Source organism: Pyxicephalus adspersus, chromosome 5 (genome assembly GCF_032062135.1).
Source record: "Pyxicephalus adspersus chromosome 5, UCB_Pads_2.0, whole genome shotgun sequence".
In the NCBI taxonomy this organism is placed as follows: domain Eukaryota; kingdom Metazoa; phylum Chordata; class Amphibia; order Anura; family Pyxicephalidae; genus Pyxicephalus; species Pyxicephalus adspersus.
Genome location: NC_092862.1, coordinates 25,615,170 through 25,749,152, shown reverse-complemented (window position 1 = coordinate 25,749,152; position 133,983 = coordinate 25,615,170). Strand labels below are relative to the sequence as shown.

The window sequence follows — 133,983 nt, the reverse complement described above, 5'->3', positions numbered from 1 at the left end:
GGAGAGCACCCCATCACCTGTACCCCCATTACCCGGCAATAACACCTGTATACAAAGCACCTGTCCTCATGTTTCCCCATCTCTCCATATCCCCTGCCATAATACCAGTTCACCCAATCACCTGTCTGACACTTCCTTCACCCCCATTCCATCAGGCAATAATACCAATGCATTGCAATCACCTATCATTCTCTTTCTGAAACCCCCATCACATGTCTCCCTTCTATCCCCCTACATAACTACCAGTGCACCCTCTAATAAGGGTATGACACCGCAGAATAACCCTGACCGCTTATAATTCATTAAACACACAGACACATAACTTTCTTCCTGTGTGACAATCTATTTTCCCTGTCTCTCATATGCAGTTTCCCGGGCTTCAAGTTTGATTAGTGAAGCCCCGCCCACTTCTGGTTCTCTGGTTGCCAGCACTTACAGGTGCTTCTACTAGACTGAAACTAGTCCCTACTATGAATTAAAATTGCCCTCAAGAAACATGGCCGCCAAAGATGTCGCTGTATGATGACCCTTTAGCGTAGCCAATCAAGGCAGGAAGTCATAAAACGATTATAAAGCAATCCAAGCACTGGTGTGATCGTCAGCCAATAGAAGACTGATATTTCTTCATAATGCAGGGGCGGTGTCGGTGACGTCACTCAGTATGGCCCGTCAGTGTGGGTCTGTGTAGATCAGTGTAGGATGGAGGAAGAGGAGAGAGGATCGGAGGAGGCCATGCTGCTCAGGCAGCACCGTAAGGAGAAAAAGGATCTGCAGGGTGAGAGCATGGGGGAGGGGGGAACAGAGGAGAACCTGTCATGAGTCAGCTGTACTCTCCATTGCAGTTTTCAAGGTGTATGTAAACCATGAAGTTATCGAATAAGCACATTTGTTATTTATATGTACAGAAATATCTATAATGTTCATATAATCTAATCTATATGTTCATATATAAGTTCATATATAACATTTCTGGTAGCTGCAGATTCATTGATCATTGTCTGCTGCCCCCATTACCTGCTATGGTCCCTTTTATTTTTATTGCTGCTGGTGTTATAGGATGAACACTTTAGGTGAGTGATCCAGTAAACCTGGAAAGGATTCCTTAAAAGTCATTTGCTATTTGTTTGCAAATGTTTTCACTCCTGGACCGGATCCATTCCAGGTTTGCTGGATCACCCAGGTTCACCGATAAAAAAAAATGAAGTTTCTCCAGCCTTGCAGAGCTTTAATAAATCAGGCCATATGACAGCAGGTAAAGCTTAAAGAAGAACTAAACTAAAAAAAAAAAAAATACACTTACCTTCAATCCCCCAGGGCAGTCCGATCACTTCAGGGGTGTTCTGCGTCCTGCCATCTTTGTCTTCTCCTTTGGGTTCTTCTTCCTAAGTCACCCGACCCAGACATAAGATCGTGTGACGTAGGATGTAAAGTGAAAATGCTGAGTTTAGGTACGCTTTAATGTCTGTAATGGTTCCCCAGAATGCTGTATTATGTTATTACTTTTTGTGTAACATGTCCAATTTATTAATGAACCCTGTAATGTAATGCCTGCTGTTATTTATTTATGAAGCCAAAATCCAGAGCATGAAAAATTCTGTCCCTAAGAATGACAAGAAGAGAAGAAAACAGATGACGGAAGACATTGCCAAGCTGGAGGTTGAACTGGATGAGAAGCACAAACAAGAACTTGCAGCCCTGACGGAGACGCAGTCTGCCCACACAGAGACACAGTCTGCCCAGACAGAGGTGGGTTCATATTATGGGCACCAGGGAGGTTTTAGGGGAAGTCGTTACACTTGTATGATTGCAGGTTTTTGTGGATGTTCCTAAAATTAGGCAGCGTAATCATTCATGATTGATCACACCCATTGGCCTCAATATACTTCGGAGGAATGTGAAGGTGGCTGTACTTGCAATAGGAAGGCGTGTTGTGAGAGGACCAGTGGCAAATGTACTGGGATAATGCTATTCGGGCTCTACTGGGAATATTGTTACACAGTATTTATATAGTGCCGACATATTACGCAGTGCTTTAAAAAGTCCATAGTCATGTCACTAACTGTCCCTCAAAGGCGCTCACAATATAATGCCTCTATCATAGTCATATGTCATTATTGTAGTCTAAGAATAATTTTTTGTTGAGGGAAAGCCAAGAAAATTGCAGTGTCCAGAGAAAAACCATGCAGACGCAGGGATAACATGCAATCTCCTGGCCGAGATTCAAACTTGTGACTTGGTGCTGCAAAGGCCAGAGTGGCCATGGTGCCCATAAGGTTTTGTCTTAATTTCAGCCAGTTGGAAAGTCTAAACACCCTTTTGGACTGGAAGGAGTGACATTGTAAGCTCTGATACCATCTAACATGGAGCTTGAACACAGAGTTTGACGCCTTGTTCCAAATAAGAAACATACCATAGGGAAGTGGAGGATAAGTGGATCAGGTCACGGACTAGTGGAAGGCTTTGTTAGTTTTCCCCTGTGAAACCTTTTTACAGTAACACATTTATTTTGCTGCTGTCCCCCACTGCTGCTGCTCCCCCACATTACCTTTGTTCCCCTGTTACTTAATTATTATTACACAGTATTTATGTAGCACCATCATTGTACAAAGTCCATAGTCATATCACTAGCTGTCCCTCCAAGGGGCTCACAATCTAATGTCCTTAATATATATGTCATTATCACAGTCTATGGTGAATTGTGGGGGAAAGCCAAATAATCTAACTGCATGCTTTTGGAATGTGGGAGGAGAACCTGCAAACTCCATGCAGATAGTGTCCTGGCTGAGATTTGAACCTAGCGCTGCAAAGGCCAGAGCACTTACCTCTAAGCCACTATTCTTCCCGCACGGTGCTGCCTGTGTTTAATGTGCAGTTCCAAGTTGTGGCATTGCATAGTTACATCATAGGCACATTAAACATAAATGTTTTTAGACTTTTATTACACCTTCATGGCTATCCCCTCTATGACTTCTAAGCAAATATGTATGGGAATTTACTGTATGCATTTATGTCTTCCTAATAACTGTTTTATTTATTTTTAGATAAACAGTGTCACTAATGGAGTGACCGGTTTAGATCTTGGAGCTGAAGTACCTCCCCAGCAACCTCGTGTGTCTAAAGCACAAAAGAGGCGGGTAAGTGCTCTCCGTGCTTTAATATGAATGTTTGATATGATACCTGGTGAAATGTGTTGTCAGCATGGTGCAATGTTTGTGCAGGGATAACTGGGGAGTTTTAGTAAAGTAAAAAAAGATCAAAAGTATTCCAATGAACTTTGCTGGAAGGTTTTAATATAATTCAGAAGATGTTTTGTAATGGCTGTAGCAGCTAGAGGGATTCCTGAACTCGAATGCAGAGAAACTGATGAAAAATATAAGATTGTATCAGGTAATTTAGTCTACCAGCATCTAGGCAAAGTCAATGTATACATTATAGTGCACGACACCTGCTTTAACAATGCGATCGCTCAAAAATAATCCACTAATAATGTACACACACTAGATACGATCGTTTGAACGATGCAGGAAGTGACGTGTACCGGAGAATGATCCACGATCACTGAACGAGCCTACACACAATGGATAGCAAACACTCATCTCCCAAACAGATCGGCCAGGGCGGTCGTTAGTTTCCAGCGACATTCCTCGTTCATCAGCATCATTGTGCACTTTTCTTGTTAACAATTATCAAATGATCGATCGTTATAAGTTTGTACCTAACCTATAGATAATGGAAACAAATAAACATCGGTCTGCTTGATTATCCTTTAAAAGAAAAAAAAAAGACTTATGATGTAGCCTGATCACTTTTGCTTTTTTAGTTTTGCACAATAATGAATGCAAATGTGGTGTTCACAGCTGGCCTAAAGCCGAACTAAACCATCAAAACAAAAACATTGCTACCAGACAGGCCATTTATTGCAGAAGGGACAGGTGATGTCCAGTCTGGAACAAAATAAACATAGCTGCCTGATCACAATTTTTTAATTTAAACTCCTCTGTTTTTGCTCCGTCATCTGCAATTGGTCATATTCTGGTTGTCAGGATTTATCTTGATTGGCCAGGATAATGTAGTTCCTGTAAAAGTTCACTTAGTTCCAGCAGTCTCGGGGGGATGCAGTTATGCTTGATACATAACGGCATCCCACACTGAGCTGCTCATGTGCGCAGCTCAATGTACTACAAAAAGAAAATGTGAACAGGCAGATAAGTATGTTTTATTTCAGAATAGGCATCGCCTGTTCCCTTTACAATAAGAATCCTGCCTGTGTTCAATTTTTGTATGCCAAACTGTAGTTCTGCTTTAATATTGTGGAAACTTTTGCTGTTCCATGAAGTTGTTTTTACCGAGTTTAATCTTTTTCCAGGAGAAGAAGGCAGCTTTGGAGAAGGAGAGAGATGAGCGCATAGCAGAAGCTGAAATTGGGAATCTGTCTGGAGCTCGGCACCTGGAAAGTCAGAAACTTGCTGGTATATTGTCCGAGAGACAGCTGCAGATCAAACACATCCCATCAGATGGTCACTGCATGTACAGAGCTATCGAACATCAGCTGAAGGAGCGTGGTGCGGCTCTGACCATCTCCAATCTCCGGCACCAAACTGCAGACTATATGCAGAGCCATGCAGATGACTTCCTGCCGTTCCTAACCAATTCTTCCACGGGAGATATGTACACCCAGGGTGAGATATAATTAAGTTAAAATGTATTGATGATAAAAGTGTGAATCATCAACACATTGACATCTCTTTAGGCTTCTTTTTTAGTCCCAGAAAGAGAGTAACGTTTCAAAGCTAATAAAGTACTTTCATCATCTTTACTGCCCTATGAAGGGGCTGCTTTAAATGCTCTGAAAAGTTGCTTTTTTTGTGGTTAAATGATGTGTACCAAGTGCTGAACTGAAAATGCCTTTACGTTGTCCCCAGCAAAGAAGCCAAACATTGAGAGACAGAAATGCTTCAGGGGCAATGTATATCATTGCTGTTTTTTCTCTTTAGGGAATTGTGAGGGTTTTGCTTTTGTGGTTGGTCATATGCTAACTCATAAACCCCATGAGCTTGTCCCAGAGCTCCCAGTTAAAGTATATGTAAACTCCAGGATGTGGTGGCTACATTGCTTTTCTTTTATGTTAATGACTTTTTTCATTAAGCACAGAAAGTGCCTGTCGATCTTCATAGAATCGCAGTGTCCTCATCACATCCGGTGAGTCGAACAAAAATCACAAACGTGGTTATACTCCTTGTGTAAGCTACAAGTCCCCTCAACCCACCATGTAATGAGATGAATAATTGTAGAAATCTTAAAATCATAATTTATGTCACAACCAGAGTTCTTCTATAAATACAGTGGTGAAATCCGTTTTGCAACCCAGGGGCAGGATGTTTGTATTCCCATGATAACCAGGTGAAAATGGCTTACAGCTACCACGTGGAAGATTCATTTCTTAAAGTGACCCTTTCGGCACAGGCTCACTTATATGTAAAAGACGTCTGCATAAAGATTGTATATACTTTCTAGTGGCCCATGGCTCAATAAAATGCAGCTGCTCTACTGCTTGCCTGGATACTGGAGATATTCAACTATTTAGATAGAAAGAATACCAGGTTCCCCCAACAAAAGCTGTGATTGATCTCACTGACTTGTACATTCTGCAGTGAGAAATTCTTGGGCATTTATTTAATAGACAGTACAGAAGGGAAACCAGGGCAGCATTTCCATTTTTGCAAAAATTGGTATTTTAGGTATTTTTACTGTTTTTTTTTTTCTTGTTTTCTTCCCCATGCTCATTTAAGCTTTATTTTATTATTGGATCGCTATACTTAATATCCAGTAGAGGGCACTCCTGTCTAGGTTTTTTTTCTCTTCAACTGGTTTAAATTTGTGATTACCGGTAGGTTTAGGCTATGTATACACACGTGCAATAATTATCATTAGAAAACGAACGATTATCGACCGATCAATGAATATTCACGAATATTTTGATCGATCGTATAGTGCACAATTCTGTATATACTGTAACCATACAATCATTTAAATATAATCCACCAATTATGTACACACACTAGATACGATTGTTTGAACCATGCAGGAAGTGACATGTACAGGAGAAAGTGTATTACAGAACCATCCATCCATCTATGTACAAACAATAGATAATGAATGACTGTCGCCCAATCAGATCCACCGGGACGGTTGTTTGTTTCAAGCGACATTCCTTGTTTATCGACGTTGTGCACTTTTTTGTTAACAATTGTTGGACAATCTGTTGGTATTCGTTCGTTTTCAACGATAATTATTGCTCGTGTGTATGTAGCCTTAGTAAATTTTAAACCCCTGAGAATGTCAGTGCGTATGACAGCCTAATCCACTTAGTAGGATACTTTTGGCTGTTTTGATTTTATGCATTTAGTTTTTGTATTTTTTTTCTAATGTTATTTTGGGAGTCAGGGTGAATTCTGATAATGATGTGGATTTTGGAGAATACATTTCTCCTAAATCAATGCAAATTCTTCAACAATTCCTTTAACACAACTAAAGCTCTGATAACCTTTATCAACCTCTAAGACCTAAATATTAGGCTGAGGGTCTGTTTATCTTTTAGGTAGTTCAGAAAAATTATTTGGAATTGACTAAACATTTACAAATGAGACCCCTTATGAGGAGCTTTGGGTGTCCTACCTGTTTTAGCATAGATTAGTAAAAAAATTCCATCGTTGCTTGATGATAATTATTTAATATATGACAAACCAAGGAAATAAATTTGTGTTTTTTCATGGAGGAGAGGTGCATTCCATTTTTAGATCCTCTTAATTTGAATGACATATGTTATTGTATGATGGCATCACATTTTCTTTTGCAGATGAGTTTGAGAAGTACTGTGGTGAAATTGCAAACACCCCAGCCTGGGGTGGACAGTTAGAGGTAAGAATCCACTTTTTTTTGTTCTCCAGAGCTGTCCATTATTATCATTTTGTAGCACATCCCCCCCCCCCCTCATCTGCCAAAGATATCACCATTTTGGCATCAATTTAGTTATTGGCATGGAGTGGCACACATGCCTAGCCATGCCACCAGCTATTTGATTACCGTATTGGTCACTGTGACACTTATCAGAGGTCTGTCCTGAATGTAGCAAACTTTTGAACGTTCCTCTTGTTGATTTGAAGATATGCCCCTTTGTTCTTGGCTAAACTAAAATGCTGCCCTCTTGGACCTTTTTCACCTTGTCTGGGTTTGATATATCAAAGTCCTTTTTGAGATCCAGGGATCACTTTCTAATGTGGTATTGGCAAACCTATTGATTTCAGACCATTTCCTATACATCACCTACAGAAAGGTAATTGTATGAAATTGTCATTGCTAGGTTCAATGCAAACTATCTTGGAGAGTTGAATGTGGCTGGAAATGCATTAAACAGGAAGTTGCGTGTGTTTTAGGCTGTGATCTGATTATATTGGGTATTTAAGTCGATTTCTGCTCAGTTGCATTGTTTTCAGGATAGTGATAAAAGCTTTCTGAAAAGTTTCACTTGTTGCCTGGGAATTGCCATTTAGAGGGAGCCTGTAAACAGGTGCAAGGTAAAGTAACCAAGTCATGTCGTACTGTCAGGCTGTCATGTGGGGTGGGGTGTTGGCTTTATGTGAATCCCTACCCTAACCCACCAGACACTTATACCATGATAGCTGGTAATGGGAAGGTAAGACTCTAAGACCACTTCTCTGGTCATTCTAGATCAGGGGTGCCCAACAGGTGGATCGTAATCTACCGATAGATCGCAAAAGCAACGCAAGTAGATTGCGGAGCCCTGCCTTTCAAAAAACTACCGCGCACAGGAGTTAGGTCCATGTTTTTAATGTTTGTAGATCATTTTGACTTGGTCATTTTTAAAAGTATCTCGCAAGCCAAAAAACTGTGGGCACCCCTGTTCTAGACCATGTATCTGACCACCTTAGAGTGGTGCTATATGGTCTGCGTATGATGATTGGGCCATGTGAGGCATTCTCCGATGCAGACATTGATTCTCTGGATTTTTGGCAGCTCATAAATTCACATAATTTCACATGATGGAAGAACTAAATATAAATGTACTAGTTTCACTTATTTATTGACTTGGGTGAATATGTCTGCGTTTTGTTTGTTTGTTTTTTTTATTACAATGAATTTTTTTTTTTTTTGTTAATCAAGTGCTTGTTTTCTGTTTAAAGCTCAGAGCTTTGTCTCACATCCTGAAGACCCCAATAGAAGTCATCCAGGCAGACTCCTCTCCTATCATTGTTGGGGAGGAGTACTCAGGCAAGCCCATCACTGTAGTGTAAGTATTCTCTTGGCTAAGTTTTACCAGATGTTTACAGCCTACTAACAATGATATGATCACTGAGGTACTAAGCACAGAACTTTAAAGTGAACCTGACATGAAAATAAGGTTATATGTAGATACGTTTTACTGTTCCTTATTTTTCCTCTGTGCTGCCTGGGATCCCATGGTCTATCTGCACCAAAAAATCGGTTATGTGGCTTTAATGGCATCAAAGATTACAGTGGACACCTCTGCCATCTCGTAATAAATGGTGCTAGAATTAGAGGTGTTAACATTTATGTTCATTCTCTGTAGAGTGTGCACTGCTATTGGCCAGTCCTTGGTGGTCTGCTAGGAGTACACAAGTTTTATTTAAGGCTACAGAAACTTGATTGAACAAACAAGCACTGTACACACACAGCACCTGTTTCTTTTATGTAGAAAGAAGGAAAAAAGTGGCACCCCATTGTGCTCTCCTCCTTTAACCTCCTAGTGGTATTCCCGAGTCTGACTCGGGCTGGATTTTACATGCAAAAAGCGGTAATCGCGAGTCAGACTCGGGGTACCTAAAAGCAGAATAAAAACTCACTTACCTTGTTCCATCGCTGTCCCTCGGCGTCCTGCTGGTCCCCCAGGTCCTGGGGACACGTCTGCCTCCTCTGATGTCCAGCCGCGAAGTGCAGAGACGAGATCCGGCACTTAGCGGTGGGAAGTTAAAATCATTTTGTATTGGATTCAATACAAAATAGCTGTATTAAGTCCAGTTCAAAGAAATAATTATATATATATATTATGAATATTTCATATATATGCTTCTGTACAGTTATGTTACATTATACAATATAAATTTGTTTTAACAGAATTTTGTGGGTTTTTTTTTTTTTTTTTTTAAAGTTTATAGGTCTACAATGTAAAATACATTTCCATGCAAAAAATTGTACCGCTTTTTGCATGTAAATATGGCCAGAATCAGACCGCTAGGGAGGTTAACATGCATAGCGGTTGTTCCCGTTTATTGATATGCCATGGCAGATTAATGACATTTGGCAACCGCTGTACACATGTTGGATGATAAATGCCCAAAACAAATAGACATGGTCGTTATGGGTCACATTTCTGTGTGACGACACTAAATGCAGTAAATCCCAACACTTGTATAAAATTATTATTTGTGAAATGATATTCTATAAATCCTAGTATGGCATTAACACATTAAAATTATTTAAATATAGTTCAATATGATAATATATTATTATAATAATATAATATGTCAAACATAATGAACTGAAGTTTTCAATAATACAGAGAAATGTTACTACAATAAATACTATGTAAATGATTTTCTCATGGATACTGTTCTGCTGCCACCTCGTGTTCATTGTGCGTGCGTGCGTGTCAAAGCTCTACTCAAAAAATAAGTTATATCAGCCTAATTCATGTAATTAAAATTGGACATCAGTCCAATCTTATACACAAACTAATTTTAATAATTGTTGAATTATCTACACACTACAAATGGTATGGTGAAAAAGTCAGTTTTTAGGTATTACTGTTCTGGATCATGCAGATGTGCCATTCCTGCAAATCTGGAGTTTATGTACAGATTGTGTGTGTGTGTGTATATATGTATATATATATATATATATATATATATATATATATATATATATATATATATATATATATATATAATTTATTGTTAATGTGATGAATATTTGTTTTGTTTTTCATTTTTCCAGATATATGCGACATGCTTATGGACTGGGAGAGCATTATAACTCCATAGAACCACTAAGTGATCCACCTGCAGAATAATTTTTGTGCCATTCTCCTGTGTTTCCAGAATCCATCATGATTTACTATTCGATCTTTCACAATTTTAAAAGCTGAACGTACTGGTGGCGAACCAGCCAAATTACTTTACAGAACAACTGCCCATGAGCACTGACACTAAAGACTTCTGTGATCATACTACTAGTGAGTTGTTGGACCAACACTGGTTGTCATCACACTAGTGGTACATATTGATTTTTGCTTTCTTTGGTTTGCATCAAATAACCAGTTAACCATTATCATGGAGCAAAAAAAAAAAAATAGGGGAGCTGGAACCCCTTTTTTTTTTTTAATGTGGTCATCTATTCAGAGATGGGTCTGGTTTAGGTTTTTCACACACAGATCTAATTCACAGGACAATTTTACATAACTGATTCTAAACTATTAAAGCTGCACGGTGCAGTCAAGCAATTCTTCCACTGCATCTCCATTATAATTTATTTTCTGATGGAAAACTGGCATTGAGTACATGAAAGTGAAATCCAGGCAAAACTGAGTAGTAAACAATCCTTATGAACAAATTGATGTCAGCATTTTTAATACACTGTATTGAGTTCAGGAGAAAAGCTACTGATCTACAATCAATTTCAACCTGATATAAATCTATAACTGGCTTGTGATCTGAGCGACATACAAACCCAGCCAACCCGAGTGACGGGAATCGTTATACAGCTATGTCTACAGCTTCTGTTTACAACGGAGAAATACAAGAGGACAAAACCTGATTGTAATGAAATTTACTGGTGCTGATTGTCCTAAGTTTCTAAGTTTTTGTTTTTAAAGTATCAGGTAATCCTTGAAAAAGTTGGTAATAAACATCTTTTCCATCGAAAATAGTGTCCTTTTTTTTCTGGTTGGGAGTGTTGTAGTCTGCACTTAATCACCAGCCGAATAGTTTTTACAAATTGTTATTATCAACCAGGATTTATGTAGCGCCAACAAATTATGCAGTGCTATGTATCATAAATAGTGTGCGGGGCATTTAGTAGTAGAAAAAAACAAAATGATGTAGTAAATCATTTTATTCAATCACAACTTTTCTGGCAATTGATCACTGGTTTTTATGACTCTTTGGTATGATCTGGGGTCATATAACATACCAGGTCTCAAGTATTCATCTTCTGGACTGCAGCGTGGGGTGGTGCTTCTTAGGATACAATGCTGCCTGAACAATTCTAATTGGCTGTCCATTGGTGAGGACCTCCAAACTCCAGGGGAGTGAACAAGCTATGATCAGGTGTGATGGCAAAATTGTCAGGTATCTGGTCCAAAGCAATGACGTAATTTGTAAAATTTCATTTTTTGTATGAGAACCAAAAGTTCCATCAATCTACCATGTAATGCCTCACCAGCCAAGTTTGAGACACAGTCTGCATGACAAATATGGCTCCCTCCATAGATCCATTAGGGAAGTGAGTGTAGTCATGTGGTTTGTAGTCACGTGGCTAGCTGGTACGAGTGCTGGGAAATTTTCCCTACTAGTCTGCAAAAAGGTATTATAAATTGATTACAACATTTGTCATTTTTTTGTTTGTAGTCACAATAGGAAATGTGTTATTTGCAGGATCTCAAGGTAAAAATGAAAGGAAAAGCTTGAAAACAAAAGAACTAAAACAAAAACTGATTACATCTCTAAATGTGATAAGCGCATTGACTGACCAATAGAGAGATGTAGAAGTCAGTCAGGCACCACAACCCCAAAGAAATGCTCTGAAGAAAAAAACAAAGCTGATTGCCATCCTAATGTACCACAATATAAATATATTTGCTTGCGGAGCTTCCTTGATAATGAGATATACCTAATATGACAAGTACAATAAAAATGTAATTAATTTACAATTGAGGGAAAAGATTTTGCAACATAATAGTGTATTTAAAATAAAGCCAACGTATTTGTTAACAACAAAGCAAAACAACAGCTTCACATTTTTCAATATCTATAATTTTTTCATTTTCTATCTTTAAATACTAAACAACAGATTATAAAAATGGAACGGAAATAAATTGCTGAAAAAACGTAAATAACAAATGTAAGACAGCCACTTCAGTATTACAAATAAACCCTCAATTCTAAAAACTTAATGGAAGAGGTTTGATTGGCTGAGCAGGATATTTCATTAATTCTAAGCCACTGCCCCTACTTTTAACCACTGCCCATACTAAAGATGGCCGCTTGGTTTCGAAACGTTAGGTGTACGTGCGGCGTCATTGCTATGGAAACCACTTAGCGTCCTGCTGATTCTCTGTAGGGTGGGCCTGCAGTAAGGGAGTACAGGTTTGCTAATCTACATGGCGGACGTTCTGGTGCTCAGGGCGATCCGGGGTAATGCCAGGACCCTGAACCTTAACAGCAAGAAACTTCAGCAAATGCCCGGCGCTGTGGGCAGACTCACCCAGCTGACAAGCTTGCAGATAAAGAACAACCTGCTGTGCCAGCTGCCGCCAGAGGTGGCAGCACTGAGCAATGTGAGTCCCTCCTGAAACATGCAATGATCATAAATCAGCAATGTAGGGCAGAGAGTTATGTATGGAATGTTTAATTTACTGATCAGCTGCCAACATTATACAATTCCTAGAAACACGTGTCGAATGCTGTGTTTAGTGTATGCAAACCCAAAAATAAAAATATAAAGAACCTTACCAAACCTTTAATGCAATGTCTACATTACTTTCTATTTACCCTTCTATGGTGAAAACAGGTTCTGTATTTATTAAAGATCTGCGTTGTCACTTTCACCTTCCCCTTTCCTCACTGTTACAGAGAGGGGAGATGTTTTGTAGGGCATAGGAGATACAAGTTGCATTTCTAGCACATTTAAAGCAGAACACTATATATATATATATATATATATATATATATATATATATATATATATATATATATATATAGTTTGGGTGATTTTATGTGATATTATATATATAATATATATATCATTTTTGTGCGATCATGGGATCAGGGATCTACAGGGATTAAGGGCTCATCAAAAGTAAAGTTGTGTTACTTTTTTAAATTTATTTAGGTATTTTTTTGGTACTCATATGAAATGTTCTTAGCCTGAAAAAAGAAAACATCAAACATAAGGGCAAGTAAACTGCAATATATTTTGCTCCCTGGGGACCTCTTGTAGCTGAGGAGGGTATGGGACCTCTGCAAACTTTGCATCTCCCTGTGTTTGCCCCTGGATATTGCAGTGTACTGATGATCCTGCATTACATTACCACTTCATAAAATGTACGTTTTACCAATCTTTATCATACAAAATGAATGTGTAAAACGCTGAGATTAAATGTTACATTAGTCCTATATTAGGGAAGTGGGTGTTTCCTTATGGCCTTGGTTCCTACGACTTTTACACATGCAGGCATTCTCTAATGGTAAACATGAGGATGATATAATATCCCCTTATATGATGCCCAGTGATGTGACCTTGTTTGTGACCAGTTTTCAATTTGTATATCTGTTTTGCTCATTGTTAACAGAATAATTTCTTTTTAGCTGACCGTGTTAAACTTGGGCAACAACAACTTTGAACGAGTGCCACAAGAACTGAAATATCTGCATTCCTTACAGACGCTGCACCTGTTTGGAAATAAGATCTCTGAAATATCATCCGATGTATTGGGTAAGCATGAAAGATAACAATCAATTAAATATATCAGAGATATACTGCACGCCTCTAAAGGTAAAGACCCGGGTGCTGTACTGTGATGAGTGTAAATATGAAGAATTACGGAGGGGTCAAGGAACGCACATACTAATTATTATTGTGCATGAAGAAAACATTGGTTGAGGGACGCAGTTCATCTTTAACAAGTCCTTGATGAAGGTGAGCTGCAACTCACCAAAACATTGTTTTGTTTGCACCTCAACTCTGACATAATATATATATATATTTCCTGAGGAGAGATTTTAGGAGGAGCAAAGAGATCCATGATCCAAGGAATGAGATAAACAGGTTGGTTGTTCCTCAGGCCATCTCCTCGGGCTTCACCTTAGGCCTCCCCTCGGGCCTCACCTTAGGCCTCTCCTCGGGCCTCACGTTAGGCCTCTCCTCGGGCCCCACCTTAGGCCTCACCTTAGGCCTCTCCTCGGGCCATCTTCTCGGACCTCATCTGAGGCCTCTCCTCGGGCCTCACCTCAGGCCACTCCTCTTGCCTCACCTCAGGCCTCACCTTAGACCTCTCCTTGGGCCTCACCTTAGGTCTCTCCTCGGGCCCCACCTTAGGCCTCTCCTCGGGCCATCTTCTCAGACCTCATCTGAGGCCTCTCCTCGGGCCTCACCTCAGGCCACGCCTCTTGCCTCACCTCGCGTCTCACCTTAGACCTCTAGGTCTAAGACCTCTAGGTCTAAGGCCATCTCCTCGGGCCTCACCTTAGGTCTCTCCTCGGGCCTCACCTTGGACCACTCTTTGGGCCTCACCTTAGGCCTCTCCTTGGGCCTCACCTCAGGCCTCTCCTTGGGCCATCTTCTCAGGCATCACCTCGGGCCTCACCATGGGCCTCTCCTCGGGCCATCTTCTCGGACCTCATCTTAGGCCTTTCCTTGGACCTCACCTTAGGCCTCTCCTCAGGCCTCTCTTTGGGCCTCACCTTGGGCCTCTCCTCGGACCTCATCTTAGGCCTCTCCTCGGGCCTCACCTCAGGCCTCCCCTTGGGCCTCGCCTTAGGCCTCTCCTCGGGCCATCTTCTCGGACCTTATCTTAGGCTTCACCTCAGGCCTCACCTTAGGCCTCTCCGTGGGCCTTTCTTTAGATCTCACCTTGGGCAACTCCTCGGGCCTCACTTTAGGCCTCTTTTTGGGCCTCACCTTAGGCCCCCCTCGGGCCTCACCTTTAGGCCTTTTCTTGAGCCTCTCCTCAGGCCTCCACTTAGACCACTCCTCGGACCTCACCTTAGGCCTCCCCTCGGGCCTCACCTTGGGCCTCTTCTTGGACCTCACCTAAGTCCTTTCCTCGGGACATCTTCTTGGGCCTCACCTTAGGCCTCTTCTCAGACCTCACCTAAGGGCCTCTCTTTGGGCTTCATCTTAGGCCTTACCTTAGACCTCTCTTTGCACCTCACCTTAGACCACTCCTCAGGCCTCACCTTAGGTCTCCCGTCGGGACATCTTCTTGGGCCTCACCTTAGGCCTCTCCTCGGACCGCACTTTAGACCTCTTCTCGGACCTCACCTAAGGCCTCTCCACAGGGAAATCTTCTTGGGCCTCACGTTAGGCCTCTTCTCGGACCTCACCTAAGGCCTTTCCTTGGGCCTGACCTTAGGCCTCCCCTTGAGCCTCACCTTAGGCCTCCCCTCTGGCCTCACCTTGGACTTCCCTTTGGGCCTCACCTTAGTCCTCTTCTCGGGCCATCTCCTTGAGCCTCACCTTAGGTGTCTCTTCAGGCCATCACCTTGAACCACACAGATCTTGGACTTCAACTTCATCCCCTTCTGAACTTCACACATCCTTTTATTTGTATCTTTCAGGTGCTCCACAGCCTTCTCCAAATTGTGGCCTGGGAATGGGATGGAGTGTTTAGCCCACCCATTCCATCCAATACACTTCAGCCCTGGATCCCAAAAACAAAATCTGTAAAGCTGTAGATCTATCATAAACCAAACCATACCCAGGTTACCTTAATCTTTTTAGAGTAAAATAAAGGAAGATTTTGCCAAGTAATCCCTAATTTTGGCCTTGCTCACCTCAGGATGATATATAAATATATATAATATTAGCCAGCAGCAAAGTCTGCAAGACAGCAAAATTTCAAGGACATTTGACCCATGGAAAAAAAATTTGCCTCTGCTTTTGTAGGATGCTTTCATTTTTATTTCTGCCATCTTCCTCTTCCTAGTTTCCTGATATTCAGCCATCTTGCTTGGCTGGGCCGGGGTGATGTGACTCCTGTGCAAGCGACAGGGATACCCGACATATCCTGGCATCTTATGTTGAGCTGCGCATGTGCAAACAGCCATGTTTTATAGCAGAAAATACATCACCTATCCCATTCTGAAATAAAGTCCTGCCTTCCCACAAATTTTATAGTTCTGCTTTAGGAAAGTGACAGTGCAGTTTGACAGTTTTTGCTAGAAGTCCAGTCCATTGCTAGAAATGCTGTGAAGTATAGTACAGGATTAGTACCAACACATTATTATGTCTCCAAAAATCCAAACAGCAGTGTGTTAGCTTCTAGTTTGGTGTAAATCCACAAATAACTCCTTTATTTTCCTGTGGCCCAATGTGCATTTTCCAACTTGTTTTTCATTAGAATATACAACAAAATAAATGCTTAACTATTCCAACAAAATTTTCATCTTAAATAATTAATAATACAAACATTTTCATACAAAGGGCATAAATATCTTTTTTCGTTGTTTCCAGTTTTGTTTCATTGTTTTCTTGGTTCTCTATTAATTCCATAATAAGCCAGGACATTCTGCACAGAGAGCCCTTGTCTAGAGTGCAGCTCACTGACGTCATACTCAGTTCAGTTATAAACAAGGTTCCTTGTCACTGGTGGCTCTCTACAGCTCACTGATTGTATAAAAATATTGGCAAAGACTTTGACACATGATCACAATTCCAAGAATGGACTGTAAATGACACAAGACCAAACCTAACAGGTTTATTCAGGTAAGTATACAGTATACAGGCTGTGCTTATGTACTCTCTGCAAGTGTGATAAAGTGGCCCTTATGAACTTATATATATATATGAACTTATGGTGGACACCAAACATTTCAAGACCCAAAACATAGATGCAAATCTGTACAATAATCCAATACAGTATTCCATTAATATTCTCTCACCTTAAACTATAATATATATATCATTACTTGTATTCTTTCTTCAAATTAAATTATTGGCAACCTTAGTTGGCATTTTGTTGTTGGGTCATTCTGCTCTTGCTGCTAAAATGAAATGATAATTGAATAAATAGGTGATAATTGAAAAAGGAGAGATGACTGATATAGGTTCAGATTTGCATCACTATATCTGTTTAATATGGGCAGCACGGTGGCTCAGGGGTTAGCACTCTGGCCTTTGCAGCGCTAGGTCCTAGGTTCGAATCCCAGCCAGGACACTATCTGCATGGAGTTTGCAGGTTCTCCCCGGGTACTCCGGTTTCCTCCCACATCCCAAAAACATGCAGTTAGGTTCATTGGTTTCCTCCTAAATTGACCTAGACTACATTAATGACGTATGACTATAGTAGGGACATTAGATTGTGAGCTCCTTTGAGGGACAGTTAGTGACACAACTATGGACTCTGTACAGCGCTGCGTAATATGATGGCGCTATATAAATACTGTATAATAATAATATGTCCGACAGTTTCCGATATTGCACGTTGATCTTTTCTATCGTAACTTGAATTTTAGTTTGGCAATGCTAGGAATGTGTCACTGTTGCCTGTGACCTCTGGGAAGGTTCATATCTGGGGCTTTATATTAATAGGGTCTGCCTGTTTTTTTTATGGTGACTTTCCTTACAACATTCAAAAAAACATTTTCACAAAACTGACCCTGATGCATATAAAAGTTAAAAAATAAAAAGCATCAAAGCATTAGATTCTTCTATATTATTATTTTATTACACAGTATATATATATGAACTTATGGTGGACACCAAACATTTCAAGACCCAAAACATAGATGCAAATCTGTACAATAATCCAATACAGTATTCCATTAATAATCTCTCACCTTAAACTATAATATATATCATTACTTGTATTCATTCTTCATATGAAATTATTGGCAACCTTAGTTGGCATTTTGTTGTTGGGTCATTCTGCTCTTGCTGCGAAAATGAAATGATAATTGAATAAATAAATGATAGTTGAAAAAGAAGAGATGACTGATATAGGTTCAGATTTGCATCACTATATCTGTTTAATATGTCCCACTGTTTCCAATATTGCACATTGATCTATTCTATCGTAACTTGAATTTTAGTTTGGCAATGCTAGGAATGTATCACTGTTGCCTGTGACCTCTGGGAAGGTTCATGTCTGGGGCTTTATATTAATAGGGTCTGCCTGTTTTTTTTATGGTGACTTTCCTTACAACATTCAAAAAAACATACAGTATATAAAGGGTAAGTAGCATTTTCACAAAACTGACCCTGATGCATATAAAAGTTAAAAAATAAAAAGCATCAAAGCATTAGATTCTTCTATATTATTATTTTATTACACAGTATTTATATAGCGCTGACATATTACGCCGTGCTTTACAAAGTCTCTAGTCATGTCACTAGCTGTCCCTTAAAGGAGCTCACAATTTAATTTCCCTAATATATCGTCATATGTCGTTAATACAGTCTAAGATCAATTTTAGGATAAAGCCAAAATAACCTAACTGCATGCTTTTGGAATGTGGGAGAAAACCAGAGTACCTGGGGGAAACCCACATAAACACAGGATGAACCTGCAAACTCAATGCAGTTAGGTTCCTGATTGAAATTTGAACCTGGGACCCAAAGACAAAGACTGATATGTATGGGTTGATATATATAGTAGTAGGTCATTAAAACATCGTACTAAATAAATAGTTAAAATGTCCTGCAAGTTGCATAAAAAAAATTCAAAAGGTGCAAACATTTTGACATCGCTTCATTAAGGAGTCACTTTTCTCATCTTGAACATAGCTTACCTGCACAGGTATATATTCTTACCTAGATACAGCCACTTTTCAATGCCGGAGCCCTTGTTAATGGAGCAGGGCTTCTGGGTATTGGGATAATATGACCCCTCCTATATAGGTGCAATGCTCCATCATTATCAACCAATAGGTTATAATCCTAAACACTGGCATATAGGGTATGCCTTGACTTCATACCCCTTTCTAAGATCCATAACCAGAGCTTACACTGGGCTTAGACAGATGGGGCTGCAACAAAGAAAATGGAAATAAGTGTCTCGGGCTATGTGCATGCAGATGAACTATGTCTCCTTAAAAATATTAACCTTGCAGCCACACAAACTCGCTCCCATAGGCAGCACCTTCACTTTTCCTTTCCTTTTGTTTTTTTTATATCTAAGCCCATTATTGTGTGTGTATTTGTGGCCAAATGATAATACAATTATACCATACATATGGCAAGCTTTGATTAACATATGACTTTCTTTTTTTTCTCAAGATGGGTTAGAAAATGTAATCTTTATTAATCTGAACAACAACCGGCTTGAGCACATCCCTCCAGAAATTAAAAAGTAAGTCCACAAGATTTATATAAACATTTTGACTTGGTCAGGGCTTAAAGCAGCTCTATGCTATCTGCAAGGCTGATTTATAAAATGGATTGCTGTTAAATCTTGTTCTTAGATTGCAACATCTTGAAAAACTCAGCATTAACCATAACCTTCTGAAAGATGTTCCTAAAGAGTTGTGTGTTCTGCAAAACCTACGGGAACTTCACCTAGGAAATAACCAGCTGGAAACATTGCCGGAACAAATTGGCTTTTTAACTAATCTGAAGGAGCTGCACGTCTATCGCAACAATCTGATTGGCTTGCCTGAGGTAAGTAAAGTTGGTCCTACACAAAAATATAGGGGTATTCCTAACAGTCACCCATCAGGAAGGACAGGGAAGGACTAACAAAACTGATCTTTTAATTACTGTAGTTGGCAACACTCTTTCCTTGCAGTGTTAACTGAATTCAGTTTCAATTGGAGATATTACCTGCATTAAGTCTGTATGGTTTTAATGCGCTATTTTACTTTGGTTTCTCCAGTTTGCACCAGCAGTTAAAACAATCCTGGCATGTTAAACCTTGGCTTTTACGATAGATAACTCTCAAGGTTGATTCCTTGCAGTACATAACAGAGGTTGGAACTGGAGTCGCTTGACTTGGACTTGAGTCCGACTTAAGTCACCTAATGAACGACTTGTAACTCGACTTGAAGGTTTCCCCGCGACTTGCAACTCGACTCGATTTGCTTTTTGTGCTGACAGCTGCAGGGGATGGGGAGGAAAGCAGTGAGGCTTCTGTAACACTGCCTTCCTCCCTGCCTTTCTTTCATTCTTCTTGCAAGTCAATGGCTTTTTCCTCTGACAGCTGAAGGTAGCAGGAAGGAAGGCAGTGGTACAGAAGCCTCATTGCCTTCCTCCCTTCTTTAGCTGTCAGAGGAGAAAGCTGTGGACTTAGAATGCGATCCTGTGCTCAAGAACAGGATCAGATCTCTGTTTTTATATGGGGACAAATGGAAATGAAGTGACTTGACTTGGGACTCTTGGGACTTTTAAGAATTCTTGGTGACTTGAGACTTGACTTGGGACTTGGTGTCAATGACTTGGGACTCAACTTGGACTTGAAGGGTGACGACTTAGTCTAACCTCTGGTACATACCCAAAACTACAATTTGAGTTGAATTTACTTTTCATTTATTTGTCACTATATCACTATTTTCAACTACTTTGCTAACATATATTTTTCTGATAGGGTCTGTGTAGGCTGAGGAAGCTGCGAATCCTGGATGTTGCTGGAAACCAAATCCAGTCATTTCCATCCTGTGTAAGTAAACTACTTTGGTTTTTGTAAAGCCAGCAGCGTACACCAATATGTTTGCTAGTGCATGATATTATTATTAATATTATTAATAAACAGGATTTATATAGCGCCTACATAATATGCATCGCTGTAGAATAAATAGGGATACCCATAACACAGAACGTCTGGGATCTTGAAATTTTAATTGGGCGTTTTAGTGTCAAGCACTGTTTGCCTGCACTTCATGTAAATCCAACCTTATTGGTGGCTTGATTACTACTTTTGCTTTCAGTGGTTTTTGGTTCTAATTCTACTAATATATATCTACATTACATTTTATCTTTTACTTGTATTTTAGTTGTGTGCCATTCTATGTTCTCATTACCTTCTACACGCCAAAACATGGTGGCAAGGTAATTAATTGCAATCTGGGCATTTTGACCCCAGAATGTCAGTTTGGTTGTAATAGGGACAACTGATTGGAAGCTGCTTAGGAGGCAATACTTTTATTAACAATAACATTTGTATAAACTGTGATATGGAGGGGGATTTGCCCTTCAGCACTCGACAAAGAACTTTGCAACAGTACAATTCTCTTATTATGATCCAAAACAAAAAACAGCTTCTTTCAGCATATAATGAAAACAAAAAAAAGGCAGCTTACATCAGCTTTTCAAGGTGAGTGCAGAATCATCTGAATCCCCAGTACATGCCTCTGTGGTACAGTCCTTAGTGAGGATTCCATAGTTCTGGGATCAAACTAAATCAAACAGCATCAACAGCTTTTCATACAAAAGTAACACAGATTCTTGGCTTGTTTGCAACCTACCTGCTGCTCTTTCCATTCTACTTCCTAGCAGCACTCTAGTCTGCTGTAACCCAAACCTAGGGGTGTACCTGGGACTCTTTTTCCCAGCACACACCCATGGTATACATGATGGAGACATAAATCTGCCATCGAGGACACTCACACTTATCTCCTGATCCAAAAATCTGGCCTCTTCCACCTTCCATCAATGCAAGCACCCTAGGCAATATCATATTCTGTGTCCTGAAACAGTTCACTGTATAGAGCAGCCATACAAAACTGTTGTTTATTGAGCTTAATGGTTTTGAAACCATGGTGTTGAGGAGGCCCAAAGTGTTCAGTTTCAGTTTAACATGTCTGGTACAGACTAGGCCAGGGGTGGGCAAACTTTTTGACTCAGGGGCCACAATCTGAAAAACAAAAAGACAGAGGGGCCGGGCCGATGGGAGAGTGGGTGGGGTTATGCCATCATGATGCCACTGAACGTGACGTCATGATGACATAACCTTGCTCACTCTCCCATCGCAGATCTGGCAGTCCCCAGCGGAGTCCTTCTCCTGACCCTGCTCGGGGTGGCACCAGCCAGGGCCGGAGAAACATCCCTATTGGGCTGTATACGGTCTGCGGGCCGTAGTTTGCCCGTGGCTGGACTAACCAAGATTCTATACTAAAATGTGGGGTTCTAGTGAGGCAGACTTGGTTTTATGAGGCAGAATTGGTTTATTTACTGATTTTTGGTCACCCTGTTTATTATATATTTGTTATAAACAGATGCATGAAGTTCCACTGCAAGAACTGTATTGTGAAGAGAACCCTCTGCTCAAGAAAGAACCTGTGATTGCCATTCAAGACAGGGAAATTTTGTCGCTGAAGGTGAATGAGAACCAAACACTTAAAATAGATTTCAGCCTATGCCAAATGTGGCGGCCAGTGCAAAGGATCCTAATCAACAGACTACCCTTCCACCAGTGCTAGCTAGGGCTGAATGATGATGAGCGCATAACACAGTATGCTCAGAGATATGGAGAATGTGGATATTTCATTGGGTTGGTAGTATCTTCAATAGATAATAAAGCAGGAGTCCACAGGAGGAAAAGACACCAGATCCTGCCCAATACTTATTTTTCTTCTTGGGTTTTTCCTTTGTTGAATATTTACCATCGGAGCACCACGGAAATTAAAATCAGCTGGAGCTGAAATTATATATTGACCACTCTTCCTCAAAAAAAGGACCAAGAATAGGTGTGGTGAAAAAATTGTACTATAAAAAACAGTTTAAATCAAAAGTATTTTTTTATATATAAAGGTGCACAGCATTTTAATCAGTCTTTCCCATACACGAATAAATGGGATAGGTAACCTGCGAACTATACAGTGATATCCCTACGAAATATTAAAAAGTAAATTGGGGTAGATTGAAACTATTAGTGATGGAAGTCACAAAGGTAGCTGTGGATTAATGGTTTCACAACACAGTATCTGTGGCAGTGAAGGGAAATTAAAATGATTGCAGAGTTCGGCATGCAGGAGGTGCTGCTTGGTTGTGTGTCCGGACACATTGGCACCTCCTACATGCCGAACTCTGCACCTTTTTTTCTATTGACAATTTCTAGGGGGCGGCCTATTATACAGTTGAGGAATGCGATTAGCAGTACCTTTTAGCTTTTGAACTCTTTCTCAATTATTAGGATACCAGTTGCCATTTTACAGTTTGCCAAGAAAAATGTACAGTATGTGTGTTCTATTGTTTATTCAGTATTAGATTAGTGTCACATTTACATTATATAGAGGTTCTCACTATTCTTTTTCTAATACCTGATCTAACATTCATTTTTTGCCTCAAATCCCCTTTATTTTCTCATAGAAAACTAAAGAAAGAACCTGAATAGCACACAGCATGTACCCACATCCATACTTTCTCAGACAGAGTTGTGTAGAATTATGGTCTGTTTTAAAATAAATGACCCATGCAAAGATCGTAAAGATGCATAATAGATATTTTACTGCAGTTTGATTCAGTAAGGAGAGCTGAATAATATTCACTGGTCTTTTTGTGGGTGATTTATCATCTATAACAGAGAATATTGTCTGTCTGTGTTCTCAGTTCTGTGCTTGGCAGATTCTTTTATCATACAGTGTCTGGCCAAAAAAAGTCTACAAGCCTGTCGGGAAAGTGCTATGATCTGTGGTTGCTTAGTTAGTTATGTCTTCCTTCAACAATATTCCAAAAACTGATGACAGCTGACTACCTAAATTTACTGAATGACCGGGTTTTTTTAAACTGAGATGCTTTTCATTTTCTGTACAGGAAATGTCAGCAAGAATAATTTTAAGTGATGTCCAGGACAGAGACTCATTGATACGACAGCAAATCCACCATTATCCTGAAGCAAAAGCAATTCTTTCTACCAGAAACATCTGTGCCCTTTGTGGGAAGTGGTTTCTAGACATGTGGCTTGAATGTGTAAAGTTTGTGGACGTAAAAAAGGTGTGTACTTCATATACTCTATTATACTGTATTCATGCTATGTTACTATGCTGAGAAAAAATATGGTGTGTATTGTTTATTATACTGCTGTTGTTGCCATTTTTATTTATTTCCGAGAAAATGGAAATTCATACAACACTGAAAACTGTAATCTGGTTGGGTGTTGGAAGGGACCAGCAAAAAGTTTAACAAAATAAGATATGTTATCAACATTAGAAATAGTGCAGTTGTTTTGTAGATGCTACTATGGCCTAACTTATTATCTATTCTGTCCAAGAGTGAAGAGGATAGACTATATTTGGATTATCTGGGTGAGAAAACCTGGAATAGATTTCTTCATTCTCATTTGCTATTAGTTGGCTATTTTTTTCAGCCATGGACCAGATTCATTCGAGGTTAGTTGGATCACTCAGGTACTTTCACAATAGTCTATCTTCTTCACTCTTGGACACAAAACAAATAATAAATTAGGCCATAGTAGTATCTACAAAATTAATACAGTTACAGTAATACAGTTACTACTGTATATTTGGAATTTTACTGATTGTTTTTGCTCTTTTTTATCATTTTATACATTACCAGAAAATGAAGACCTCCTCCAATGTACAGCTCCTGCCAGTGAAGATTTTACTGTGTTCATACACATGCTTCAATCAAAGACAAAGTGACATGTTTGGAGTAGCAGTCCAGTGAAACAATAATGTTTGCAGGTTAATCTACAGAATTAAGGTTAATCTATGGACCAATAAGACAAATGGCAACAACAGTATTTGCAAAGGTAGACAGCCACTGTCTTGTTGAAAGCTTTATTATTTGTTAAATGCATAGTAAATATGTAAAAAAAACATTTTTGTAATTAGTTTGTATGATGGGATCAGCCACTTTAATCGATTCAGAGAAAAAAAGTATTAAAACTTTCTGTGAAAAGGTCTCACACTTGATATTTTCTAATCATAGAACATGAATAACTGCTGCATGTTTCGTGCATATATCTGAACAGCAAATGTAATATAATCCAATTAATTCATTTAGTTCAAAAATACATTGCAGTACAACAAAGAGAATGCAAAACAGTCTCAGTAGACATGGGACCAGACGTTCCATAAATAGGAACATTTAACCCCATACTCACATAAAACCCCTGCCTGAGAATGTGAATTAGAGGCTAAGGTGTTTTTATGAAAACATTAGATAATGTTATGTGATAAGAAACAAACTCCTACTCCTACTTGGGTATGTTGTGGGGAGAAAATGGTCTGGTATGCAGTGTTCAGCTAGGGGCAGACTGGGCAATCTGTATGAGCTGGAAGTAAGACTTTTATTGCCAACAGTGATCAGGGGCTAGAGAGTTGGACTCTGGGTGTACTGCATAAACTATTATTATTAAACTTTATTATGCAGAACTGAATAAACATTCATTCTTTTTAACCTTACAGAAGTTTTAGGCTGGGTTCATGTATTGTGAGGGTGCATGTGAAAAGTAAGAAACTTGAAGTTAGTTGAGAAGTTGAAAAAAATATACAGAAAATGTCAAAATTATGAGTTTCAGCATTTTTATAATAATTCACAGCTCCAATTCTCTGAAATTATCTCAGATAATGCTGTGTGATATTATGTCAAATTCTGAGTTAGGTAATATCCGAGAGCTCTCTGAGATGATGTTTTAGAATTTGGAGATATTATGTTACAATTATCAGATATTTTATACCAGTACTTTTATACATTTACAATTCTTACTAGAGTGATTTGAGATAATATTTCATAATTCTAACATATTGGCATGTGGGAGCTTTTGTCACACAGAGCTGATAAAGTGCCCTTGAGAACCTGAAAGCAATAATCCTAAACAGTAAAAAGCACAATGCTGCCACACTCACTACACTTCACACATTACTTCTGCTTGCAGACCTATGAAGACATTGATTCATCTATAGGAGGAGCGGATGTTCCTTCAGGACAAGGTGCATGACAAATTCAGGACTGAATTATAGGACATAAATGTGAATGAAGCAATTGTTGTCATGTATTTACCTTTTGGCACCTATACCTAAATACCTAAAAACTAATTGTGTGCACGGATGGTGGGAATCTTTACACCTTATTTAGTGGTGGACTCAGCCCATAGTCAGCCTCTGTGCAAAAATGAATTACCCCTCCTCCTCACTCCCCCCAACCCACCTGCCATACAAGTGGGATGAGAATGAGACCCACATACCTGGCTAATCGACAGTCATTGCGCCAGCTCCATACTGCTCCCAAGAAAAACAGGCATTAAATATGCATGGTTAACAGGTGAGGCTCTTAAAACACTGGTGAGATCTATTTCTGCTTCCCAGCTTAATGACTGCCATGGCATCCAAGAGCAGATGGTGGCTATCGCAACTTGCATTGAAGGAGGCCCTCTCTCAGGCAGTGAGCAAGATGTCGCTGACAAGTCCCAGGGGAAGCCAGAACACCTGTGAGCGACCTTGTATCTCTGAGCTTTCCCTGGACAGCTCTCTCTCTCAGGAACCATTAGTTTAGGACTCCACTGATCTGTTAGATAACTTTAAAATAGTACTGAATACAGCCCTGGACTCTATTGCTACATGCATCACAATCCTTTATGACCCACAAATTCTGCAACTTTGGCGTTTGCACAGTGCAGATAGAACAATGCATTGATCATGCAACAACTATACTGGAAAGCCACGGATCAGAAATTGATGCATTGAGGCCGGACATCTAAGTTCTCCATCATACCATTGAGGATTTGAATCCACATTATCATAGATGTCCTTCTCATCTCTTTACAATGGGTGATGTTACTCACAGTAACACTAACATACTCACCACCAGACCAGTACTAGACTTCCGAGTTTCTATGTCTTTTCCAGGTTGTTCTCCAACAGAAGGACTTCAGCTACTGTTCTACCTCCTATTATTGTAAACCAAACAGTGTATTGAGTGCTAGAGTGCACTTTATTGCACAATGTCACAAATGCTTCTCTCCTCTCTCCCATAAGTCCAGCAAAACTTTGGCTATAGGTGCCTTGCAGGTCAGTTTGATGGCTGCTGCAATTGTGTGGCACAGTGATTGTGCCATGCATCAGACCCTGCAGCAGGGTGACACTGGAGTACGTTACTTGGTTGCCAACAATTATTTTTTCCACAAGTGAATGAAGAGAAGACCATAGCTGGGGTCCCAGTTGCATGTTTGCACAACAGCATGCTGGCTTTGGCCTTTTGTATTCTAATCTTTTTATTGAGTCTTTAGCAATTTTCATAGACAACATATTTGACTTTTTCTAACAAACAAATAAACAGTAAGACATTCAATTCAATGAGCACCCTTGTCGGGTATTAAACGTTGCGAACTTGAAATCTTAGACAAGACATGGAAAAAATTAAAAACAAACAAAAACAATCTGTCATAAACTTAACATAGATGATATAAAAGTGGCTTTGGCCTTTTGTGACAGCAGTTACAGACATTGTTAATCTCCCGAGCGGTAAGCCCGAGTGTGACTCGGGGTAAAAAAATCAAGCTGAAAACGGTGACCTCGAGTCACACTCAGGGCAGTTAAAAAAGCAAAAAATAAAGGCTTACTTAGTCCCCATTGGTGTCCTCTGGTGACCTCCAGGCTCCTGTGATCCTCGGCTGTGTTCTCTTCCTCGATCCGTCCCTCGGTGAGTGTGCCGACGTTCCCCGAGAGTTCCCGGTGACATTACAGCGTACAGCCGTCACTAGGGGGGTGGCCGGAATTTTAAATTATTTTGTATTGCATTCAATACAAAATAACTGTATTGAATGCAATACACTGGATTTTTATGTCTAAAAGCGCTACATGAAAATTTCATGAAAATTTCTTTTACAGTATAATATAATAGTAGGAGTATAATAAAGTTTGAAACACAAAATCATGTCAAAGTTTATTATTAATTTATTATTTTGACATGATTTTGAGTTTCAAACTTTTTTATACTCATACTATTATATTATACTGTAAAATAAATTTTCATGAAAAACACTGCTTTTAGACATATAAATCCAGACAGAAATGAACTGCCCAGGAGATTAATAAACACAATGTTAAAATCTGTTTGGAGACAGTTAATGAAATTGTTTTATATTGGTCGCACACTAATCAATAATAATAAATATAAATAATATTAATACAAAAATGTTTGATTTACCCTTTGTAGAGTAAGGACATACCCTGGCAAATTTAATCTATATGAATTTTATTCAAACCAGTCTATCTGCTCCTCCCCTCTCCATAGAGCAGAACGGTGCTGTATGTACAGCACCGTTCATGCATCGTGCAGTCCTTTGTCGTTGGAAAGGATCGTGAAAGATCCTTTCCAACGACAAAAATTGCACGTGTGTACGCAGCTTTATACTGCAAGTGGTGGGAACATTTTGTTGATCTGACAAATCAGATTTGAGATTTTGTATGGTTAGCACCAGCAAGGTACTGATGTTCGGCATCCTTTAGCTCTAAGCCATGTATTGGCCTCAATTATCCAGCAATCACTTTAGATTTGCATAAACAGAAGCAGGGAAGAAAGGACATTTCATCTAAAAGGTCTCATAACCTATTTCAGCCAATTTCCTTGTTATTCTGGGCTTGAAACTTTCTGTTGCTTCCAGAGTATGCAATAACTTTTAGTACAAATGCAGCTCAAGGCACAGGGAGAGTGTACAATCTTGGAGATCTCACTATAGTGTAATTCACACGCTCCACCTCCCTTCCACTTCATGTATGTAGGAAGCATATCCAAGGGCACATAAGTAGGTTACATTAGGCTGCAGTGATCTCAGATTGCAAGTATTCAGATTCTGAAACAGCGTTACACTGTAATGTGAAACTTCTCACATACTTCTTTCTTTAAGACTTGTAGTAAGAAAAATGTCATACAGAAAAAGCTATTTTACTAAACGTTGGAAACAAATATCAAGCATACGGTGCTCAGAAATAAAAGCATGGAGTCTCAGACGAATACCTGTTTTGGAATGGGCTCCCAGGTACAACCTCCGAGAGAACCTGATTCCTGACTGTATCGCTGGAACGATGCTGACGGTTCACCAGGTGGCACACGGTATTGTAACTATCCAGCTTTATTTTCTATTGGTGATACCAAGCTTTTGCTGTCTACTTCTGATCTAACCTATCTTATATACCGTTATAAGCAACAACAAATGATTAGCAATGGATAAACTTTTTTTTAATGGTCGTCCTAACACAATAAATTAAAATTTAGTAAGTATTTTTTTTCCAGGTAAATATGAGATATTGCATATGAATATACTAAGTCTGTGTACATACAGTACATCAAATCATTGTTACCCGAGACAAATGGTCATGCCCAATCTGGCGTGTGTGTACTGCAGTCTCGCAATGTCGTTCATTGTCATTCTGGTGGATTATAGACTGACCTATTGGGAGCGACTGCTGTTCACACCTATGGAGAGGAGCATAGCGGGGTGCTGTTCACTCATTTTCTCCCCTTCTCCAATGAACAGAATGGCTGTGTGTACAGCACTCATTTGGTCATCTGTCACTGGAAATGATCACGAAAAATCATTCCTAGAAACAGTACAAGTTTTCCTGTGCATCCTTATCAGCTTTGCTAATAGAAGCCTGTTGTTTGCAGAGGTAATAATATTATTAATATTATTATTAATAATAATAAGATTTATATAGTGTCAACATATTATGCAGCGCTGTATATTAAATAGGAGTTGCAAATGACAGATAGATACAGACAAGAGCAGACCCCTGCACCAAAGAGCTTACAATCTAGGGGGTGGGGAAGTATCACACAATAGGATAGGAGATATGTAGTGGTGGGAAAGAGTGAGGGTTTCAAAAGACAAAAGATGGGTAGGCAAGTTTGAAAAGATGTGTTTGAGTGCTCTTTTAAAATAAATTTAGGAGCAAGCTGAATAGGATGAGGAAGACCATTCCAGAGAGTTGGGGCAGCTCCAGAAAGGTCTTGGAGGCGTGCGTGTGATGAGGTTATGAGTAAGGAAGTCAGTAGTAGGTCATGGAATCAATAGTAGGAGCGACCTTTACCAGGTCAGAAAGGTAAGCGGGATTTGAAGGCAAAGCACAGGAGCTTGAATTTGATTCTAAGGTGAAATGAAAGCCAATGAAGAGAACTACAAAGAGATGCAGCAGAAGCGGAGCGATGGGAGGCATGAATGAGTCTGGCAGTAACTTTAGCAGGTTAATGTGTCAAAGGAGTAGACTCCATGTCCTCTCCCCCTCTAAATATTCAATTTTGGGTATCTAAAGTGAAAAAATTAAAGTTGTGCTTTCTGTTTTGAAATTTCATATTTAAACACTAAAAGTGAAACCAAACACGTAAGACTCACTCCATTGCAGGGTACCACCATGTTCATTCTTTTCATTGCATGTCCCTTTCTGCAATAACCACCTACCTGGTCCTGTTTTTTGTAAATTAGGACCTCAATTGATCCCCCAAACCATTAACCCTAAAGCATTCTCTTGTACTGGATGTGTTTGAAAACAAAATGAAAGATTTCTGACCCAACCACTTTATAGCTTGTTGTTTGTTTATGTTATTTGGTTACTTGCACTTTTCAGTTTATATCTTGTTTCTGCTGCTACGCTGTCGGTCTATTCTTTAACATCAACACTTTATATTTTAGTTCATATGTTTTTGTATGTTGTATGTACCAGGGTCTTATTTAATAACCCAAATTGAACAATAAAGAATGTAAAAACTACCTGTATAAACTGTACTTACGTTTGCGACACTATTGTCAGTATATGTGATATGACTTGGATAATGTTGTAAATTTTTGAAGAACTGAACACGGGATATAGGCTGATTTGAATCCTTTTATCAGTTAATATACACTTTGGACCTGATTTATTAAAGTTCTCCAAGGCTGGAGAGAATACACTTTCATCAGTGAAGCTGGGTGATCCAACAAACCTGAAATAGAGCTGATCCAGGATTGAAAACATTTGCTAACAAATAGCAAATGACTGTTAAGAATTGACTCCAGGTTTGCTGGATCACCCAGCTTCACTAATGAAAGTGTATCCTCTCCAGCCTTGAAGAGCTATAATAAATCAGGCCCAATATGTTGAGATCAGGTTCCTGTGTAGGCCATACCATCACTTCCAGTACTCTTTGTTCTTCTCCTGAAGATATTTCCTAATAACATTGGCTGTATGTTTGGGGATGTTGCCCTTCCGCAGAATAAATTTGGGGCTAATCAGACACTTATATGGTGGTATTACATGCTGGATAAGTATCTGCTTGTATTTCTCAGCATTGAGGACACCATTAATCGTGACCAAATCTCCAATTCCATTTGCAGAAATGTAACCCAAACTTGCAAACTGTCACTTGCAGATAATCATTATTGTGCCTCTCTCCAGCCTTTCAGTGAACAAACTGTCTTCTGCTACAGTAAATATTTCTCATTTTGACTTGTCAACCTAGATCACCTGCTGCCATTTTTCTGCACCCCAGTTCTTATGTCCACAAGCACAGTTGAGTCTCTTGGCCTTGTTTCCACATCAAAGTTTTGACTTTTTGGTTGAAATTCTTCCATGGAGACCTCATCTGGCTAGACTCCGGACAGTAGATGAGTCTACCTGGGTTATGCTAATATCTCTGCAAAACTTCTGACAAAATCTTCTGATTTTAAAGAAAAGGAAGCATCATGTCTTTCATCTGCCCCACTACGTTTCCTTTGCTGACCACTTCATCTATGATCCTCGACGTTGCCCTATTCTATGTGCTTCTTTGAAGGATAAACTCTTCATCTTGAAACTCCAATCTGCTTTAAAATCTTTGCCCGGGAGAGATCTTGCTGATATAGTATAAGTATCTTGTTGCTGTGCTCAGTCTTGCAATGGTGCGACATGAAACTGTCTTCCACAACCTCATCTTGGTAGCAGAGTTTGGCTGTTCCTCACCCAGCTTTAAGACTACCCAGCTGTTTCTGCTTCGGTTATTGACAATAATATGGATCATTAGCACCTGTTTGGTATAATAGGTTAATCCCACACTTTACTATTATCCTAAAAAATCCCTGACTTTGTGCAAATTTACCTATAGGAATTGATGCCAGTTTGAAGGAGGCCAAGGCTAGTCACAAACGATATTGATTTGATTTAGATATTTCAATTTGAATTCTGTAAATAATTAGAAATTAGATTTTTGAAAGTATTTTTACTTTACAGCATTTTTTCACACCTACTTAATCTTTTTTTGCACAGGAAAATATATTTAAAGAAAATACTTTGCTCTATACAACTATTCTAAAATGTTAAGACTGTGAAAAGAAAATAAACTTGTTTATAGTAAAGTATAGTATGGTAGAAACAATATTAGGGTTCTAATATACTGGCAGAAACAGGTAGAAAGACCACATTCTTTGAAGCAGTGTATGAAGCAGTGGAACTCTGAGCTGGAAATAAAGAAAAAAAAAGTTTCAGAGACAATTGGGGTAGTAAGAAACTCAGATGCTAAAATGAAAATTTGTAAATGTGTATGCATTCTTAAACTTTTCTCTTTTTTTTTGAGTATAGTTGGAGAAAATTGAACCCACCGTACACGTTTGCATTGCTTTCTATGTCCTCAATACAGATACAGTATTTACCCTTCTGCTGGTCCTAGTGACCATTTTCACCAAGCCAAAATTCATAGTTGTCACCAGAACAAGGAATGGCCATATAAGAAACTTTTAACTTTTTCCTACTATATCCAAAACAAAATACACTTTAAAAATTATCTTTTTGAAACTGATGACTGGACAATAGGATAACCTTTTTCTTTTTTAGATTAATAAATAATACATTGAAATAGACATTTTGCCACCATACCCATTTTGTGTTTTGGATCCATAGGTCTAGCATTTGCTGTGATGTCTTCGGTTCACCCAATGTTTGGATTGTACGGGTCTGTGTTCCCCCCATTAATCTATGTCATATTTGGAATGGGCCGACATGTGTCCACAGGTGAGACATAAAATCTACAAGTGCAGAATAATCTCAGGTATATAAAAAGGCATGGATGGCTTGGGCGTTGAAGGTTCTAGACTGTCCCCTTCTCTTCTCTCCTCTTTTTCTCTTTGTTTAATAGTAATATAAAAATGAGGAGCTTTTCTTAACATGTGTTAAAGTCCCAGAGGAAATGAAATGCCCACTGGGGTTTTCCATCATACAATGTGGGTCAACATGCATGCTAAAATGCAGAAAAAGGTTAAATTAAACCTTAAAGAACAATTTTACCCTTTGCAAAAAGTGTCCTTTATAAATCCCCCTGCGTGCTGCAGCCCCATTCAAACTGTGACACCAATGCAGGATTGATGGTGGAAGGGAGATATATTTGCCCGAAATTCCTCTCCTATGTGAAGTGGCAGGTGGAAGACTCTCACCTGTGGGGTAATTATTGAAGAAGCACTGAGGGTGGGGATATAACACAGAGCCAGGAGCTCAGTCAGCAGCTCTGCTGAGAGACACAGACAGGTGGTCTGTGTGAGGGAGCTCTGCTTGGAGACACAGACAGGTGGTTTGTGTGAATGAGCTCAAAAATGAGTAGAAGGTTGCTCTCACAATACCTATGTGAGAGCTGTATCCAAGCCATGCCCCAGTGGTGCAGCAAAATACAACTTTCCAGTAGGAATAAATAATAGCGGGGGAACATATGCACATTAAAAAGGGGTATTATTTTTCTTTATTCAACAAACAGATGCTGTTTGTCCTTTGATAAAACTTTACAGTTGACACATAAAAACATGCATTGCAAGGGGCTCTAGTCATAGCTATCTCTTTGTGGGAGCTAAAATATCCATATCTCATATCCTGAAGAGGCAGTGAACAATTAACAAAATGAGCATTCTAAGAACATTAAATATCACATAATACTAAGATCCACGGAAAAAAAATAAAGATTCTTCTTATAAAAGTGTCTGGATTTCTACCAGGGGCTCCTAAAAGTGTAGTGTGGGGACCTGCAGACAATAGGGCATGCATGCTGAAAAATGTGAGACTCATTATTATTATTAAACAGGATTTATATTCCTCAGTATCTGGGGAATTGTTTTTCATTAAACTAGTAAACTACTCTTTAGGTAGTTTACTAGTTTATGTGATTTGATGAATTACCAATGTAATATTCTTATTGTTGATTGTACACCCCTCCCATGTATGTTGGGGTTTGGATACTTTAGGTATCTTTGCTTCACATGCAGACAGCAATGACTGGGGACTTGTGTGGTGCAGTGTGATATGGCCTCAAATGGTGTCCAAAGCACAAGAACATTGCTACAGTACTATCCAAATTTCTGTCCATTTCTGTGTGCTGTCCTAGTCAATGTAATGACAAAGTTGACATCACAGTGGACAGCCATATTGGTGGCTGTTTGATATAGTATAACACACAGCAAGCACATCTGTTATAGAATGTAGCCTAGTGCACCTCTGGTGGAAAACACGATGCTGCTTTGTATACATCACATCACCAATGGATACATTATTACTATTACTATTATTATTATTATTAGTATTAATATTAATAATAATAAACAGGTTTTATATAGCGCCAACATATTCGCAGCGCTGTAAATGAAAAAGGGTGTTGCCTTTCTCTTGGTGTATATTGAACTTTAGTAGAGATGGAGACCATACACTGTGGGGGAAATGTGTATAAAGTCCTGCATAGGATTATTTTGTCAGCAATCCTGCTGTTCCAATGATCAGAATGCAATATAGTTCAATATAGGTCATTGGCTTTTATGGTCTGGCTATGCTTCAGTGATCAGTACAGAGTGTACTTGTATGCTCTCACAAGGGTGACTGCAGAAGAGGCTAAGTGGTCATTTGTGTTTACTCCTTTTTAATTGTTCTTTTAACCTTTTTGTATGAGTCTGTGTTAGTCCTAAGCATGTTTAAATCCATTTACTGTTGACTGACGTACTAGGTCTTCTAAATAAATTCCGAACACCAGTTACTCTTTCTAAGATTAGTTTTGCAATTTACGTTTGCTGACTCTACCCAGCTCAGTTTCATTCCTTTCTGTTTCAGGTACTTTTGCTATCACATCCCTGATTTCTGCTGCAGCTGTTGAGAAGCTTGTTCCTCCAAACATTGGCAATGCCACTAATGGCTCATTAGAAGATATGGCTATGTCTGATTATGAAATGAAAAGAATAGGAGTTGCTGCAGCTGTAACCTTTCTAGGTGGAGTCATACAAGTGAGTGCCTTCCTGCTGTGTGGGATATTATCCATTAATATAGTTATTTCCATACAAAATACATATACCCCAAATTGTGAAATGGTATCAGCCTTGTGTTTCACATTGCCCAGTTTTGTAGTTTCTAGATTACCAAACTCCTATTTGTCACCTGTATTTAGCAAAGTATGGAGGCTGCCATATGTGGCCTAGCTGTCTGGAATTAATGACTTTCCCTGACTTGTCACAGAAGTTCAGATCAGGAAAGGGAGAATAATGACAAAACTCCTGATGTACATAAAAGTCATTTTTTCAGCATTACAGGAATAGAATTGTTTGAGGTTCAGCAGACAGACTTATTTTCTCATTATAGGCATCCTTTATGTATGCCAATTCCATGAATGCTTTTTTCAAAATAGTTACAAATAAATAACATTCTTTGAATGTTAATGTATATTTGGATTTTTAAGATCTAAACTTATCAATTAGTAAAAGTAGTGGTAAAACAAAGAAAGTGTCAGCAGAAAAAAAGATAAAGTGATCCATCAAGTCTACCCGCTAAAGAGAACTGCCTATAAATGTAAAAATCTGTATAATTTTCTGTGCCTTTAAAGATGACCATAAAATGATTGATGTGTGGATAACAATTGATATCTAAGCTTCGAACAAAAACAAAACACACAATAGTGGGACTTTTAAGGCCAATTAGAATCCAGTATAAACCAAAAAAACCTTTATTCATGCACAAAATTGCAACAACAATAATAGCAGCAGCTGCATAAAAATTTTTTTTTGTATACATAGTGCATCCAATCTCCTGTGTAGACACCAACAAGAGTGGTGTTAAATCAGTCACCACGTTTCGTGGCAAATGTGACCGCTTCTTCAGGACATGTCAGGAGATCTACAATGATGAAAATGCTCATGATTGTCCATACAGCTTTCTGCACATGATGTAAAAACAAGCAATGGAAGGCAGCAAAAAACACAGGTGGCTTCATATCAATCCTATCATATTCCCATGTTTTCAACAAACAAAAGGCTAGTTACCCACATATGAAATCTATCATCATTGAATGTAAGAAGCCTTCTGTTATTAGTTACAGTATATCAGAGGTATAGTTCCATGTCTCACATAGGAACACATGTGGCTTCTCTTCCTATGTGAAATTTTTATGGAGCCGCCTGTGTTTCTTGCTGCTAATTTTCTTGCTACAAATTTTTATACTGCTGCTACTGTCATTGTTGTTGCTATTTTGTACTTGAATAAAGGTTTTATTGGTTTATACTGAATTCTAATTGGTCTTAAAAGTCCCACTATTGTGTGTTTTAGTTTGAAATATAGCTTGTATTAGGGATGTGGCCTTGCAAATAGAATGATAGAGGAATTCGTACACTTTTTTAACAATTGATATCTATCTGATATGGATTGTTTTCCTGGCATCTGCTGTGCACCCATCAACCAGCACCACAAACTCCCCCCTGCCATTCTCACAGGCTATATATATGCGGGGTGCCTTCCCTAACAACCAACAGCTGGGCAGAGCTGGTAGAGCTATGTTGGTATAACAAATGATGGGGCTTATAATGTTTGCTGGTTCTTTCGGTGGAACGTATAGCATAAATCGACATAGAAAAATATAATGGCCCTGATTTACTAAAGCTCCCCAAGGCTTGAGAGAATACACTTTTATCAGTGAAGCTGGATGATCCAGCAAACCTGAAATGGATCTGGTCCAGGATTTAAAACATTTGCTAGCAAATAGCAAATGATTTTAAGGAATCCATTCCAGGTTTTCTGAATCACCCAGCTTCACTGATCAGTGTATTTTCTCCAGCCTTGGAGAGCTTTAGTAAATCAGGGCCAATATTTTTTTCTATGTCAATTTATGCTATACGTTCCACCGAAAGAACCAGCAAACATTATAAGCCCCATCATTTGTTATACCAACATAGCTCTACCAGCTCTGACCAGCTGCTTTATTAAATCAGGGCCTATGTGTTAAGGCTAAGCACCTTCAAAATTTTTTTTAAAAATCCACATTATTTATAATAACAATACAGTATTTATATAGCACCAACATATTACACAGCGCTGTACAGTAAATAGGGGTTGGAAATGACAGGCAGACACAGACAGTGACACAAGAAGAGGAGAGGACCCTGCCCCGAAGAGCTTACAATCTAGGAGGTGGGGGAAGTATCACACAATAGGAGGGGAGATATGGAATGGTAGTAAATAGTGAGGGTTTTGAGAGACAAGATGGGTAGGTATGTTGGGTTTTTAGTGATCTTTTAAATGAGCAGAAAGTAGGAGCAAGCCCAACAGGAAGAGGAAGAAAGCTCCAGAGAGTTGGGGCAGCCCTAGAAAAGTCTTGGAGTCGTGCATGTGATGAGGTTATGAGTGAGGAAGTCAGTAGTAAATCATTGTAGGAGTGAAGAAAGTGGTTAGGGGGGTATTTTTCTATCGAGTGAGAAAGGTAAGAGGAGCAAGAACTGTGGAGGGATTTGAAGGCAAAGCCTAGACAAAATTGTCTTATCACTAAACTGGTGACGGAGGGGTGCACAAGGAACAAGGAAAAACTTTGGCTACCATTTTTGTTCTACAACCCTGTTTGATATGTGATCACTATTACTTTGGGGGGTTGCTGTTTACAGGGGCTGATCAGCATCTTTATTTAACAAATTTAAAAGGTTGCAGAAACAAATTACTTATCCATCATAGTGACTAACTTTTCATCTTCATCTTTGTGATTTGATGTAAATACATTTAAAAATGAAATGTAGCGAGATAGCTGTGTGCTGAACAATTCAGAAAATGTGGGATTTAATTCAGGATTATTCAATATGGAAATTTTATAAAAAGCAGAAATGATTTGTAAGCTCTTCGAGGCAGGGTCCTCACCTCTTCCTGTATCACTGTCTACATTCGTCTGTCATTTGCAACCCCTATTTATTTACAGCGCTGCATAATATGTTGGCGCTATATAATAATATTAGTAATAATAATAATGAGTTTTAAAGGGTTGCATATCTTTTTATAAGGATGAAATCAAAAACTCCAGGCAGATATAAAAAAACATAAATGAACAAGAAATTGATACACAGACCAAGCCAGACCTAAGAATAGAGCCTGCATGTCATTTTAAGGTGGCAATTAGTGTTGATACTGATGATCAGTTTTACACATCTGCATGTGTGACAATTGGCTTTTTATTCTGTATGTCTGTTTTTGGTTTTGTGATGGAAACAATGACAATGACAAATGAATAGTTCTTGTTTAGAAGCACTCTTGTAACAGCTTCTGTTATGATAACTTTGGATCATTGAATCATTGCTAAAAAACTAAATCAGAAGCACTGGTCATTTAAACGGAGCATAGTGGAAAACTTTGTTGCTCAGGATCTAATTACAGCTGAATTATTCATGCAAATGGCAACCAGCCATGTCATTTCAATTATTTGTTGTCAGCACTGTTGTTTAAGGGCGGTAATAGTGTATTCTTGGAATATTTAACTTGCTACATACCTCTTTGGAGGTAACTTTCACATTGCATTACATTATATTATTATTTTATGTTATATTTTAATATATGTGCAGTTAATGTACCAATGTGTAAATGCTTCCTGTATCGAAGAATATGGTAAGAATTCCTTCTACTGGCTGATATCATGGTTCGTTCTTTTAGAATGGATAGATCTGGCACATAGACTTGCACTAAGGCTATGTTCAGACTGGCCATGAGGTTGCTGTGTGTTTACTGCTTCCTCATGCCAGTGAACTGATGCCTAAGGAGGAACCTTACAAGTAGTTTCTACCTGCGGTAGCCCCATGGGAAATGAATAGAGACAGCTGTGAGCTGTCGCTTGCAGACGTGTAGACGAAGACTCTTTAAACCAAGAGGTGTACTGCCCAGCGATCTGAAATCCATTGGCCACCAGTGGCAAAATATTGAGTCTGTAAACAGTATTTATATATAAAAATGACCCAAATAGAGAACTTGCGTCTCAATTATTCACTTAGGGGCACTCTTTGCGTCTAGAGGAAAATAAATTTAATCTCCGGATAAGGAAGGGATTCTTCACAGTAAGGTCTGTGAACATGTGGAATCGGCTTCCTCAGGAAGTAGTTTCAGCAAGTTCTTTAAATTACATTAGGAAAAAGATGGATTCTTTTCTAGAAGCACAAAAAATGGGTATTAAAGTTTTAAATTAAAGACAAGAGAGGCTGTAGATCCAGGGAACATCCGATTGCCGCTTGGGATCAGGAAGGACTTTTGATGGACTTATGTCTTTTTTTAACCTTTGTAACTATATAAATAACAGCATCCCCTAGGTGATGGTACCCAATGTAGTAAGTCCCACAACAATAATGCTATGAAACATAGAATGGGTAATGCTATAAAAGCATCATTATTTGGATGTTTTAATGCATATGGGGAGCCTAGGAGCAAACTGTATGCATTAAATGTCAGTGTACAATAAAATAGGTTAATTAATCATCAATATCAATGAATCAATACAAATCGCACATATTAGTTGTTCACATACTGATTTGGGCTGGCAATCCAACTGTGCCCTAATGTTTTATCCCTGATCTTGTTTAGGTGCATAGCCTTAGTGTTTGTGTAGCTGTACTATTTCTGATTGAAATGTATTACACAACAGCTATAGTGATTCTTCTTATCATCACCAGGAGTTAAGAGTGGAAGTTTATGTAACATACACAAGGTATGATTAGATAACAAGGTAGAATGAATATATATTATGAATATAAAGGACAAGCAGTGTTTAAAAACTGGGTGTGCATTCCTTTTTATTGTTGCATATGTGAACTGTAAAGGTATGTCCCACATAATCCCATAAAGTATGTGGTAAACTCCCTTGCAGGATTATGACAGCTGAATACTAACAAGAAACTAAAAATAAAAGTGAAGTATGCCCAAAGGAAATTAATACTTTTAGGTATATTTACCCTTGATGGTATATTTGACCTGTTGACTGCTGGTATTAGGATTTAAAGTGAAACTGAAAAAGAGTAGAAGAAAAATATTTTCAATGGGACACCTGGATTTTAGCAATTTCCCCTTGTCCAAATTGAAAAAGCAGTTTTATCTGTCTATATATTTTAGCAAGATAATACAGTGTGAATTTATTTAAAGTGTATCTAAAGCCAAAAAAAATATATTTTAGTGTTTGTCATTGAGCAGATACAGAAAGCCTTTTTGTTAAAATAACAAAAGTTGCTTTAAATAACACCTTTAATGACTAAGTATAGATTGAGATTTATTGCAATTACTTACAACTAAATTACTTTTTCAGAATTGATAATGAACCATATCAAAACTGTGCTGCAGGATAGTGTGAACCCCTGTCTGTTTTTATTATGATTTATTCACCCTTGCTATTTGACCTAGTAACCATTATCACTCGCACAGAAAGTAACGCAAAGGCAAACATTTTTAAATTTCTGAACACAAAGTCTGACATAGACTTAAGTATATTTGCATTCTTATACTGTACTTGGACTGACTGCAGTTATTGCAATGGAGACCCATGTTTTGGCACCTTGTGCTTACTTCTCCATTGTTTTATCAGAGCTCATCAGAATGCCCTGGTGTTCCCAGATATAGGTACGCATGTGATCCTTTCCCAGAATGCAGAGCCCCTGCCAGTGTCACATGTGAAAATGCAGGACAATCTTGTGTAAACTCCACTATCACTCAACATTGAGTTTACACAACTTTTGGTTTTGATAAATAAAAGGCTTGGTGGAAGAGAATGTTATGGTTGAGCCAGTAGGTAGGAGGTCAGATTTTATTAAACTCATAAAAGTTAAGAGACACTTTGAAGTGAACCTGTGGAGGCCTCATACCTTGTGCACAACTAGGTTTTGTTCTACAAACAGCATACACAAAAGGGTTTATATTCTACCTTTACACTCTCTAATCAAACATCTTTCCAAATTTCTCTTCAATGTAGGCATAAATAGGAAAAAAACTTTGAACAATGAGGTTTGTTACTAACTGTTACTAAAAGTTAGTTACACAATTATTTGTTAAATAGAATGTATTAAATACTTCTGCATACCATGAGCTTCCGGGAAGACCAATATTGAAACAATGTAATAGAGACCAGGGACACATGATGCAACTTCCTTAATAATGCACCAAATGTGGTGGGTTCGACATATAGTAGTCTAGTTGGAATCTGTCCCTCTTACTTACGTTTTGGTTCACACTGAAACTGATTATCTTGATCTCTACACTGTGGAGATATAATGAAAGCTTTATTTGTTGCTAGTAAACTGATTAGCTAAGTGGTTGGCTCAATGATTAGCAACTAACCCTTCTTTGTGTGAAATTACAAAACAGCATAGAGGTAGAATGATGAAATTTACACATATATGGTCCTAGATGGATAATTACGACTCCTTTATGTACTATATTGAGAGTTGGACTGACTTTCAAAGTATACCCATGTCTGCAACAACATCTTGAAGAAGGATGATATGGTTGCTTTTCAGTTTTGTTCTGGTGCATGGCAGTCTGCAATTTATGTCCTATGTACTGTCATTTGTTAGGCCTACCTACAGTCCATGAAAGCAGTTGAAGGACAGAGATGTTACGTTAGTGCATAACTAAGGCCAGACTTGATTTTCTAAAACAGTCAGCTCTCTAATACAGTCAATGTACAGAAGATACATTCTTGCTCAAGTGATTGGCTTTATGCTTTTTCTCCTGAAATAGTGTTGGAAGTAATCATAGGATTGCAGTGGGGAGAACCTCCCACTGAGAAAGAAAATGTGATTGCAGGAAGTAAAAAATGAGTAGAATCAGCAACAGGTAGAACTGTGCATTTGTTTAAATCCTTGAGAACACATCACTATATTTTAAATAGTAAGATTTAGCTTGACGATGTTAGCTTTCAGTTGATGTTTCCTTTTTTGCATTCATTACTGAGACAATGGGCCTGATTTATTAAAGTTATCCAAGGCTGGAGAGAATACATGTTCATCAGTGAAGCTGGGTAATCCAGCAAACCTGGAATGGATTTTCTAAAAGTTATCAGCTGTTTGTTAGCAAATGTTTTCAATCCTAGACCAGATCCATTCCAGGTTTGCTAGATCACCCAGCTTCACTGATGAAATTGTGCTCTCTCCAGCCTTGGAGAATGTAATAAATCAGGGCCGGTGTACTGTGGACCTAACTGTACTTTCAATTTTTCCAACAGGTAGCAATGTCGGTGCTGCAGTTGGGGTGTGCCACTTTCATTCTCTCTGAGCCAGTAGTCAGTGCAATGACAACAGGAGCAGCCACTCATGTGGTGACATCACAGGTCAAGTTCATGCTAGGAATGAAGATGCCCTATATATCTGGACCACTGGGGATGTTTTATGTAGGTTCTTTTATATATTTTTTGTGATCAATGTAAATCTATATCTGACCTCCTTTAGTATATACCGTAAATTGTAAAAAAGCCTTAGAATAAAACAGTGTTTGTTAACCAGGGTTCCCCCAGAGTTTGTTAGGGGTTCCTTGAACAATCTGCGCCCCTCAGATCTTTCTAAATAAAACCAAAAATGTTGTTGGCTACTTGCAAGGGTGGCACACTTCCCAATGGCCAGCAATGTAAGAGGCATTCCTCCCACTGACTGCCATGCTAATATGAAAGCTATTGATATAGTAATTTCAGCAAGGGCTCCCTGAAGACCTGAAAGTTATTTCAAAGGTTTCCCATGTAAAAAGGCCGAGCTGGATTAGAATATTTCACAAAGTCCTATGTATAGTGCTGGCATTCAGGTGACAATTCCAGTCAAAAGGAGCATTTGCCTGGAATTTACCAATCTAAGTAGTGTCCTCCAGTAGGATCCCCCTGCTTTTTAAGTACAACTGTCTGGGTTCCTTTTTCTTTTTATACTATATTTTTGTTGTTGTTGCAGATTTACCTCTACATTTTCCAAAACATCAGCATGATCAAAATATCAGCGCTGCTGTTGTCCCTTATGTCCCTCACAGTGTTGATTCTGACAAAAGAGCTGAATGAGAAGTATAAAAGTAAGATCAAGTTTGTTCTCCCTATCGACTTGATACTGGTAAGTGGAAATCATTTTTTGCCCTTTAAAGATAAAACATTTAGGGTGACCCTCTTGCAATCCTAACAGTGCATAGAGGCTGCTATAATCTCCATTGCTCACTTCCGCCTGACACTATCCCTCTCTCCCAGATAGTTCATAAGGTTGTCAATCACAAAAAGTGTCCATGGCACAAATCCGATGGGAATGCCCTCTGATTTAAAGATTCTAGAAGACTGGTATGTCTTGATGGGTCCACCAATTTTAAACAATCTTTAGATGCTTTTTTCTCTATACTTTGTAGCTCCATGAAATCCATCAAGAAAGACATTATCTGCCATTTCCTAGTTATATATATAAATTGAATAGGTTATGTGTTTGGAACGTTTGACTGCTGCATGAATGGTTTTAATCCACAACATTCAGGCTTTTTAATGCATTCAACATAAATGCTGACTGGTTGTGGTAAGGATAGGAGGGGGGTAATTCCCTTCTCCCCCTATCTCCCTAATCTCCTACTCCTCCCTTTACACTTGTTCCAATAATGCTTGGTGCTTAAATTCAGAATTTAATGAACGCTACAACCGCTTGGCACTGATGATCCTCAATTTATTTACAATGACCCAATGATACTAATTGAGATACTAATGAAAAATAACATTTACTTAGCTAATAACAGATGACCAAATATAGAAAATAGTCTTTGATATCTCTCCCGGGTTCTGTCCATATTAGTAAGGGGCCAGACATGCAAACCAATACCGCAGGTTGCTTAGTTTTAATGATCAATATGGCATATCACACATTAAAGAGGCCCCCAGATAAGACAGGGTATACGGCCCCTCAGTGTTCTGCGACACCCAAATTTGTGGTCCATTAGCAACTCCAATGTAGATCCTTAATGTGACACTGAGCTAGCTTCTAATTTTGGTCTTCATTAATCAAGGCTAAGTTACAATTCAAACCTAAAATATTAAATAATGATTATTTAATAAATCAGCAATAGTTCCACATCTTTCTTCCAATTTTTCCATAACCATTTTACCTGATAGAACTTTATTTTTTACCAAATAATCTTGACAATATTTTGGCAGCAACTAGTTAATTGTGATAATACATTGACATGCACCACATAATCTTGACAATACAATGCAACAGCCAGGTCATTATGACAATATATTGGCATCAACTGGTGATCATGGCAATTTATGGGTCACATACTTTTGGTTTCATTTCATTTCCTTGCTTCAATTTAAAAAAATCAGCTCCAGTCTTCTGACTTGCCCCCCAGGACATATAGTATGTCAGCATTAGAGGATTTAATTACCAATACATTACAATTTCCTTTATAAAATGGAGGCTTATTTTTCTGTTACAGCACACATATTGCACCTTCTATGAACCAATATTCCAGCATATGAATAAATAGACATCAAGGCCAAAAAAGCTTTATCCTGTGACCTATAAAATGTAAATTATGGTCCAACTGGAGTAATCAGTGATTTCTTATAAAAATTAGATTCATTTATCACTTTAATTCACTAACTTCTCACAGTTTGCGAATAGTGCCGCATTCTTTTCCTTTGCACAGATGTCTGTAACCACCCTTGCCTGTTATTTTGCCAACATGGAAGAGGATTATGGCATTGACGTCATCGGATATGTTCCCAAAGGGTATTACCTTCATATATTTTATGATACTAGAAACTATTTTATTATCCAGAATGCCTGAGCCATAGGTGTTTCTAGATATGGCCACTTTTTACATTTTGAGCATGATGCCAGCAAATACAAATTTATCTAAAATTATATTTAAATAATAATGAATGATGAATTGGGACATATTGTACTCAGCTGTATAAGATATTTACCTGTGATCTTAACTCAATAAAATGTTTACTGTTTCTGTGTGTTTCAGGGCTTGGATATGCTGTAAATGGATTGAATTTCTAGCTATATAGTTTTGGAGAATCTTAGTGTGGCAGAGACCTGTACACTTGGCTAAGCCAGTAGGCTTTATTAGCAGCAATCAGGCTAAAGCCCCATTCGGATGTTTGATGAATGTCAGAGAATTGTCGCTGGAAAAGATCTTCATGATCTGTTACAGTGACAGATAAATGAATGAGAGCTGTACACATCATGGAGGTGCTGATATTCAGAAGAATGAAAGCTAATAATTTCAGCTTTTATTCTTCTGAATACCAGGACCTCCATACTGTGGAACTCTGCATAACACTGCAACATTCAGGGAATTCTCACTCTAATGCACAACTACTAACAATCGCTTTACATCCCCTGAGAAAGTCGACAAGGGCGAAACGCGTTGGGACATGGGACGTTGTACTTCCACTCATTGAACCCTCTAATTTTATATAGTCAGGGATTCAAATTCTCTAGTTCATTGGTCTAATTATACCCATGATGTTAATGGGCTAAGACCTAATCAACGTTTGTATATTTTTACAATTGTTTGTGACAATTTATTACAATACAAGCTCACTTTGTCAAAAACCCTAGCTTTTCTTCTCTTCTTATTTATATCCACATATTCAAACCATGGTGGCATTAATTATGCTTGACCAGGTGGTATAGCTTTACTATCTTCACTTGTAACTACTTTGTTAACTTTGACAATATCTTTTCAAGTGTGGTACAGCCAGCAGAACCTCTTAGAACAGGGGTGTCAAACTCTGGCCCAAGGGCCAAATCTGTCCCCCAATGTCCTCTTTTTTGGCCCCCAAAGGAATCCTAAATGTGAACTGCAACTGGCCTGCCACTGCATTGAAATAGCGCTGCTTCTACAATTCCTGGCATTACTCGCGTCTATAGACCAGCGGGCTCTCTGCGTGGCCCCACATTGGACTGTTTTATAGACGCAAATATTGCCTGGAATATTAGTAACGGCGCTCTTTCAATGATGAGGGAGTTTCAGCAGCGGGCCACTCATAGGATTTAGCTCCGTATTGGCCGCGTCTGGCATTTCCATCACTCCCCCCTCAGCTGTACTTTTCCTTGCTACTCCAAGGCATGGACTTGAATGGTTGGATTTTCATGAAAGAATATTGTTATTATTATCGTTAGCCTGTGCAAAAAGGTTACCATTGAAATTTAACTCAGAAGGCTACAAATAGAGAAAGAGGCATAAGATTTTTTCTTAAATAAGAAAAAAAAATGTTTATGCCTTTTTCTCTATTATAAGCTTGTACCAGATTGAATGTTAAGCAAAACCTCTTTGTTTCCATATGAAAAGGGTTTATATCTAATGAGAAGGAAAAATGTCCTCATTTTTTTCAATAAATTTCAAGGTTGGCCTGTGACTTTGTCTAAGTTTTTAATTTTTGCCCTCTATGTATTTGAGTTTGACACCCCTGTGACTTAGAACATAAATCCCCCCTGTTGCTGTTTGTCTCATTTCTTTTTTGTCCTGTCAATTCAGAATTCCTCTTCCTCGAGCACCACAAATGGATGTTCTTCAGCAGGTTGTGGTGGAAGCCTTCAGTGCTGCATTGGTGGGATACACAGTTTCTATATTTCTTGCTTACAATTCAGCCAAAAGATTTAAATACTCTGTTTCTGAAAATCAGGTAAGTTTACAATTAATATATTTTACCTTCATTTATCTTAGAAATGACGTTCAGTTAATAAAGTTGACAAAAAGGATTTTTTATTGCACAGATGCCTCTATCCTGTGATCTAAATATTAGTCAATACAGCTGAACAAATATCATGCAATCTTTATCCAGTATGATTCATAATTCCCACATATGTATATTACAGTACAATTCAAAATGATAAAAATATTCATATAATAAAAATATGCAACATATTTAGTGCAGACATAATGCAAACCATGCTCTATTATATATAAATGGTGATTAAAAAAAAATTGGATCAACTCTGATATTTGGTATAGTGATTTCTTCATATCCATTGTTTAAATTTTTTGATGATTTCTTGAAGTGAAACATCATGTTTGTATGTTACAGGAACTCTTTGCCCATGGACTCAGTAATATCATCCCATCATTTATTTTCTGTATACCAAATGCAGGTGCACCAGCCCGATCATTCGTTTTATTAAGCCGCGGTGCAAAGACACAGGTCAGCATTAATCCAATTTTTAATATATATATAAAATTAATTACTTACATCTTGAAATTTTTTTAATTTGAATTCTAATTAAAATATTTTTCTTCTTTTTCTTTTCTTATTAAATTGCTACAAAATGATTATATCTATGAATGTGTTCTTTATGTGCAATAATGTAAAATGCATCTACCATCACTGCAATATAATGATGTGCACTATTGGTCCAAAGACACAATATTGCCAGTAAAAATCTGTGGGGTTGTAGTCCAGGTATTTAGGTTTCAACTGTGTGTTTTAATGTTTGATTAGGGTGACCCTTTAATAAATTACTGTTTTATGACCTTACATGTATGTTTTGTTTGATCTTTAGGTTGCTTGTTTGGTATCATGCTTCCTTGTCCTCTTGGTCATTTATTTCTTAACACCTTTATTATACTGCCTTCCAATGGTGAGTAACTATGTTTTTTTTAATATACACCCAGTTTTGCTGAGATAAAAAAATAATGCGCTATAGCTAATCAATGCAAATCGTAAATATTTTAGTAAATGTTGTTGCACTTTTCTCTGTTCTGGATTAGCTGCTTACTTGCACATGTCCTTTCTCTGCCTGATTTCTAATAAGAGGTCTGCATTCACCAAACCCCCTGATCACATTTTAGTGCTCTAGTAAGGAAATCTGCAGTTTCAACATCCCTTTAGTAGAGGCCACGCCTATCGCATGGAATGCCTGAAATGTAACTATTAGAAAAAGCAACCGGCAACCACAGGAAATTACTGCGGAGGCATTCTGTAGATTAGTGGTGTATGCCACGCCTTCAGGTTGACACATTAAAAGAGGTAACTTCTAACCATAGCTGCACATTGAACAGGTAATTTTTAACATTTTGTAGTGTTAATAAATTATAATTACAAATACAATTATAAATGTTATATGAATATTTGTAACAACATGGAATTGTTGCTAAAAGAACCACACTGCAACCAAAATCAGTGATTCTGGGTATTAAAGGTAACACTTGTCTGGTTCCTGTGGAACTTTAACTTTCTAATAGTTTTATGATTAAAATCATACTAAATGATGGCAGTGGTATAGATGGCCCTGTGTGATTAACTATGATATTTAAACATATTTTTAAAAAATACTTCAAGACAGAAAGTAAAATTTCCCAAGTGGCACATAGAGAGCAAAAAATGACCGACCTTTTTTTATAGCTGTTCCATATGTAAAAAAACCTGTTTTGCTTTAGATATACTATAACCCAACACGTGTACCTGTGCTCCTGTTGTAGTGCGTTTTGGCAAGCGTCGTTGTTGTTGGATTGAAAGGAATGCTCAGACAGTTCCAAGATTTAAAGAAATACTGGAATGTTGATAAATTTGATTGGGTGAGTACTGAATCCCACACTTAAGTTTGATCCAAACATTATCTATTCAAAGCTGTTGACAATATACAAAGAAGAAGAAGATTTCCGCCTATACATGTTTTATATCACATAGGCCACATCCCTTATTGAGCCCAGAAAAAAAAGAACATACGATGAGGAACACCAATTTTTGTAGAGGGATTTTTTAGGCCAATATTAACAACATATAATATAAAAATAACAACATTTTATTAATATTTACATAAAAGGCTCATTTCCAATACATAAAACATTATTATTACACACAATAATCTCTCCTTTCAGAGTGTCCCTGTGAGGGATACATTCTGGGTTAGCACTCTACGCGTTTCGCGGAAATATCCGCTTCCTCAGGAGAGAGCAAAGCTGTTGACAAGTTAAAAATCACTTGTGAGTCTATTGGGAATTCTTCCAACTGTTCACCTTAACAATGTGCTCACATCAGATGTATGTTATCAAACAAGCAGTTTGAAAGGTAAACATTGGTTAGTGTTGAGTGAAACAAAATATTTAGTATTACATAAAATCTTTCTACAATGTCAGCTTTTATTTAGAACCCATGTGACCACACCAGCTTCCTCGTCTTGTATCTGCATTGCCAGGCTGTGGGTAATAGCATGATATGTAAGTCAACCTTGCCATGCTCAGCTGTAATTCCCAATTCATTGCGCACTGCATTCCATGTGTAGCTGCACTTCTGACAATGGGGCTCCTACTTGGAGTCATTACACCTGAATTACTAAAGTTCTCCAAGGCTGGAGAGGATACACTTTCATCAGTGAACCTGGGTGATCCAGCAAACCTGAAATGTATCTGGTTTGGGATTGAAAACATTTACTAACAAATAGCAAATGATTTTTAAGAAATCTGTTCCAGGTTTGCTGGATCACCCAGGTTCACTGATGAAAGTGGATCTTTTGCAGCCTCGGAGAGCTTTAATAAATTAGTTCCAATGTCAATCAATAAACTGTACCACACCAGTATGATCTGCTTCCCTGAGCAGAAAAAAGATGGAAAAGTATTGAGCTGGCAAGATAACCAAGCATTTGCTGCTTGTAATGAAACCTAAAAAAATAAAAGGGTGATTTGCAAATTATTATGAGCAGCTGAATGCATTTACCCAATTTCTTTTTTAAGCTTTGAGTTAAAATGTAATTTCCTTTGGAATTGTTACTTTACTAACAGGTAATATGGATTTCCACCTATGTGGTAACAATCTGCTTTGCTGCAAATATTGGTTTGCTGTTCGGTGTTGTCTTTAATATCGCAGTTGGAGTATTTCGCCTAACCAGGTAAGGTTATTTTCTCTCTTTGTTCCCTTCTCTTATGAAACTCCCATAATGATCATAGCAGCAGATGAACACCAGTTGTGAAATCTGTGATGTTTTTCATGCTGTATTACTGCAGATGCATACCTTTTGTGTGCTTCCAAAAATCCTTCCAAGCCACCATGATCTAGTTTAATATATATGAAGAAGAGATTTTGGAGATAAAGCCTGCGTTTGTTCATGTGTCAGATGATTCTTGCCCATTCTGAAGGGTCATTCATGATTCTCTTGGGCGCAAATCTGACATGTGTACAGCAGTCCCCCAATGACTGATGGGGAACGACCATTATACAAATTAGGGAGAGCACAGCGGGGTGCTGTTCACTCATTATCCCCCTCCCCACTCCATAGAACAGTGCTATGTATGTACATCACTCATTCGTTTATCTGTCACTGTTTTTCGAATCAATCTTGAAAGATTGTATGTGTGTACGGAGCCTTAGTCCAACTTAAAACAATGATAGATAAAGGTATATATTGATAAAACATTTATCAACAATTTGATTATGTGTTATGTATTTATGTGATATATATTTATTGTTAATCACTTCTGAGTGTATTTATCCCATGACCCAGATTCACTTTTTACCATTTATTCTATTATGAATTGTGATTATTGCTCATCAGTAATTTGCCCTGCAGCAATTCCATACTCCCCAATTGTTTGTGCTTTATTTGTAAAGGTATTTTCATGTTTATTTCACCTATTTACACGTCAGAAAATTTTACCTGCCAAGTTATCTGAGCCTGGGCAGCACAGTGGCTGAGAGGTTAGCGCTCTGGACTTTGCAGGACGAGGTCCCGGCCAGAACACTATCTGCATGGAGTTTGCAGGTTCTCCCTGTGATTGCATGGGTTTCCTCTGGGTACACTGGCTTTCTCCCACATTCTAAAACATGTAGTTAGGGTAATTGGTTTCCCCCAAATTGACCTTAGACTGTATAAAAGACATTTGACTATGGTAGGGACATTAGATTGTGAGCTCCTTTGAGGGGACAGCTAATTACATGGCTATGGACTTTGTACAGCACTGCATAATATGTCGTGCTATATAAATATTGTAATAATTAAAAAATTAACACTTAATGTGGATGTCATTCATTAATTGACAATGATTGGATGTGTTTCATTTCTACAAAATATAAAAGACCTGGTTTATTGTCAGGAATGCCAGATCCTGCACAGGAATTTTTAATTTATGGACAAATTATTTTTAACCCAGGCTTTGATTTTCAGGCTTTTTTTAAGTACACAACATCTATTTAAAAATTTTATTTCAAAATCATTGGAGATGGCACTGCAATATAGATCGAATCCCAGTAAACCTATATAAGAGAATCTAATGTTTTTAAATGCAGTAAATTTTTGGTCATTTAAAAAAAATATACCTTCTGAATTAAAATAGTGATATAAAAAACTATAAGAACATGGGGCTCGAGATCTCATATCATCTAATATTCAGTAATTTAGGAATTCAGATCTAAATAATCTCCTGTTGCTGCTTTCACCATTATCAAGCAAACATTTCTTTTTAGATTTTGCTGTTCTTTAGCATGGCATTCAAGTACTATTATTATTATCATTGATCTAATATGTCCCTATTACAGAGACATAGTAAACCAAACACAATACAATATTTCATCCAGCTAAAATATTACTTTCTTCAAACTGTATCTGCAAATAGTAATCTTAGTTGTATCCTCAAACAGTAAGGCTGCCATTGATTTATAGGTATATATTTCTCCTTCCTTCAATCATTCATTTTAGAAAACTGCTTTTACAGACCATGACCCATATCTTTCTTTGTTGGACAGAGATATTTTCCTGTTGGCTCAGTGGGATATTAAATGTATGGATCTTGTATTTTGTAGTGAGAAGATACCTCTATGGATATTACACAAACAAATAATCATACAAAGCAGATCTTCTGAACTGTACAGAAGCTTCCAGTAAATGTTCTTAGCAATTCTTTACCCTTTATAAAAGAAAAGCAAAAGTAGTTTTACATGAGTGTATTATGTTACATTTCTTGCAAAAATGTTGTTTCATCAATTTGACACAATCATGTCCACAGCGGTCTGCAGAGCAGTATAATAGTTGTATTGTCCAACATCTATGTCATCCCAGTAGTTATACTGCATAAATGTATCTCATAGCAATGTAGGTCACTCAAACCTAGCTCAGCAATGCTTCAAGCAGCTTCAGACTTTAAATGATGCTGATACTATACAGTGCATATGTATAAATGTGTTCTCAGGTATACATGCCATTCAAACCTGTAATGACTTTATCATTGTCCTAATAATGGTATCACCCAACATCTATAAACAGGTCATCCATTATCTTTCAAAAGATACTTATGTTCACCTAAAACCAATAAATGACGGATGGAGTGGTCTCACGGAAGGAAATGTCCTTTGTGGGTAACTACAATCCACTCAGTATAGCGCTTTTGCAGCAAAAACATTATCATAATATAGAAGCAATGGATATCTCATTTTTATTTCATGCTATATAAATCCTTGAAATTTAAATTCAAGGAAGGATAGAGACAGACATGTTTTTCTAGGCAATGTGATGTTTATGTTTTTTTTGTGCATAGTTAATATGTGGTCCTAAAACTAACAAAGACCAACTATTTTAAACCAAAAAGGTACTAAAAATAGAATGTGAATACAAGTGACAGTAAAAACTTTGTCAACATATAATAATTGTTGTACAAAGTCATCTTCATTAGTATTTTGCTGGTCAAAAAGATATCTCAAGGTGCATTTCGCCTTTTAGGCTTCCACAATGTACAATATTATGTAAGGGACAACTGAGTCATTTTATCCCTGGATAAACATCACATCGCCTATAAAAGCTTGTCTATCTCTATCCTTCCCTGAATATATCTTTACTTATCAGGCTAGGCAACACGTTATATTCTATCTATAATAATGTATAAATCCCTCCCACAATATAATTTGTAATAATACTTTGAAATCAAAACTTCTAATGATGAATACTTTTTGAATTTAAGCAAATGTTTCTATATTGATGACCAAAAGCAGGTGTTCATCTAGTGGTCATTAGGGATGAGTGAGCAAAATTTTAAAATTCGATCTTGCGGCGAATTGGGACGTTCTCGCTTACCGAACATGTAAGCGAGAACGGCATGTGAAAATTCGGCTGTCGAGATCTAATTTTTTGGGACCTGCAAGAGCAATCAGGGGAGCAGAGATGACAGCTCTGCTCCCCTGATTGCTCTTGCAGCCCTGTAGTATGTGTTCTTGGATCGAGATTCTCTATCCAAGAACACAGGAGTCCCGCGGCTGTGCTCATCATGAATGAATGCAGAATGACTCACAATGACAGGAGGAGTACCTCGGCTGCGTTCAAAAATGCAGCCGTGGGAATCCTCCTGTGCGCAATCCCCGGGCACTAGGGTTTAAATGAAGGCTTGCCGCGGTACTCCTCCTGAAATGATTTCCCACGGCTGCATTTACCTCTAGTATTGTTATTTGAATTAGTTTACCTTATAAACCTAATGTTGGACTACTTAAAATCATCTGACCAATGGAGTGTGACATTGCTGAAAATCTACTGCAAAAGTCCTTTTATCAGAAGCATAAACTGTCATGCCTCGGTTACAAGTGAGTTAGCATACAAGAGACAGGGATACTAGTTTATGCATATGTCACATCATAAACAGATAAAGCTTATAGGCAACCCCTGTGGTTCCTGGGGTTTGATGAACTTCCACACACCTGCGCAGGAGTTCTGTCATCCGAGTCCGGGCCAATCAAGATAGACAAAGACTGGAGTGAGGAAGGGAAAAATGAAGAAGATGGTGGTGCCCACGATGGAACGGGGACAAGTGAGTATAAACTGGGATTAGCTCTGCTTTGGGCTGCTGCACAATCCTTTCCTTACAACAGTCTTAGCAGACTAAAGCTACCTACACACTTTACATTGTCGTCCGATAATCACATCAGGGCTGATATCGGACAAGAATCTGGTGTGTGTACAGCGCTTGTTGTCTGTCATCTGGACCACCATCCTGGTGGATCGATGGACGAGGATTAAACGTAATGAAAGTGAAGGGGAGAGAGCACAGTGAGGTGCTGCTCCAACGCTCTCCCCCTCCCCTCTTCATAGAGCAGAATGGTGTTGTATGTACAGCACTTGTTCATGCATCGTGCAGTCCTTTGTAATTGGAAAGGATCGTGGAAGATCCTTTCCAATGACAAATATTGAGTGTGTGTATGTGGCCTATGGACCAGAGTTTTTTCATTTAAAACTGCAACTCTTCCAATGCATGTCTCAGGGGAAGTAAAAGCAGGTAAAATGAAGATCAACTGCATGGTAATTTCCCCCAAACAAATTCTATATAATCTCACACGCATCTCAAACTGATGAAATGATGAAGTATAATTTTTAGTGCCTAAGCTGGTAAAATATTGGCCTGGTGGCCCCCCAGTAGTGGTTGACAGTCTGACTTCTGTATTCTGTGAGATAGACAAGATAGTGGTGCCCACAGGGTAATGTTGGCTTCAGACCGGGGCAGAGTTTGTGTTCATCTAATATGTTGCTTTAAGTGGCATGGCTTTCTTACATAATAAGATTTACTTCATAGTAGGATTTACTCAGACCTGCAATCTCAGGCTTTTATATTGGTATTTGTTTGTATGATGATTTTCTCTAATTCACCCAACAGAGCTAAAACACTGCAGCTGATACGCCAAGATGAAGATTTGTGCTCATTGAGTGAAGTGGATTATAGTGTAAGCATTATTATAATATCTTTATATCAACAGGTTTCTAATAGTTTGAAGCTGCAAGGCAGTAATTCAGAAGATTGTAAATCATTCTGTAAATCACTTTTTTTCAGTATTCACATGAATTAAAAACAGCAGGTACTCCATATGTACGGGGTGATTTCTGATCTCGCTCCACTCCTGCTTAGGTGGCAGGATCAGGTAACCCCCCGATCATCAGTGTCCCAGCAGAAGTGGTTTTATGTGTACACAACCCAGTAATCAGTATTTACAGCACAACTGGAGGATTATAAAATTTCAGCAGATGTAACTTTCTAATTTGATTGATAAAACATTGTGCATCATAAACAAGTGCCGATATTTAAATTAAATACTGTTTCATATTTTCTTATACTTCATTGCACGCCACAACTACTAATATCATGCTGTAAAACCTCTGTGTACAGCCATTTCCTGACTATATGTATTTATGCCGGAATTACCTAAAATGATGTAATCAATACAAATGAGTCTTGTTATTTTAATTTTTAAGGTAATTTTATACCTTGTATGAGTTTCTGAACTTGTTCCATAACATGTTTCTCAACCAGAGTTCACTGGAACCCCAGGGTTCCTCCAAAGACTGGTAGGAGCTTTCTATATCGTTAAAGATGTTTTGCTGCTGCTCCTGAACATAGTATTGTCAAAATTGTTAAAGTGGTTGGGGGACACCTGTGTCAATGTGCCCAAGTGAAAAAGGTTTTTTGTTTCAATGAGCTTGATTTATTAAAGGTCTCAAGTCTGGGGAAGGATACACTTTCATCAGTGAAGCTGGATGATCCATCAAACATGGAATGGATTTGTTTAAAGTCATTTGCTATTTGCTTTTGAATCCTGGACCAGATATTTTCCAGGTTTACTTGATTACCCGTAAATTAGGGACAGTGTGTTTTTTCTGTAAATCAAAATTAAATTTATGTTGGGAATAGAGTATTTTAAATGTTCCTTTATTATTTAAAAAGACCACTAGATGGTATTAAAGTGTATAAATTGATAATAAACACATCTGTACTACCTATTATTCCTAAATTGATACTCTGTTACAATAGGCCTGATTTATTCAAATTCTCTAAGGCTAGAGAGCATATGCTTTCATCAATGAAGCTGGGTGATCCAGCAAACATTGAATGAATCTGGTCCAGGATTCAAAATATTTAGTAGCAAATAGCAAATGACTTTGAAGAAACATATTCCACATTTGCTGGATCACCCAGCTTCACTGATAAAAGTGTATCTTCTCCAGCCTTGGAGAACTTTATTAAATCAGGCCCTATGTGAATATGCCTAATTATAATTAAAGTATGTACCACAGCACCACCTAGTGGTCTATTAGCGATTGACAGCCACTCTAAGCAAAACCATAGTCAACATTTCTCACAGCAATATTACTTCTAGGAACTCATTAAACAATGAATAAAGAAATGGGTTCCTGAAAATGTTAAACTCACTTAGTTTTATTTTTGAGGCCGAGCCATTCAGCTGGAAGAGTGCCAAACTAAAATTCTTTGATGTGAGGAGAAGATAAGAATTTAACATACCAGCCAGCCTGTGACAAATAAAATGACAACAAAACAAAAATGCTTTTTTTTATTTGTACAGCTCTGTCTGTAAACAGAATATGATTTAACAATGCAGTATTGCTGAATCTAGCACTCCTGTAAAAAAGTTGGATTTTTTTCACAGATGACATTTCCTTGCAGCAAAGGCTGGTACAATAAATAAAAAAGGAGTTGGAAGACAGTTTTCATTGTTGTAGTTCCACTTTGAAAATATCATATTACTTTATTTACCTTTGATTTAAAGAAATGTGCTTGTTTAAATTTGGGATATGTCACTGGTCACCCAAACAATCCTGATTATGATACTTTGTTCAAGTGCTTTGCAATAAACTCAGAAACTCGGCAGCCCAATGAATTTTGATTTGATTTTGAACCAAATGACTGATATTTGGGTTCGGATAGAACCCAAACATTTTTTTTCTTCTTTTTCCTTTAATTCTTCCATAAATGCTTGCGAGCAATCTGCTCTAATCCCTTTATACAAATGAGGGTTTATTTATATCTACAATATACCGTGTTTCCCCCGAAAATAAGACACTGTCTTATATTTTTTTGGGCTCCCAAAAACACACTAGGTCTTATTTTCAGGGTAGGTCTTATATATATATTTTTTTTTAATGAAAAAAACACTTAACACTGATCCACAGATGCAGCACAGTGCACCAAAAAAGATAACCCACAGGTGCACTGTACAGCATCTGTGGATCTGTGTAAAATCAGCACTCAATTGATGTGGCCGGGGCAATGATTCCTCACATTTTTCTTTTTTTTTTTATATAAGTTTTACACATATCTTTTTATAATTGTGATGGTTTTTAAAAATAAAAAAAAACTTACCTTTCGGAAGACGCGAGCCCGAGTTCTGGCTTCTGACAGGCGGAGTGCATGCAGTATCACTCCGCCTGTGACAGGAGCCGGAACTAGAAAGAAAGCATCGGCTTGTGCGGCTCCGGAGTGTGCACTGCCACATGCTTTCTTTCAGTGTCCCGCTGCCTTCACAGGGAAAGAACTCAGTGAGTACTGTCCTCCGGTTTTTAATTTATGTATGCTTTTATTTTCTTTTTCTCCTCTGACCTGCTGTATGTACGGTAGTTAAGGGGGATCTAGGTCTTATTTTCGGGGTAGGTCTTATATTAGGGCAGGTTTAGAAAATAGTGCTAGGTCTTACTTTCGGGGTAGGTCTTATTTTCGGGGAAACACAGTATACACACTGATGCTCTTATTCTATTTAGCTATTTGTTTTGTATTTTGTATTTTTTTTTTTATTTTTTTATTCAAGGATGTACAATTATACAACAACACATATAACAAAGTGGCAGAAACCCAGTGTACAAATATTCCATTAAGAGTCAAGTGTTTACAGTAAATCCAAAATCATTTGACCTCTATGATCACCGGTTCTTAAAATGTACCATGATGTGTGTTAAAAGTTCTCATTATCTGTCATTTTATAGGTTGAGATTAAATCTCTATTAATGATTCCCATATCCCTTGGACCTCTTTGTCCAAGGAGGCCTCTATCCAAGCCATTCTAAATACCTGGTCCAGCTTTTCTTTAGAGCCATGGTGTAGACGAATCTGGAACTAATCATTTATGCAGTATTGTTTTTTTAGCCACTAAAGAGATAATAGATAGCAAAGTACGGCTCCCATTAGGTATTCGTGCTCCATGTATTTAAATTGTTCCTAAGAGTGCCCATTTGGAGTCTAAAGCTGCGTACACACGGCAAATTTTTCTCGCCCGATAATCGGTATCGGCCAATTATCGGGCGAAATTGTGCAGTCTTTTCTCGTTGGAAAGGATCGTGAAAGATCCTTTCCAACGAGAAAAATTGCAGGTGTGTACGCAGCTTAAGGGTACATAATTAACTATATAGGAGGTAACATAATGAGCCACTGATTGCCAGAACATTTTTATTTTTGGACAGTTCCAAAATAAATAATATAAATCTGCCTGTTCACATGTACATTTTAATCACTTAGAACAGGGTTGTAACCCATAAGGCATGCATGGTGTGGGGAAATATATACCCTGTGGAACACCCTAAGGGTCATCTCCTTATGCATAGCCAATGGGAGGACTGTTCATGCCCTGGAGAAGGCTGTGAGGATATCAGTTTCTGATCTAGTAGTGATTGTTGTTATTTTTGTTTTTATTATGTTTTTTTTGAATATGTAAACTTAAGAGAAGATTTTTGTATTGTCTCCAGCTTTTTTTTCTGAGGAAAAAAGCATAATCCAGCCCTTCTCAACTTTCTATTACTCCAGAGGAAATCATTTTCATGTCTCATCAATGCCAAATACATTAATGGTGAGCTGAAAGAATGTTACCACCACAATATTGGTTCTAATGTTACCCCAAACACAAATAAACTGATCTCTGGTACTGCTGGCTCTGAAAAGTGGTGTTGGCATAATAAATATAAAGACACCAGCAAATAGGTCAGCCTTCCACAGATTGAGAAACCTCTGGAGAAACTTCTGGAGGAACCCTATGGTTTTCTGAAATTGGATTTGAGTATAGCTAGCATATAATATATGGCTGCCCATTCTCCTTAAATTAATCAACTGATTTTTATCTTATCCCCGACTCCTAATCTACATTATTCCCTAAGGGGGCTTTTATAATTCAGTAAAAATATAGAAATACTTTTTAATGTTAAAGCCGCGATAAACTTAAAATATGTATATTTGCTGTACAGGATCACAGGGATTGGTCCTATATGGGAGATATATTTCTCCATTGTTTTTAGGCTGGGGAAAGAGTCCAGAAGTAAGAGTAAAACTGTTTTGTTTTTTATAGTTTTATAGTTGTTATAGTTATTTATGCTAGCTCATATTTCACCTAGAGATACAATAACTAAAAAAATTGTGTATTTTTTTATTATAGAACATTAAAGTGATATCCATTGATTCACCACTTTTATTTCTCACTGCTAAAAAATTCCACAATGATATACTGAAACTGAACCAAAGACTTAGAACAAGAAGAGAATCCCATCAGGTGAGAAATATCCATGATTCAACAGTATGGGTGGATTGTACAGGTGATTTAATTTCACATGTAATGTAGACAGTATTAGGCCACACCATATAAAATAAAAAGTCCTTTCCTTGATGAAAAGACACTTTGCAGTTCAGTGTATGGCGATATGGAAAGAAAAGTTTGGGATTTTAAAGGGTTACGTGGGGTGGCTCTACTGAATAATGAGTAAGTTAGATCATAAGACTGGACATACAGAATTAAAAATCCTTTTAAATTTGGGGGCATCTGCAATGAACCATAAATCCCAATATAACATATGCAAGGCATGGGACACCCTGGGAAAATACTTGTACAATTCAGTGGGTGTCCCGCAAGCTGGCAATAGCACAATAGTCTCTTGTCTTGTCTAAACTGTTTTATTGTAAAATGTATTGATTACATTAATATATTAGCTTTTCATACTGACTAAATTGTTCATGAAATAAACTACGTTATTCTTCTATCTGCAGCATAATTGTATATTATCATGTCATTTAAGATTTGCTGTGTACTGTGTTTTAGCACATGTTACTGATTCCAGTGTCTAATGGAACCTGTGATGGTAAGTTGCAGTTATATTTTAGAAGAATATTTTGGCAGTAGTATAGTATTGTGTTATATTGGCCACTGATAATGGTGAAAAATTGGAGGTTAAGTGATATTTTTATGTTGAGTGATATTGGCTCACCTAAATATGAACTCTATATCCTCAATAACAGGGAAATTGGACTTTAAAAGTATATTACAGAGTCTAAAAAAAAACACATGTTATAATAATATTTTTTTTTTCAAGTATATCTTAAAAAAAAAAAAAAAAAAAAACACTATACAAAACACATGACAATAATTATTTTACTTACTAATACTTATATGTATAATTTTAGAACCCTTTTCTGTATTTTAGCCCTATAACAGCAAGTAAATGTTGTGCCTTCATGTCTATACCTTGGATACACAAATAAATGACTTGTGCTGTCTGCTTCAAATATCTGAGCTTGTTATGTTTCAATAATATCAATATTGAATATTGTCAGATATACTGTAAATACATAGAGAGGAGAAAATCTTGACCAACAGGTTTGAGTTATCTAACATATTTTATCTAGAATGTATTCTGTTTATGTTTCATCATATTTGCAACAAATAAGCTACTTGCACCATTCTTTTATCCTTTTTTTTGTGTGAAAGGCAAACTCTACTTTGATAAATATATACCCTGTTTCCCCGAAAGGAAGACAGTGATCTTTAATAATTGTTGTTCCATAAAAAACTCTAGGGCCTATTTTCATGGCATGTTTTATTTTTTCATGAACAACAATGGACATTTATTCTTGAACTAAAAATCAACATTTATTCAAATACAGTCATGTCATCATATTCTGGAACATCATCATGACTTTCCAAACCCTGAAATCTTTAATGAATTTCTTGTGATATTCAGGAACAAATATCCACATTTATTCAAATATATCATCATCTACTGGAACATCATAACTCTCCAAACCCAGAATTACATCTTCAATTTCCTGTGAATTCATTTCCTTTAGAACCATTTTCCCAATATTCTCATGTCTAGCAATAGAGCTTTCCTTAAATGAGCACCCCTTGACCATGTATTTGTATATATTGTAGTTTATTTTTGGGGTATGGCTTATATTTCGAGCATCCTCAAAAATATGGAAAAATCATGCTAGGGTTATTTTGGGGTCTTATTTTTGTGTTATTTTCGTGTATATATAGTTAGTTTACAAGTATACAAGTCAATTGGACTTGTTCTTCTAATGTTGAAGATATTTCATAGCTTTCCAGGCCACTTCATTGGATCTACCAGTGTAGGAAATTACCCCCAGCATTTATATCCACACAGTACAAACATATTAATTCAGTCCGGAGTCAGGCGTTGATTGTCCAGGAGATGTGAAATTTGTTAAACCACCCTGTTCTAGTTATTTAATTACATGGATGGTGTCAGAAAGTCTATATAGGTATTAAACCTTTCAATTTCCAGATCAGTAAGCACTCTGTATAATTATTATTAGGTCATTTATCTATTTATCCTTTCTGCTTTGAAGTGCTCCTCTATTATTCGTTTTCCTCCAGAATAATGCTTCTGTTCTGTTTTTATTGTTGGATTTGTTTTGTTGCACCCAACTCTGCACAGGCTTGGGGTATTTTGACACAATTGGCCTGATTTCCTAAAGCTACTAGATACACTTTCATAAGTAAAGGTGGGTGATCCAGCAAACCTGGAATTGTTTTCTTAAAATAATTTTACTATTTGTTAACAAATGTTTTGAATCCTGGACCAGGGTCATTGCAGGTTGGCTGGATCACTAAAGAAGGTATATCTTTTACAGTCTTGGAGAGCTTTAATAAATTGGGCCCTATCTGTCTTCCTCCTATAATGCTGTCTTAACAGGCATTTTAACAACAATTCTCACCTTACACATATACAGACTTCCTGACACCACAAATAGGGTAATATAACTGGAACAAGGTTGTTTAACAAATTTCACACCTCCTGGTCTTGGACCTTTAACATTCAACATGTCATCATTGAATAAAGGTGTTTGTGTGGATATAAATTCTGGGGTATTTTTCTACACTAGTAAAACTGATGAAGAAGCTTGGAAATCTGCAAAATGCCTTCAACATCACAAGAACAAGTCTGATAACATAACTTGTTTAAACACATTGGAGTTGCCATAGTGCATAAGGACCCATTCAAAATGACACAAAGTGATACAAATGACATCTGTTAAAGCAATGTTGAGATGTACATTCAGATTTAAACTCCGTCTTTTCCTATAAATAGATTTTTGGTAATGGTGTACCCTGTATCTATGTCTATCTGTCTAGCTGAAGTCAGGGGGAATGGTATTTTTTACTGCACCCAAATAAATTAACCCCAAATAGCTTCTCTCACCAGCATTTCGGTCAGATCGGGCAAGTCAGATGATAAATCTTCCCCATCGGGGTCATTTCCAGGGGCTATATTGGTGGCACTATAAAAAAATCTGTGGGTTATAAAACAACATTGTTATGCAAATGGAAACCTAAAGTTCTTTCTTAAAGCTGAACATCAAATATCACAGTATTCAATACAGTTATGCATTAACCTGAAAATTCTGTACATTTTACATTCAGTTAGTACCTGCATTTGACACCATGCCATTCTCCTCTATACCCTGTACAGCAGGAGTTACCCTGGGAAAAAAAGTTCCAGCTCTAGAAAGCAATCAGTCTATGCTGCATTGCTCAAGTGCTGGCAATAAATAGAAGTAGAGAACAGTGCAGAGACCTAACATTGCGCTGCTTTATCATGCTGGGGTGCTGCACTGGAGGTCTAGGATCTGGCTGTGCTGACTGGGTAGGGAAGTCTATATCAAATGACTGGTAGAATAGAAATAAAAATATATAGATGTATGTATGAAAATGTAGTGATCGTGAACAGTCAGTAATTTACTGTTTTTTTAGACATATACAGTAATATAAAATTTTACAGGAAAGGTATTCAGGAATACTATGTTGCTTCAGTGTGTATAGTATGTATGTGTGCGATTGATTAGAAAGTGGATTTATTTTTGTTTCTCATCAGGGAAGAGCCTACATAGACAGGAAAGAAGGACTTTGATTTTGAACTGCAGAGGCATTTCCTTTTTTGATTTCATGGGAGTCTCTTCTCTCTCTCAGGTACTTTTTAGCTTTGACTAAATTATGATTATATAATATATAAAATATCAGTCACAAACATGGACACACTTTTCACTCATTAGTTTTACTTTATTTTTATTATTTTCCACATTGTAGAATATTATTGAAGACATTGAATGACGAGATGTGTCCAAGCTTTTAACTGATACTGTATATATAAATGTGTGTGTGTGTATATATATATATATATATATATATATTCTTAGCAGAATTCAACTCCAAGTCCTTCAGGTATCCTTCAGTATCGTCATAAAATGAAAATAAATCCTGACCCAGATTTGGACTGATATATAGGATTGGGAGTAACTTAATATTTACCTCTACTTTGCACCATGTAGTTTTACTTTAAAAGCTGTCCCACATACTCACATTACTTTCGCTCTCCAATTGCTTCTGATTCTTCCCAGTGGGAGGAAAGTTTAATATCCAGAAAGCCTGGGTATAGGGGAATATGTGACCCACTCCTTTCCCTTCCACATGACAGCTATGGCTGCTAAAGGCACCCAACACTTTTGCACAGGGTCCTGGAGCAGTTTTGTACATTTTTTTATTTTTTATTATTATGCTCAGGACTAAAAAATCAACAGCCAATACATGAAATGTATGTAGTAGTATGTAGTTTCCTGTCTATCCAGTAAGTGGAACTCTTGTAGATTGTTACTTTGTTAGTAACTACCAACTCCACTCTGCCAAAACAATAATTTTATCCCTTCAAGTCACTTAATAACGGGCAGCATGGTGGCTCAGTGGTTAGCACTCTGGTCTTTGCAGCGCTAGGTCCCAGGTTCAAATCTCGCCCAGGATGCTATCTGCATGGAGTTTGTAGATTCACCTTGTGTCTGTATGGGTTTCCTCCAGTTTCTTCCCACATTCCAAAAACATGCAGTTATGTTACTTGGCTTCCCCACAAAAAATTGAGCTGAAACTGTCAAAAGACATGTGACTATGGTAGGCACATTAGATTTTGGGGCCCTTTGAGGGACAGCTAGTGACACGACTATGGACTTTGTACAGTGCTGCGTAATATGATGGCGCTATATAAATATTGTGTAATAACAATAATATAGATTACTATTACTTAAGTAATTCCCTGGTGGAGAATCTTCCAGATCTATGTGTTTCAATGGCAGTAACTGATTTACCATCAGGTAATGTCAGATTCATTCCTTTATAAATAGCCCCCTTAGTCTTTTTGGTTGAATTTCTACCTGCACTCTGTCTAAATGTTCTTCAAATATTTTGCAGATTTGCCAGGATCTAAAAGCACAGGAAACAGATGTTATATTCACAGGCTGTTGTGGTATGTAAAATTTTATGATTTATTGGAAATGTGTGATATCTTTTCATATGGAAAACTGACTACATTTGTCTTACAGATTCTCTAAGGAAATCCCTTCATTACTGCAACTGTGTAGTGGGGGAGCAACATTTCTTTCCCTCTCTAAAGAGTGCCCTGAATGTCATAAAAAAGGTATGTTTATTTACATGGAATGATGCCATGTTAAGATTTTCTTATTAAACTCAGTAGCCATGTTATTATGTACATTCGCTTGTGAAATATTGAACTTGCTTTTGTCCTCAGAACAGTCTGAACTTGGCTAAAACATGGTGGTAGAAATGTTCCTTGGGGAAGTTTCTGGTGCCTTGTTCACCAGTTCTACCTTATAGTAAAGTTACTCTATTGGACTAAAGTACACTGAAGTCCATATTACGTTCATGGAGCCAGTCTGAGAACTTGCAGGTTTTATTTTATGATACATTATTATACTTAAAAATAAGTAGACTATAAGTACAGGGCCAGCAGCAATATTGAGCCATACAGTGCTGCGTAATATGTTGGCGCTATATAAATCCTGTTTGTTATTATTATTAATATTATTAATAATAATGTGACATTAAAATGGTGAACTAGTTAGAAGTAGATGGCCTTACACGTACCAAAAAAATATTACCAAAACCATTACTAGCCTCAACCATGGACACATAAAAAATAAATATTTAGATATATGCTATATATGTCAGATTGTCTGACTGCCATATGTCAGACACAGCAGAAATCCAGATGCATAAAACCAGACCTAATATTAATAAATAGTATTTATAGCGCCAACATATTATGCAGCGCTGTACATTAAATAGGCAATTATCGAATATCGATGGACACATCACATATTTACAGAGTCATGTTCATGTCACTAACAGTCCCTCAGAGCAGCTCACAATCTAATGTACCTACCGTTTTTAAAGTCATCTGTTTTTAGCATAGTCTAAGGCCAGTGAAGGAAAACCACTCTTCAGTCATTCTGTATTAGTGGTCCCATGCCCATTGTAGACTAATCGTACTGGCCCTAGGTAACTGAAATACTTCACTGCCGTAGCCCATTCTCTTTGGATTGACGTGTTATGTGTTCTGGGAGGTTCTCCAGCACACCAAGGTCGTTTAGACATAGCTGGCCTGTCAGATCCAGAAGGAAGGTTCTTTCTTTTCTGGTGGCACACAGTGTTGGGGACAAAAAGATTGAATATTTGAATTTCATGTTTTCATTAGCAGGTAGACATATGGGTCTGAGTTCACTGGCTTTGGACTTGTGTTGATGCCATTTGTTTGACATTAGTTTGAAATGCTTCTAAGATGTTTCACAATAATTTTTTTATTGGCAATAATATTAGGAAATAAATGGCAATGATATAAGGAATATAAATAATATTTAAATTCTTGCATGAACAAGTTTTGTATAAGGGCCCATTCATGATGGTCATGTCCCATTTTCTGTAAAAGTTTTATATGTCTCGCTGTGTTCATTAACAATCATTGAGCACAATTGTTAATGAATACACTGGGTAGCAGTTCCCATTGGCTGATTCTTAAGGACAGGAATGCTTCCCACTGTGTAACTCCCTAGAAAATGGTGATCTGTAATAAATTGCTATGGGAAATTACACTTTAGAATATAAGAAAACAAGTGTATAAATGAATAAAAAGAGAAGCCACATCAGATTTATTTTTTTAAGATAAATATAATTTTTTAAAATTACTTTTTAGCCTAAAACCAAGAAGGGTGAATAGGCTTATTGAGTATACATCTGGGAATGTTGCCAGCCTTTTCAAAATGAATGGGTTGCCTTAATTCTGGGTGCCATACCATATGGTAACACACCTAGTGCAATGCTTAGCATTGGCCCCTAATGTTTTCTTTTGTTGCAGGACTGGAGATTAAATTCAGAGGCACTCGAATCATCTGAGACGTAGGACCTTGAGATGGCATTCTGGCTGAAGATATTCTTTATTTTTGTTTAGGAAAACATCAGTTGTAGCAATAAACTATGTAGTCTATTTATAGGCTAAATAACTGACGCAGAAATAAAACTGTACATTTCTATAAATATTATGAACTGCTTTTACCTTGCTAACATGACAACTTGTAAGAAAGGCAACGCTGCCAAATACCAGACATAAACATCACAGCTAATTCTATCATGTAGAGGAGACATACATTCCAAAGTATTGTTTATAGCTAAAATACTATTGCAGCCAGCAATATTCAGAATGGCAAAGACCTTGACCTGTCACCTTTAAAAAATGCCCCCAGTACTTCTTCCATGAGTTTCCATCACCTTTCATTATAGTTGCATGTGGAAGAATCCAAGTTTTTAATTCTACATAAATATTACCTTTAGATTTGGATAAACTGGGGAAATGTTACTATTACAGTATATTGTTCTAGTGTTTTGCTGCCATTGTGAAAAATTCCCCTCACTTCCTGGTACAGAAACATGCCAGGAACTTGGGGGACATTACTTGATTATAAAAGAAGTATCCCCAATGACAGATTTCCCTCATCTGATCATGGTCACTGTAGTAAATATTGAGAATGGATCATAAAGAACCAACAGCAATAAAACATAAGGATCTGACTGTTCTTCACTCAGTTAAAACTAAAAAATAAGGGTTGGAGGCCTGCTTTATATTTCAAATGGTATATTAGGTATAAGGTATCCGGTATGAATTATAATGAGTCTGAAATGTTTACATAAAACTTCTTTATGAGCTGCATTGACTCCATTTCCCATATTGTTGGTTTACTGTAAATCAGTGTTGCCAGTTTACTGTAAATATTAGAGGTGGGCAAAATATAAGAAAAATATTGGTATTTCTAGGCTATTATACAAAAAAGGAACAGGAACCCATCTATGCCTGCATTTTACATTGTATTAATAAAATAATAGATTTAATGTGGAGCCTGAGGTGATCATCACCTGTTCCCTGCATAAAACTACGAAGAAGAGTCCCAGATAGGAGGAAGGCTCTGTCATGTGATCCATAAAAATCATGTGACAGATTTCCCTCTCCTTCCAACATTCTCACATTCATTGGAATGAATAGGGGTGAACACCTACCTGCAAAGTAGACATGGAATGCTTACCTCTCCTGCTGCCCAAGCTGCCAATCTCTGAAAAAATGGAGAGAATCATTGACCATACTTCATACTCAGCCCATACTCCACCAAACGGTGGCACAGGAGCCAGTGATATTAGCCACTGAGTATAGTGGGTGACCATGTATTTCACACAAAAGTGTTGGATTTATCATTCTTTAGCCATTAGTTTTCTTTCACTACTTCACATAATGACGACAGGTGCAGCAAATGAGGTAAACATTTCTGACAATCCTGGCATAGAGTTCTTTATTTTTATTTAGTATCGGAGTTGATATAACATAGGAGAGATAAGTATTTCATGTTTTCTTTGCGGGATGACCTTTTGTTTTAAAAAAATTGATTATTGGAACAATCATTGGAGGAATGCATCATCATTTGGCTTTGTAAAGACAACTGCTTATTCATATAAGAAAATTTAAACAAATATTAAGCACTGAAGACCTGAAATTGAAATAACTTTGGGCAGAGATAGTTTTTTATATAATTTTATTTGTTTTATCACACATCTATATTGTGCCTAGCAGCTCACTCTGCACTTTGGTCAGTTATTTTCCATATGTACCGAGGACAGTTTCTGGGGGAGCCAATTAACCTAACTGCATGTTTTTAGAGGTGTGGGGGACTGGAGTGTCCAGAGGAAACCCATATGAATACAGGGGGAATATGAAAACTTCTGGCTCCTGGCTGGGATTTGAACCTATGATCCAGTGCTGCAGAGGTGAGAGAAAGCATCCATGCTGGCCCAGTACTTTTTTTCCCTTAAAACTGATTATACCACACCCTGGTGAAATGGGTCATGTTGTCCTGTCTGATCACCCCAAGATAGATATTTAATCCAATCCAGCCAAACACATTCATATATGTTGGCTGTCCAGCCATGTCTATGGGTACAATTGGTCTCTTCTACAGTGCCAACTCTAAAGTATCATTTACAATTTTAAGACAATCATTGCTAAAGTCTGTTGGAATTTTAGAACTAAATAAATGAAATGATGAAATGAGCTCTGAAAACCTATTATGTGTATCAATGAAATTCATCTGGGATCTCGCTACATCTCCTCTCTGTACTCAGCATGATGTTAATGCTTGTAATTCCGAATCCTGCAGCGCCAAAAGATAAAAGTATTACAGAGCGTTCTACAAACACAGTGATTGTAAATAAATGTTCAAAAAAAAGTGCAGAGGAAGTCCGATCCTAATTGTATTGTATTGCCCAGGGAGCATCACTATTTAGGTGTGTATTTTGTCTTTGTCCTTTGTTTTGTTCATAATCTGCCCCCAGGCAAATATTTGTGATTTGTATATATCCTGACACGACTGTCTCCTGGGAGGCAGCGCAAATGTGCCCAGATTTACAATTAGTTGTCCAGAAGGATACACCTTATGTTGTTTCCATTTTCCTCAGTAGATCCCCATCTTTGCTCGATAAATAATTTGGTTATCATCACAAAATTACCACATTAATGTTTGCCTGTCCATATGGTTACTAGTATGGCAAATGTGTGCTAACAAAACATCTAAAACGAGACATAAATAACAAAAAAATAACCGTTCTACCCTCTGTGGGATACAGTCTACTACAGAGCTTGGTGTATTGCTCAGATTATTCTCAGAGCCATTTGTGTTTCTTTGTATATTTGCCATATGTTTCTTATGTGCTATGCATTAGGAAAATTAAAGGCAGACTGTGCATTAGAGTTTATTTGTTGGAGAAAAAAAATGATCACACCTACATTAAACTCATCACATTATACTTTTATGAAAAAGCAAAGCAGTTGTTGTAGTATGAGCATGCATTTGTAACCAACTTTGTCTTTCTTCCTATTGTGAGTATGTCTGCCTATCCATATGTCTATTTTGTAAGTCTATCTATCAGCCCCTCAGTCTGTCTGTGATTTTTATTTGTTTATTTATGTTTGTCTATTTTGTTTTTTTTTTATACACATCAATGTATCCAACTTCTTTTTTGGGGTCAGAACAGGTGACAATTTAGTGTCCGCAGTCTTAAGCTACCTACACACTTCCAATTATTATTGTTGGTAAACGAACGACGAACGATCGTATAGCACCGATCCTGTACATACAGATAACAACAGGATCGTTCGTAGATATTGTAAACACAATAGATGCGATCGTTTGAACGATACAGGAAGTTACGTGCACCACAGGAACGTTCGTTCATTACGCATGCTCAGACCATGACGATCAATGAACGATCGTACACACGAACGATGGTCAACGATCGTCGTCCAATTCGATCCGCCGGTCCGGTCGTTCATTTCCAACGACTTTCCTCGTTCGTCGGCGTCGTTGGTTACTTTTTTTACGATCGATTTTTGCCCAATCGATCGTTCGTCGTTCGTTCGTCGTTCATTTTGAACGATAAAAATTGGAAGTGTGTACGCAGCTTAAGACAGATGTCCTCTGATCTTCAGTTTGTTTGGAAACATTGATCAAGGAGGTTAGATAATATTTCTTGATAGTTCACCCCCAAAGTAAACAGCACCTTCACCCCTCTGCATAAGAATAATAAACTTGGGGCACACCTGGTACATTTACCCCCGGTAAGATTGGCGATGATCCCTACATGAATACTAACCCCCATTGTTACCCTAACCCTCTCTGCAATCCAAACATCAACCTTCCTTGTGATCCTAATATTAACCTTTCCTGTAATGCTAACACTACCCCACCTTGAAAACCTCACACTAACACTCATCTTCCCTGAAACTCTAACACTAACCCTCACTTTGGCACTAATCCTTCATGTTCATGTTTTAATAATAACCTTTTCTGTAACCTTATTAGAAACCCTCTTGGAAACCACAACTCAAAAGTTACTCTCCTAGTAGAATAGAGAAATCCCTGTCCAAATCAGAAGAACAGTCTGGGAGACAACCGTGGTTCCCTTTGTAGGTATAGTGAAGGGGTGAGTGTTGCCACCCAGGGACAGGAATGTGTTCAACACATCTAAGAACTGGGAAGCTGCAAATTATTACATTTTGATTTTCTAAATTAGATATGTTTTAGGTAAACCCTTTGAATACTCAGCCCTTATATAACAAGATCCCCCTGCATTTAAGATGGACCTTCCTGCATAAATGTTGTAAATAATAAGGTCCAAGTGGTCCAGAAATTCCAATTTTCTGCTGTGAGGCAACCAAGCATGTTTATGGAATTCTCTAAAGCACTGAAAGTACCTGCCCCAATAGAGGTTAGATGGCACCCACATGTATAACCCTCTATTAGATGGACTTTACATAACAACAGTGAAAATTTGCAAAGAAGACATGCATGCCAGTTGTGTGAACCTGGGGCATTGCCAAGACTACGGTACAGTACGACAAGATAATCTCTATCTTTATATATTTATATCTCATATCTGTTAATAGCACTGTTATTCATCCTTCCCATCAGGCACGTTGTGTTGGCAACACCTTTGATTCTGCCCCCTCATTTACCCCCCATATTCAGAACATTTCCAGGTCCTGTCACTTTCACCTACACAACATCTCCAAAATCCTCCCCTACCTATCCCCTGAGACCACCAAACTCCTCGTACATGCTCCTATCATCTCTTATCTGGACTACTGTAACCTCCTCCTCTCTGGTATTCTACTAACCCGACTCTCTCCTCTACAATCTATCATGTATGCTGCAGCCAGACTCATCCATCCTTCCCACCGCTCCTCTTTTGCTGCCTTTCTTTGTAGTTCTTTTCATTGGCTTCCATTTCACCTGTGAATCAAATTCAAGCTCCCGTGCTTTGCCTTCAAATCCCTCCACAGTTCTTCTCCCACTTATCTTTCTGACCTGGGGGTAAAAATACCCCCCTAGCCGCTCTCTTCGCTCCTCCAATGACCTACTACTGACTCCCTCACTCATAACCACATCACACGCATGGTTCCAAGACTTTTCCAGAGCTGCCCCAACTCTCTGGAATGATCTTCCCCATCCCATTTGGCGTACTCATACCTTCTGCTCCTTTAAAAGAGCACTCAAAACCCATCTTTCAAACTTGCCCAACTGTTTTCTTCTGTCTCCTAAAACTCTCACTACTTCCCACCATTCCATATCCCCCTCCTATTGTATTCTACTTCCCCACCTCTTAAAGCCCTTTGGGGTATCTGTCTGTCATCCGCAACCCCTATTCAATGTTCAGCGCTGCGTAATATGTTGGCACTATAAAAATCCTGTTTATTATTATTATTATTATTATTATTAATAATAATAATAATAATAATAATAATAATATTAATCTCATGTATGCAGTCACTACAGAACCTTTTTTGTGTACACAAAAAGCAGCACAATCTTCTCTTCCTGTCTTGCCGGAATGCTTTTTTTAAATTTGGTACAGTATACTTTTATGGGTTTAGAATATGCACTGAAAACATGATAGAATTTAACTAAGATTCATATCTTTTTTTTATTGCATAATTTTTATCTTTGCCAACAGTATTCACATTGTTATCATAGATATATATCACAAGCTCAAGGGGACACATTGTTAAAATTCATCTAAATTGTAGTCTTAATGTGTTCATTTAAATAAACTATAAAGAAGTACATAAATAATTGCATATTTGGAATCTTATTTGTGTAAATTAGAACCAGATTTACACAATCGGAAACTGTAGGCACATGAGACTAAGACTGATTTTGAAACTGAACTCCAGGCAGATATTAAAAGCACAAAAGAATGCAGCTTTGTAATCATTATAACATTATTTATTGTATTTTAATTCAAAGCAGAGGAAGTGAATATGTTTGACCGGGTAACACCCACTTGGAGTCTCTGTATACTAGAACTGAAGTGTGAGATGAAGAGGCAGCAAAATGTGCCAATCAGGTCATGTGCTAACAAAAAGCATGGTTATAAAAAGAGAAAGTAGAGTGATAGAGGGATGAGCTCATCAGTGTGCTGCTTCTCCTTTCAGTCACAGGATGGGTTCTGGATGCTGGTCATCAGGTAGAGGACAAAAAAAAAAAATACTATGGGGGTAAACTTCTAAATAAAGCTTGACATTGCAACAAAAGCAGAGTTTATTACTTAAGTTTTTTTGAGCTACTGTAGATACTCGAATATAAGCCAAGATAGTTTTGCTTGGTCTATATTTAAATTACCAGGTGGAGGTGGTTATCTGACTTCATTTAACCTGTCAGATAGTTTACCATTAGGATTGGACCGCAAAAAATACCTATTAAAAATACCTATTAACCTATTTTACAATATAAATAAATGTTCTTGAAAACAATGTACTGCTTTAACACATTTAAATCCAATGTATTGCATTCAATACAGTTATTTTGTATTGAATGCAATACAAATGGATTTTGAATTTCCCAGCCCCCCCGCCGGCAATATACACACGCACCAATGTCACCGGGAACTCCCCCAATGACTCATCGCATGCAGAAGGCGCCAGAGGAAGAAGGAAGAAGATGGGGATCGTGGCGATGGACGACGCGGGACGCCGGCGGATCAGGTAACCTTCTCAAAGGTTTAACTACCCTGAGTGTGACTCAGGGTTACCGCTTTCAGCAACTTTTTTGTACCCACTCGGGGTTACCACTAGTGAGGTTAAACATGTACAGGTGCCCTTTAGCCAGGGCACCCTATTGATTGGTATTGTTGGTGAACAGCACTGTGTAAGGGCACGGTAGGTCATATGGGGGATTTTATGATCTCTTTTGAGAATATGTCTGTGACAAACCACAAGGGGTTTCTAGTGTCACTAGGTTCCAGAAATAAAATCTTGTTCCAAATTCATTCTTCCTAGAACAGCTGTCTTATGTCCCACCTTCCTATTTAAAAGCTTGGTTTTGGAACCACGCTTACTCAATTATAGCCAACAGATATGCTGAGGCCAGTGGCAAAGAGTTGGAAATAAAAAGTTTGCCCATATGGAACTAAGTACATTTGAATCTAAATAATAGGACAAATTAACTCACTGACCGGCCAGGTTGGTCCAACATGTACAGAGCCAGTCAACAGCATGTATGTGGGTGCCCATGTGCCACCCTAGGCAGTTAGCTATGCAAAAATCCCCATCCCTAACTATTGAAAACATACAAGGGTATTTTATTAAAAGTTCACTTCTTTTGAAGTTCACACCATGTCCCAGGATCCCTTTGGCAGGAAGATGACATTGAACAAAGATAAGTATTTTATCTACCTCCTCTCAAAGGTATTTTTTTCAGCATGGGGAAGGGGATAGCTGACCTAAATCCAGACTGTATTTCAAAAATTGTAATATATATTTTCCATATTTTTATAAAATGGGTATATAATACTTGTATAACCTAATAACTGTTGATACTGACATCATCCCTATTCCGTTTTGTAAAGTCTTTTGTTTTATTCTCCAATCTACCCAGATGTCTCCGCAGAACCTTTCACTTTAATGTTTCTCCTAGCATAATTATTAATTACAACATGTAAAAATCCTCCCGTACCCCATCTCGCAAATATCTACCATCTGCGAAGAGACATAGGCTTGAAGCAGTACGCCGATTAAAACTGCACATCTGAAAAGACGACGGAACCCGGTCCTGCACGCTGAGCTGTTTTATTCTACATTTTTCAAAAGAAAATTATTAGCTTTGTAAAAAGACAGAAAAAAAAGCTTTCTGCAAATCAAAATCAACAGAACAGGATGACTGCTTCGTAAAGTCACTGAGAAACCGTTTGGTTTAATTGCTTTTATTAATGACTGAATTCATTATATGAAAAAAAAAACCTTGCTTAGTGAAAAGCTGACACCAGGCAAAGTCTTTGGGCGCTGTGGAGCTTTAAGACACAACATCTGTTCTATTAAATCTAGCACACGTATTCAAAGCTTTGACGAAGAGTACAGTAGTTGTTTTTTGCCAGTCTTCAAACAGCTGTTTTTTCCCTAGGCCATACAAGCTCCAAAACAGCCCTGCCAAGGCCCAAACTCTCCCGTAAATCTCTTAGGCTGCACATGTTAAATGCCGTCGGGAGACCCCAGTCTTTGACTATAATTAGAAGTCTTTTCTCACCTCTGTTTCTCCTGTTTATTGCTGCTGTGTGAATTATTTAATATATAAAACATCAGCGTTATTATCTACTATTAATATTTCAGACCGTTTGTAAATAGCCCCACTTACAAACTGGCTCTTATTCCCAGTGATGTCATTAAAGCTGGCAGTATTCCTCATAGCCTTGATGAATTTACTCTTTTTAAAGGATTTAAAGGAAATTTACTATTACAGCACAGAGTTCCCATTTTAGATTTTGTTAAATGTATTAGTTTAATATACCTAAACCGCTCTTTTCGCTCCTCCAATGACCTACTAATGACTTCCTCACTTCCTCACTACTAATGATAACCTCATCACACGCACCGCTTCAAGACTTTTCTAGAGCTGCCCCGACTCTCTGGAATGGTCTTCCTCGTCCTGTTCAACTTGTTCCTACTTATTGCTTATTTAAAAGGGCACTCATTTAAAAGAGATTCCCATCTTCTTCTGTCTCCTAAACCATGACTACTTCCCACCATTTCATATCTTCCCTCCTATTGTATAATCATTCCCTCACCTCCTAGATTGTAAGCTCTTCGGGGGAGGGTCCTCTCCTCCAGCTGTGTCACTGTCTGTATCTGTCTGTCATTTCCAACCCCTATTTAATGTACGGCGCTGCGTAATATGTAAGTGCTTTAAAAAATCCTGTTTATTAATATTAATATTATTCAAAACAATCTAAATATATTGGAGTGAAATTAAAGGGTACAAGAAGCTTTAAATGGGGATATGGAAGGACCTTTCTACAGCTATAAACCCATTCTTGTCACAAACATGCTTCTAATTAGCTTTATTATTTTACCTTTTCATGCAAATATTTTCTAGGCGCCTGTTTAAAATTCCTCCACCAACAAAAAACAATCATCTTGCAGCAAAATAAATTTAGAAGAAACTGCTAATTAATAGTCATTAAGGGTTAATTATTCGGTCATTTAGTCCAAAAATGCTGTAAAGGTAAATATTTCTCTTGTTCAGAAAGTGTGGAGCTCAAATGATACTCTTTCTTGGCTAAATAAACGGTTTTTATTTATAAAAAAGTGTGACAGGCAGTTCCTTTATTGCAATATCTCTCAATAAAATAACCTTACCTGATGCAATTTTTTAAAATTCACCCACCTGTCCCCATTCTGTCACAGGTGCCAGCATCTCTTTTTCTTCTCCTCCTCCAGGTTTCAATCTATGGCCATCCTGATTGGCTGGGCCGGGGTGACATACGTGCAGCTCAGTGTTTTTTTTTAAAGATGAGTGATCAGGCAGGTAAGTATAGTTTATTGCAGAGGGTTATTACCTGCCCCTTTTTGAAATAAACTTATCTGACCGCACATTTTCAAAGTGAAACTTAAAGTTCTACTTTAAGTTGTTCAAAATGCAAGTTTTCAGGGTGGCTTCTTTGTTTTTCTTTGCACTTTAAATAAGTGTTCAGTGTCTTACTGTTCTTTTTGAAGCAGCCACAGCCTGGGTAGAAAAGCCTGCCTCTGACTAGCATTTGCAAAACAGAACCTCTGTAGGGAAGCAGCAGTCTTATCGCAGAGGTCCCACAAAACCCTACACAGAGCTATGGGTTTGCAACCAGCAAATCATATATATCAAGGTGATTGGAGGGCTCTGGCTCTGCCTTAGTAGGGGGTATGTTGGATTACTGTAATAAGGTCTACAGCACAGAGAACAAGGGTCCCACTGAGATTATTACCCAACACGCATACTCGTTCCAGGTCAGTGGCTCACGTAGTGAAGGTAGGATAACCACTTCCATAGCAAATCATCAACATATTTATAAATATATATATATATATATATATATATATATATACATACCCCCACCTCCTAGATTGTAAGCCCTTTGGGGCAGGGTTCTCACCTCCTCCTGTGTCACTGTCTGTATCTGTCTGTCATTTGCAACCCGTATTTCATGTACAGTGCTGCGTAATATGTTGGCGCTATATAAATCCTGTTTATTAATAATATTAAAAATAATAATAATAATAATACATATGGCAAATGGTGCAGTATATGTAAAAATTGTAAGTTAATATAAAAAGTTGCGATCTTTTCAATAAATGGGGTGTAATGACATATGACATACTGTCATGTTTCTGGCAAATCGCCATTGTAAATCCCCTTTAACTAAATTGATCACGTAATGCATTTCATGATAAGGAAGAGTTCAGTCTCTCTCTCTCTCTCCATATATAGTTATATATATATAAATATATATATATTTTTGAGATGAAATGCTATAGCAATGCCAAGTACAAATGGAATGCACCCCTGTCTTATTTATTGACTTGACTTCTGATGCATAAAAGTCATTTTCTTGCTTACAGTGTTGCCGTTGTGTTTGTTTAGTGAGCTGTGTTTATGTGAAAATGTTATATTAATGCACAAAGACTCTTTATCTATGGTAATAAACAATAGCTTGCTAAACATGGGGCACCGTGTAAACACACAGAGCTGAATTAAACACCTTCTAATCTTTTGGAAAGAAATGCACTGCAGGACCTGGGTTACCATGTGTTAATTTCCCCTGGGTAATTAGTAGGGCAAGTACAATAGAACAAAAACAATTTTACTTGGTCTCTTACGTGGAATAAATGCTTGTACGAAGTCAGATTGTAATCACTCACCAGGTATGTCTTTTTACTATGATGTGGTTATTTTAGAAAGAATTGTTTGTAACAACCATCATTTTATAATGTAATTAACATGCTAAGCTTCAATCTTTCCTGTTTACCTACAGATATAACTAGAGCTCTTGTACATTTCACTGCTTGTTAAGTGGATTGTGGCCTCCCTGTGCCCGTTCAGTGATGCATTATAATTTATTTTCTATGCATGTGCCAAATCATTAGATAAGAAATAAAAATTATGCTTGAATGTAATGATATTATTATTGTTGATGATGTTATTATTGTTCTATATGTGCAGTACGACCAGTGTTTTTATAGCACAATAGCATAGCAATGTACGGTAGATTTTGTATTGTTCTTACATGTATGTTAAATGTATGTTCGAGTAAAAACATGCAACAAATAATACCAATTTTTTTTTTGCTTTTGATCATGTGGTGAAGGGCACAACTAGTATCACTTTGGAATAAACAACTGCTGTACAGACAGATTCGCAGGCTGTTCAGTTTTATGGAGATGAGAGAAGGAAAATGAGTGGGAGCCATCTTGCTGCGTCCCCACCAATAGAGGGTGATAGTAGTCCGTCATTTAGGGATCTGGCACAGGTAAATTGTGGGACACCATTATAGATGGTGAATTATGGGCCGATACGATCAGTAACAGTCATCTCCAGTACAAAATATCTAAATGTACCTTGTTTTTCTAGTATTTTGACTGCCAAACCAATAAACCAGCTAGATGCACCTTGCTAGTACCAGGTTGCATCCCTGTTAATCTTCCAAACTGGTGTAATTTTTTGTGGCATGGATTCAACATGGCATTGGAAACATTCCTCATGGATTTTGGTCCACATTGATATGATAGCATCATGCAGTTGGTGCAGATTTGTCAGCTGCACATTCATGATATGAATCTCCCATTCCACCACAAGGTGCTCTGTTGGATTGGGATCTGGTGACTGCGCAAGCCACCTAAGTACAGTGAACGCATTGTCATGTACAAGAAACCAGTTTAGGATGATCTGAGCTTTATGACATGGTGCGATATCCTGCCAGGAGTAGCCATCAGAGGGTGGGTTCACTGTGGTCCGAAAGGAACAAGCATGGCCAACTACAATACTACATCATCAACTACATCATCATTTAAACCATGCTTAGCTGATACTAAGGGGCACTTAGTGTGCAAGAAAGATATCACCCAAACCATTACACCACCATAACCAGCTTGAACCATTGGTATACAGCACAATAAATCCATGCTTACATGTTGTTAATATCAAACTCTGACCTTACCATCCAAATATTGCAGAAGGAATTGAGACCAGGCAACATTTTTATAAAATTCCCCTATCTCTTTCTGGAAACTGTGCGAACTGTAGCCTTAGATATGGTCTCCGACTTCTGCAGTCCATTCATAGATGCTTTTCTACACACCTCACTTGTAATGAGTGGAGTTTGAATTGAGAGCTGATTAAAAAGAGGTATTCCCTTTATTAATTACCAGCTTTTCTGTAGGAACTTACAAAATGATAACATATGTCTGTTATTGCAATATTAATATAGGGACCTTTGTTTTCAATGGACTTTGCTGTGCGAATCAGTAATTTGTATTTTTTGTAATTTACCTAATATAACAGAAGCTTCATATTGACCACAGAGAAGTATTACTATGACTGCATAAACATAAAACATTGGATAGATATATTGTAACCCTTCCTGGAAGGCTGCCCTATAGTCAAACTGTCCAGCTGGTGGTCTATTGCTAGATGAAGCCAGTGGATGTTCCCTGGGAGCAATAACATCCATGGGAACATCCTGTCTATGTGACATGTCCTCTAGTGGTCTTGCTTCCAGCATCTTTATAAACACACACATAGAACATGTCCTTCCCATATTGTAATACAGCACTGGCCTGCAGTAAACAGCTCCCAGTAATTGTACATAGTGTTCAGAATCTATGCTCATTCATGGAAATGTGACAACCTATCATGGTCTATATAGATAGACCTTTGATTTCTCTGTAAGTACGATTGTGATCATTCTTGTTGGCTTACATACAAAAAGCTTATTATATAGAAAAAAAATAATAATAAAAAACGAAACAGCTAAATACTTCGCTGAAATGTGTCTGTAAACACTATAATGTTCAAAGGATTTGTAATTGTATTCAGATGGTAATTAATAATTATGAATTAACCCTCTGTACACTGCAATAAACCCTGAGATATCTCTAGTAAACTTTTACATACAACAGGCATTGTTAGTTCACACATTATGAAATAAATAGCTGGACAAGTGAATCAAAGTGATCAAAGTGGCCAGTCCTTACTCTACTTTACCAAATACCAAAATACTTACATATAGATTAGTTTAGGAATTTACAGTTTTAATATGTGGTAGAAGGGCACATTGGAGGACAGTTTCAGGCTCAGATCTGGTCATTGACCTGCATTAGGTTGTGATCCAGGTACCCAGTAAGCCCTGCAGACTACATTCCCGTTAACATGTATGTAATGCAATATGGTGGAAGCATAAAGAAATGTTAGAAGCCCTCCCAGCTTTTTATTGTTGTTATCTGGGTAGATTTATATGGGGGAAAATCTTCCCAAGGGTACACAGAGAGCAAAGAAAAAAACACAACTGGACAAGGTTTAACCCTTCCTCTTTCTTTTCAACCTAACCAGTTTCACCTACATGTATTCTTTAAACAATTTTGCTTGGCCCTGGACCCAGTTCAGCCTAAAACTAAACAATACCAGTGCAGCAACACTCTGATAGAGTCACGCCATTGCTCTCACCTTACATACAATCATGTAATAAGTAAACATATTTGGGGATCAAATATGATAAAACACACATATCCTACATTCAGTGCATATTGGATCTCTAAATACTGATGACCTCTGTAGCTTATTGGAGGCTCCGTATTAATCTGTTAAAATACTTCTTGTTGCAAGTTAGAACCTATTCTTCTTTTTCAGGTTATATGTAAAAGAAATAGTCTAAGAAGCACTCCAAGAGCCAATCATGTTCCAATTTTTTTTTAAAAAGTTGGGAAATGAAAGTCTTGTTGTCTGTTGGGAGGAGACTACAGAAAGTTTTATTAAAGTTGTACTGATCAGTGAAATGGAGTAGATGCTGTGTTGTTGTTGTTTCCCTCATTGTAAGTGATGTTAGGTTTGCTGTGTCACCCATACTGGCACATCTTGCAATCCTGCTAGACCTAAAGTGAAAGTGTTAATGAAAGTGTTCCCAAGTTAATAGCAATACTTGGGGTACTTTGGTCACCACACACTTGACCGCAGATGAAGGTGCCATTCTGTAGGACTGCTTCTACAAGGGCTGTTTGACAAGTAGTGAGTCTAACATAAAATATTTGTAAAAACCCTGTAAATTCATAAAATATAAAGCCATAGATGAAATTTGAGTATATCTATTATATATATTTTTTTTCGGATGTAGAAAATTGAGCACAGAACGGTCATCAAATTCCTACACCTAAAGGACCTAAACACTAAGGAAATCCATAAAGGGATGCAAGTAGTGTTAAAAGATGATTTTCTTTCTTCCACTGTCAAAAGATGGGTTGTCGAGGTCAAACAAGGTCGAAAAAGCCTTTGTGATAAAGAAAAGCCTGGAGCACCTAAAGTTCTCCCAACCCAAAAATGATTGACAGAATTCACAATTTTGTCCTCCAAGACAGAAGACTGACCACCAGAATCATTGCTAAGAGTGTGGGGATGTCAAGTGAGTTTAAGAGTTTACCGCATTCTTACTGAAGAACTGAAGAAATGAGGAAACTTTCTTCAAGAATTATTCCGAAACTTCTGACTCCTGACGAAAAGAGAGAATGGGTGAGATGCTCCAAAGTCTTTCTCGAGCATTTCAACAAAAATGAGCAGCAATTTCTTGAAAAATTCATAACAATGGATGAGACTTGGAACCATCACTTTAATCCAGGGACAAAACAGCAGTCTCAACAATGGAAACACAAAGGTCCCCCTACCCCAAAGAAGGCAAAGTCCTCAATGAAGGTCATGGCCTTCGCTTCTGGGATATTCATGGTGTAGCAATGATTGACTTTCTTGAAAAGGGTCAAACAATCATAGGGAGTTATTATTCCACATTAATAGAAAAGGTATAGGAGGAATTAAAGGTGAAAAGACGGGGAAAGTTGATAAAAGCGTTTTTTTTCATCAGGACAATGCGCCAGCACACAAGTCAGCTGTTGCCATGGCCACAATTCATGAATGCGGATTTGAATTGTTAGAACACTCACCTTATTCGCCAGATATGGCCCCATCGGACTATTATCTATTTGGAATTTTAAAGAAATACCTAAAAAGGAAGAAATGTGACTCTGATGATGATGTCATCAAGGCTGTTGAGGACTTCCTAAAAGAAAGATCTGAAAGGTGCATACAGCTTTACAGAGATTATATTGACAATGTATAGAAAATAAAGTTCCAAGCTTTTGTCTTTATGGTTGAGGCTCATTACTTGTCAAACAGTCCTTGTATGTATTAGTATTAGTTAGTGACCTAGGGCAGGCGGTAAGTCATGGTACTCTAGTATGGGACATATAGTGGCATAGAAAGGCAGGTACATTCTTCTGCTATAATGTAAAATAAAAAAGGTTTACCTTCCTACTCTCTCAATCAGTATATGATCTGTATTAGCTACCCAAACTATGTAAAACTATGTTTGTATCCAACTCTCATTAGAAAATCATGATGTGGAGTCTGTTGAGCTATACATAGAAGCTCTGCTCTAAGTGTAAGTCGTGAATGTATTAAGTGTATAAGCCAAGAGAATGACTTGTTACCCGCCACTTTTCGCCTATATGGCTTCTTCAGGGGTATAAAATAGACGTATATGCTATAATTGGTTAGAAAAAAGGATAATACTGGAATCCTTTTATTCTTTATTGAAAAACAGTAAGACATTTGAATGGCAAGTGTTGGTGCAGTTTTCTATCATATTCTATAGGTCTGCAGCTTGCTGAGGAAGACCATTGATGGTTTATTCAGTTTTAATTTAATATAGCATTGTGATTGGATTCTATTGGGATATTTAAAAAAGGTCTAACTGGGAAACTTTAAACACCATGCACTAATTAATGGGGGCTGTACCAAAAAGGTGGAGCACCTACCAGTATATACAAATTATTTAAATGAGTGCCAGCCTACAAGCATGGAAGTAGGCAACAAAACTTCCAAAAATAGTTTGAGCAACTGTAAGTATTAAATAGTCTTTTTTTAATGTTGATGTTTTGGAATCCAAGTATTAATTCCTGGGCAAACTTTGATTAGTTGACCACAGATATAAATATTGAACTGATTATTTGAAGTTAAGTTTTGTTGCAATTTTTGCATTACCATTGTTGTATATGCTGAATGTTGCTGTTTTAGTTTGGGGTTGATTTATAAAGCTAGGAAACAAAGATGGAGTTTTGTCCCATAAAAACAATCATATATTTCTGGAAGTTGTTTGTCTCTAGGTAATAGCTTGACTTCTGTTCATAGTTTTACCAACCTACAACAAAATATAATACACAAAAAGAACCAATAGCAGTGGTGAGCTTATATACGTATGTTTTTTACCAATACATGGAATTATTCATGGCACCTACTGTATAATATTTAAACTACTTCCACCATAAATTGGCATAACTGACATATGGAATATCATTTCGTCCTGCATGTTTTCCTGGCAAGAAATGGTCACAAGCTATCAATGTCTGCAGGATGATAATGCTTCAAAATCATCCTGGCTGTCTGTCTTAGTTTCTTTTTCTTTACAAGAATTTTCAGTTTTTGTGAGACTGGAGCTCATGCTTTGATACATTACCACTTAGCACTTTCAAATAGCTTTTGATCATAAAAATGACCGAATGTATGACGGCATCCAACCGAGAACAAAAACCTAAAAAGATCAGATCTGTTGGTGGTAGGTGGCTTTGATCTGATCAATCATTTCTGTGATTGAAAGGTGCTTCATAGTGGCTGAAATGGTTTAAAAACTGCCATGTATATAGAAAACAGAGAAGCGCTGGCAGGTGAATGGCAGACTTCCCTTTTTGTGTGACTGGTGCAGTCAGAGCATCTTCCAAGGAACTCAGTATAGACGAGTCATTACTGAATCTCTGGAGCTTTCTTTTCTTGTTTGAGAGTTGAGTCATTCAAAAACACCCTAAACTCAGAGCCAGCAATATTTTATTATTAGGTTTTTAGATAATCCCCTTTAAATTATAATATTTTAGGTTTCCAATCTTTAGATGTGGTGGCTGATGATAATTTGAATATAAGAAAGAGCCGTGCGGTTACTCTAGGACAAGATCACAGAACATCCCCCTTCTCATCTATATAACTAAGGGATAAATAGAAATGTGATGATGTGTTTAAGAGTTTAGTGCAGTCCACAAGAAGGTATAACAACGATGGATTTTAAGCGTGATCAGAAGGCATTTTTCTGTACTTTCAGAAAGTGTACTTGCTTGCATAAAGAAAACTAATGCGGCTAATACATCTAAAAACATATAAACTGCAATTCAATAAATTTTGTTCCTATGTTTATTTATTTTATAGATAACAGAGGGGAAGTCAGCCACTACCTTTACCAAGTGTGCAACGTAAGGAGTGTAAATAGCTGATATAAAGTTAAGTTGTATCTTTAAAGGTAACTTTGGTTAAGACATAGCAGTGGATAAAGCAGTATGCAAACTGTGCCACTGCACGAGGGCCCGGGACACTCCTGAGCCAGCAGCTTGCAAGGTCACACATCTGCCTGCTCACTCTCCCTTATTACTTCCATGTCCAGCTTGTGCTTTACAACACTGCTTGCTCAGCCCTACTATACATCCCTTAGTGTCAGGCTAGGAAAGCAATGTGTGCGCCCCCAGTCTGTGGCTGAATAATAAATTCCCCCAGCAATCCCTCAACTAGCCACTTCTTCTCTGGACAGTTCAAGTTGCAGGCTTTTGCTCGGATGCTGAACAGAGTGGAATGTCAAGGAAGGGGGACTAGTCAGTTCTGCATTGTTGGGTGCATTAGGGATGAGCGAGTGAGTTTTTAAAACTCGATCTAGTGGCGAAATCGGACATTCTCGCTTACCGAAATTGTAAGCTAGAATGGCCGGTGTAAATTTGCCAAATTTACACCAATCCTATACCTTTGCCAAAGATCAAATTTAAAAAAAAAAAAGATTGCGGGCTGTGCTGATCAATAAATGCAGCCACGGCTGCATTAATTAATCAGCTCAGTGTGCAGTCCCTGGCACTAGAGGTTAAATGGAGACAAGTCTCCCCATTCAAAACTTTCAGTGCTCTTTGATCAATCCAATCAGAGAGCACTAAAGGTTTTGAATGGGCAGACTTGTCCCCATTTAACCTCTAGTGCCGGGGATCACACACAGGATTCCCAGGGCTGCATGAATGAATGCAGCACTGAGAACTCACTGCAATCCTAGGGCAGTAAAGGTTAGTTAACCTCTAGTGCCAGGGATTGTAATGATTTCCTTGATCCTCCGATGGTTTCACAAAATCAGTCCACCAAAATTTTGCAGACCCATCGGAAGTTCATAAAAATTTTCAGGAGAATGCCAGAGTGACTGCATCTCTAGGCTGCATCCGCCAGTGGTTATGATCATTGTCTTTGATTTAAATCACAGGCCTAGAACTCTCTGTACTAAATCCGAAAATATGAGCACCTCTAGTTCCAACCTGTTTTATTAATTGTCGGATTTGAGTACTCATATAGTCTGCAATGGCTGCCTAATTTAAAATAACTTCAGAACAGGCTAAAATGAAATCTGGAGCGCTCAATTTTCTGCCAAAAGCAAACTGCAGCCACAGGTATGCCGCCATTCGTCTGGCTTATTTTCTAGAAATCTTTACAGGATTTTTATGGTTCTTTTTTAATCGGATCCTGGAACAATCGGTTATTAAAGTCATCCAAAATTCTGTTTAATATGAGCCTATTGGCTATCCTATCGACTGTCTTTGTATCCTAAGAGAGAGGTAGAAGCAGACCTTACCCACAAGATGTCAGTGTTTCCTTTTCACATAACACATGAACAATAGCTTATCAGGAATGTAATGTGAACTTAAACACTTCCCACTTAAGTGGCAATTAGTGTGCACATTGTGTCGCCTTCTTCACTGTGAAGGTAAGAGCATTATCCTCTCATATGCCAGTTAGCACTGTGAGCTAAGTGTTTTCTATTTTTTAGGGAAAAATAGAATAATTATGTACAATTTTATCAAATTAAGCTTTTTCACTTTTTAGTTTACCCTGAACTATTTAGGGACCTTTTCAATCTTATATATCTTTGCATTAAAGGTAAACTTCAGTAAAACGTGAAAATAAATCCATAAAAGCCTATTCAATTTTTTTTATCCAGACTTTGCAGTAATGTACCCATCAAACCAACACAATTTGGTGAGCCTTGAAAAGCAGTTTCTTATTCCCTCTCTCTTACAGAAAGCCTGATTTTAAAAACATGTCAGTGCTGTGACCTTCTCATACTTATCAATCACATTCATAGTTCCCCTACCTTAGATTGTAAGCTCTTCTGGGCAGGTTCCTCTCCTCCTCCTGTGTCACTGTCTGTATCTGGCTGTTATTTGCAACCTCTATTTATTGTTAAGCACGGTGTAATATGTTACCGCTATATAAATACTGTTTAATTGTAGTAATAATAATAATATCTACTTTGGGTGCCTAAATGTAACTGATGGTGCAAGAACATTGTAGGATGTACAGCCCTACAACTGACTGGTGATCTGGGAAAATCTTTCTGCAGGAAATAGATCAAAACTAAAATTAAGATAAACTGAATTACGGTCTGACAAGTTATATGTGAAGGTTCTTATTTAATTAGATCATTGTATATCTAGTAGAAGTTCATCACATGCAACTAGATTGGTTCTTGTAATGTTGATGATATTTTGTAGCCATACAAGCTGCTTCATAGGTCTACCACTGAACTGATGAAGCAGCTTAGTCCACTTAAATGTGATGAACTAGTCATAGATATGTCTGACTAATTTTAGTGTATAGTATTACTAATTTACTGATTGCTTTTAACTGTAACTTTAAAGTGGACCTATCATTAGCATATTGACTATAAATCAATGGTGCACATGCTAGCATTACCAAATCTCATGAACTTTCCTTGTAACTCCTACTTGACTTGAGTAAAAAACACATACAGCACACACAACAATACATTATTTCCAGTTGTATAAGACCCTTTGCAATAAAATAAGAGACCCAAGAAGGCACAATAGACACATGTACTGCTTATGTAATAAGCAAATATGACAATTAAGGCTTTCATACATTAATCACATTTACACAAACATTAGGTACATGCAATTGAACAGCATTGTTTCAATATTTAGACACATTTTTCAACTCCTTTTTACTTGTCCATTTGAATGAACTCCAGTGATGGCTGCTTGGAGTTTCTTTGGGTGGGTTTCCTGATGGTTATACAATGGAACATTTTCAATAGCAAGCCTGCTGATAGCTTTCGATTATTGTAGGTAAGGTTAGAACTTATTTTCAGTTTTTGAATTCAATGTGTGATATGCAAGTAGTTATAACCTCAGGATCACCCTTTCCCGCCTTGAGTGCAACCCAAATAAATGCTTGCCTTCAGTCCTGATCCAATAAACAAAGAAACTCTCTATTCATTCACAATGTTTGTGCTTTAGGCCATGTTCAGAATGGAAGTTAGGGTGCAGTAATGTTACCAGTGGTTCCCTTATATAATTTACCACTGGCCCCATGGTGACGCTACATGTAGTGTCCACACGTGCCAGCACAATGGAGAATAAATAAGGATGGCAGTGGGTGTTTTAGTTATATTCACTGCTGCCGGCTGTCAAATCTGCAAGCCAGGGTAGCGGGTAGCCAAGAAATTGGCAAGGTGCCAGTCTCTGGGCTCTGTAGTAGAACACGTATTCCCGCTGTGGTTCTGAACTTCCCCATAGATACACATAAATTAAAACTCAAGTGAAATAACATGTAAACTCAAAAAATGCCATAATTCAAACATTTCCACATTCATATTTCTGATATTTTATTACATTTATTTGCTGTATATAATGTATTGTCTATTTTGGGATGGGTTTATAGTTGTTGTGTAGTTTTGTATCATTTCTTCTTGTCTGATGTATCACCAGTCACAGGAACATGCAGAATTAAAACTAATGGTTGGCTGCAAAAAACCTCTTAATATTGGCACATAAATACACCAGATGCTCAATATATAATAAAGCAAGGAGAATAGATTGGGTGTGTTTGGGAAAAGAAAGGAAGGGGTTCTCTGCGTTATGGCATTCTGCACTACATTAACCCTGAGTGAGTAGGCTGTGCTTCCTGCTTGCAGCTCAAGATTAATGCATCATTTTGTCCAGAGTTCCTTAATTGTTCAGCATCGAATGTCAATGCTAGGATGAAGATACATAATATCTACACTAACGTATCTGTTTTCATTAGTCATGTAGTGCACAGCAATATTCTTCAGTGCTGACTCTGCATGATTCTTATTGATCATTGTAAGGTGCTGACCTAAGGATTGTAAGATGAAATAGCCTAATAAGTAACTGAAATCCATAAACTGGTCATATAAACCATGCTTAATCTATCAATAATAACTGATACACTTGCTCTTTTTTTTCTTGCTTATTTATGCTTAATGTTTGATACATTGTACTTAAGGCTATATGCTGCCATTCAAGGTATATTTAACATCATTCCAATATAAAGCATTAGCAAAAACACATTAAGCCTCTTAATATTATTAATATTATTATTATTATTATTATTATTATTATTATAGCCTCTACTTAGTCTTGTTAGGACTTTTGGTATTTTTTATAGAAAATGTCCTATGCATGGTCAAGTCTTTGGAAAACGGAATCAAGAAATATTTATCCTGGGTTTCATTATACTGTCAGCAACTATGATTCAAAAAAGGAGCCATGTCATAAGGAAATACTAAGTACAGGAATACACCATCCACATTACCACACTGAACTGCTCACAAAGACTGGATGGATCATTGGTTAGTACCATTGATAACTGTCACATTTTGAGCTTGCCATTTACTAAGTTACTGACGGAATTGGAAATTTCCAATCCAACCGTTTTTTTAATGACCTGTGCCAGGTAGGGACATTTTTTGTTACTTCTTGTCCTGAAGGCACAACAGGAGGTCAGCTGCACTAAGGCAGTTGATACTTGGACAGATGTCCAGATTGGATGGTTCTCCTCAATGTTTTTCCATGACAAATGTAAAGTTTGGATTTACCATAATTTTCCTCTATCGCTGACAATTGTTGCTACAATAAATGGGTAAATGCATTCTGGATAAATGACTGGATCTCTGTAAATGGGCCATAGACAGCATAAGCAAAAACATTTCTAAGTAAGTAAGCCTTTATACTGAGTCATCATGTTTCCAAAATCACACATTTGTAAGTACCTTGTGAAAGGGTCAGAAGAAAGACTGGCAGTAGGGTACTGTACTTTGGAGCAGTGCACCTCAGAATTAGAGGTCTATAAAAGAAAAAAGATGAGGTGGCAGCTGGGAACCTTTAAAGAATAGGTATCAAACAATACATTAGAGTAATGTTCCCTACAATAAGGATGGAACAACTGACATTAACCCTAAAGTGAAACTATTTTTTAAAAATAGGAAATTGGAAGCAGGACGCAGCATTTACAGCAGGGACAATCAATGGGAGTTACGTCATTCTGGCATGGCCAACCAAGATGGACAACCGAACCCAGAAGAGGACTGGGAGAAGATGCCGGTGCCTAAGACAGATCAATAAGAGGTGAGTGTACTAAAAAAATTTCAAACCTGTCCCTTCGCAGTTTTTTTAATCTTAACATTAGTTTTGCTTTGACTCTTAACAATCATTTATTTTCCTGGTTTCCCATGCATTACTAGACTTTTTGCAATGCCTTAGTTATAGCATACATTGCAGCTAGGATCTTGACAGTACTTACCCAAGTAAAAATACTTCAAGAATTATTTGGAATAATGTGATCTTGAAAATGTTCAATGTTAGAAATCTGAGGCTCAGTAGACTGGATTAAAGAAATGTAGGTTTGCTTTTAAATAAATATGAGGGGACTTTTGAAATACATACATTGATATCCTAAGCACACAAAGGCATGAGTTTGCATAAACCACAATTTTAAGAGATTGAAGAAATGTTCATTAATGATTCACAATGCCTGTAAGGTTTAAGAAGTAAGAACATTTTTGCAGCTTTTTTAATGTTTGATAAATAGTGAGGCAGACGGGATTTAGCATTACACATTATTAATTAGAAATTACATTTCCATTATAAGCCTTTTCACTTGCAGTTTGCAGTCAATAAGAACGTACACTTTAATTGCCAATTTGCATTGGTCTGTATCTGCTTTATTTTCAGGATAGAATTAAAAAGAGATTTTCCATGTCCAGAATTATTGGCAGGCTACGTTTAGACCTAGGGCTACAAGATTAGTTATGGTGATGGTTAGGTCTAACGATTTCATTAGCATGCCAGGATGGGGGAAGTAGCCACTGCATTGTACCCATATCTTGCTCCTCCACCTGATGGACGATATATATGTTCTCTGTCTGCAGAGGAAAGAAAACTCTTACAACATAGTGACAATACTGAGTAGGGTCTGCTTTAAAGAGAGTTACAAGTCTTAAAATTGTATATATTTTCATGGTCGTTATGTTAGTTCATTGTTTTCCCTGAGCATGTGTTTGATAGAGGAAGCAGTTTCTAGCTGGCCTGCTCACTGCATGGTATATAAGAGTTGGCATGTACTGCTACTATTATTATAAGCAGACATTATATACCTCATACAGGCATACCTAGGACATTTGCCCCACAAAGGCTGATAATTGCATGGCTGTGTTTGGCCGAATAATATTTGGAAGAAAGCAAGGCAAAGAGCAATGTTTAATTGCTGGAGCTGTTGACAGAAATTACAGATAGATTGGAAGAAGGGAGCAGAGGGCCACAGTTGTTAGAGGAGTGATGGGAGCTGAGGGAGCAGATAGGGTAAAGGACAAAAGCAGAATGAAGGAGGTTAAATATGTATATGTATTTCTGCAAGTCTATAAACGCACACCTTACACACAAATTGTTTTATATACTGAAGATACTAAAAACACCATTTATTAGTTTTTAAATATTTAATACAACTAGAATTTGTGGCTGATGTTTAATGCTGTGTTTATTCCTGGCTCTGACAGTAGACATAGTCAAAGATTGTTCTGTGACTATTATCGGACCTTTGGTGGTAATGGTTTGGTATACCCCCGGACTCATGGGAGTCTTACCCCAACAGTTATATGGGAGAAAGACATTAATCATCCTATAGTTTTCACTTATTGCATGTTGCCTGGAAGTGTAGTTTGTAGTTTTATAGTTACTGTTACCAGTGATGGATTGAAGACAAAAGCTGAACAATGTAAGTTTAGGAGACATTTCATAAAAGGGCCCTTCCCCAGAACCCACCAAAAAAAGTGATTCCACTGATTGACTTGTTAATCAGAAGAAGTTCAGTTTTCACTTTTCTACCAATTTCAATAAAAAGATTTGCATATTATGAACATTTGAGTTTTTAAATACTCGTTTTCTCCATATTTGCATTTCATTGCTGCTGATCTGCAGTAGTTCCTTTTGCGTCTGATCCTTTTCTAAATGTACAAAATCTTCCTAAATATCACTGGGAAGCTCTTCTCTTCCACCCACCACAGCATGTCTTCATGCTCATATAATAATCCCCCATATTTATACTGCTGCAAAGCGAACTATAGCTAAGACCTGGAAATCCCCTACCTTTCTTTTTAAAAAAAGTGAAGAATAAAATATTGGAGGCACACATTAATCCAAAACTTACTAATGTCCTCTTAGATGGCCGTGAAAAATTTCCAAAAGTTCATCAACCGGGGCTATGACTATGTTGGCCCTGCAGACCATAACTCTTTTCTTTTGCATTAAGTAGGTACAACTGGGTCTTTTATCCTGTACAATCAGCCTGACCCTGAGATGAGGAGGCTCATTCACTTCCCCCTTTCTTCTTCTTTATGATTCTGTGTTGTATGTTTAAAAACACAAAAAAAAGGAAATTATTGTATTTATTTTTAATCATTGATTGTATTTGGGAATTTTTTGCATGGGTTTTTGTTGATGTTAGATTTTTTTTTTTCTGAGGAAGCTGATTGTTTTCTGTGAAACGCATAGAAAATTGGGTCTACCCACAGGGATGCCCCAAAAGGAGTATCTAATTGGTGTTTAACGGTTTTATTTGTGTATTTAATGTATGTAATCTATTTATGTGTTAATGTTTAAATTTATTTTTTAAGGTATATTTTAAACATACATTGAAAAACGTTTGAAACATTGTTCTTTTGGCTTTGAAAGTCCCATTAATTGGTTATTCACTATAATTGTACTAAAACACAATAGATACAAATAATAAATTAGGTTCTCATATACTGTAAGTACACTGGGTTACTTCTTAAGCAGTAGAAGCTTGTAAACAAGATACCTTTAGTTGATTTTTTCCTGTGCAGTTTTATGTAATAGAAATCATTATCTAAACAAATCTCTAAATTCTTCCCTGGTTATTAAAATGATCTTTTCTTGGAAATTCCAAAATTGATTAGATGATAGAAAAGTTGGCTTTCTACATGTTCACTGGGATATTTGCACATATGTTTAGAATTTCCATGAACGTCAAAAGCATAAAGCAAGCTCTTTCAAGTGTTGCAAAAACAAATACTATTGCAGAAGACCACTCCATTGATGAAAGCCATTCTGGTAACCCTGTGAGCACAATGGCCCCCTAAGTGCAAGGCCTCATATGTGACCACACGGTGTCAGGTGACACTAACATGTTGAGCTATGAAGTAGAATGAAATAGAATATGTGTGCCTGATAAATTGTCCATAAGATCTCAATTCATGAGCATTGCATAGGTAATGATTCTCTGTGGTTAATGGTCACTTAAAGACCATTTATATTCTTTTAAACATTTTAGAAATGAAGCAACTCTCAGTGTGATTGTACTGGAGGTTGTTGCCCAGTGGTGTGTTTGAATCAGCCCGTCATTTATGCTTATAATTCTTGGTTGTCTCCAACTCAGGAGCATCTCCCCTCTACCTTACTTATTCATGGTTTTACTTAAGGATTGAGTGACGCCCTTATAATTTCCTACCTTCACCATTGTATTACCTTTCTTTGTTTTGTTACCCAGCTAATGCACCCTTCCTGCCAATCCTTTAGTTATGTTTATATACTGGTTTCATATTGTCCACGATTCTTCTATGATTGTCCTTATATTTCCCGTTATAGTAGACCATGTTTCAAATATATTTTTAATAATTATGTATTTATAGTGCAATATTTCCGTAGTAAATTATTGCTGTTGCCAAAAATGGAAATCTAGTATCAGTACGAGGCTTAATAATTGCAGGTATGTATGACTTCTTTCAGAAATACCAGAACTTTCCTTGAGTAGCCTTCATTTGTTTTTGTTTTTTTTTCCTCCAGAAGAATGGAACCATTTTGGGTTAAGGGCAATCCAGGTTTAAATGGACTGAGATACTGGCTCACAAATGTTCACAAGTGCCTGGAACAGATCAGTCCCTGCTGTAGCTTCATATCTTCACCAAAGAAATAATTTGCTACAAAATTGCAATCTTGCATTATGGAGGAAAAGAAAATGTTACCTTTTACCTGCATACAACTTCTGACATCACTACAGCCTGGGAAAAATTATATCTTACAGCTCGAAATGATGTATATGATGACCTGTCAGGAATTTATTTATGAACTTCTAATGTTTCCTATAAGTCCACCTTGAAATTGCAGCCCATATTTGCGTATTTTCTAAGGTAGTCTGTCTGCAAATTCAGTCCACCCAAGAATGATTATATGCCTATACAGTTTGTGAGAGGCAGTGCTTTGAGCTGATAAACCACTTTTGGTTAAAATTCTACTCAATGGAACCATAAGGCAGTTCAGTGAGTCATGGATCAATTGTGTTGTGAGAACGTTGACACAGATGGTAGTATGATGTGCCTGCACAGCACAGACATAATATAAAAGAGACAAGATTTCAGAATTTATAACCGAGTTTTAAAATCTGTTTGAAAGGTAAACTCAGCAAAAGAAGCATGGATCAAGGTTCATGAATGGGTTAACACAGGATAGAGGGGGTCTGAAAGCTGTAGGATGCTGGGAAAGGCACAAAAAGGGCCTTTACTTTTCTGCACTGACATGCCCCCTTTTTCTGATGGATCAGAGGTCTCAGAAACTGGAAGAGCCTTTGAACTTCTCCTGGTGGCTGCCAATTGTAGATCTTTTGCAGCCCATTTAACAATTCCATAGGGACATTACATACTACAGGATCAATGCAACCTAAAAATGTGCCAGGAGACACTATGCTGCAGAAGGAGAGGGAGGTAGAGGGGACTTAAAGGTGCTGACTAGTTCAGCTTTAGGTCCCTTAATATATAGGCATCATAAACATCTACTTACAACATATTTCTTTCTTCCTCACTTGCCAGTTTTGCTATTTGTGATCATGTCACATATCTCATTGCCTCTTTAATGAGAACTGTTTTTGCATCTACCCATTACACCACTACCATAAGGATCTGAAGATAAGAAAAAAAAAATCCTAAAACTTACAGATAAAAAAAATTACATTAAGAAATCACTGCTGCGTATTATAATATTTCATTGCCGTGGTGTAACAAGCCCTCTTCCACACCCAGTAAAAACATGAATTCAAGGATTTTATGACCACCAGAAGTGTCGTTCTCTTCCAATAAATGGCGGATATTTATTTTGGTCTTTGTAAAAAAAACTGGTCCAAGTTATGTTAATTAAACATGTTTTCTATTGTGCAATCCTAGTATGTTTTTTCAGAGTAATAAAAAAACAAGCCATGTAAACAGATTAAGCTCCTGAGTCCATGAAAGATAAGAGAAATTAGCAGCATTACAGCAATACATTAGCAGTGATACATATCACCCCTCTGTTTGCTGGCACGTATAGAAATAACGGACCCCTGGGTAGCATTATTCAGACTCTCTGTGGAGCACAATTATTCTGAGTGATGAACTCATCTTTTATCTGCTGCCAGTTGGACAACTGCCATTTCTTGTAAAAGAATTTCTGATCCACCCATTTGGATGAGCAAGGTGCAGTGTTACAGAGGGTAATGGCTGCAAATTGCAATGGTCTTGCTTAGTTAAATAGAAATTACTCCATTGCTGGCGGACAGTGCAGAGAAAACCAGTCCAGAACTGTGCAGTCTTAAAAAGATATTTTATCAATGCACGTTCCAGCTTCCAACAGAATTGATTTACCTAAAGTTCCAAAGAAGAGGGATTTGCACCTTGTTTTAGGGATGGCAATTTCCCAAAAGAAGGAGCAGAGGTCACAGCTGTGATGAAGTTTGAGCTGTTTGGGACCAAGAGGTTTGCTAAACACAATGTGAAAATATATGACCCATCTATATACTACTTAAGTAAATCCCCAGCTTATCGCCCCACTCCCACCACCTTCAAAACCACTTCCACTTGAAGCACCTCTCCTACATTTCTTTACAAATAAATAAAATAAAAAAATAAATAAATTAGAACCCCCTTTCTCTTTCCCTTCTACTAACTCTTCTTCCCTTCTCTTCTAAAGTACTGGAAAATCATATTCATTTGATATATTTTTTTAAAGATATGGGTAAAATCGGGAAGGGTTGTCATGTCCTAATTGTTGTTCATGTCCCCATAGAGAAGATTCACCCATTTTCCTTTGCAAATGACTATTGTTACTAAGCCAGTGATGGGAAACTCAACATTTTGAATGGTCACTGTGGGTGGAAATCCTCTAGCAATCACAGCTGTTTTGGATGCAGCTTTCTTATAAGGAAAATGTTGATTACTTTGGGGATATTTCTTCTCACGTCCTGTTCATCTTTAGGATACGAAGTAAAAGGGAAATCTTTCTAGTGAATTGCAGTCAACTAATAAAATAACCCAATAGGGGTAAAACCTTGTCATGTTTGTGGTTTCAAAGGAATGATTAAACCTTCTAAATTTTTTTGGTTTTGTAGTGCCTTGCTAAAGATAGCTCTAAGGTGTGCAAAGACCCAACTTTAAACAGTGGTCTCCAGAAAAAGTTTAATCATTGGTAAATTCTTCGTTTTTATGAAGACACCAGTGACAACAGTAATAATTCCTACAACTTTTCACTGTAGTGACAATGATTATCAAGGTAAAATTAAAAGTGCAAGATCCTGAAATACTTAAAAAAACTGACAGAGCTTCTAATATTTCCTACTTTTCCAAAAACTGAAATGAAAGTTGTGCTTTAGATACTTTTTAAATTGTGGGAGAAACAGGTGGGGCTTTGGTATACTTCCAAGGGACTCCTGGAAGACATCAGAGCCCTTTAAGCTAATGCAAAGAATTAACAGAAAACACTAAATAACCATTAAGTGCACTGTTTTGACATTTAACTCTCTTTTGGTATTGGGATTACATTGAGGATTGGGACATTGGGATCACAACATTCGTATCTGCAGTAGAAAAAATCACAAAGTCACTTTGTACCTTCACTACTCTTCTACTTTATACATTCACCTACTAATATTTATTTTTCAATTTTTTTTTGATAGGTCCATTAAGGTAAGTCCATCCAGACTAGTGGTTTAAATCCAAAGCATTTGTAACAGATAGTAACTGTTAGGTGTGTGCAAACTCAACATGATGGTTTGAAGCAGTGAATATTTTGGCATGTGAATGGAATTTTTGTAAGCGGTTGGAGCAGTTACCCATATTTGGTTGTAGCATGTAATGTCTGAAATACTGTGCAGCAACACTACTTAAAGCAAACACCTAAAAAAGAGCAAAAAATGAGCCTATTTCTTTCAATATCAGTCTTTTTAATTGGAATGGCCAAATTCAGGTAACTGCAATAGTAGTCTGAATTTAGCCCTATGGTCACCATAATTTTTTGGTGCTTTGACCAGCTAGGCTAAAATTGACAAAGCTGTGTATATTCAGTTTACCTCCTAAGAACCTCTCCTCTCTTCAATAAAATGTCTAAATAAAGAATTTAAACATTTGTCATTTATTACTGAAACAGATCTGCACAAAAGACTTCACGGCTCATTTTACTGAGTTACAATGGTATCAGATCTGAATGTATTGTGAATGGTTCCATGCAAATTCTGAGATGTTAGTAAGGGTGAATGATTATTGGGTGGTTTAGGCATGCTGTGACACTATGCCTAATGTTAATAATTTATATTTTCATTTTAATTGCTGTCGGTTGGAATGCTACATAGCACAATACATAACAAGTAATTTCACATGGTAAATTATAGATCACATAATGACCTTTAATATACTATCACATTTTATTAAGATCTAGGCTACATTTTAGCGTTACTCCATTGATACAAATGTGCTGCACTTTTCCTGGAGCTTTGCAGTAATAAATGTGATTGTTTTTGATTTTATGCTGTCCTTACTGAATAGCCTGGTGATATATGACCCCTATGTATTATGCACATGTTGTTCAAAGTCTAAGGGCCTATTTGGAATCTATGCAAAAACATCCATACTATGCATTGGCAAGTCATTATTTTGAATGGCACTGTGATGCACTAAGGCAGTTCATCTGCATTGCAGCAGTCCACAATGTATTGTATTGTGTTGTAGTGTGGTGTTGTGTGGTTGTGTGACATCACAATATTTTCTAGAGTTGCTACCTATAAGAAAAAAATGAAAGGGCAGATATTGGGATTCATTTTACTAAATAGAGGCTGTTCACTGTGCTGCAGTTAAGCCACGCCTGTTTATTTCAGCCATGTCCCAGTTTGGTGTAGAACATGGAACTTGTGAGGTGTGTCAGGTGTTGTAATGAGGAGCTGCTGGGGAAAAGAGAAGGGAATGTGCAGAGAGAGAAATAAGAGCTAGAGATAGAGTGGATTTGCTAAGTCAGCTTTAGTAAAGTAGATTATTCAGGGGCAAGTGATAATGATTATTACACAGTATTTATATAGTGCCAACAAATTGCGCAGTGCTTTAAATAGTCCATAGCCATATCACTAACTGCCCCTCAAAGTGGCTCACAATCTAATGTCCCTACCATAGTCATTACGATAGGTCTGTAATTTGTACAATCCATTGGATCTTTGCCTGGCTTCGGTATTACTGTGATGTGAGAACTTACCATTGAGGGAGGGATTGGTTTGCCCTTCATAAAGTCATTAAATAATTCCACCTGAGGTGGCAATAGATTAGGTGGAAAGATTTTGTAGTACCATGTGGACCAGGGGCTTTAGTAGATGGTAGCTGTGCAATTACTTTGGATATTTCTTCCTCTGTGATAGGACAATTAGGTAGCTCTAGGCGTTCCTGTTTAGGCCAAGGAAGCTATGAGTCCTTTAGATAAGAGTCTATTTTTGTCTGTAATGACGCTCCTTAGGAGGTTTGAGCCTGGTGAACTTTTTGGTAGAGTTGGGTGTGGTACGATTCAAACCTGGAGGCTATGTGCGATGGATCATATCGTGTTATCCCCTTCTCATATTTGATAGCTCTTGGTGTTGAGTTAACTTGTATATCCTGTAATTTGCCAGAAGTATGTCTGCTTTAAACCCTTTGTGGAAAAACAATTGGCGTGAGCGCTGGATTATCCAGCTGACCTTCCTCATCTCCAAAGCCCTCAATTTGGAGCAGAGGGAGACCACGTTCCTTAGCAGGCCCAACAATCGCTTACATGCGAGCTTCTGTTCGGCAATGTGTAACCTTTGATATTGTTGTATGCTAGTAGGAACAATTTGGTACCTGCATTTTTAGGGTGGAAATCATTCAGCTTCCAGTGACAAACCCGGACACTTGTGGGTGAAAAGAGGACATCCAATGTAATCGAAGCATGGTCGGACCAAGATATGGGATGAACCTCAGAGGTCACACTATTTCACAACAGAGGACGATTGGTAAAAAGATAGTTGATTCATGTGTGAGTATGATGAGGTGGTGAGTAAAAAGAAAATTGCTGTCCCGTGGGGTGATGAATTCTGCAATTATCATAAAATTGGTGACATCTAATTATTTGCCTAAAAGCTCATGAGTGTCGCAGTGCCTGTGCCGAGAGAGAGGATGTACCAGTAGTCAGCCTATCCTATTTTGGGGAGGATGTCAAATTAAAATCCCTTCCCACTATCAGGAAGGTATGCGTGAATTCCTCCAAAAGGACCAATGTTTTAGAAAGGAATTGTGTCTGACCTGCAATAGGGGCATACAAATGGCACAGGGTGAGAGGAACCCCCTGGAATGTTCCATGCAAAATAATGAATCTACCCTCAGAGTCTAAAACAGAACGAGTTAATGTAAATTTGAATGAGTTTTTCAATAATATGGCTACTCTGGCTCTTTTTCTCAGTGGTGAAGGAACCAGTATGATCAAAATGGGTCTCTTACAACAAATATTACTTCAGCCGATAGTCGTTTGAATTCCCTAAAGGCCAGCTTTCTCTTTGTGTTGGAGTTCAGGCCCTTAACAGGATACTATTCTAGTAGCCATAATAGTGGCGGGAGACATGGCAGGTGCCAAAGGACCCCTCTAGCAGGACTTGATGTTTGGCCATATTTTTGTTTTATCTTATAAGATCCCATATTTCTTTTACATACTGTCAACATTCCTACTTATAACTTATAAAGAACAAAAAAAAGGGACATACAAATGGGACTTTACCAACAGTTATTTTTCATAAAAGCTTAAACGTTTTATTACAATTTAATAATCACATCCAACCATTTGTTTCTGATGTTTCGCCATAGTAAACTCAGTCACCCAATATGCCACCCAAAATGTCAAAAGGCGATGGAGAATGTAACTCCCAAGGTCAAAGCACAGGGGAGAAGGAATGAAAGGAGAGATCAGGAAGGGGGAAGAACACAAGAGAATTATAAACAATTAAAAAAAATAAAAAACCAAACAGTACTAAAAGGAAAACACAAGTTTGCATAGTGGTCCCAGAAAAGCAACCCAGAGATCTACAACACCAGTCAGTTAGTGCACTCCAAAAGGAACAGAGGGAACCAAAAAAAAATGGACTGATGTATTGGACCTCCGATGGGGGGTAGCTGCCCAGGGGGCCCAGGAGACGTGAATCTTACAGCCATCCAGGGCCCCCCTGCTGCCCCACTCATGAACAATGTAAACAACAGAACATGTCTAGCCGGCAAGCTAAACTGCAGTAGGAATAGAATCAGTAACATTAAGAGATTACCAATCAAGTTTCAGAGAATGGTGACAATAAACCATAAAGAACCTTCAGTTGTAGACAGAAAACATGGAGGGCTTATTATCCTTCATCCCTGGCAGGGCTCTCAGGAGAAGCGAAAGGAGAAGTCCCGGAGCGCTGGCGAGATCTTTTCTTGGAAGCCACTAGTTGCCATTGGGGAGTGGTGGAGGATGGCTTCTTAAGTGGTCCTAGCCTGGAATCTTTGGTACTGTAATCCCCAGATCCTCGCAAAAGGAGGACAGATCCTCCAGAAAACTTACGGAGGTGGATCTGTCATCCTTCCCGATAATAAGACAAAAAGGAAAGCTCTAGCAATATGGGATGTGGTTGTCCCTCAGCATTAAAGGAAAGGGTTGCAGAAGCCTCTGCTGTTGAAGGGTGTGCCAGGAAAGATCTTGGAATAATTGTATAGGGGCACCATCAAAAAAAAAATTATGCATATTCCTAGCTGTTGATATGATTGCCTCTTTTAGCTCAAAATCCATCAGTTGGCATATGACATCACGTGGATAGGAGGTCGATGAGGGAGGGGTTGATTTTTTTCTGTTGTCCCCACTATTCACACCATGCCAGACAGTGGCCTGCTGGGGAACTAAAAACTAAGCCGTTTTTCCAGCAAGACTTCAGGGGACCATGTCTTACGAGTGGTACAGAGTACTAGCAGGGGAAAGATAAGTATTCCCTCTCTTTACAGAGACAGGCTTGCTTTTTACATTTTACTTATATAACACTTCTATACTCTAGCTACTGTTTTATTCCAGCTATAGACTAAAGACTAAAAATTCCCTGTCTATGCATTTCAGAGATGTGACATATTGTTCTTCAAGGGCATGAAAGTTCTCTACCAGCTCTTAAACAGCATAGAAGTTTTGTGCTACTGAAACTTTTAATGAGGATGTTTTCAACAACAATGCTTGTAAGTCAATAAAAAGTAACAGAAAAAAAGACCATTATATTTAGTAATGGGACAAGGTCCCCTAGAACACAAGTTAAAGATGTATGAGTGTACCAACAACAATTTTCAGCACATATATTTCTTTGCCTCCACCCCTTCATGTCTTACATCCAAGAAAAACATTTTAAGAAAGTTTCTGCTACAGAGAAACAACATTAGCTAATTAAGACATACAATGCAGACCAGGTATAACTTTAATGAGTAACTAAAACTCAATGAGCCCCCAGCATAAATCTAGATGGGTATTGCAGTCCAAGTACAACTTTTGATCAGGAGTGTATTTTACAAATTAGTGTGCTTCCTTGCAAAATTTTTATAGACTCTTTCCTGGACTCAAATTAATAAATGAAGATCCTAACTACTGTCCAGGAGTATTTGTTTTTACTAGACTAATGTGCACATATTCTAATAAAGGTTTAAACCCTTCTGTATTCTTTGTAAAATATCAAAAATAGTTTCACTGTAATTACTTTTGTCTGTAAAACTACAGTCTGCCTCTAATGTTAAGGATCTGCGATCTACACTGGGCAAGATTCTACTCCCCTTCTTAGGCCTGTTGTACATAAACCATACTGCAAAGTACAAACAACAACAAAAACGTGACCTCCAAGATCCACATTAAACAACATATATTTTTATATAGCACTGCATAATATGCAATATGCCGGCACTTAATAAATAAAAATGATAAATAATGATAACAAGAGACTTTTTACTTTTGTTTCGTTTCATTCAGAAAATAGGGTACAAGTTACTAACTATAAAATGGGTGACTGGGTATTAAAGGCAAGTGCATTTGTCTTAGTAATACCCACATTCAATACTGAGTCTCCCAACTGTTCCTAGTTTGGAACCAAACCCATCTGTTTCTCCGTCCTCTTCATTTATCTCTCTTTTAGGTAAGATAAATGGACCTCTATAAAATGTAATATTTACCTTAATGCATAATAATACATCAAAACTTTTATACATCCTTTAAGTTAATGTATTTTTTATTTGAATAACCAATATATTAAAAAAGCCGTAGCTGTGAAAAAAATGAATTTATAAGTTAGTCAATCTGTTTTTGTGTATTCATTTTTAAATTGCCCACTTGGCACCAGAATCAGCAAAAAGCATGCACACCTGCATACACATTGTTAGATGCACACACATGCCTATGCTAAAACACATAACTGTGTACAATTCAATTGGCAAACTTTACGAGACTGGGACTTTGCAGACTGCCTTCATCTTTCTGACAGCCTGAGAAATTTGATGCAGTAATGGAGTCCATGCATGTAAACAGGAAGTGGCTCCAAAAAGAATAAAGGTCAAAAACATCACTGAGATACAAAACAGGATGAAACAATTATGAAAGTTTGTATTTTGTTTCATAAAATGTCATTTACTTATAATACAACATGCATTAGCAATTTAAGTGTCATTCAGCTGGAGTTTACATATTTTCCAAATATTTGTGTAACTAAAGGAATTGATTCTTTAGGAAGAGCTGAGGATCCTAATGGTGACAGCACAGCTCACTAGTTTCTGTCAAACACCCATGAGTTTAGATTGCTTTGTTTTCATTGAAGAACCTGAACACAGGGACTGATGGAGAATCCAATAGGGCTTTGCTGATAAAATCCCAGTTCCTGTTTTAGCCTTTAGTTTTTTAGATCAGTACAGTACAAATGGCAATTATTTCACAATATGCGGTAACAGTTTCCATATGACTCTATTTGTAAGAGGTACACAGAATTGCTGATTGATTCCCATGGAATGCAGCATTTTAGTCATAACTAATGAAATAAAGTCAGTAATGTGAAGTTGGGTTTTTTCTTTCAAGCAGAACCAAACTTAAACATTAAAACACTTTAGGCATGGAGGTTTTCTGTTGCTGAAAGGGCAATTATGTTCCTTCTGAAACCAAATAAACTTAGTGTAAGGCCCTGGCCAGCACCAGTACCCCAATCTAATGCCACAGTCTTCACCTTTAGGAAGCCCCTGATCAGCCTCGGGAGACTGGTTGTGTCTCCCAGCAAACAGTTGTCCCCAGGACTTACTGCACAAGGCATGGTGTCTGTGCCCACAGATTAAGCAGTACAGATTCTACAAGAAAAATCCGAAGTATTTAAAACCAAAGTTATACACGGGCGATCAGTCCACTAGACAAGGTACAGAGGGAGTAGCACAAGCAGAGTTGGGGTCACAGGCAAAAGGTTGTGTTAGCACTGCAGGCCGTGCTGGCGGCGCTGCTCCTAATCACAGGCACGGGCGCCGGGTCCTATCTCTCAGGTAACCCACTACCTATGTTCCATGTCAGTGTTTCTTTCATGCTGAGACTTGCTCTGGTGTGTGAGCTGGTGTGGGTGTGTCTCTCTTAATCTAGGAGGTAACACATGCACGCCCTCTGTTTCCTACAGCCTATGGCTGATGTCCTGCAGGTATTTCAAGGCACCTCCTACTACAGGAAGTTGCCTGAGCAATCTCTGGCTTACCTGCGTTACTCTCAGTGCTAAAGTGTTTTGTCTGTTTGCCTTGCTGTGTACCGAACCTTGCTTTAGTTTTTGGACTCTGCCTGTTTGCTGCCTGACCCTGACCTTGGATTACGTTTCTGGACTTCGCCTGTTTGCCGCCTGGCCCTGGTTCTGTATCCTTGCTTCCTGACTCCTGTGGTCAGCTGCCACTGGCCTGGGGATTGCTCTGGAGTGGCACCTGGCAGCTACCCCGCAGCCCAAGCCTATCCTCACCATCAGAGGCTCTAGCGAAGACCTGGTAGCTGCTTAGTCACGCCCCTCTGGAGTATACCCGGTCAGTGGCACAGTGGGTCCACACCCGCTTGCATAACAGGTTGGTTCAGGCTTCGTACAATTGATGTCACAAACAGGCAATAGTCAGCAACGGTAAAAACCACGAATTACACTCCAGCACATATCAGCTCTTCTAAACACTACAACAGGCACAGATCAGTGGGAGCAGAGAGGCTATAAAGCCCCAGCAGCCAATGGCAGCTCAGGACCGAAATCAGGAAATACTCTGCTCATTAGCCTCAGCACAATCCCCTTCAGCTTCACGGTCTCAGAGCAGGGGATGCCGAAAGACTATTCAAATTCAAAGGGAAACCGAGGATGCCACAGGCTGCAGAGTAGAGGACTGCCACCTATCTGCCTGATCTTCCCTGCTGCTGCAAGTGATGTCAATGAAGAGAATAAGCAGGGCGTGTTGTCCTGTGGCATCCCACAGCATGGGATCACCGGCTCCGGATAATTGTCTAATAATTGCACAATTCAGTACATGCTGTAACAATACGATTGTTCAAATATAATCCACCAATAATGAACACACGCTAGATACGATTGTTTGAATGATGCAGGAAGTGACATGTACAGGAGAAATGTACCGTACACACAATAGAGAACAATCTTCGCCCAATCAGAACGCTGGGGCGGTCGTTCGTTTCCAGTGACAATCCTCGTTCATCGGCGGCGTTGTGCACTTTTTTTGTTAACGGTAGTTGTTCGTTTCCAACGATAATTATTGCACGTGCGTACGCATCTTTAGCTGTCTATTCAAGTTTTTTAAACACACCACTCCTCGCTCTGTCATGAGCATCAGCATCTTCACCTAGTCCCCTTCCAGGTTTGGGATCTTTGCCCCTCCTGATCGGCCAGGTCAGAATTATACCACTCTCATATATACACACAGGGGTTCATTTATGCCCAGCACCTTGCAAGTGCAGGTTGGTTTCTATAAAACAGCTAGGTACGTTTTTTTTTTTTTTGCATAAGAGACATTGCCCCTTTCTTGTGCCATATTGAACCTACCTAGTACCTAAAAACTATTTTTTACTGCTTTAAGGTATTAATATAGGTGAAGATTCATAGGTAAACCTGAATTATTTACAGATGGATTAACTCAACAAGGGGCAGATACTTATGACTTGATCAACAGAAGCCGATGAAGTTGGAGCTTTTGACTTGCAAACTTTGATCCTTAGTGAATCTTGAAGATGAATAAATAAATTCAAGAGCACGGAACTAGCACTTTCCAAATTGGCGATGTCAGGGCCCATATCATATGTTTGTTCAGGTTTTGAACTAGAGTTGAGCTTCTGATTGACATAGAGCCATACAGTAAATGTCTGTGAAGGTTCTCATTTTTCCAGGTCATTATATATCTCATAGTAGTTTCTCGCATTCAACTGGACTTGTTCTTGTATTGCTTTTCCAGCCTTCCAATGCTGGTAGAACTGATTTGTATGGTACACCTATTTGTATGATCCCCCAACAGACAGTGCTTTTTATTGCCCTTTGGGTTGCATCCTGAGGCTTTGGACATCACTTGGAGTGGGTAGAGTCAGAGTGAGCAATCTGCTTGGGCATCTAATATTTACTGAAATAGCGTTTCTGGAGAACAGTATAATATTTAAAATGTCAATTAATATACTGATGGTTGAGAGTAGAGCAAATTTATTTATATCTTATATTAAATTTTGACAGCTCAGACATAGCAGTCTTTGATATAAAACGATTCTTCATTTTCAGTAACCTTTATCCACCTCTATGAAAATACTGCTACATTATTAATTTCCAAGAAGAGTCAAATTCCCTTTGATTGGGTCACGTCTGATCAACTGTAATCCATTCATATGCCGCCAGAGGAACATTCGGAGACAATGCAGACACATGCATTAATTAATTAGGGCTCTATCTGCTATCTGGTTGGGTTAAATTAAAATCAGATGTTGTTCTATGCTTGTTGCATACTCAGATTGTTAAATGTCCTAAAACAATCTGTTGAATTCTAATAAGTTCATGTTTCCCTATGCTTTGTGCACATTAATTCACAGGAACAAAACCATCTGTTACAGTAATGTCTAAAAAGATCGAACAACTGCACACAGCTAAAAACAAACGGGCTGTAGAAACCCAAATGCACACATCTGATGATGTTTCTGCTGAATGCAATTTGTTTTTTTGAGAATTCTAATATGCCAGATGAACCTTTCCTGGTAAATATTCCCAATGTAAAACATAGGTAAAGATTGATGAGGTTTTACGTGATTTTGCAGGATTTTTTATTTTTAAAGTAAGCCTGCATTAGAAACATATTGGTTGCAGTGGATGTTGCAGAAAGCAAATAGTGTTGCCTTTAAGAATTAATTATCTATAAATAAAAAAAAAAATATTTATTACCTTTTTCTAACTTATTGTATAAATAATGGCTTTCGCCATGAACACAGCACTTGGTTCAGCCATATGTATCTTATTCTCTGACGACAAGTCTATCCATCATAATGATAGGCCAATAATACGGCACTGGAAGAAGGGGGAGAGGTTTTGACCCTATGTAGGAAGTAGATAGTTGCATATTAGTCACAAGTTAAATCAATCAAATAAAGTCATGGCTCTGGGTTGGTTTTTTGATGACTACAACAGTGGATCAAATATGTGTAATGTGTGTTGGCATGGTCACTTGTAGTCTGCACCAAGGGCACATGTAACAGGGTGTCACTGCAGAGCACAGTTGGTAGACAGGAAAAGTCTGAACAAGACTAGATAATTTTAAGAAAAAGAAGACATTAGATAAATTTACACTAACATGTTATTTATCATATGCGATTTTAGCGATTGGGTAATCCCAACTCCCAAAGCACCTCCCACAGAGTTTAGAAGGATTAGAACTCCTGGCAAGTGTTATTGTGACTCTGTGCCTGATTTATTAAAGCCCTCCTAGGCTGGAGAGGATAAACTTTCACCAGTGAAGCTGGGTGATCCAGCAAACCTAAAAGGGATCTGGTCTAGAATGGAAAACTGTAATGCGCCTGGGCACACAAACCACAACCAACTCCAGATATCCTTGAATCAGGTTTATTCAAAATGGTACAGCACAGCAAGGGTTAAATTCAGTCAAGCGAGGTACAGAAGGATAAGGCAAATGCAGGTCAGTAACAATCCGAGGTCAGGGCAGGCAGCAGGCAGAATGGTCAATAACAATCCGAAGTCAGGGCTGGCAGAGTTCAATCAGAGTTAGTTTCAGACCAGGTCACTGAGGAGATGACAAGCAGATAAGTTTAAAGTACACAAAGACACACCCAAGCACACTGTGGTAACAGAGGCTATAGCGGGCAATGGTGTACAGGACAGGCTCTCCTTAAATGGCCAGGAAGACCAATCACCTTGCGCCACCTTGCACTGTCTGATGGGAGACTGATTGGCCGCAGGGAATTCAAACTAACTATGTCCCGCCCTGGGGCGAGGCAGCCGAGTGCCACGCCCTCGGGGGGTACAAGAGGGACGCATGGTGACACGCGCACCTCTTCCCACAGTACCCCTAGGATGTGCACTACTTTGCACTTGCAAAGGAGTGCTGGGAGCAGGAACCACATCCAAAGGGATGCAAGGGCTGCTGCCTGGCTGAACAGTAATTTGGCCAGGGCGGATCCCTCCGCCTGTAGAGACAGACAAGCTGCGAGCAGGGCAGCAGCCTCGGCCATGCTGCCTGCTACTGCGGCGTCCCCCTCTGTGGCTGGGAACCCCAGGGACACCGCGGGCTCGCAGGACGGGTAAGTTCCTTACAAAAACATTTGTTAACAAATAGAAAAAGTGGAAAGATAATAGCTCTTTATGGCAGAAAAGTCTAGCAGGACAAAAAACCTTTTATTTCAATTACTAAAACATATACTTCTTAGAAACATAATTGGTAAAAGAGGCTATGGCAATGTTTAACCATGACTTTATAAAATACTCTCACTAAAGAGTCCAAGATGTGGGTCAGAACTGTACTTATGGTTTCACCTAACGCGTTTCGCCCTAAACGAGCTTCCTCAGGGGATTGCAGAGACCCTAGAAATTACATTAATGACAGTAAAGTATAGAATTTCCACAGTATTCTTACAATTACATAATCTTAATGATGTAATAATTATTTATTAATCCAGTTCTTTTATTTATATTTTTTGTAGCATCACAGAATATATCTTAATGATGTAATTTACATTTAATCCACAAAATGGCGTACAAATAGCAATAGACATCAATTCCAGGTTTGCAATCAAGATGGCCAAAGGTTGTTTACAGAAAAGAAAATAATATGGCGGAGCCCTTCGAGGGAATGGGGATTGTTGAGTAGTTGTTGGTTTTGTTCTGCTTTAAGCCTAAAGCTAAGCATCTGGCTCCTGAATGTCTGATAAAAAAAAACAACTGATTGTTTAAAGCAATAGCAAGCACCCCCATGAGTTGTATAAATATTTCTACAGGGTCTCCCTTCCTCCTTTTGACAACCCCCATGCTGAAATCGATATGGTAGTCAGAATCTTTTTTGGGTTTGTATTTGCCTAGCCATTAGTATACGTCCCAAGCTGATGAGTGGCTCAGCCCAAAATTTTGAAGAAACTAGCTTATCATAGTTGTCTGATGAGTACTCCACTAATTTGGGTGGACACTTTGCTCACCAGCCAGGTCATATCTACCTACATGGAAATGTTAACTATTTTTTAGAGCCACTAAAAGAATTCTGTGTTTGGGGAGTGTTTTATTGGGGCTGTACATTACCCTTGTACAGATCTCACAGTTTTGCTTTGGGAAGGAGGACCCGCATAGAATTAAGAGCTTGGAGGTGGGGAAAGGACTGTAATTTTTGATTGTGTTGGCAGAGGACAGGGGATAACAAAATGTGCTTCTGCTGTGTCATATATTGTCTGCGTGATGTTATATACCAGCTGTTGTTTAATTGATAAAGCCTAGATCCATACTGTACATCGAGAAGGAAAGCTAGCCAGGAAAGACAATTTCTCAAAATGCACATTTTTAAAAAATGGAGGTCTTTTAAGAACAATTCAAGTCGAATGTGACTAAGTAATACTAGCTATACAATGACCAGGATAGATGAGAACCTTCACAGATAAATATCAGGTGCTAAATTATGGTCCTGGTCCCAGGGGTGTAGCAGTAGCACTGCACATTGCAATTATGTGATTTTCATGGGCAACATCGATGGGGATAGGAGCTATCTTTTCTTAAAGATAAGACTATTTCCAGTTATGTGGTCTGCAGTTTTGTAAAGTGCACCCTACTAAGTTCTGAGCAAGCTGTTCCAAATAAAGGCTTCCGAAGATTTTGTCTTCCGTCTCAAAGTCTGCCTTTTTTTTGCCAGACAGCATCCTGTTTACAAGAAAACATGGTGTAAAAAACAAATTCAAGAGACTACCGCCCATGCTGCTGGAAATAAGCCTGGTAAATAACGCACATCATAAACTGTGTCACCACCTGTAGAAGTGAATATAAATTCATGCAGTAAATGCAGTTTGCAGTAAATGTGCAGTAATTCTTGCTATATATGAGGCTCCTCTAGAAATAAATCACAAATATAGCTTTAATAAAAGCATTTACTGTATTATACTTCCCAAACATCCTGGCTTCTGTGGGACTGTCCAGTTGACCCACTCTGTGCCCTGGAATAATTTTTTTTAACAATGCAGCACACCACAAAATATACATTTTTTTACATCTGTGAGTTTCAGGTCATTAAACTGCAGCTAGATTTTTGTTTACTGTAATTTAGGCAGGATTCACACATTTATTGACATGCCTTTTTTCTGCAGTGACTTGGGTTGTTCCAAAGATGAGCATTTATACTAAATTGTTGTCAACATAGCTTAGCACATGAAAAACATACCTAAAACTTTTTTGGCACTGCAGTGCACAACACATAAGTGTTTACAGCTAATTGTCACAGTGCACTAAAGTGCAGGTGCCTTTTTTTGTATACAGTACAGCGCACATATTCCTGTCCATATACATTCCTTAAAGCAATATGTGTTGCAGTAATGTAGAGGCAGAATACATATTTTGATGTGCAGTAGTGCAAAGCTAATGAACCCTTAGCAAGAGGCAACAAGGCTACGTAAATATATGTGTTACCTTTTATTTTGTATAGTTCTACCCATACTTCTTTGTGCATGAAGCTTTAAAACTGTTGTGTTTTTAAAGGTAGATTTGGACCATGGAGGCTGTAAAATATAACAGAATGAGGGCACTGACGTTGCCGTTAAGGGGTTGTGGAAACCATTTGTAGTGACAAAAAACTCATATGGCCAAGATATTGCAGCTGCATAGATACAGTTTGTGTTGTGTGCTGCCAATTATTGTGAGCCTTCCACATGACAGAGCATAGAAATAAGCATATGCTCTTCTTTTTGTGTTACCATACACGGTACCACGCCACATGTGGACTTGCCTTAAAAAGTTATTTTAGAACAATAAATAGAATTATAAATGTTTTCACACATTTCCTGCATTAAAGCTGTGGACTGAACAATCTAAATTATGTTTTAACCCCCAGGAATTTATGATATTAACAGTTTATTATAGCTACAATAGGTCTAGACCTACTTAAGGGGAACTGATAAAGGTATGAAATATTATGGCCCAAGCTATAATATAAAATATCAGGCCGGAGACATTTATAGGAAATGTTGAGGCCAAGCAAAAACCTATAAATTCTAAAAGCAGAAGATCGTTATGATGCCATTAAGTGCTATTCCTGCTGTACTATTTCAAGGACAGGATAATATTTTCCTGTTCTGATATCTTTTTATTAGAGCAATGAATCAATTATATATCACAGTTGTATTTTTTATGACCTTTGATGACCGCTTAACTGTTTGCTGACCATTGTTAAGCAGGAAAGACTAAATAATGTGTGAATTACCAACCTGTAGTGATATAGGAATGTATGCTGATATATAAACTTTGGTACATTGATCCATTGAACCAGCAACATTATTTAGAAATACATTTCCAACTTAAATCTGAATTAACTTGCATTGTACTTGTTTTGGGTTCAAGTATTGAAGTGATGGAGAACCAAGCAATAGGCAGGAACAGTTCAGCAATGTTTACTTAGCCATTTGTACCCCTATGCTAATGTCATGCTCCATTGTAGCAATTGCTCATGATGTAATGAAGTTTGACTTCTGATAATGCGTAGGGGGCATGGGACATTGGTGTGACAGTGCACAGACCAATTGCCTTGCCCAAAACAGTCACATAAAGAGGCAGTGACATTATCTACCTGGGTATGTCCCAACCATGGATCTTACTCAGGGTGGACTCCTGTGACTCTCCACTAATATTCTGCAGCTGCTGTAAATTTTTAAAAACGTTCCCAAAAATTCAATTCAATTTGACAACCTGAAATGTGTTCTGCACATTATTGATATGCAGAAAACCCAGTGAAATGGATTTGACAAGCATTGGTTAGCATGGTGGCTCAGAGGTAGCACTCTTGCCTTTGCAGCACTAGATCCCAAGTTTGTATCCTGCCCAGGGCACTATCTGCATGCAGTTTGCAGGTTCTCCCTCTGTCTGCGTGGGTTTCCTCGGGGTGCTCTGGTTTCCTCCCACATTCCAAAAACATGTTGTAAGGTTAATTGGCTTCCCCCCATAAGTGACCTTAGACTACATTAATGACATATGACTATGGTAGGGACATTAGATTGTGAGTGCCTTTGAGGCACAGTTAGTGTCATGACTATGGACTTTGTACAGTGCTGTGTAATATGATGGTGCAGTATAATTACTGTGTAATATTAATAATTTGCATTTTTACACTAAAGGTGAAGTTAAATTTTAGGCATGCCCTGGAATAGAAATTTCAATTTTGGTGAGAAACTCAACTACTTTTAAAGAGATGCAGAGGCTGCAGCTTTCTTCTGCAGAACATCAAAAGTTCACCAAGTGGTTATTATAAATAGGGATGAGCGAGCGAGTTTTTAAAACTCGACTTAGCGGGGAATTCGGCCGTTCTCGATTACCGAAATTGTAGGCAAGAACGGCTGGTGTGAATTTGCCAAACGAGATCAAATTTTAAAACTTTCAAAAAAAACAAAACAAAAAAAGATTACGGGCTGTGCTGATCAATGAATGCAGCCAATGCTGCATTCTTTGATCAGCTCAGTGTGCGATCCCCGGCACTAGAGGTTAAATAGAGACAAGTCTCCCCATTCAAAACCTCTAGTGAAGAGCACTAAAGATTTTAAATGGGGATATTGTCGGGGATCGCACACAGGATTCCCAGGGCTGCAAAAAAAAAAAAATGCAGCCCTGAGAACCCACTGCGATCTCGGGGCACTAGAGGTTAATTAACCTCTAGTGCCTGGGGATCGCAAACAGGAGGATTCCCTGAGCTGCATGAACAAATGCAGCCCTGAGAATTCACTGCGATCCAGGATGCACTAGAGGTTAATTAACCTCCAGTGCCCGGGGATAGCAGTGGAACTGCAGATGAAGTTTCAATGGAGTTTCTCCATTGAGGGTCATCTGCAGTTCAGTTCCCACGGTCACCGGGCTGTACTTATCATAAGTACACCCCGGTGACCGTGGGAACTTTGCAGTCACAGCTGAATGGAGGCACGCGACTGCATTCATCTGCAGTTTTAGAGTTCATCTGCAGTTTTAGTTCCCTTGGTCACCAGGCTGTACTTATCAGCCCAGTGACAGTGGGAACTGAATTGCAGTTGAACTTTTAATGGAGAAACTCCATTGAGAGTTTATCTGTAGTTCCACTGCAATCCCTCGGCACTAAAGGTTAATTAACCTCTAGTTAGACCTCTAGTACTAAAGGTTAATTAACCTCTAGTGCTAGGGATTGTAATGATTTCCTCGAGCTTCTGATGGTTTCGCGAAATCGGTTCACCGAAATTTTGCAGACCCATCAGAAGTTTGAGAAAATTTTTGCGAGAATGCCAGAGGCACTAATCCCAGACTATGTACATCAATCAACCAATAAAAACATGGTTGTATATTTAAAGTAGATTTAGATTTGCTGTATTTACAACTACTGATTTTAAAATGTTTTATCAGAGTTATGTTTATTGGAGTGAAGTATGCAAAGTGAACAGTCTTACTGTTAGCAAATCAACGTCAGAAATTCAAAGATTTATAGTGTATCAAAACTTTTTGGTCTTAGTGTTAGTGAGAATGACAAAGTGTCCAAGATTATTTTGGCATCATAAGGTTTACTTTACTTCCTGGTTATATTATTTCAGGTACCCCAGCCAGTGGTGCATGATTCCTAACTATGGCCATTGCATCTTACAAATTGGGATGGTTGTATCAAGAGTTTATCATAGTTGTCTGTGTCCCTGCTGGGGATCTATTCGTCTTGATGACCGTTGGAGCCAAATTGAGGAAAATTCAGCTGAATTGTCACTGGAAACTGTCCAATTGGGACATTTTTTGTGGTGAACCTCTATTGGGGCCAGTATTTATTGGCTTTTTTTTGCTTCTAATGGGTTTTGTCATACTTACCTCTCCCTCACTAAAGTGCAGTCATCTCTCTTCTGCGCATGCAGGCAGGTATGACCCTGGGTGTGTCTGTTTTTCTAAGTTTAATCAACTTACCATCCCGCCGACCAATCAGGAAATAGGCTCTTAATCATCCCTGGCTATTTAGCTAGCTCAGACACAGCTCTCAGCGTTCATGCAACGTGTCCCCACTAGTGTTGAGCCTCTTAACTCTGCTGAGCAGTTCCTGTACACCTGTTGGTTAATTCAGTGGTTCCTCTGTCGAGCTCCTGTGCTAACCCCTCGTTGCCAAGTCTATTGTCTCCCACCCTATTCTTTTCTGCTGTTTCAGTGTTCCTCCCTTTCTGTGGTTATTCCTGTGTCACCTGTGCCTCCTGTGCCTTCCCTTTGTCTGCAGTGGCCTCTATGCAGGTGATAATTACCACTAAATAAATTGTGAATGACATCAGAAGAATTTCTAACTGATGTCAGACTAATACTATAGACACTAGCCCAAAGCCTGTTGACCAGGCCCCCATAGAGAAATTCCCTCTCTCGGGGGAGGTTTATTCTAGTTTCCTTTAGGAAAGGAAGTGAAGAAAAATCTTTTCAAATGGACGCACAAGGCAAAAACCTGACCAGCATTCCAAATATCTAGAAACAAAGTTTTGTCTTTAGGTATACTTTAAAGGAGTCTCTATAGTACATCATTCTAAATACTTTTGTTTTGCAAACTACATATACGCTGCCTTTTTTCATCAATGAGCAAAATGATTTGGTTATTGGTGTAATGCAAAAGAAAATGTTTTATTCGAATGAAGTGCACAAAACTTAAACTGCAGGTGACAGTGTGGGTAAATTCTGGCATCATGGCAACCTCTTTACCAAAATCGGGGGAGCTATTAACAGCAACAATCCCTCTGTGTAAGTACACATTTGAAACCTCCGGCAATTATTTTGTTAGATAATGCTTTATGCTGATTTTTCAAATTTTATAAGATGTTTTCTCCTGGACCAGCTGATTTCCTCTTCAAATATACAATGCAGGTAGAAGAGTAAGAACATAATGTCTATTGCAGAAAGGAAAATTCAATTACTGCACTTCTTTCGTAGACGATATTTTTAAGACAACTTTTTTTTCTCAGTGTTGCGGGTAGAACAATAATGTCCTTTGAATGTTTTATGCTTTAAACACCTACCTAGGAGTGTTCAAGGTTATTCTTCTTTATGGAGAAGTGCACCATGTTTAAGGACCTGTAACAGATGCTAGGATTGTTAAGGCGCAGATCCTTGAGGCATTTTTTGTTCTAGAAAAGAGAGCACCCAGATGTCGTCTTCTGTAAAGCCTTTAGCATCTATTGTACCTTGGAATGAAGATGACCAAACAATCCATTTGTGAGATGGAAAAAAAACCCAAAGAAGCATAAAATGTAATCAGCCATTATTTCAGAGATGTTTTCTACTTCACTTATATAGAACAAAATTATATGACCTTTGTGAATGCCTTTCTAAATATCTGTCTGTCTGGGCGGTTTAGAAAATTGAGCATTTAGGACGTATTCTTTGTATGAATTTTAGTGATTAAATTTTAATAACAGTTTTTGTAGGAGTTTACATTGAACTGTATATGTTAAAAGAAAACAAAATGCCAGTTAACTTTCCTATACTAACCTGAATTTGCACAACTGCAATGGACTGTCAACCAATGTATCCATCAACCGCTTGGGAATCCATGGAGCTCCGCCATCTTACTTTTTATTTATGGCTGCAGACTTAAGCTTTAAATCATAGCAGTCATTTATTTAAGCAAGTTTCATGATCCCAGGCCACGAGAAGATACATATACTTTAAAAAAAGACACTTCAACCTGATTTGCATATGCTGTAGATAAAGCTGTGGTCCTGTGACAATTATAAAAAGAAGCTTTATAGCAACAGTCTGCCTTCCCGAAGCATAGCAGAACAAGGCCACAAGAACAATATAAATTTTGTACAAATATATCTAAGCCACTTTTGACGTTTTAACTCTTTATTAACCAGAACAATTTTTACATTTGCACCAATGACCTGATTAGTTGGCGATAATGTTATTATTACTTAAAGGGTACCTAAACTCAGAATTTTCACTTTACTAGAAGGGTAGACAACCCTTTTATGTAAGGTAAAAATTCATTTTTTTTTTAGGTGCAACATCCTTTTTTAAAAAAAAAAATGGTGTAGCACCGGGAGGCTCTTGGGTGCTCCTTCTGCGCATGCCCGAGCATTTCGGGCATGTGCAGAAGGAGCCTTTTCGTGGGGCTCTGATCTCACACATGCGCAGTGAGACCGGCAAATTTTTCTGTCATCCTACGTCACCTGATCTCGCGCCTGGGTCGGGTGATGTAGAATGAAGAACCAGGAAGAAGAGATGAAGATGGCGGCATCCGGAGCGCCGGCTCCGGGACAGGTACCATGACAACATGGAATCAGAAGCAGGACACCCCTGGATGGATCGGACTGCCCGGTGGGATTGAAGATAAATGTATTTTTTTTTGGCAGTTTTAGTTTAGTTCCTCTTTAATATAAAGGAATAATACACGCTCTGACTTTTTGAGGATGAGGATTGGCAATAATGTTATGTAAAAGTTATTTTATTTTTATTAAACTATGGCCTAACCCGCAGCAGGCAATTTTGAATGAATAGGGAGGCATTGGGTGGTTCACTACCACCTGCTATAAAATGTACAATCACTTTGCCAAGAACCAGTGTAGCAGTGCTGGGCTGAGCCGTTTTAATATATATATTTTCCCAGCCGCACCACAAGCTCAGGAACGATATCAGCAGCACTCGCAGCCCATTTCAACCAAGACCTATCAACTACCAATAACCAAAATTCCAGAGAGACCCATACTGAAGATGAGCCTCTCACCCCCACTGAAATAGACCAGAAAACCACCTTTCTTCGAGGACCTAACTGCAGCCACAAACCCCAACCTAACCAAATAACCACCATCACCCAAATACTAGGGAGGGTGGGCGGGAAACTTTCTCCACTCTCCCCGTCCTGCCGTAGAATGATCCTCCCCTTCCACTGCCTGCTCCCTATCCCTTCCTAGTCATGGAGGCTTTCCACTATCCTTTCACTATGTTCTCCCGCTCCAGGCCTCTCTAGTCTGAACATCGCCTTACAGTGCTAGTTTAAATAAAAATTATTTTACTGTAAAAAAATTATTATTTATTTTTCTAGAACCCTTCCTGTTTAAAATGACAATAAATATTGCTTCTATTACAGAGCATGGCAAAGCTATTTGCAAATGAAAATACTTTTTTTTTACAGTTTTGCACATTGTCTTTCTATGTGACAAATAAATAAAAACAAATTAAATATTAGGTAATGGAAAGAAAAAAATATTAAAGCAAAGTAAAAAATATTACCTTGGGGCGGAAGGCTGGAATTAGTTAGTTAGGGTTGATAAAGGTAAACTAAGGATCAATATGTTGAATAGGAATACATTTTTTATATGAGGTATAATTTTTTGTAACTTGTAAGGTCTGTTTAAGTGCAGAACCATCAGTTGCTTTGAGTGAACACATATGAGTTGTATTATTGATAGAATTTCAATAAATGATTACTGCAGTTGTCTGCTCCTTATTTTCTCCCTATTGCTCCCATGTGCTATTCAAGCTAATGTGTGCTGAGGAAAGGTGAGAGGATGACAATAACTGGCTGGCCATATATACATTGCTTGGTGGGATGCATTTTATGGTGGGATCTGTTGAATTTAGTTAGGTTCTCTTTTGAACATCTTAAGCAGCTGGAAAAATCAATTACAGACTTGTACACAATAGGATATATATCATGTCCTAGATGGCTTGCATCAAACAGCCAAAAAGAATATCTTTAATGCTTGGGTTAAATCCTGTATCTCCTCTGTAAAAAACCCAAAGCTTAACATTGCCCGCATATACAAACCCCTAAAATTAAACCTTACCCTTTCTCCTGTCTGGGCACAAGAAGTGAGTAGATATCAACCCAGACCATAAATAAAAACTCTTTTAAATAGTTCAGTTAAAAGTCAGAACCTTTGCCAGGTTTTTGTTTTAATGTTCCTTCTCAACCCAATGATTTACCCCAAAGAAGAGCAAAGTCCGGGTAGCAGAAGGTGTAAATAGTCATCTTTTAATAAAATATGGTCCACTGGTTTTACGGCTGGAAGATAAAGGAAGTCCCCTCCATGAGAAATAGGCAAATTGCTGTATAATCATTAATCATATGATGAGAATCCAATTAGTCCCTCTTCCTTTCCAAGTATGGTTTAAGAGGCCATTTAAATGATGTATTTGGCAATGAACATGTCACTAATAGAGAGCACAGGAAGATTTAATTGCTGAAGGTGAACTTCATGTGACAAGGCATGTAACACGTATCCTGGCTGCCCCCTCCTCTCATATCTCTTAGCACCAAGAATCACAGTAGCATTATTTTATAACATTTTGCTTGATACATTAAAGACTATTTTCAGTCATTAATGAAATTATAGTATCAAAAATTTCGCCACCATGTACACAGACAATCGCAAACTATGCTTAGAAATAAGATGCAGATATGTGGTCCATCCCAAGAAAACAAGGTGGAGAGAAATTCTTTATAGTACTCTGTTACTCTGTTAGAAAGTGGACCATAACATTAAGCAAATGTTACTCTTTCTATGACTTATAGACCTAATATTTCCTTCTAAGACTTCTTCTAATATACCGTACTTCACAGTGCTTGTCATTTCCATTTGTTAAGGCATGGGGCTTCAGGCACCAAAAACAAGTGGGGGGTCATCAGCTCATCTAACAGTAAAAAAAAAAGTATTATCTATACTAAGGCTTCTTCTTTCCCTAACACTCCCCTACCACCTTCACCAAACACCCACCCCCTAATCGAACTATTTATTATTATTATTATTATTATTATTATTAATAATAATATTAATAAACAGGATTTATATAGTGCCAACATATTACGCAGCACTGTACATTAAATAGGGGTTGCAAATGACAGACTAATACAGACAGTGATGCAGGAGGAGAGAACCCTGCCCCAAGAGCTTACAATTTAGTAGGTGGGGGAATTTACACACAATAGAATGGGAGATATGTAGTGGTGGGAAGTAGCGATGGTTTCAAAAGGCAGAAGAAGATGTGTAGGCAAGTTTTGAGCTCTCTTTTAAATGAGCAGAAAGTAGGATGAAGCAAAATAGGATGAGGAAGACCATTCCAGAGAGTTGGGGCAGCTCTAGAGAAGTCCTGTATCCATGCGTGAGATGTGGTTATGAGTGAGGAAGTCATTAGTAGGTCATTGGAGGAGTGAAGAAAGCGGCTGGGGGAGTATTTTTTTACCAGGTCATAAATGTAAGTGGGATAATAACTGTGGAGGGATTTGAAGGCAAAAAAACAGGAGCTTGAATTTGATTCTAAGGTGCAATGGAAGCCAGTGTAGAGATCTGCAAAGAGATGCAGCAGAAGAGGAAGGATGGATGAGTCTGGCTGCAGCATTCATGATAGATTGTAGAGGAGAGAGTTGGGTTAGTGGAATACCAGAGAGGAGGAGGTTACAGTAGTCCAGACAGGAGGTGATGAGAGCATGTACAAGGAGTTTGGTGGTCTCAGGGGACTGGTAGGGGCAGATTCTGGAGATGTTGCGTAGGTGAAAGTGACAGGACCTGGAAATGTTCTGAATATGGGGGGTGAATGAGAGGGCCCAGTCAAAGGTGACGCCAAGACATTGTGCCTGAGGGGAGGGCCGAATAACAGTGTTGTTAACAGTTAGATATATGTCAGGGGGAGATGCAGAATTTGAGGGGGAGATGATGATGAGTTCTGTTTAATCCAGGTTGAGCTTCAAAAATCGGTCAGACATCTATGATGAGATGGCTGACAGGCAGCATGAGACCTTAGCCAGGACTGAGGGAGACAGGTCAGGGGTGGACAGATAAATTTGAGTGTCATCAGCATACAGATGGTACTGTAAGCCAAAGGAGGATATGAGACTACCCAGAGAGGAGGTGTACAGAGAAAAGAGAACCCGTCCAAGGACTGACCATTGGGGAACACCAACAGGGAGGAGAGTGGGCGAGGAGGAGTTACCATTCAAAGAAAATTGAAAGGAGCGGTCAGACAGATAGGAAGCAAACCAACAGAGAGCAGTGTCACTGATACCAATGGAGCGCATGATTTGTATTAGAAGGGGGTGATCAACAGTGTCAAAAGCAGAGGAAAGATGAAGGAGAAGGAGCAGTTGCCTTGAGACTTAGCTCTGATGAGGTCATTGGCCGCTTTAGTAAGTGGCCAATTTAAAATCTTTTTAAAACCATTTAAAATCCTTTTAAACTTTACCCCAACACTAAGCATGTACCTATCATAACTCTAAAACATAACTGAACCCCAAAATATGCCATAAATTTCTAACTCCAGCTCAAGCAATCCTACTGCTCTAAAACAGTGTTACGTTATGTAACGTTATGTTGTTATGTGCAACCCTAGAGGTTCCTCTAGGGGTTTCTAGGGTTTGCTTGAGAAATGAGCAATTTGTGCCTCTCAGGTCAGATTAACTGACACCAATGATCTTTTTGGCTATCTATAGGATGACATCTCTCCCACTGGTCAGCAAAGAAAGAGGCTATCCTCCCAATGGCCACCACATTAATGTACTGTGAGCTGTAAATATAGCAACTATAGCAAGGGTTTCCTTAGACCTGGAAGTTGTTTAAAGGGTTATACCATGTTAAAAAAGGCAGAGAAAGGCTAAAACAATAAATCCTAACAGTAACCAATTCCTATACTAAATACTCTTCTGTCTAAAGCCAGTGCTGTTATAAAATAAAATATTTGGCACCACATTGCTACTAATAGGACCAATGAGTGTTTTCTGCTAAGAGGGATGAGTTATAGTAACTGGAACAGAATATTAAGCTTTGCCTGGAATCTGTCAATAGGTTTATTTTCCTATTAATATGCAGTGTTCCTGTGAGACGGGGTAAAATCAACACCAACGGCATGCTGGATTAGCGCTATCAAATTAAGCATGGCTTTGAACCAGTAATCTCTAGAGTGTATCAGTGCTGAAGGCCTTCCTCTACACTGATTCTATTATATGCTTTGGAAATTGAAATCCACCAGAATTATGAACAAGCCAATGTTTAGACAAAGCTACTTAGAGATGGACATCTGACCATTCTTCAGCACACTCCAGATACATTCTGCCGTGTCCTGAATACATCACAAGGTCCAATGCAGAATACAAACGAAGTCATTTGGAAGCAGATCATGTTCCGTTTTAGCTCTCTGAGGCCTCTTCTGGGAATACTTGATAATTAATGAAGGCTTTCACTATCAAATTAATTACATTTTTCTGATGCTACTTGTCTTCATGACAAACTTGCATTGAATAATAAGTATAATGCTACCTTGTTTATAGCAGCTATGGAAAGAACAGACTAGTATTGACTAGGTGTCTGTATAAAATTAGAAACCAGTAGGAAGTGTCTTGTGGAGAATAAAAATGAACTGGTATGTTACACAATTATCATTTTAACATGCAAAAGCTCCCAAAAATGCTTTGTAACGGGATTACAATTGAGAATATGAACATTGTGATCTTCCTCTGAGCCAAAACTCTTGGAAAATTAAGCAATATGGTGTAACTTAGAACTAAAACTTATGGGAACCCCGCTGTTTGCTCTCCCTCTGACCTCTTGGGCTCCAAATAGTCTAACCTTTCTGTAGCCTTTTAAAATGACTGGGGACCCAGACAGTTGGATTTCTCTCTGCAATCTCTGTCTATCCTCTCTTCCCCACCATGGTCAGGGCCAGATTATATCTAAGGTAGCCTAGGTAAGTGTCTAAGGGCTTCTGTTCAAAAATACTTCTGTTTCTATGGAAGGCCATGGACATTCAAAAGCAGCTTGCAGCTGGTCAATACAACCTAAATTTTGGATGATCTCCAAATGCTCCATTTTCTCATTACCAGACACATTGACACAGTTTTTGGGGAAGCCATATGGATAGTTTTAATGTGTTGTTCAGTGTCCACATATAGTGACTGACTCCAGATTCTGTCTGCATCAATGTAACTACTATGCTGCCCTGGAAAATGGACCCTGCGTGGCCCTAAAATGTTGACTTTTTAATACATTGGTACAGTGGCTTTATAATAAAGCTGGAATCCTGTATTTTAAACTGCTGGTGTTCTGTTTTCAGGATCGTTGTCGGAATCCCTGTTCAGTTTGATGAACAAGTAAGGACACGTTCAGACAATCAGTGGGAACAGGCAATTCTGGGCACCTCCTGGCAGATGGCACCTTGCCAGCAACTCAGCCTCCCCAGCTGCTGCACTAGTTCCTAATGAACCAGTGTTGTAACATTCTACAGCAGGTGGTCCTAAACTGTTCATTATGACCCCATCTATTTCCAATGGGTGGCTACAAGTAAGACGCTACATATAGGGCCTGATTTATTAAAGCTCTCCAAGGATACACTTTCATTAGTGAATCTGGGTGATCCAGCAAACCTGGAATGGATTTGGTCCAGGATTCAAAACATTTGCTAGCAAATGACTTAATAGAAATCTATTTCAGGATTGCTGGATCACCCAGTTTCACTGATAAAAGTGTATCCTCTCCAGCCTTGGAGAGCTTTGATAAATCAGGCCCATTTCAACCACAAGCGTGAAGCTACACGCCACAACCTCACCGCCTGTCCAAACCAACCCTGACAGACAATGTGGTTTGAACGGAAACCCGAAAGGAAAGTGTTTGAGGTCATAGAGAAGACAGATTATACCTTCCCTTGCTGAAGATAAATTCTTATTGCATTATTGAGCAAACTTATTGGACAACAAAAATTTATTGAATTGCAGCACTATAGAAATATATGGGTATTGGGTAAGTGGCTTCTGGACACATAGCTGCAAGAAAATAAGTCAAGAGTCAACAGAAACCCGAAAATGTTCAGGATTTATGGAGTAAAGATGGATGCAGAGTCAAAGGAGATATCAAAACAGTATGGCCCGAGTGTTGGGGGGAACGACTATGTTAGTAATGCCAGGGGGAGTGAAGGGGTGATGATTAGTTTAGTTTTATCCTAAGGATATATAAAACATTGTATAAGGGGGTGGAAAATTACTTTTAGATGTATAAAGATGAAGTTTAAACTTTAGTATGTTTAGTATGTAGTATGTAGGTTACGTGAATAGGTCACATTGACATTTATTGTAATAACTATAGCTTGGTAAATGCTAGACAATAATTCGTAAAAGGTAAATTAAAGATACTTAAAGTATTTCCTTCTGTGCCACTCTCCCAGCTATGCAAGGTCACCTAATATTTGCTCTCCTACCACTTTGTTGAGACAGAGTAAACATAAATAATTGATATTTTATGGTATGTGATTTTTTTGTGATTTGGGTGCTCTTTTTCAATGATGCTTTAAATTTTGGACTGTTTTATTCACTTAATTTCAAAACAAATCTGTCAGCCATTTATATCATTTAAAACGTATAGACTGCTTGGTTCCTGCTAAAATCTTTTATATCTATAAAGCTTTATTGTGGGTCTCATATTGTTACTGCACTCCATTGGTCCAGTGATAGTGCCCTGACTGGCCACTGAAGTGTTCTCATAGGGCAAGAGATTCATTGATTAAAAGTAATTTGAAAATGATTAACAGGTTAACCTTGAAGTGTTCCTGTAACTACAGAGTCAAAACAGAAAGTGGAATTAAAAAAGCCTTTTACAGGTAATGTGTTACCTGTGTGCTGCCCATGTGTGGATATGCTCACAATGTTGCTTTCTGGATACTGCATACACAGTTACACATTCCAGGTGCGTAAAATATCTTCTCCATTCCTGCATGCTGTGGCTCTACCCGTTTGCTTGTGTGGCACTGTAAAACATACAAACTTCTGGAAAAAACAGCAGGTATAGCAGGTATTCTATTCACTAAGTCAAAAATATTCATTAAACGATCCTTGTCCAATACAAGCTGTTTCAATACAATCAATAGGGCTGTCTGTTAAGTAAAAATAATTGCAACAAACACCTCCAGCAAATTTCCATCTAAAGGAGAAACCTATCAATAAGGTTTTCAATTTTCTAAAACAAAAATTAAAACTATAGGGCATGTTCCCACTAATGCATTGTGTTATCGCATGCCTTTCCATGCCAAAATGTTTGGGTACGGTAATGCACATGAACACTTGTGCTGCATTACCACCTATCCTCATGGGTACCCACCATTCCCATGTCCCTCCCTCCCATTGTGTGCTGCTTTCCTATCTCTTAGATTGTAAACTTTTTTGGACAGGGTCCTCTCCTCCTTCTGTATCACTGTTTGTATCTCTCTGTCATTTGCAACCCCTATTTAATGTACAGTGCAGTGTAAAATGTGGTCACTATATAAATACTTTTTAATTATAATAGGAATGGGCAAATGCCAAATGCCACTTACAAGTGTACTGCTGTGCAAGGTACTAGTGTGTATTGCCATGTTTCTAATAGCATGCACATTTTGTCTGTGTATTGTGCTGCAATTTGTAGCCCATTCATATCCCAATCCACACAAGGCTTGCACAGTTTAAACTAGTTGGAAGCTGTTTTTATGTTTGCATAAAAAATACTCAAGAAGATCTTAAATAATTATTTTGGTAAATAACACAGTGACAATTGTTGAAATGAATACTTGTTTCTTTTTCTAACTGTGTTTAATTATTTTCTGTAGCATGCTTGTATTTGTATTTAGAGTACCATGATAATTAAATTATGCGTATTATTTAATTCCTGGTTTAATGAACAAAACCAAATGTCCTTTATTTTAGTTCATGTCTAAGCCAAAAGCAAACGGCTGAGCAAAGCTGATGTATATGCGATGAAGCACATCAAGAGGAGTCTGTGGAGCAAATTAATCTCCTCTGTTAAAATCAGTTTTATACAAATAAAACCTCTGTGCGCATCGACTTTTCATAATAAAAATCTATAATCCGACTCTGATGACAAAGGCCACTTTTTTGTTGCTGGAGATCAGGGCTCATTTAATTTTGGATAGAATAGGGAAAAGAATATAACCCCTGTTATGTTTTAATTGTTAGCCAGGGCTCTGTTAGGGAGATTGTCTTCATTTAACATGCACTGTATTAAGGCAGTCTATTTATTTTAATGGGCAATGAAACACACCTGAACACAGAAAATGTAACATTTTAGAAATAGATTTCTGCACTTGGGAATGCACTAAAAGGTGTCCTGGAAACTGTACTTTGAATGGCACAATGGCAATTTTATTAATTGCATTAGCATGAGCAGATTAGTTCATGTTACAATAACCGAACCAGGGTCGGAGTGGCTCACAGGAGGACTAGAAAAAACTTTTGTGAACATCATTAATATGCGCTCTGGTGTGCCCTTGGGTAGTTCTACCCTATATGAAAATGTCACTGTGCCTGAAAAGCTATGGATTCTGGTGGGCCCCCATCGCTTCCTCTGGTGGACCCCATCTATATGTGCTCTGGTGGGCCCCTGGCTACTTGTACCCTATAGTAAAATGTCACTGTGCCTGGAAGCCTATAGATTCTGGTGGGCCCCAGGTCCCCTGTCCTTGAGTGCATGAGTGTAAAATCAGCCTCACTGTCCTACAGACAAAGTGAAAATCTGCAACAGAGGCAAATGGAAAAAATGTTTTATTGGTAGATTTTAGATTTTATAACTGTTCTTGTCAATAGGACGAGAAGTGAGGGCAAATCTCTCTAACAGAAAAAAAATATCCTTCAAGTAATCCAAAACTAATCCAAAATCCAAAAACAAAAACCAATTTATAAGCTGGCCAGTTTACCATTAACCTCCCTAGCGGTTCATTTCTTTCCGGTTTTATATGTCTAAAAGCGGTACATTGTTTTTCATGAAAATTTATTTTACAGTTTAATATAATAGCATGAGTATAATTTGAAACACAAAATCATGTGAAAACAATAAATTGAATAAATTAAAAAATCTATATATTTAAAATAAATTTGTTTTTTAATTTTTTACATTAAAAAAAAATACACATTATACTCATACTAATATATATTTACTGTAAAATAAATGTTCTTGAAAACAATGTACTGCTTTTACACATAAAAATCCAATGTATTGCATTCAATACAGTTATTTTGTATTGAATGCAATACAAATGGATTTTGAATTTCCCGCCCCGCCGGCAACGTACACACGCACCAACATCACCAGGAACTCCCCAGTGACTCATCGGATGCAGAAGCCGGAAGAAGAAAGAAGACAGAAGAGGGAGATAGCGGCGCTGGACGACGCGGGTGGATCAGGTAAGCGCTCTATTTACCAATCTTCCCATAGGTTAACATACCCCGATTGTGACTTGGGGTTACCACTTTTAGCAACTTTTATTTTATTGTAATTTTATTGTATATAAAGTTAATAAGACGGCAAATAAAACATTATACATTCCATGATTGATAGCAATCTATATAAAAGAAAGATAAATAGACAGACTTACAAATGAGTATGTGTAAAAAATGTAAATATGTGTACATGTCTATATATATATATATTGGTTTGCTTATAAGAGAAAAGAATGCCACCTGCCAATGGGAAGACGACCTTTCCATTTTCACTTTAAATATTTATCAACATGAACCCATAACAAGCTGTTATCTTTATGATCACCCATAAAGCCTGTGATTAGTAGATTTTGTCTTTAACTGAACTACGTTTGGCATGGCACCCAGTAACCTAATTTGTCCCAGTGCCAAGTAGGTGACTGGTTCCAGCAGTGTTTTCCTGCTGTTGATTCCTTTGTGGTTCGAACCCAACAAAAATTCAATATCTCTTTTCTTGCCGTCCAACAAACATCATGTCTGTGATGATGATTTTTGGACGTTATTATTTACATAGAAAGAATTGCCAAGCCATATATTTTACTCTCTTAATTAGGAATAGTAAAACATTGTAATTTTATACATTAGTGACATGGCTCTCTCAACCCACTTATGATTAACACCTGCTTGATTTGGCACAGAATGTCCAATGTTTCCTGAATTCCAGAATGACATTAAGCAATAAAATACAGAAATATGCTGTGCAAACATATGTTTTCTTTCTGGGCCATCTGGTAACCACAGCTGAAATGCAGCCTGGCTACAGATGTGCTAAGGAGTTTGGCTCAAATTCAGACTTGTCCTATTCCCTACTCTTTCTTTGGTTGCAGTTTTTCACATTTTCGAAGCCGCCGTGCCATTTATGATGTGTCATGTCTGCTAGCATCGTTCATGCCGACAGTGTAAACATGGTACAAATAAATCAAGCACGCTAAGGACAGATACAAAATGTGAAACGGTATTTGTGCCATAGTACAGTCTACAAATGTTATTTTGGACACAAACCCTTTTCTCTGCTCTGTTATCGGCTGAGCTTCATATCAGATGGAAAGTGCTAGGAATAGATAGTGAGGCTTCTAATGAAAGGGACTATAGAATCTGATAATGTTTTAGACTTCCATTAAGTGTTAGGTGTCTGTTTATAAATGTTTAACCCAAGATTCACACAGCGCTTACCCAAAATATACACATTGTTTACATTGGTTTAAATTAGAAAATGAATTCAATCAGAAAATATGTAAATAAACTCTTACTCATGATTCATATAATCATAAATATGAAAATGTGTACATTTTATGTAAAAGGTTGGTGAGCCTTGGGTAAGATCATTTATAAATAGACCCCTCAGAGTTTGGAACCTAAATGGTTCTTATGAAGATCACCTCTTCTGTGTTGTATATGGACATCGGGCATATCCTCTCCTCCTGTGTCACTGTCTGTACTAGTCTGTCATTTGCAACCCCTATTTAATGTACAGCGCTGCGTAATATGGCATAATTTGGCGCTATATAAATCCTGTTTAATAATAATAATATTTGCCAATGACCCCAGCTCTTTCCAGTATGGTACAGCCAAATACACATATAAGATAATGACATTCTGGACATGAACTTTTCAAGTAAAAAAAAAAATATACAGTAGAGTACAATAAGGGTTTTAGAATATGTGTTTGGATTTTTACGTGTTGGTTCCCCGAAGATATTACTATAATCATTTCTGGTCTGCCGTGGTCAGTGAAAGGAGTATGCTGTGAGTTGGAGGTGCACTAAACACCAGTTTAGAGCCTCATGTTAGACAGTTAAATATTGCAACCTACCAGCCATTACAATGGCAGCAATTGTTATTTTCTTTATTTTCATCTTGTGAAGATGCCACTACTTCTTGTTGCAGGGTGACAACACTCACTTATTGTACTGTATGCCCAGAGGAGAAGCATTGCCATCAGGGCAGGAAGTGTACCAGGACTAGAGAACATCCCCTAAGCTTCAGAATAAAATGTAATGTAGTCTACAAAAAGAACTCAGACAGGACAGATAATAACATTTAGGATTTCAGTGCAACATTCCCAGCTTTTTACTAGAAGTTTAAATGAGTTTTTTTGGACATTTTTTGATTTAGCTTTTTTTGGACAAACTATTTAAGAAAAAACACTTTCCAGAGATAAAGGGATCTGCAGAAATGTTTTTTTAAAAGAAGTTAACTGAAGTTTTAGCAATATCATATATTCGAAACACTCATTTACCTTTATATGCAGCCCAGCAATTTCTTGTATTGTTCTGAACTACCCAGTACACTTGGAAAACATTGATTTCCATATTCATATATTTGACTTGGTCAAAACAAACCCAAATTCTGGTGAACTGTTCCTCTGTGTATCTTGTTCTTCCATTTCAATGATCCCCACGTTCCACTTTTTACGTGTAAACTTCTGATTTGGTATCAATTAAATTGCATTCAACTCCTGGGTAGAGTATCCCCACTAATCTGAATAGACAGCTGATCCTTCAGTAATGTAACCCTTATCACTATTAAGAAACATCTCTAGAGTTCAATCAGGTGCCCAAAAAAAGCAGTAAAGTCTCCCCCTTTTCCACCTAAAGGGGGGGGGGAGAAAGGTCACAAGGTCAGTCCCTATTCCAACCATATGCAATTGCTAAATAAAAAAAAGGAGTTAAATGGTTAGGTATTAAGCAAAATAGAACTAAAAACATATAACTAATAATTTAATATGCATAAAATTTGGAGTTTTAGTAATACCTTTTATTAGGTAACTTGTTAAGTTTAATATTAGTAAATTATTAACCTACATTAGCCAATGAGGGGAAAGCCAAACTTTCTGCAATAATGGATTGCTATCATGATACAAAACTCAGTAATCTACCATATTCGATATTACAAAAAGTCTTGTAACAACCCCCAACCTATGAATGTGTGACAATCTTGATTACAGATCTATTATAAAGTTTGCTTTCCCGATACCCCCTTGTATCAGCTTTAGGCTCACAGAACCCCTTCTGAAGACCTGCTATTTGATTCTACCTGGATGCCACCCAACCTTTGAGCAGGACTCCCTGGAGATAAACTGATATACTGAGGGTCCACATAAATGCATGGCAATAAATTACTTTTACTGAGTAAAAAAAAAATAGAGAATTCTTTAGGTTTACTGGAATGACCCATAAAAGGAAAAGAATACAGTCAGTTTTATTAAAAATTGCCAGGAAAGCAAACAAGAGCATTATACCAGAGAAAGGCCTTTCAGCTTTGTGAATAGCTGATTTAAAAGGAAACGTTTCAATCTACAATTATTAGATATCTGGCATAGTAGGTGCACGGACAGATAAAATTGCTGAGGCACTGAGAAGCTTCAACAAATATGGCCATTCAGTATATTAGGAAAGAAAACTCATTATTTTTTATTTATATCAAACACTTCAGAACAATGCCTAGAACTGCTATTAGCTGTTATTCTCTCTTATGTTATTCCCAGGGGCTCAAGGGCAAGAGTTTTCTGCAGAACATTATCGCATAAAAAAGTCAAGAAAGGCATAAAGCAGAATATAGCTGTTATGATTGTGTTTAAGGTTCATGGGCAGTTATACTACAGAGTTAAATCTAACAGCAAAGTAAACTTTCATATTCACCAGAGGAAACAATTGACTTACAGAGTTATACAACCCAGTATAGATATGGCACTATGGGTGAACATGAATAAAATCTAACTTGGGGCTAAAAATTCCCTGGAGACTAAAAAAACAAACACTTCTGGCTGCAATACTAACCGTTCATTCTTTGACTTACCTTTGAGCTGTTCCCCATATTATCTGTTCTTCGTCACCGGATATCTTATATCCCGGCATACTAGGAATATATTGTGGATGTGGAATGTCATAGCCCCTACCTCCTGAGCACGGCACTTCCACAGGGTCTTTTATTCACTACAAAATGTTGCCCAATGTCTTTTTATCCTAAAAGTAAGACACAGTGGGCCTGAATATTAAAAGCATGCCAAGACTGGAGATGATAGACTATCCTCAGAGAACCTTGGTGATCCAACCAACCTGGATCTGGTCTAGGATTGAAAACATTTGCCAACTAATAGCAAAATCTTTTCCAGGTTGCTGGATCACCCAGGTTCCTCCGTTATAGCTTATCTCCTCCAGTCTTGGAGAGCTTTAATAAGTCAAGCCCAAAGTGAATACAGGGTGTCTTGTACCCGCCCGTTGGGGGTATGTAAATCTGATTGATCTGAAACTGTAAGTCTTTTAGGAACATTGTATTTGTGTGAAACCCCTTCAAGCCAGAGAGCATTAACTAAGGTTATGCATGGCAAAATTCTCATTCAACAGATTTGAACATCACCATGCAGCTTGTGCTTATTCAACATTTTTTAATGCCATTGTCTTGTCTTTTTGCAAAGACTGCAACATTTCAATTTCACTAAGTTGTTATTATTCTTGAAGCTTCAAAATATTGGTCATATGTAGGTAGACTAAAACAGAATGTCTAGGCCCAGACTGGGCTGAAGCAATAGATATGCAGTTTTAGTGAACTAATTGTCTTTCGAAAAACTATTGACACATCAAAGGGCAAGAGCAGAGGATAAGTATAAATCTTTGCTGGATCTTTGAAATATGCAGATTTTAGGTAACTACTGCAAGAGGATATCTTGATATCTCCACTCAATGGGGCTAACTATTAGCAGATGACAGCATCTACAAAATTGCTGCTAGTATATAACATCTGCAAGCCAATAGAGTTCTAATTTCCTAAATAATCTGCAAACAGATTTATTTACTGGTTTCCATCAGTAGTCCTTGTAACATCATGCCACAGGTTTTCCAACTGTCTCGTTATTCCCAGAATGTCAAATCATTGTTTTCTTTTATGTCTATAGACTTTGACAGACAATTGGAAACCTAATTTTTGCCAAACTTTTATTAAATATTAAAAAAATGTGCAAATAGGAGACTTATCTCACAATAGGGAACGAGAGAAGTGATAGAAGGGGGCCGGAAAAAGCCTAAGCAATATCAAGCTTTGCCACATGTTAGTATTTGTGATGCACAGAAATATAGAGAGATTTAACATAACTTATAGAAGACTTTAAAAATTGTAAAAAGTTTTCCATAGACTCTATCATATTATTATAAAGGAGGCACTGATGAAGAATAGCCTAGTTTTTAGATGAATTCCACACTCAAATATGAAAGATGCCAAAGAATGTGTGAAATGCTGTAATCAGTCTAAGATTTTTCTCTTGAGAATTTTACCGTAACATTCCCCAAAAAACAAACTCATTAAAAACTGGACAATGTTGTCCTAGACTAAAGTTGGAAACTGTTTTGCAGGGCAACTTAGGACAATGTTGTCAAGCTTGTAATAAGTAGTGTAGCTCTTTGATGTTGGCTTTGTAACAAAAAAAAAAGAAAATGTTATAAGTGTTTCCTTCACTCTCCTATTTTTTTTATAGATTTAAAATGTTGTCTTAGCTGGGGCAGGATTCAAAAACCTTCAAGCCTAAATACTTTTTTTCTATTTTTGCCCTTAAAGGATCAAGTGCCATAAAGTATTGATAAGTTAAAGTTGACCTATCACCACATTTAACATTATATGAAGGGGAGGCTAATCCTTTTATACAAATTTAAATTCCATTACATTTTTTTAAAAATTGTTTATTTTATGTTTTAATGGAGATGACCCCTTCTATCTTTACCACCATGGCTTTAAAGACTGAAAGGGAAGCCCACAACATCCCAGGGAGGAGTGGGCTGCTCCTTCTACGCTTGCCTGATATGGGTATACAGGTAGCCAAGGACATCTGACATACGGACAACTCCTAGATACGAACAGGGCTTCCCTGCTCGCTCTTGTGCAGGATGGACGCTTGATAGGGGGAGGGGGCGGTTTGCATTACTTGCTGAAGAAATCTTTTGCTAAACACAGCTGAGGTGGGATGATCTTAAGGACTGAGCTCTTGTAACTCTTTAATTACCAAGACAAACTCTGCAGTTGTTTCTTTTGGGTATCAAAGCACAGCTTGCTCCAGAAGTTAATGAATGTCTAGGCTCCATAAAGTTTTTTTTTTTTGCTTTGTGTATGATTAACTCACAGTGAGGATTTTTTAAAGTAACTGACACCACGCTGCCTAATAATGTTGAGACAAACAACTTTGTATCTGTTATGGTACAAATGTTCCGACTTACATACAATTTCAATTTAAGAACAAACCTACAGTCCCTATCTTGTATGTAATCCGGGGACTACCTGTACATCATAAGAGGATTTCCAAAAATATAAAAAAGGGCTTGATCTCATGCATGCGCAGTGGGATTGGCACAATGTTGTTTACATTTCTAAGAAGACACGTTACCCAATCTCAGGCTTGCAATCAGGTGACATGCAAAGAACCCGGAAGAAGGAAGAAAAAAGATGACAGTGCTGTGGTGAACGCTGGAAAGAGGGGAAAAGTTGAACTAGGGATTGCTAATTCAGGTCATGGCAACAGGTTTGCTTTGCCCCTGTCCTTTTTCTGTTCTTCTCTGCTGCTCTGTTTAGCACCAAGAGCCCCAGGTAATACAGGTATGGAGCAGAATATGACTCATTCCTTGTTACAGTGCCCATTGAAGCAGTGCTGTCGCAAGGGAGTCTGCAGTGGTGCTAGAAGGTGATGCATTTTTAGAGATCTATATTAAAATAAACCCGTTGCTTTTCTCGCTTTTAATTTCTACAGAGGCAAATTATGGCACCCTAGTGGAGTTCTGTATTTGGCTGCGATAGATCTCTTTCCTTTAGGCACATGCTCACTTGTAATATCTTGCAAATCTTATAGAAAGGAGTAGTGACTGTACACATTATTTATTATAGTAGGGCTTAGTTTTTGTGTACAAGTTTGCTGTGTTGGTTTTATAAAAGTGAATACATTTTTTTAGCTATTTCATTTCATAAAAAACATATTTAATTCGTTCAGCAGTCAAGCATCCTTGCACATAATAATATATAAATTATTATTACCAAATAGTTTGTGCAGAACATAGCACGAGGAAAAGCTGTCTGATTTATGCAGCATTCTTCATATGTACCGTAGTTACTGAATGCAATATTATTGAGTATGTTGAGTGTATTTCTGAAAGCGTGTCATTATTGCAAATGTATTCAAAACTTCATCAGTGATGAAAGAATTATAGCAGATGGCAGATAATTGTTAAATTTGATCTTAGCAATCATTCTAAGCTTCATTTTGCTTGTTTTTAAATATAACAATAGAATCAATAGTCCCATAAGGACATGAAACCTGTCTCTACAAGTTGTAGCATGTTAAAAATCATAAATGTGGGGTATTTTTCGGTGACTGATATATATTTTCATTTTTCATTTCTGGGACATATGGAGGTCACCTTTGTGCCTGGAGCAGAGACACAGGAACAAGCTAGCATGGCAGATAGCCAACAATCATTCTGCCACATGGAACTTTGATTCTGTGAGCTGGTGGTGCAGCTCCCTCCACCCTCCTTCCATCAGCCTGAGGCTGAAAACCAGCATACGGCTTAGAGGAAACTTCTCTGCGGCTTAACTCTAGCTAAGAAAAATTACATTTTCCTTTTGTCAACTTTTATTTAGTTTATAGTTTAATAAAGGAAAAACAATGTTATTCACTATTTACTGAGCAGAGTTGTGTTTTAAAAGTATAACGTCCACTATGTTGCAAGCGACAGCATTTGCCATTTATTTGTTGCTTGCACTAGTTGCATTAAAGGACAATTAACATTTTATTTTTCAGTGTATAATTATGTCACTCAGCAGGAAAATATTGTTTTGTGGAATTGTTACATTTTTACATTTTATTTTGTTTAAAGCCAAACTCTGGACTATTTTTTCAAATGTCTCCCTGGGAGCCTTCCAAATAAAAAACAATAAAAAAACGTTAATACTCCTCCCTCCAGCATCATTCCCTGCAGTAACACCTGCTCTTTGTTTCATCCAGGGGCACCACCAGAAGACATGAAATGACTGGCCTAAAAAAATCAAAAAAAGGAAACTTATGAAAAAAAAAGCAAAAAATTCTACTGAGAGGGGCCTTACCAGGAGACCAGAGTCAATTGGTGGCCACCAGAAGATGGACTTTAACCCAAGGCAGCACAAAGTCTTCCCCCACCAGCATGGTGCAGAGACAGGCCACAGTTGTCTTTGTCTTCTGGACAAAAATGATAATTTAAACCTTGCATTGTGGAAGACTCCACTGGAAAGGTAGTTTTGTCTTTTTCCTGGAGTAATTTATATTGTGGGTCCCAGATGAAACCCTACTGTGGTTTTAGGTCATATCTGTATATGAGTTGTCAGTGCAGGACAGTATGTGGATGATTATGATCTCTGTGTAAAAGCCAAATACAAAGAAAACCTATGACTAAGGGTTAGGATACATAGAAACTAAAAAGCAACATCAAATTAGATTTCACAAGAAACCACTTTCCTATTAGTTTGCTAGTCAAAGCCAGAATGAATATAAAGTAAAAATCCAAGCAAACATGTAGCACAGATAGAAGTGGTACGCATTTTGCTCACACACAAAGTGGAACATATTGTGCTCAGGTAGCAGAAGTCGAAAAAATTTTATTTTGCCACCATAGCTACAAGTGGAACATATTCTGTGTGAGCACCTTAGCTAAAAGTAAAACAAAATTTGTTCCAAACCATAACGAGAAGTAAATCAAATTTTTCTTAAACACCATTACCAGAAGTAGAACACGTTTTGCTAAGGCTCCATAGTTTAAGTGGAACTCAAGCATCATTGACAGAAGA

The 133,983-nt window shown here is 38.0% G+C and overlaps 3 protein-coding genes across 9 annotated transcripts; all 3 read left to right on the top strand.

The window, feature by feature from the left end:
* Positions 1 to 648: 648 nt before the first annotated feature.
* OTUD6B (OTU deubiquitinase 6B) lies at positions 649 to 10,960 on the top strand. 2 transcript variants are annotated; one of them, XM_072410936.1, is made up of 8 exons: positions 656 to 775; positions 1,315 to 1,448; positions 1,571 to 1,746; positions 3,042 to 3,134; positions 4,367 to 4,679; positions 6,857 to 6,918; positions 8,202 to 8,308; positions 10,033 to 10,960. In XM_072410936.1, exons 2-8 carry the CDS (start codon positions 1,436 to 1,438, stop codon positions 10,106 to 10,108), a joined length of 840 nt encoding a protein of 279 aa, XP_072267037.1. In that variant the 5' UTR covers positions 656 to 775; positions 1,315 to 1,435; the 3' UTR covers positions 10,109 to 10,960. The 2 variants fall into 2 exon arrangements, with proteins under 2 accessions (XP_072267036.1, XP_072267037.1); XM_072410935.1 differs by lacking the exon at positions 1,315 to 1,448 and having other exon boundaries at positions 649 to 775.
* A 1,426-nt stretch (positions 10,961 to 12,386) lies between these two features.
* On the top strand, positions 12,387 to 24,607 carry LRRC69 (leucine rich repeat containing 69). The gene is made up of 8 exons (XM_072410934.1): positions 12,387 to 12,592; positions 13,623 to 13,749; positions 19,252 to 19,324; positions 19,437 to 19,632; positions 20,555 to 20,626; positions 22,182 to 22,283; positions 23,719 to 23,898; positions 24,481 to 24,607. Exons 1-8 carry the CDS (start codon positions 12,416 to 12,418, stop codon positions 24,589 to 24,591), a joined length of 1,038 nt encoding a protein of 345 aa, XP_072267035.1. The 5' UTR covers positions 12,387 to 12,415; the 3' UTR covers positions 24,592 to 24,607.
* SLC26A7 (solute carrier family 26 member 7) lies at positions 24,543 to 67,547 on the top strand. Of its 6 annotated transcripts, XM_072410930.1 has the most exons (19): positions 24,543 to 24,676; positions 28,775 to 28,980; positions 32,775 to 32,885; positions 34,953 to 35,122; positions 42,334 to 42,498; positions 43,043 to 43,195; positions 44,766 to 44,848; positions 46,611 to 46,758; positions 47,161 to 47,274; positions 47,633 to 47,710; positions 48,552 to 48,647; positions 49,851 to 49,957; positions 54,693 to 54,759; positions 59,242 to 59,355; positions 59,899 to 59,938; positions 62,975 to 63,069; positions 64,336 to 64,390; positions 64,467 to 64,561; positions 66,296 to 67,547. In XM_072410930.1, exons 2-19 carry the CDS (start codon positions 28,791 to 28,793, stop codon positions 66,338 to 66,340), a joined length of 1,926 nt encoding a protein of 641 aa, XP_072267031.1. In that variant the 5' UTR covers positions 24,543 to 24,676; positions 28,775 to 28,790; the 3' UTR covers positions 66,341 to 67,547. The 6 variants fall into 6 exon arrangements, 4 of the variants coding, with proteins under 4 accessions (XP_072267031.1, XP_072267033.1, XP_072267032.1 ...); XM_072410931.1 differs by lacking the exon at positions 24,543 to 24,676 and having other exon boundaries at positions 28,860 to 28,985; XR_011920777.1 differs by lacking the exons at positions 24,543 to 24,676; positions 62,975 to 63,069 and having other exon boundaries at positions 28,694 to 28,980; positions 66,296 to 66,336.
* The last annotated feature ends 66,436 nt before the right edge of the window (positions 67,548 to 133,983 follow it).

Coding starts and splice junctions, on each gene's coding strand:
- OTUD6B (XM_072410935.1), top strand. CDS start 700: ATGGAGGAAGAGGAGAGAGGATCGGAGGAGGCCATGCTGCTCAGGCAG. Junction 4,680..6,856: donor GGGAGATATGTACACCCAGG/GTGAGATATAAT, acceptor TTTCTTTTGCAG/ATGAGTTTGAGAAGTACTGT. Junction 6,919..8,201: donor CCTGGGGTGGACAGTTAGAG/GTAAGAATCCAC, acceptor TTCTGTTTAAAG/CTCAGAGCTTTGTCTCACAT.
- LRRC69 (XM_072410934.1), top strand. CDS start 12,416: ATGGCGGACGTTCTGGTGCTCAGGGCGATCCGGGGTAATGCCAGGACC. Junction 19,633..20,554: donor ATCTGATTGGCTTGCCTGAG/GTAAGTAAAGTT, acceptor TTTTTCTGATAG/GGTCTGTGTAGGCTGAGGAA. Junction 22,284..23,718: donor GGGAAATTTTGTCGCTGAAG/GTGAATGAGAAC, acceptor TTTTCTGTACAG/GAAATGTCAGCAAGAATAAT.
- SLC26A7 (XM_072410930.1), top strand. CDS start 28,791: ATGTCATACAGAAAAAGCTATTTTACTAAACGTTGGAAACAAATATCA. Junction 35,123..42,333: donor TTCTAGGTGGAGTCATACAA/GTGAGTGCCTTC, acceptor TTTTTCCAACAG/GTAGCAATGTCGGTGCTGCA. Junction 49,958..54,692: donor GGAGTATTTCGCCTAACCAG/GTAAGGTTATTT, acceptor TTCACCCAACAG/AGCTAAAACACTGCAGCTGA.